The sequence below is a fragment of the Tauraco erythrolophus genome, chromosome 8, assembly GCF_009769465.1.
Source record: "Tauraco erythrolophus isolate bTauEry1 chromosome 8, bTauEry1.pri, whole genome shotgun sequence".
Classification (NCBI taxonomy): domain Eukaryota; kingdom Metazoa; phylum Chordata; class Aves; order Musophagiformes; family Musophagidae; genus Tauraco; species Tauraco erythrolophus.
In genome coordinates this window covers 20,267,930-20,412,108 of record NC_141472.1, presented here as the reverse complement: position 1 = coordinate 20,412,108, position 144,179 = coordinate 20,267,930, and the positions used below count along the sequence as shown (strand labels likewise).

Here is a 144,179-nt window from a genome sequence, read left to right as displayed (position 1 = left end):
GCTTGGGAGGCTTCATACCAATTTCATAATTTTTCAGGAAGAGAAAGAGGGAGGGAGGGAGTTTACACCCGGAGGCGTGCCTAGGGGCCTGGAGCGTGTGCTAGACTTTATCTAGCACTAGTAAACACATGAAAATGTGAGGTCTTGTGACTGGATCCAAGCACAGCAACTTTCTGAAAGCATCCGAAGTCAAAAGCATTTCTGATGTGCTAAACTATCGGTGGCTTTAAAGACGACATCTGGCATGCCACCGTGCCAGAAAACAAACTTTTCAGGGAGGTAATGTTCTTCTTTTCTCCAAGAGCAGCACAGTGTTTGTGCACTTTGCGGGTCCTGTGTTACACACTCTTTGGCCCTGCTGTCCCTACCCGCTGCGGTTTGCTTCAGCTGTGGAAACAGGAACTGCTGAGTCAGCACGCTGATGAAACTCACACTGCTTTCACACATCTCTGGGGATATGGCTGCAGCAAGGAGATTGGCAGCAACTTATATCCTGGAGAAAGAAATAAGTACTTAAATTGTCCTACAATTGCCTGAAACAATAGTCTGATTTATTAAAAACCGTCAAACTGAAGGAGGCTTCAGGACCCGAGCACTAGTTGCAGGTGAATGATCACACCTGGCATACGCAAGCTCGTGATCAAGCATTTAGAGTTCAGTGAATTTCATTTTTCTGCTCGCTCTGTTGATCAGCTCAACTACATTTTACAAAGCCGAGATCCAACTGCCTGAACAGACAGAATGAGGCCATCAAGTTTAGCTCATCTGCCTGGTGACGACGGAGAGCAGCAGCCTGTTCTGATTACAGACTCACGCAGGTGAAATTGCTCCCTTGCAGCTGGTACAAAGTAATGGACTTTAAAAATTCAAACTACTCCCTTCAGAAGGGTCAGGTCTCCTGAACAGCGCAAGTGGCAAAGGGGAAAGAGATTTGGGGGTGACTGCATCTCTGAGAGCAAAATATCCATGGCACAGTAGAAAATAGATGAAGGACAGCTAAAGGGATGGGAAAGGGAAAGTTAATTGCCAAGTCGTTTAAAGATTGGAAAGAGAATCAGACTGAAGAAGATGAAGACGTTCCAGAGCACTGTTCTATTAAGGACATAAATAGGATGTTATCAACAAGCCCAAAGTGAATGACGGCAGCTTTAATAGCAAGAAGATGGCAGTTGAAGGAGGGACAAGTTAACAGCTCAGGGTACTATCACTATAAAAGCGACACGTTCTTGCCCAGAGACCCCTGGTCTGCCTTTATTTCAATGAGGTCTGCTTACTTCAGCACCGTGGTGTTTGCATTTCATTATTTTTTACACTTATCAGAGAAAGTTAACAATGAGCATGTGAGGCCTCTTTCTTGTTTTGCTTATCAAGAGAATTGATAAGTCGAAGCGGGAATTTGCCTGTTGAAGGCAACCAGGCAGCAGAGATGCGCGTGCGAGTCACGCGAGTGTTATCCAGGGCCACCTCCCTGGGGCTGCTGGTGCCACCCACGTAGGAGAGAGGAGAGTTTAGTGTTAAGATTGCAGGGAGAGACTACAGTGCTGCAAATGAGAAATCATTAGACGATATGTACTTATACATTGACAGCACATTATCTTTGACAGTGACTGAGACAGCACATTTACAGCCTCCAAAGCTACTATTTTAGCAGGTGTACATATGTGCTGACGTGTTAAAAGGACAGTAGCAGGTGAGAAGAAATAGCCTGTGTGTAGGTAAGGGTATTTTCTCTCAGTAGATGGATACTGATAACAGGAGACGTTAGTGGTATGCAGGAAAAACGTGTCACAAAGGTGAGCTAGGAACAGAGAGTAAAGAAGACTGGGACAGTCTGAGTATTTAGAGCAAAGCAAAAAAAAGATGCAGGTAAACTGTCTCCTGAAGTGTGCTTATTGATGTTTGGAGGACCATCTTTTTGGAGAGTCAGAGTACAATGCCTGGATTCCTCAACCTAAGATGGGAAGTTGCTAGCATTTATTTTTGCCTGGTGTCACATCTTTTGAGATGCCAGTAGTTCATCAAGACTCAGAGGGATAGGAAGGCAGAAGATTTGCTGTGCCCATAAGACAGATCAAACTATCACAAATAAAAAAATGCAAATAAATAATTTCAAAACTTTTTCCGAGGAAGTGGAAGGAAAACACTGCAACGTGGTAGCTAGCTGTCTGTTAAGAGAGCTGGAGCTGTAGAAGTGAGCAGGCAGGCACACGTGTGCTCACACACACCCCGGCACGCAAAGAGCGGGAATTTGGAGGCCAAGACCCAGATCTGCCTTGAGGAAGCTGGGGAAGCTGAACAGAGACACTGTGGATGCTCACCATGAATCTTGTTACTTGATGTTTATTTTTAATGCTAAGATTCGACCACATGCTGCTCTAAGAGGATTGTTCTGTCAATTTTAGTGCCAATCACTGTCTCCCAAATTAAGTCCCAGGCACTGTTACGCTGCAGCTTAGCTCACCACGAGCCGGGGAGCTGCGTGACTCCCTCCAAGGGCTGAGAGCTGAGAACTCGCGCTGAAGATAAACAGAGCAGCAGCAAGCTCTCCATCTGTCAGCAGAGGTTTTGCCCAGCATACATCTTCAGCAATCGTTTACAGGGTTAATGACCATCCAGGGAGGCAAAGATTACCATCATCTAAACCGTAAGAGCTGAGCAGAGCGTTACAAGTGATCGATTGCCCCAGACAAACCGTTTGCCTTGCTTCGGGCTGCAGCTCACCAAAACATTGTCCAGCAAACGCTACGCCTGATTTTCCCTATAGAGCATTTCAAGTGCCCATCCTCTGCAGACATGACACGTTCCAGTAGAGTAGGAATATAATACAAATTATTTTATTAAACTCCCAGCAAATTATTTACAGCTGTTAGCAGAGTAGCGCTATTGGCTTGGACAACCAGCCGGGAAAGATGAGTAACTTGTATCTGTTGCCCCACCTCTCCTTATTTATTTTTTTGAGAAAAATAGGCAGTACTGCTAGTATTTCAACGCCGTATTATTGAAACACACGTTTCATAAGCTCGTTGCTTATGTTGAATATTTACTAAAACCCACAGGTTTTTCACCAAAAGCAGCACTACTTTGTTTTAGCCACTAGAGTGAGCTGCTGCTCAACATTTGAATAAAGTTTGGGTAATATTTGTGTTGCTCAGAACAGGAGAGGTCCTGTCATTTTGTGTTATGTAAGTTAAAACTGAGATCCACACTTTCCCTAGGAAGGATCTTTGTGATGCTGTGTTTGACTTTAGTGCTCATGATCTATTGCCACAGGACAGGGTACAGTTTTCAGGGAAGAGAGAGAATTTGTGTTTAAGACGTCATACTGAGCACTCCCAAATTTGAAGCTACCCCACGTTAGTCATCACTCAAGTCAGAAAGTGAAAACCAGCCGTCCCAGAGCAGAGTAGGCTGAGTACAGAGATTGTCCTATGGATAACACCCTTTCCCCTTTGGCGTAAACTTTTCCCTTAGGATGCAATTGTAGAACATCTCTTGACAACTGAAAATCCTGAGCATTAATACATAAGGAATATGGGGCTGCTTATAATGAGTATTAGCAGCTAAAAATAAGAGGGCAGTGACTGCAACATAGTCACTGGGATGCCTGATGATCACGGAGCAGCGCTCAGTGATAAAACAGGGGAAAAAGTCCTCCTCTACAAGTCCTTTACCATGGGACTTGATAACAAAAAGTACCTGTGGGACTCAACTGGCTGCGACTGGGTCCTTCCCACAGTAAGGAACAGTCTTTCCTCTTCACTGCATCAAAAGTTGCTACAGGTAGAGTCACATATGACAGTTAATAATTTCAGATTTGTGCATGAAAATCAAGTGCTTAAGCATGGCGTTTGAGATACTTCTGCTGGTTACATCTAGTGTTACAAGAGGAGTCATTTGTGACTCTGCCAACATGAAAACCACAGCGCAGATATTGAAACCAGCTTGAACGCTAAAGTTGGATACAGATTTACAGCTCAGCTAAAGCTTATTACACTGCTATTGATTTCACTGGAATTGTATCTGTGGGTTACAAAGTCAGACAGTCTTATTAATACATTAAAGTTTTTAATAAATGGTAAAACTGATCAAAACCTGGCTGACAGCCATTCAGTCTACCAGTAACGCAAGTGTTTCTTTCTGGCAATGAAACGTGGCTGAGCAGCAGCTCAGAATTGGTAAGTATGGAGCCTTATGTTTTATTATCCCTGCTCTTTCCCAGCAGGGACCGATTCCTGTCTGTGAAACTTTCGGAGGCTGGCCAGGTTTTGACGGTTAAGATGCTTTCAGATGCTGACCAGGGTAGTAAATAGTTTCCAGTTGATGTTCATCCTTGCTGATTTAACTCAATAAGGCGACCAGCAAACACAGCTAGTGTTCCTATGATACAAACTAGCATAAATATGCCAAGGAGAAGATGATCAACCACCATTGCAACAAACTTCCATTCTTCTGCAGCCTGGGAAAGAAAGAATGAAGACGGTAAAATCTCTGTAGAGCCATGTTTGTTATGGGCATTCTTGTAATTTACTGCCTTGAAAAATGGAAAGACTCTTCCTTAAGTTCCACTACTATTATGCAAAAAATACTCGTTTTTTTCTCAAAAGCAGCTCAGTGGTTCAGAAAGCCTAAGCAACCCAGAAATGCAAGTTTCGAGACTAAACTGTTTAGAAGCGCTGGCAATTTGGTGAACAATTTCATTAAAAAGAAATATCAAAAAGCTTAATTTTTAGGCAAATGATTGCTTTTGAAAGAGATTTCAAAACATTGAAAGCAAAACGCTTCGTTTGGCCTGACTGGCTTTTGGTTTTCTACTGTTTTTTCATTCTCATGGCATACCTAAACAATTTCCATTCATATAGCTCTAGTCCCTGCTTTCCGTGCCTAGTATACACTCTAAGGTCTGGGAAAATCTTCTCGGTAGCTCCCTTAGTCTTTTTTCCAGTTGTGGGACACCATGAATCTCTTTTCACTGGATGCTTTTGGTGGGAACCCAGCACCATAGGAGCGAGCGGAGCGTGAGGTGCTAAGTGCAGCAGGGCTCAGGATTTCCACCCCGTAACTCTGCCTCACGGAGTGACACGTACTGGCCTAAGGCACCCTCTACTTTTGCCTTAATTGCCCCACAAGTAGTCAAGGCTGTCATAATTTATCTAGAGGACACTGGTAATCAATACCGTTTTGAGGTAGTTCATAAGTGAATGCAATGAAGCGGCAGCCTTCAGAAGCCACAACCTTCAGTATATTTGGGGAACTTGACTTTTCAAACTCCCTGGAAGTGGTATCAGCAGTGCCCAGATGACACAAGCAGCTGGGCTCCACTTCCGAAGGGAACACTTGCCAGTAACATGAAGACCCTCCTTGTAAGCCTAGGAGGAAGCAAAGCCCAGAGGCGCTGAAGCCACGCCAGCCCGGCTGAAGGTAACACTTTATCTGCAGAGAGGCACAGGAGTCATGGGGAACACGGGACTACAGCCAAAGCCGTTCCACATGCTCCAGGAATTCGGTCGCAGGAACAAACACCACGGTGTAAATTCTGCCCGTGGGAAGGAGGCGCCTCCTTTTCGAGAGCATGGGCCAAATTATTGTCGCAGAGAATCCTCTCCCCATCTTTCGGCTAGCCTGTGGCTCGGCAGGAAAGGGCTATCGGCACTTAGACAGGCAAAGCACCAGTACTGAGTTATCCGTGCAAAAGCCGTGTGAGCTGTGATAACCGCAATAAAAGAGGGGGTTAATTGTGTTGAATGTGCTAGAAGGAGGCAGAGCTAGGTTTTCCTGGGGAACGCTGCCATATGGGACTCTGCACGCGTTTATCCTTCCTTTGGCTTGCAACGTGGAAAAAGTCAGTAATCAGAGTAGCTCGTGACGTACTTCACTTGCAAGGACTACTTGTGGCATTCAGGAATAAAACAAAACCTTATCAAAATTGGAATTATCATTTGTAAGTTACGTGTAACATTTCTCAGATCAAACTACCAGCCTTTTGGAGTTTGGCTTGCTTCCTGGCTTTTCAAAAGTGACAGGAGCTTGCTTACTGCAGGGAAAAGATGACTGAGTGGGAGACAGGAGGAATGTGGTTTGGAACTTGCTTACAGTTCTTGAAACTGCTTTGCTACTCACAGACACTCCATCTCTACTGCTTCACATAACGCATGTAGAAAACCTTAGCACTGCCACTTTTTCCCTTCCTGTTCTTTTTTTGCAGGGCCAAAATACAGTTGTCATCTGTGACAATTAGCTGTTGCTCCCTGTTGATTGCACCAAGGGGAGAAGACTGTCCCGTGCTAAAGCCAAACCAGGGCTTGCAGTGTTTTTGTGGGACGGGGATATTTTGCCAAAAAAATAAGATGTAACAATTTGAAAGCAAGAAATGAATCATGCACAAAAAAATGCCTTACATTACTGGCTTCTTGGTCTGATTTCATCGTTTCCGCAATGTATTTGATTCCCTCTATAGCATTTTTCACATCTGGATTTTTGGTAAGTGGGGAGTAGAAGTTGACAGGCACAGAACCTGGCTTCCCAGAAATTTCAGAAATATCGATGTCTTCTCCAAAAATATTCTTTTCTTGTTTATCCCTGGATGGTCGTTTCATCGTAGAGAAAAACATGACGTTTGGGATTGTGTCAATAAAGATCTGAAAAAAAAGAGAAGATGACAGTTGCTGGTCGGTGGGGCTGTGTTACAGATGCAGCTGTGGACTGAACAAAGGCAAGCCTCGCCGGTCCCAAATTACTTCCCGCCCTGGATCAGCTACAGATTCCCTCTCGGAGTGTGTCACAGCCCACGCCTCAGTCACACCGGGGTTTTTGTCAGCTGTAGGTCCTGTGGCGGCTAGAGTCACCCACAGGCCTGTCATGCGTTTTCTGGAAACCGCTTTCCCCACCATATAGCCAGCAGCGACACATGAGGGGGGTGCTACGTCCCGGAGCAGACCCTCAGCTGGTGCGAGCTGACAGAGCTCCATCAATCTCATCTAATTTGGAACATATTGCTTATGAATCTGGCTTGAAGAACGGACTACAAAGGATGTCTTTTGGCTACTTATGTTTGACTTTGCTATTACAAATGTTTGTTATACGTGCATATAGGGTTTACAATAATTTCCTTTGGAGTAATGGAGGCTTGCTGCCAGAGCAATTTTAAGCACATGGCGTGTTTGCCTGCTGAAATCTCCCTTCTGTGGGGACTGTTTGTGCTGCAGAGTGGATCTGATACATGCTGTGGCCTTAAAAGTATAATTAGAAATCCACAGAACAATCTCCTATTCACGTCATGGTCTAATATGACCCCAGGCAGGCTTAAAAAAGGCAAGAACAACTGAATGGATCCTCTTTGGTACCGTCTCCCTAGCAAAGAACTTGTAACGACAGACATCCAATTTTTTCTACATCTCGTGGTTAACATTTAGACTACGGTGCAAGGATCTTCTTGCTTCCCAAGGACTGCAGAGCAACTGTGTTTACTGGAGAAGTACAGAGAAGATCATGGCTTTTGTTAAACTCTCTTTTGCAAAACGGAAGGCTGAGGGCAGGTAACCCCCCCTGGCCTTTGTGCTCTGCGTTCACATGGGCTGGCGAGCTTGGCCACTGGCAGGCAGCAGTGATTCGCAGACAGATGGAGAATTAGACCAGGAGATGTAAATTGAGTCCAGCTGGCCCATTTTCTTCTCCCTGTACTTTCAGCTGCCCATGTTTTGCCTCATCTGTTCCCTGCAAGACTCCACTCCACCGGACAATTTTTTTCCTTAAAGGAGCACTTTAGCAGTCTTGCTGACTTTATGCACAGCTAAGTAGTAAACACTGGCTCTTGCGCCTTGAGAGATTTAACGTGATGCATTTACTTCCCCAATTCTTCTTGACTTTTATTAGAAAACCTGCCAATAAAATATGGAGTGCTCGACGGAAACCAGGAAACGTGCAAAGCCATAGAGCTCACCTTCCTGACCCAGTGTGGCATGGTGTGAGTGCTTGGGGAGCGGTGGTGGGTGTTGATGACGATGACCGTGATGATGATTGAAGCGATGACAAACACCATTGTAAACAACATGTATTTGCCTATCAGAGGCACTGCACTGGAGGTGGAGGGAATCAGCTCCACGATGACCAGAAGGAACACAGTCAAAGACAGCAAGACAGAGATGCTGAGGGTCATTTTCTCACCTGCCATGCAAAAAATACAATAAAAAAAAAGAAAGAAAGAAAATAATACCATTACTGTTCCTATAATTCAGCACAAAGTGCGTTTCTTTGAGAAGAGAGGATGTGAACGATGGCTATTCACACGAGGACATCTGCGTGCATCTGGAGCACTATCATGTCTCCCAGCATCCAAAGCAGTAACAAGGCTGGCCAGACCTGGGAGCCTAACACAGCTCCAGCATTAAGGTGGGAAGCACCAGGTATGACTGAGCTGGGGTACGGGTAATGGATATGGAAAGCTTACTTGCCAGGAGCACTTCACGGGCTGTGTGTTTTGAATGATGGAATACATGCACCTGATTTAACACTTGCTCCACAGCCTGCCGGGCGTTCCCTTGCCTCACTCTCTGGCAGGCTTGTGCTGGGCTGAGCAGGCAGATGAAACCCACATCTGACACCAGAGGTCAGTTGCTATTTGATATCTTCCGGTATACAGAGTGTCAAAACCGAGCCACAAAACATAATTCACACATCTTTTTTCCATCCACTTCAACTTTCTGTAAAGCTTTCCACTGAAAAATAATACATCAAGTATTTCATAGAAGGGCTTAATGAAATGAAGCGGTGAAAAGTGTAGACAGGGTAAAATGAGTGAAGCAGAGGACAGGGCTGCAGGAAGCAAGAGCGGCGCAAAGGAGGCCAGAAGAGGCCAGGGTTACTCTTTGCGTCACATGGGGTACCGTGTGCGCGCAGATAACGAGCTCTCTACTCTAACGCTGTGCCGAAAGGCCTCGCTCACTCCCGTGTGATGCGCTAACACACACCTACCTGTGGCAAAACACAAGAATCAGCTCACCAAATCTTTGGTTTGTGGAAGTTAACTGGATCATTAGGCAGTGATTTCTGTGGGAAATCAGCCCAATTTATTTATATGAATAGTTTCAGCTTTCAGTGCTTACCCTTTAGTTGCAGAACGTTTAGAGCCATTATTTTGAGCTGAAATGTCCAGTTTTAGTAAGTGCTGCCCTTCAAGTTGGCTGGCGATTTCAGACACTCGGGGTTTCTCAGACACTTGTTAGAAGAGCAATTGCTACGGCAGTAGAACAAATAAACTCACGTACCTGAATCTGTGGGCAGGTAAAAAACTAAGCCAGTTAAAAAGGAGAAGAGCAGGCAGGGAATGATGACATTGACGATGAAGTAGAGGGGCAGGCGCTGCATGAGGAAGTGGTAGGTGATGTCCAGGTAGGGGGTGTCAGGGCAGCAAGCGTAGTACACCCAGTGCTTCCAGCCGCGGTAGTCCTTCATCACCCACTCCCCACTCTCCATGAAGTTACTCAAATCTGGACGATCACTCTCCTGACAGCAAAAAAAAAAAAAAATATGCGAATTCTTGACATTAAATGTTCTGAACAAAATCAAAACTTGGCAGTTGCTCACAAACAATATTCCCAATAACTCAGGCACTTTGTGCGTTTTTGTGAGCAAATGACTCTTTTCTATGTTATTTTGTCTTTGAATATCATCCTTTACACAGCATTCAACAAAATATTTTACAGAAACAGTCAGGGAGAGTTGACTAAAGAGAAAGATCCACTAAATGTTTACAGATAGGAGGCATATCGAGGTAACAGAGAAAGAATCCTTGGAAATGGAAAAATCACCCCCCAAAAAATAAGAAAACAGACAAAAACAGAACAGGCAGCACCATAAGGCATGATGTGAAGCTATCAGAGGACAGACAAGTAGGAGGACTGTGAGGGCACAGGAATCATATATATGCATAATTTTAGAAGCCAAATCAGGAAATTTTGTGACAGATCTACAAATAGGGCTTTTATATTTTACGGGTAGTGCCTGCTTGTTTTTCAGTCAAAATAAAGTTATATTCCATTCTAAGTCTGAGATTTCTCTAAAGACGTATCCAGCTCTTTAGTGCTTTTCCCCATGACAAACTCCTTGCTTACCGGATTAATAACAACCACTGTGCCATCATACGTCCAAGTTCCCAGCTTCATACTGCAGTTCTGCTGGTCAAACGGGAAGTGCGTGACTATAATTTCACAGTAACTTTTAAAAATAGCTGGTGGTGTCCAGGTGATCAGGCCCGTGTGCTCCAGAAGGACTTTGGTGTACTTAACAATAGCAAAATCACCGTCCGCACTGCAAAAGGAACAAGGACCTTAACAGCAACACAGTTGCAAAAGGGTTTCTCTGGCTGCGGATCAACTGGTCCTCCCAGTGCCATCATGCCAGGTCTTGGAGAAGTTTGCTCCGAGACATGGTACCCACTGGCCCAGATATGGTGGGAAAGCAGCCCCACCATCGCGGTGCCATGGGGCAGAGCCACCCTTCCCTCCCCAGGCAGCTGCCCCCACTTACTTGTTGTAAAGAACGAGGTCTGGCCGCCAGATATCATCTGATGGGATGCGTATTTTTTTCACGCCGCCGTAGTCATCTGGGTTCCACTTGAGGTTGACATCTGTCCATTGCTAAAGAGGGAGGATGTCAGCCACTGAGAGCCTCTTCCAGCACTTCTGGGGGCAGTTTTGGTACTTCCTAGAAACATGCACCTCCCTTGCTTTGGGACATGCAGGTGAGCGTAAACAGACGCTAGCAGGACCCCCAGCTAATTTTTTACATTAACTTAAATTTTCGTTTAAGAAGGTTATGAAAATAAAAAATAAAATAATCTAAAAGATAAATACACCAGAAGTCTACTATTTGAAATACAGTGCAAAAATGCTTAAGTCTCTTAGTGTCTAGCACATTTTGTTCTTGAGAGCCCAGAGAGAAAAAATGCTCTGCTAGCTGACCCACCTGTCCAAGTTGCCCCTGAAAGTATAACAGAGTAGTTCAATACTGGCTGTGTCCTGTCCAGTGCATTTGTTTGAATTGGGTGAAATGATCAGCAACATTTAGAGTTACCTGCTTCAGGCGTACGTTGGTTGTTACAATCTGATTTACTTCATCCTTGGGGAAAAAAAAAAAAAAAGAAAAACAGGCAGTAGCAGCAAACATCAGGATTAAAGGAAAAAATTGTTTCCTCAGAAAAATGACACCATTTGGCACTGTCACATAAGCCAGCGGTTCAACATGTACCACCCGTTCATATCGTACCACGTTAATAAGCTGAATGAGCTGCAGCCCGACGGTGACGACGACGGCATCCCGATGGTCCTCCACTGGGCGCACCACCTTGTTGTAGTCCCTGAACAAGTCCTCGACGAGGCGAGTCTCGTCTTCATAGCACAGGGCCAGCCCAGCTGCAGAACGGCAGGGGTGGCATCAGTGAGATGGGATGGGGAACACGCTACGGGGCCGTCAGTCTGAGGCAGGTGTGAAGGGAATACTGTCAACAGCAAGGTGTTGGCGGTGGGAGAACACTGAGTCCTCTGTGGGACTCCTCATTTCGGGCATGCGTTATGTGCATCGCAAATGCTGTCAGCAGGCGTAGCTACCTGTTTGATCAGGTAGCTTAGCAAAGCAGGTCAGCTTAGCAAGGCAACAACAGCCTCCAACCAGGAGATGAACAAAAACAAATAGCCATGATTGTGGGCATCAGACTAAGCATTAGGAATCTTCTCCAGGCTCTCACAACCCACAACTGTGCTTATATGAAATACTTGTGGACAGCTAAGTAGAGAGAATACCCATCATCAGGGGTTTCTGATGTCATCTTCTCCACCTTCAGTTCCACGGACTTGCCTGTAACAGTAACGTTAAAAGACAGGGCCAAGCACGACAGCCATTGAGGTGAGAGAACCATCCAGAGTCCTTGCATCTGCAGCCTAAGCAGAGCAGGAACTTCTCTCCATGGTGGGAATTGCTCAGGTTGTGTTCATGCGAGAGCAAAAGAAACCATTCGCAATGCGTTCTCATACTTCCCTCTCCTGAGAGAAGGTCTCGACCTGTTCTTGAAGAGCTCTGCGCACGGCTGCTCAGCGTGACTCGGCAGCGCTACACGAAAGAGCCCTTGTAGGAAGGGCATCACGAGGGAAACCGGCAGGTCGCAGCTTTGCCAGAGTGCAGCCGGAGCAGAGCGTCTGTGTGGTGTTGTACTGCTGAGGGTTCGGATTCCCACCTTGCAGAAGAAGAGACCAGCCCCGTCTCCAGATGGCCCGTGGCAGAGCAGGCAGGCACATCTCCTACCCATGCCATAGCTGCTTCTCTCTTGCAGGGCAGTAAAGCGAATGGAAGGGGGGTTTGGGGATGTTTTTGTAGGCGCCACCTTTTAAAGGCCGTGAGAGGGAACAGGACAGCTGAGCCTCGCTGCAAGCATTTTTGGCAGATCCCATCCATTCCTTCCCCCCTCTCACTTTGAATCCTAGGCTGCTGAAGTCAATAAGAGTTTTTCTGCTGACTCCAACCTAAGCCAGGATTTCCTCTCGTTTCCTAACTGACTTTTCATCAGCTCCTTTTATACTGTTGAGTTGAGATGCCAGGGATTCTGTCTTGGCCTTGTGCTGCCATGAGATGGCATTGAAATACTCGGATGCCATTGAGAAAAGCTGTCTGCCGCAGGCAGCACTGCTTGCGTTCCCTGCCAGGAGGCTGGGCTGGGGTGGGCAGGAGTCATCTTTCAATTTTTAGGTTATGATCACAGCATCATATCTAAGTTAAAGTCTTTGCTATGCTATATTAATCTAATTAAAATCTTTCACATTGCCACCTTCTAGTGCGGAATTTAGTATACTGCTTGAATTTGGTGAAAAGTTTTTAGGATCACAAAATAGTTACTCTTTTAAGGGACAGCTTAAAAAGCATTATACTTCTACAACACATGCAGCTGCAAATCAGTTCTGATTCCTTGTCAGTAGTCCCACAACATAATGAAATTTCTTGTTATGAATTTTTACATTTCAAGCCTTGTTTACTAGATCCTTTCACACATTTGGAAATACATGTAGCCCTGCAGTAAATGGGATCACGGCAAAAAGATGACAGGAAGAAAAACAAACTCAAAAACTTCTCACTTCAAAATATCTGATGTCTGAAATTACAAATATCCGATCTGTTACCAATGCGCTCCAAAGCTCTCATTTAAGCAATTTGGTGTGTTCATAAAACCTTGTCAGCAGGACAGGCTGCTCCCAGAACACACACCCGCTCATCCCGATGTATACGCAAAGCCCTGGTCCTGACCGCTCGGGAAGGAGCTGACCTCCCTTCGAGGCAATGGCTGGGACACCTTTACCTGCAGAGACGAGGAGGAGTACGCAATGGACCTTCATCATCCCGGCTCCCTCCTGCTGCAGTCGTACAGACCGGGGCATGCACAAAGCGCCTTTAAGGTCTCCTCAGAGGAGGGCTGTGCTGCCTCCTGCCACGGTGCTGGCGAAATATAACCACCGAGGTATCTGAGGTATTGATTTACAGCACCTGTTTTTGGGAATGACAGCTGAGGGCCACCGCACCGCCGGTTTGGAAATGGGAGCACAATGTGTTTCACTGGTCAAGTATCTCCCGCAGTTTACAAAAGGTCGTTTTTCCTAAGTGGCAATGTGATCGGTGACTTAAACAAATAAATAAAGATAAGAAAGGATTATCTGTAGAGTGACTGGACATCTCAGTGAGATGTCAGAAACTTCCTGAGCTGGAGACAAAGCTGTGCGTCACCCTTTCTGACCAGAGCTACTTGCCAGATTTGGGATTTTGTTTCTCCCGGGGAAAATGGGTCGCATCTTTTATTCCTGGTGCACACTCACCGGCGCAGACTGTGTGCTGGGATCAGGCTGCTCCCTTTGCTGCACAGAGGGATGAGAAATCTCTGAAGAAGTGAACAAATACGTTCAAGAGAGATCCATGTCCTTGGATCTACTGGGATTTTCAGAAGGTATTCTGCAGAGTCCCTCCCTTGAAAGCTGTTAGCTTACCAAAGTAACCCAAAGTACGAGGGAAAAGCCTCCTATAGATAACTATAGGCTTTCTGAAGTGTGAAAGGCAAGCGGTGGGAATGTATGATTGGTTTCTATAGCAGGGCAAGTCCAGTGGATCCCCGCAGGGCATGGTAGTGCTTGCTCGTTATTGTCACAAATCGCCTGCAAAAGGGGTGAAAAGTGAGGTGTTTGGTAATAGTACTGAGTTATTCAGGCTAACAAAGAAAATGACCAACATATATGTGTGTGTGTGTGTATATAAATATATATATGTTGACTTCCTCTGAGCTGGTCAGTATCACTCAGGAACAAAATCTTGAGATGGATAGTTCAGTGAAGGGCTCAGCAACATGAGAAAAGCAAGTCCATTAGTTCATAGGAAAGGAGATGAAGCAAACGGGAAAAATGCCACTATAAATCCACAGTGTCTTGAGTGCTCTTTGCAGTTCTGGTCCTCTGATTCTAAAAGGAGGCTTGGAAAAGACCCCTTTGTGGGTGACAAAGACACCCACAGTACAGACTGGCTTCCATACCTGGAACAGGTAGACACTGTGAACCTTCAGCCTGGAAGAGAAGCAGAGAGAGAAAGGGCTTTGGTAGTGTCTGTAAAATCTCAAATGATCTGGAGAAGGCAGATTTGATTTCACTCACTGTCTCAAAAAAGCAAGAAGTGCAAAAAAACAAAGGACTCTGAGGGGAACTTAGAGTGAGCGGAACTCAGTGCCACAGGAGTTTCTGGTTGCCATAAGCTTGTGTGTATTCAGAAAAGTCAGTTTGGTGAATTCCATTTGTGCTATTAAGTAAAAAACCCTCAAGTAGTCTGTTGCAGAAGTCCTAGAGCCACAAGTCTCAGGAGGCTGGGGTAGCATCCTGGGGAAAGATTGCCTAACGCTTGCCCTGTCCTTGCACTCTTCCCCAGGCATCTGCTGCTTGGAGACAGGACACTGCACGAGGTGACCTGTCACAACCATGCTTATACACTGCTCTAGATCTCCTTTTCCAGAAAACATTCCCTACAAAAACCTTTCTTATCTTTGCCTCTGATTGACACCAGACGTACTTTCTATTTCTTATGGATATCCTTTATGGTATCTGCCAGCTGGTTTGGTGTTTCATGCTGGATGCCTTTATTTTTTTTTTTTTTTTTTTTTTAAATCTCTCCCCCTCACCCACTCCCCTCCACTAACTCAGCATTCACATTCATCCTCCAATAAAAACTCTCCACCTACATAACTCTGCCCTTGTCCCTGGCTTGTCCCTTGGCCAGCAGCTCCCATTGTTGCAGCTATCTTATTTCAAACAAGCGGCTGGCTGCGTCCAACCTTTATCCCAGGCCAGGCAGCTGCTGTGCCCAGCGTAGATACAATTGCACGGAGGCATTGCAGGAATGCTGACAATGGCCGTTTGGATCCTCTCAGGGTCTCTGAAAATGTTCCTGCCCACCCCAGGCAGGGTCGTTCCAAAACAGATGGAGGAGAGCATTACCACATTCTTTGGTAACATAAGTTTCTGTCCCCCACAAAAAAAGGTCTAGCTGCTTGGAATTGGCAGGATGCAGAATCAGTAGGAGCCCCAGAAAGCCTGCAGCCTTCATGTGGGTTATTCCCTTGTGGCTGGGCTGAGAAGAGCCCCCTGACGTAAGAGCCAGCTCCACCTCGCTGGCTGGAACTCAGAACTCATGCTGGAAAAGGCAGGAGCAGGTATTTGGAGAAGGCCTTTGGGGACCAATAACCTGGCTGCGAGGAATGTTCATTGGCAGAGACACGAGATTATTTCTCTCCCCCAAAAAAATCAAGGCAACCCAAGCTCCTGCAGATAAATATGGACAGAGAAGTGAATGTTGCATGTTGTTAATGGGGGAATGTGACCAGCCGTGACCGAGGTGAAGAGGTGAGGGGAGGGGACGAGCTATACTGAGTGCCTCAATTTGATCCATTGCTAAGAAGGTGCTGGTTTTTATTTATTTTTTTACTTTCAGAGTATTCAAAGATTTTTTTGACAAATGTCTTATTCACACACAGGAAAACTCTTTTCATGTCCATCTCAGCTCCAAGCTTTCTGGCTTGGTTTGCAGGTGACTCCCACACCTCAGACAAACCCACTTTCCACCATGCTAACGGCAGACCAGATATCTTTCGTATCAATTACAAAGAAGCAGAACTCTCTGCTAGCTGAATTTAGGGCACCGCTCCTTTCATTTGTGTACCAGGAACAAGTGCTGGAAGGGCTTCTGCCCACTCCAGCCTGAAGGAAGTCAGCTGTCAAAAAGTACTACCGCAGAGAAGACTTTTTGGCAGGGTGGTATCATACAGCCACATTACAAGTAAGCAGAACACAATGTTTTTGACAGAGTGAGGAACACAAGATTTTCACCGCAATCTTTGTCACAGAATTGCACACGCAAATGCAATGCCAGACCAGGAAGAGCAGACGCAGGAGGCTCCGACGGCCACGGGGGCCACGTGCCTGAGCAGGGGAAGCAGACATGAAATTAATAAAAAGAACAAAGAAAAGGTAGATATTACATCACGGAAATTAAGAGCACGGAAGCTGAAAAGTAACAGCGGTGTTCATTTGGGTCTTTTTAGCTTCCAAATGCCATATACGCACTTTTTAACACATTTTGGTGTCAGAAGAACGGCGTTGCGGGTGCCGGTAGGTTGCGGCGGCGCTGGGTAAGAGAAGGCAGATGGTTACACACGCCATTTGCGAGCGTGCCATGTGCGCGTTACCGGATTGCCCCTAGTTAGGGACAGCATGGCACGCGTTTCCCGCTGGAAGCCCCTTCGAGGAGGCTGCGGGCCCAGCGCCGTGGCCACCAGATGGCAACAGATGGCTACGAAAGAGGCGGCGGGAGCGAGCGGCCGTGAGCCGGCCCCGCGCGAGCCCGAGGGAGGGAGTGGATATTTTCAGGAAGAAATTCCTTCCAAGGAATTAACGACAGTCTTGAGATGCTGGTGGCCTGGGCTTCCCCTGCTTGTTCCAGTGCCCATGGGAACACGCTAAGCATTAATGTAAACATCAGTACATACTGACAGATAGGATTGAAATCCACAAATCAATCAAATTTGCAGTTTTCCATACTGAGACACACCTCCACCATCCTGCAAATATATTTTATCACCATGAATGTTTGTAGCAAATCTGGTTTCGACACATCTTTTCTTTGTTTTCTATTACACAAGCCAAAGGAATTAAGAACGGCAAAAACTCACTCAAAAGTGGTGATCTTAACCTCTGCAGTTAAAGAGCTCACATACTATAGCATAGATATGGTGCACATTTATCAAATCAGAAGGATGCTTCTGCAAAAAGAACTCTGGCCTGGAAAGAGAGGAGCAAGGAAAAGGTCCACGGTCAAATAGAGAAACCATGATCACGAAATACACAGTTAGATCAGTGGCACAAGCATTACCCTACTGCAGGTGAGGAGAAACACTGCTCCCCTTTGAATGGGCATCAATCCTCATGGTCACGCTGCTCAGACAAAGGTGACACTGGCAGCAGACACTCATTTACCCAGCTGGAGCAAGGCAGGTGCAGCAGTGAGAACGGAGACCTGCCATACCTGCAAATACAACCGAGTCGACAGGCACAAGCTGACCAGCCACAGAGCGTCAGAGGAATCGGTAAGAAGGCTGCAGCTTCACGTTGCCTTTCTCTCATGGAATCAGCAAGAAACCAGTCCTGGAGCTCAATAAAGTAGTGGTAGATTCATCTCCAGCTATCATCCCATCAAGGTTGCTTCTAGAGCTCCTGTCTGAGGACTAGGGCTTATCTCTGGAACCTAGCAAGTCACATGCTGGAGAGGCAAACAAGACAAGGAAACAGGGCAAGCCCAGTAGACATGAGGTTTGCTCTGCTCTGATCCTGCATGCCACTCTGTTAGCACAGCAGCTTGCTAGAGCAGTGAGGACAGCAAAGGGCCACCTTTGCTGGTCCATCCCTTCACAAAGACTTTCCTGCCCCAGAGGACTCCTCAGATACTCTGCACCTGTGATCAGGAAAATCTCACTCATACTTGGATGCAGCTAGGTGACACCTGTATTAACTTTGTTAAAAACTCTGCCCTTTCCCAGCAGCACAAGTCACCAGCTTGGAAAACACACTCTGCTGTTCTGAACTTCAGCAGCAACCACCAGGCATGAGCTTTCTCTCTGCAGATGCAGAAAAACTCCGCGAGGCACAAAAGTCTGGCAGCTGACAGTAAAAGCAGCCAGAGAGAGTGACTAGTCTCTGGCTGGTGTCAAAGCTGGGATCCAGGTGGGCACTGCCAGCTCTGCCACATACTGACAGCGCAGACATCAAAGGCAAGATTTAAGCAAGTGTTGGGTGTTTGAGTGCTCTCCTGGAAGTTACCTGTCTCAGGAAGTAGTACTATACCATCATATTACATTTTGGGTACAAATTCTGATGCCAATTTGCTTTTCTAAGTACATAGTTGAGCTACTTCAGGTGCAGAAAGTAGAGATTGGCATTGCCCGACTTCTGGAAATGCGTATATATCATATCATACCCCTATTCTATTTATCATAGAATCATTTAGGTTGGAAAAGACCCTTAAGACATCGAGTTTAACTGTAAATTACCTTAAGATCATTGAGTTCAACCAATTTTATACCATGGCTTTCATGAGTGGGACCACAGACAGCTCTTAGCCTGAACTATATCTCTGGATGATCATATTTAAATACTTAAATACGCAAATCTGCTGTAAAATGCAGACTGACTCTCCATTGGAGAAACTGCAGCCCAGGCTGTTCAATTTTAGCTTTACATAAAAGCAAGCTGCTTGTTCAGCTCCTATGAGGTCTGACACATGTTGGCCAGTATTCTGTAATTCAGAGTTTTCCTGAAGACATTTTGGGGGAGCTCCACTACACAGGTGGTGGAAAGAAAAACTGGCAATGTGGGAAGTAGGTTTCAATGCTTAAAAGCTGCTGCAATGGTTAGCCACTTCTCTAATTCTATTCTCAGGGGGAAAAAAAAAAAATAAAATTGCATTTTAGCTCTTAACTGATACAGGCTCTTCTCCAATTGCTGGCCCATAAGGATACAATTGACTACAACCCTTTTGCAATGTCATCACTCCCAAATACAAAAGCAATTAACTCTGGAACACAGAGCACCCCACAGCACATTCCCCACATAGCCCCAGCTGTGGGATGAGAGCACGAACATCCATCTGGAGGTCATCTGCTTCCCGCGGAGCACTCGCATCCCAGTGAGGGGCAGGCGTGCAAAACCATCCCACCCCACGCCTGTGGTCAGCACAACTGGGATAAACCTTTGCAACCCTGAGAACACCTCTGTAACCCTGCGAGAGCCCTGGGATATCTAGCCTCGTGGCGCAGATTCTCTCATTGCCAACATAAGTTGTATAATGTGTGGAAACAAGTTTATTTTATTTTTAATTCTGCAGCTAGGCCAAGTGGCAGAGCACCCTTGCCCTTTGCACACAGTGCTTCCCCTCCCTATGCCCTCCCTGATCCCAGAAAACACTTAACGGAGATCTCTGCAAAGCATCCCTCTCACTTAGAGCTGCAGCGGTCGCCTTTAAAAAGTCAACAGTTACCTCACTGTGCTGTCTGAGCCACCGCAGTGTTTTAGAGCAGGAAATTCCGTCCTCTCCCCGTGCTGTGCGTTAGCTCCCAGGGATGGATTTCTGCTCCTGCCCATGGATTTGTTGATGTGCGCTTTACCCGGCACTGACCTCATGCCAAAATACGCGCTTTTATTGCTTACGTTGGGATCTTTGCCAGCACATGCACAGCGGTTTGTTGGTAATTAATGGAAAATACTGACTTCTGTGGTTCCTGGTGCGTAGCTCTCACCTGTCACACAAGGTTTATTTTGCCTCCTTGGCAGGCTGCAAGATCTTTGCCACATTCCTCTTGTGTTGGACAACAGGGAACCTACAAACTTGTGTTTATTACTGATAGAACAGAAAATCAAAAACATACCTTCGACTCAAGAAACATCTTCAAGGTGATAACTAAAGTATTTAAAAAACCCCACTTTTGGAGTATATTTTGCAGTGTGTGGCCACTCCACGTTCATGCAGAGAGGTGAGGGCTTGTAGCAGTGAGGCACTTTTGGCTGGGCAGAAGTCAGAAGGTGGTTCCCACTCTTCTGACAGCGCCTGCTAACTTTATGCTCAGGAATGTACACGAAGCCAAATTCTAGATTTCCCTGCTCGCTAATATTTGGAATTTGATAGGAGCTCAGGCCACTGCATTCAAAACAGTTGGGGGAATATCACAGCATGGGGAGCAGTTTAAGTCTAAGACGAGCAGCGCAGGAGCACAAGGAACAAGAGAATCTGGCATTAAAACAGAGAATAGCGTTTCAGATTAATGGTTCGTAATGACACTTAGTTTTCGGATCAGCTGAATTGTGAAGTTCACCCTCCTCGCAGGTGAAGGCCACATCTATGCTGACTTGTCAGACAGCCCTCGAGTTTGCTTTTTCTTTTAAAGCAAATGGTCTGCATTCCTGTGCAACAGCTTACAGCACAGCATTGGCTTTGGGGTGCTCAGAGCCTTTTGGGGCCGGATGGCAGATGGCATTCTGTACAGCGTCCACTCAGTTCATACCGCCTTCACTAAAAAGGCAGAGAAAACTCCACATGACTGCTTTGGTTAGTTTTCCTGACTACTTTATGCAATTAATTCTGAAAACTTCATGACAGCTTTCCTTTCTTCTCTTTCTGTGCCCTCTGCACTCACAGATCAGTGGTGATGTGGTGGGACGGGTGCTGGGAGGGACGCTACCCTGGCAGCTGGCTCTCTGGGAAGGTTATGACAGCAGCGAGAGCCTCATTGCTCTGACTGCTTCCAGGGTACTCATGTGCCAGCATAATGAGGAAAAAAGATAGAAATCCATATGTGGCTGTTGGTACACAGACCATCAGTGCCATGAGGCAGGGATAGGCAGAGAGAAGACAACATTTGCACTCCTCGATTCTTCTTAGTATCTCTAGCTAAATATAAGCTGACTAAAAAGAACTAAAGAAATGAAGAGGGAGGTTTGGGTCATTTAAGTCTTTTTACGATGTGGAGGATACAATTTCCATGAGCATTGCAAACATTCGCCAGCAGATTAGCCACCTTCCTCCCTCTTACAAAATGAACACACCTACCAGAAGCAGGCAGATGTATGGTGGGACGCCCCACAGGCACCGTGCTGGCCTCTCTCAGACCACTGAGAGAGACAGCCAGGAATGTCACCAGTATCTCCATCCTGCTTCTGATCTCTACCTGGCAGCAGCCATAGTCTCTTGGGAGCTCTCAGCCTGCACTGTCAGGTGAGGCAAAGCGTTCGATTTGTTACCTTCACCTTCCAAAGTGTGTTTGTCTCTTCATTTGCAATGCTGAAAGGAGGCTTCGACTGGAGCCCCAGGAGGAAGGTTTAGCTGGGTCAAAGCTTGCTGTTGAAGTTACTGATAGGAGACTTGGTTGCAGGTGCGCTGGTAGATAAGTTTTCTGTTCTTAATTAACACTATCAGCAAACTGACATGATGGCTCCAGAGTGAGACTAAACTTGATACCAGAGCTGCAGACGGAAAAGGGAACATTAATGGGGGTTTTCCTCCCATCAGCACAAGAGGAGGAGAATGTCAGATCCCTCCTAATGCTGGGAGAGATTTCCAACCCAAGGTTGGGCATAGACCACGGAACAAGCCAGCCCTCCCTTTCCATGGCACTGTCTCCAACTCCTCCTTTAGCCTTCTCCACCACCAATATCTTCACCAGGCAACCCTGAGTCGCTTCTCTGCTGTAACATAACTTCCAACCAACCCTTCTTGATTCCATTATGGAGATGGAACTTCAAAGTAAACCGTGGGCAGACCACAGCTCTTCCTCCAACAAGGGGCACAAAGGAACTGTAGGGACTCAGCATTGCCCTGTATTTGAAAATAAATGATTAAGGGGGAAAAGCATCTGGATTGCTGCTTGTGGAGTATTTTTATCAGATTGAAAACCTATGTATCCACTGTATTGTAACACATTTGGAAATGATGTCTTTTCTCTGAAAGGCAAGATTACATGTGGGCTGGGGAACTACTTGCAGGAGAAGTTCACAGTTTTATATGAAGTTGGTAAGTGGCACCGCAGCTCACCTAGGGAACAGCCTGCAACAGATGCCACAACTCCTTCATGTGTGTTTGATTATCGGCCTGTGCCTACCTTTAATAAAGCTGTTCAGATGGGCTTTGAACCTCTTTTTTGTGAGGAATCTTGTACTGCACCATGTTGGTGTTGTCTAACCCACCTTGCAACGATCTCAGTGTGTTAAAATATAGCACCTGAATTCCAGTCATTTACTGTTAGATGTCATGTGAGAGTTATTGCACGGTACAAAAAACATGTGTCCAGCATCATGATGCTGGAGAACATGAAAGGAGATAAAAGGACAAAAAGCAATTAAAGGAATCTCTCCCCTCCCCTTTTTGAGACCGGAGCAGGTGCTGGAGACAAGCAGCAAGCAACAGCATTGTGCTGTGCTGAGTTCTTCTGGGTTTAGTGAGTAATCCTTTAAGTAAGCTTTAGGATACACCACCATACGAACATTAATCTACAAAATGAGTAATTTTGATAGTTTGGACAATCCTGTTTGCATTACTGACACAGTCAGTAATAAGGCATGGGAAAAAAAAGAGGCAAAGAGAAAAAAGCTTAGCATTCAAACTCTAGGCTTGATGGCAGGAAACAGAAATTACAGGCAACACAGTGCTTGAAAATGAATCCTGGTTGACTGCCAAATATATTTTTCAAAACAATGTCTAATTGCCTCAGGAAATACATTAATCAAAGGGTCCCAGAGGCCTACGAACTGTTTGCTCCAACCCACCGAGGCAGAGCAGCGATAAAGACCTGAGTAATACAAGGAGCTACGCATGTCCTTGAGACAAAACGCTTGAGAAATAGGAAAGGATACCTAACTGGAAGCTTTTGAACAAATTCCTTGAGCAGCTTATTGACATTACTCTTGGGAGAGACCAAATAAGAAAAAAATGGTACTCTGACCATGAAAACAGCTATAGAAATTAGAGAAGTTCATTAATTGTGCTGTCCGAATCAATATACAGATGGTGGCATCAAGGAGAGCATCTCTACTGTGTGGCCCAGAGCATGTAGAGAGCAAACCAGGGCAGCGCAAAGAAGTGATCCGTCTACATGAGGGCTCTAGAGAACAAGTACAACCTGTAACACCTGTGACCAGAGGCAGAGTGTGCTGAAGAACCAAGGAGGAGTTGGGTCACTTGATGTGTACGTAAAGCTTCCTCCTCTTGGCACATCAGCCTGGGGTCCTCGGCCCCCATTGGTGGCAGAGCTCGTAGCACTAACCTGCCCGGAGCTGCAGAGAGGGGACCTGGGGAGGTTTGCTAGAGGTGCAACTACAAGCCCCGCACCCAGCTTCTCAAGCCCTGCTCTCGAGCACATGTCCTCTGCCCTTAACTTACACTCCTGCTAGTACAGGAGTGAAGCAGAAGGCACTCTTGCCTTTCATGGTTTGCTCAGCAATCACTTTAATCCACAATGCAGCTCCCAGCCCTCCTTCTCTTCCATTACATAAGCTTTCTAGGGCCAATGCAGTAATTTTGGAGGACTAAAAAAAGAAATCCATGATTGCTAGGTTCACTGAATGTTTTCTGCCCTTATTGCAATATAATTATAGCTATAATAAAAACATTGCAGAACATTCATCAGCATGTAAAAGTTAGGTCAGGAACAGAGAGAGTATCTGACATGTGCCTTTTAGAAGCCTTTACTTGTTCCTTTGCCATTGGAGGGGGAAGGGCAAGAAAAGTTGGTATTGCAGAAAATCTTAAATAACAGGTTTTTCCATCCTATCAGCTAATCTGGCATAAACAGAATTTAGCATTCCTGTTTCAGAAGGCAGCTTGCTTCCCTCATCGCAGAGCTCTCCTAAAGCCTCGTCAGAGGCTCCCCGCATACAGCCTCAGCGCTTTCCCCTCTGCCCTGCCCTCCAAAATCAGGACAGCGATGCATCCCTTGGGCAGGGAGCTGGGGGCAGACATGGTCTCCCCACCCAGGAAAGGAGCCCTGCACCCCGGCCACAGGCATAGGGAGCACATGTGCTGCTCCCCCAAGAGGTGCACGCATCCCACATGTAGTGGGTCCAGTGCTGGTTGCACACCCCCACGGGTGCGCCGGGAGGGAGGCCTGGACCAAGGGCTCTGCACCCAGCCTGCCTCCAGCCGGGATGTCTTTCCCATCAAACCACAGGGGCCCAGTCTGGCTGATGAGAGGTCAAGTGACTCTGTGCTAAACCGCTGAGCTAATTCACTGCTGGGCTGTTCTCCTGAAATTGCTGCAAAACTTATTTTCCCTTTTCATCCTAAAGCTCCTAATTACGCCCCCAAGCACTGTCCTGAATATCTTTTTTCCTCAATAGTTCTGACATTTAACTCTTACTAGACATACTTTTTAACCATTATTCCCTATCTCCATAATTTTTAATGATTTTGCCTCCCTTTATCCACGTCGAAGACTTGCTTTCCCTCATACTCTGTGCAAGTTCCTTGACTGCTACCAACTCATACTTCTTGCCAGTGTCCCTCATTTCTTCCTTAGGAGTCCAAGGAAGAAGTTTTTCTCAGTTTAATCCCTTCTTTCCCGTCTTTTTAACAATGGCCAACTGCCTTTGGATAAGACATTACCAGTGACGTGGGTCCAGTGTCTGTCCAGCCCCATGTTGTGCTGTAGACACGTACCCTGTGGACCTGCAGACAATGTCAATTCCTGAACTACAGATAACATGAGTTCATGATGGAAATCAATTTGTTTAGACAATAAATCAACTTAGGTCTATAAAAAGTAAAGGTTATCACTGTTATTCATTGTAGTGTCATTTAACTAGTTTTCTGCATTTAATTATAAATTTGAATAAATGTAACTTAAATCATATAATTGCTTACATGCCCATGAAAAGTATCGTCCTGGTCAGCAAATAAGTATCATGTTCATTGCAAAGATAATATTTATTTCTGCACTACCTGCTTTAATGGTTACCATTAAAAAAGGTCAAAGTTTCATCAGGATAGTAACAAAAACAAGATTAAAGTATTTTTTGCTTTGCCTACACACCTAAAAAAAAAAACCACAATTAAACTGAAGAGGTTAAAAAAATAGCAGTCACTGGATGCAGATTCCAAGGATTCAAAGTCAAGCAAGTATTCCATTGACTGTTGGGGTCCTCCATCCCACATTCCTCTCTCCAACACAACACACAACCTGAGCACTTGAACCCAAGACACACTCCAAGTAGGGCAGTTCTGTCCCGTGTTGGGTGAGCAGCCTACTTAGTGCCTACCAGCTGCAGGAGCTCCTCGTTAGGGAGCTCTCAGTGGAAGAGGCATACAAACATTACGGAAAAGTTATGTTTCTTGAGCTGGGCTTTTGGGGGGTTTGTTTTGGGTTTTGTTGTGGTTTGCTTGTGGTTTGTTTTGTTTGTTTGTTCCCAATTGGTCACCAAATAGAGTGCTCTTTTCTTAGCCTGAATGGGGACCCCCAGGTTTCTCCTTTTTTGTAAGAACTCCCATGATCATAATCACTTGTTAAACTTTGCTGGAAAAAAAGGCATTTCCAGCAGGAGACCAGCACTTGGTAGAAGCTAATGAACCTTGCTTGCCCTGCAAGCATTGGAGATACTGACTATCCCCAGAGCAAATCTAGGCTTGCTATTTTGGGTGTTTTTTCCTCTGCCCCTGATGCAGCTTTGCACCTCTCAGTGGCCATGGCTGCTTCTAAAGGCAGCTGAAAGCATCTGCAAAGCGAGGGGAGCAGCCGCTGCTGTTAGCAGCACCGAAACAGAGGAGCTGCATATTCATTCCACACAAGAACAAAACATAATTATCCTAATTCCTCCTATTTACCGCACGCTTCCTGCTGTATGCTAAGTGGGACTTGAACTACCTGGTTCAGGTTTGCGTGCACAGCGACAGGGAGCAGCAGGTGCCCTTTGCTTGGGTAAGCCGGGCGCTCCCCCGCTCCCCAGCGGGGCTGCCAAAGGATGCCGAAAGATGCAGGCTGCCATCGGCACAGCTGGAGCCATTCCCCAGCCATGCCTCGCACGGGCTGCCCATCTCCTGATGATGTAGGAACACCATCACAGGAGGTGCCACGCGAAGGAGCTGACTGCAGAGATCGGGCCAGCAGAGCCACAGAGTCCCTGTGGGTTACCTGGGAAGGGACAGCAGGAGCGATAGATAGTCCAAGGACTGGGACACACAGGGGCATTGGGCAACACAGGAGCGAGGAAACACATCAGGTGCTGTGGAGGCAGCGGGGGGAAGTGCAGCATGTTTAGGAGCTGGCTTGGAACCAGGCAGCAGCAAACATACGTGGCTGCTGGAGAGTGCAAGGCAGATGTGAGCAGCGAGCATATGGGCCATTGCTCTTGGGCTGGGGGGAGGCAAGGCTGTGGTCAGAGACACACAGTTTTCCTTCTGTGTCAACTCATCACAATAAATAAAGTGATAATGTGCACTAATTAATATAGAAGTTATAGCAGTAAGTCACTTCTAGCACTAGAGAAGATTTGAAAAAGAAAAAAAAAAGTGATACTTTAGATTCTCTTAAAACCTCCCCCTGCTCTGACACCCCAGCCGTCCCCCCCAGCCCAGAGCAGCACTCCCCACATACTTACCAGTGTGCTCCCCCAGCTTTACCCTTTTCTTCCTGGGATCCTTCCTTCCCCACTTCCAGGAGAGCTGCTTCTCCCTTCCTGGCTGGGCAAGCTAAGACAGGAGTGGGATACTGAGAGGCACCTCCTTGCTTATGGGATGGGAGGACACCTGCTTGCAATTGCTAGAGGATCATTACTTCTCCTCCTCCAGATGGTGTTGGCTGCCTGAGAGGAGGGAACAGGCGAAGCCTCCGAGGTGCCCAAGCAGCCTCACCTGGCTGCTCTCCTTTGGGGCTGGCTTTAGGGAAGGTGCCCAACCAAAGAACCTCTCTAATCTCAGCATTTCACTCTGTCTTCCCTGCAGGGCTCACACTCACTCACTCCCTTCTCCTTTTTCCCTTCTTTTATTGCCAGCCCTTCAAGCAGGGACTTTTGCCAGTCCTTGCCTCGTCCAGGGCAGATACAACACTTTTCTGGGTCCTGCTGTTTCACTCTCACATCTCTCTTTCATCTCTGTTTACCCCAGTTCCTTCACTCTGACTTGTGTCACAAGGTTCTGCTTTCCTTGATAATGAGGCATTTCCACCGTTGATCAAGATAATTGGTCTCCGAAGCATTCATCGAAAGTTTTGAATTGAATCAATGTGCTGTTTGCAATCCATCTTCTCTGATGTTCGTATTTTCCCATGCACAAGGCAATAAAGGAGGGCCGGGTAGGTGACACGGGGACACCATTCCACCACAACTGAAACTCTGGCACTTTAGAGTTAGGACCATCGCAGCACAGAAAATCCTAAATCCTAAACAATGCTAAACCATGCTCACTGGCAACACCATTTTTTTTTTTGTCAGAAATTGTAGAAACTGAGAAGTTAACATTTGTAAGGACTGCAAACCATCCCAATGGGAAAGTCCATATGCACTCGCCTAGGGAGAGCTCCTTCATCGGGGTGGATGCTTCTGCCATGCTAGGAAGAGCTCCTAGGAGACAGACTGGCAACAGATGGAGCACCTCCGTCAGAGGGGCTGCAGCAAGGCTGATGACAAGTGATTTTTTACTCATTGCTTTATCAGAGCAAACAGAGAAATTATTTATAAATTTTGGTCATTTTCCCTTCGCGTGGTGTCACAGTTGAAGCCCAGTAGGCAGCTAAGAAACGTTCGCAGGGCAGGCCACAGTGCTTGCCCCAGGGCTGAACACTGTAAGCCCAAGGCAAGTGCTCTGTGATATATTTGCATTCGAAATTCAGTGGTGTATCCAGCTACTCTGGGCAGCTACCACTGGCTAAAGCTAAACTGCAATTCCAGTTCGTATACAGGCAATTATAACAATATATACATAAAAAATATGAAGTAGTAGATGGCTTGACAATACTTTTTTGGTTTGTTTAAGAGTTCTGAAGTGTTCTTGAGAGGCATCTTAGACAACAAAGTAGGACTTTTCAAATTAAAGAGGAATTTGTAGGAACTTTAGCAAAGTGTCAGGCTCCACAGTATTTAGATCAGAACGTCTTGCCAAAACTGGTAAAACTCATTAACTTCCTTCTTTTAAGTCAGAGGTTGTTCAGGGTTAAAGTGCCAATGTAAACAATGAAACAAACAGTATTTTTGAAACATGTTTGTTAAGTAAAACTAAATAGCTAAAAGTTAGAGTTCTAAAAGCAAAATTTAATAAATTAATATATGCATGCCAGATAAAATACAAAATTACAATTGAAATAGCAATAATAATAAAGGAACACTGCTTAGCATTGCAGATTTCACTGCAACCACCATAAACATCATGAAGAATTACTTAAAGTAACATTTAAAGTACACACTTTGTTTCTGTTAAAAACAAATTACTATATGATGAAAAAACGGAAAGAAATCCAAGAAGAAATCAGCCCCAGAAGTGGCAGGGGATGATATGAAATGTCAATAAACTGCCAGAGGCTCCATTTCGCGTAAGTCGTCCTTCTTTTTAGTATCAGAAACCAATTACATAGAACATAAAAGCAAATTCACAACAGGTTTACACGGAGAAACATGCTGAATTACAATCACAAACTATCCAGAACAAAGATGCTGCACCAGTTCAGTTGTTTTCTTCATGGAACAAGTCTCACCAGAACAGGGAGAACAGGGAGCAAATCATGCAATAGCTTGAAGCTTTTTGTTTTTCATTTCAACATGATAAACACCCAGGATTACTAGTACTGGAAAGTATGTGGTAACCTTTTCTGACACCAGCTGAATGGCACTACAGAAACGACAAAGAGTTCCTTCATTTTTATCCTGAACACATCGAAAGCTCTAGCAAATACGGAATTCAGTGACAAGAGCCATTAAATTACTTTAAAATATTCCTTCATCCATAGAACACTGTTGCTTCCTTTTTTATTACAAAACCCCCAAAATATTCAAAATAAAATGTCTTCATTTTTTATAAGCATCTCCACCACAAGTCTCTGATAACGGATGTCATTCAATGCAGCCATCGCATCCAGTTCCGGCGCTCTCATAAGAGTCGGTCCAAAAACTATGCCCAGATTCTCTGCACTCATCAGATTTTCCTTCTCATGGAGCGTTACTCTGTAAAAAAAGAAGACAGTGTTTTTCACGTTCCTTCCACGCCAAACTCCGCCTGTGCATGCCTGGAAACCAGAGAAACTGGACGGAAGTGTGTGCCTTTCCCCAGAGCCTAGGAGAGGCTGCCGTTTCCAGCAGGACAGATAGGGAGGCAGCGGGTGAAAGGCTCAGCAGCTGGCGAGTGCAAACGCTGTGCGGTTTTACGGCGAGTCAGATGTCTCTGCCCTCCGACCGCATGCAGGGACCGCGCGGACTCGCGAGAGGGGTCGGTGCTGGGTGGCGAGGGACGGGGCTGAGGGCCGAATTCAGACAGATCAGAACGACTTTGCTTTTGCTCCTTACAGCAGCACTCTTTGGAGGCCGCTCCCACGGGCAGCAGATCGCACTTGCTACCACGTGGGCAGTTTTGTGGTCACTGGAGACGTGCCGCCGTGCCCATGCAGGTGGGATTCCCGGTGACATGGCTCCACAGGCTCACACCGCTCCTCTCTCATGCCTATGACAGCAAGGGGGTGAAGCACCTCACACGTGAATTCCCTGCCTTTAGGCGTTACGGGCTAAGCTGGACACCTGGTTCCTCTTCAAGACAAATCATGTCCTGTGGCGGGTACTAAAAAAACTCAAGGAAACAAATCTAGATCACGTAAATGTTTTAATACATGCTATGGTTTAAAGAATCCATAAGGATTCTCAGAAGCAACTCGGAATCCAGGGACAGCAATGGGAAGAGTCTGGCTAAATTACTTCTCTTTTCACCACTGTGGCATCTTGCATTGCAGGAAGAAATACTTTGCTATATAAAAAGCAATTTCAAGATTTTTCTTCCTTTTTTCCCTTCTGCCTTATTTTTTATTTTGAAACAAGTCAGACTGATGTTTCCAAGCTGCTGCTGTCTTCAGTTTGTAATTATTCCAGATGAAGAAGCTGTGTCTGATTACCTGAATTCAGCAGCAAGACAACAGCCCATTGAACACTGCAGCTCCTTTTAGCAAATGTTATTAAAAGGAAGTTTAAAAACGAATTAATTTTGTCACCCTTCTACCTTATCATTCACCTATACCAGAAACACGACGTGCAACAGGAACTTGCTAACTAGAGCAGCAAGAGCAACTGACTCTTGAACAGGGTAAGGAAAAACAAACTTCACACTTCACAAGGTGTTTTTTTTTGTTCCCGAGTCGCTCATCCCTGTGTCTGTTCTAAAACATCCATTAGAAATGTCATTGAAATAAATGGACAAATCAGGCAGAAACCCAGTAGCTGAATTTTGCCTGAGGCACTCAGGAGAGTCAACATATTCCTACTTGTAGAAGAACTATAAAAGGAAAAAAGCAGAAGAGAGCTTAAAATAAAGTATTTTTCTAAGGAAAGGGAATAATTCTTATATATTGACATTAAGTTCATGTTACTTGAGAAACTAAAATGGATATTCTAACATGCCACATTGATTTTTTTCTCTGCTTTCCTGAAAGAAATAGAACCTGTGCTGTTGTACTGAATATTTATCCATCGGTCTCTCTCTAACAATTTTTCAGCCTACTGATCAACTTCAATCATATACCAGGGAGAAGGAGAAACTTCAGATGGAATTTATGCTCCTACAGTTTTGAGAAGGTGGCAGGTGGAACGAGGGGCTCCACGCTGCTGAGGAACCGCTGTCAGGCCTCACCAGACGTGTGGCCGGAGGGCCAATTAACACTCTGCCTAATTGGCGTCAGCTCAAGCCTGGTGTGTGCTATCTTTTTTAAGGTGTCAGGGATGACCAGGGTAGACAAGACTTAGCAGAAGATGACACCAGTCTATAGACATTAAGCTGTATTAGACCCTTGCCTAGGGAGTGACTTACTACTCTCAGAGGTACTAAAGGTTTTTTTACCATAAATATTCACTGTAACCTTAGATATAGTGCAAATTTGTTAGGTGGATGATTTTTGTGCTTCTAACCTGTGGTTTTTTCACTTACTTCCTTTAAGTACTTTGTGAGTGCTTTAAGTGGGATAAAAAAACCCAAGAGTTTGGGTATTCGCTGTTGTGCAGACTATCGTTCCCCATCACAGTTCTCCAGGATTTGGTGGGCCTTGCCCAGACTTTTCTGGAGGTCCTGACATGGGCTTTGCTAAAAATGAGTTTGGCTTAGAGTTCTTTCCAGCTAGTCCACCTACCTCTTCAGATGCGCCATGAGATACCGTAATGTTTCACAGTGTGCAGGTGGCAGCAGTTTCAGCGCCTCATGGAGAATTTCCAGCTGTTCATCCGGATCGGTGGTTTCTGAAACACAGATGTTCAGCTGTCACCACGTGTACAGCCAGAATTCACACACAGAAAGACAACAACGGTGGCCTGCAGAGGAGATAGGGACCTCACGGCTCTGCTGGTTTACTCATTTCCAGAACCTATCCAAACCTCTTAGTGAAAGATTTGCCTGTCCAGAGAAGTGCTCAGAGCACATCAGGATGTGACTGGTTTTGGACAAAGAAAACTCCTCAAAGCAAACTGGACTCCACCAAAAGATTCCATGCAGCCTGCTAAAACAAATTCCCTTGGCGATCCTTGCTGACTGGACTAGTTTTGCACAAATAATCTCCAGCTGCAACCCTGGGACAGCAGAAGGTACTGGGAACTTTGCCATCAGTGTCTTTGGCTGTGTCCATACTACTTGGAAAGGGCCTTCTCCAGAGGAGCGGAAAGCCCAGCATCTGGCCCTTGTTTTCTACCCACAGCTCCCTCACACCTTCCCAGGAGTGGCTGGTGTGACTGCTACATTGCAGAGATGCTTCAGGCAGCCAGGATGCTTGGGAGAGATGTTCCAGCTGGGTCTACTGCTGTGCTTGCAGACTCACCATCTGTGAGGCTAGCCTTGAAGGTAGCCTTAGGATGAGTGTGTATCAGCTTGTAAAAACACTCAAAATGGATACCTCTAGAAACAAATTACTTCTTATCTTATTTCTGAGCATTTTCATAAATCACCTTCTTTCTGGCAACACAAGACCAATAGACTTTAAATGTCACTGTCAGATACTACGGATTCATGAAAGACATTCAAAGCAATGTAATCTATAACGTGTGGTGAAAAGGAAGCATTCCTAGTGAAGAAATCTGTCACCATGATCATGTAGCACCACGTGGTCATGTCATAATGCGCAGTGCATATTTACTCCGGTAATCCCTACTAAACAGGGCGTGCAGGGTAAGAGCTGATGGGACAGCTATTAAATCAATAGGCAAATACAGCACAAAAAGAAGAACAAAAGGTTGAGAATGAAAACCAGGAGTAAAATGCATTACACTTACTTGCAGACTCTATAAACTTTGGGTAGGCATCATACGTGATGAGTGGAATTGGCAAATCCCTGAAGTACAGTTTAAGTGCACCAGTGATAATATTGATATCTTCATACATATTCACAGAAATATCAGCTTTTTCCCCATCTGTGTGGAGAAGGCACTGACATTAAAGCCTTGGAAATGTAAACAGATATAAAATAGTACTCAAAACAAAACTAATAACTTGCTTAAGCAAATGTTATTAAAAGGGACACTACTACAGATTTTGGCTTTTATAAGCAAAACAGAGTTACTGGGCTGTGAAGTGAATTGTTTCAGGGTGAAAACCTCAAGAATTTTAGAAAGAAACCTATCCTTTCTTTGCTTCAAATAATTACAAAAAATGCAGGGATTTTTTGGGGAAAAAGCCTGCCTGATCTAGCAGTGTCTATCTTGTAGAAATGTGTGGAAGTTTAGCTATTTCTGAATACACTGCGTTGCCAAACAACACATTTGTCAGCGCCGAATGAGAAATCAAGGGAGTCTGGGAAAAAAAGTAAAAGAAAGAAAACCAACTTAGTCCACAGCCTCCTCATTTTATAGGAAAAACATGTGTTCACCATTTAGCTATATGTTCACCATTTAGCTACAGTGAACCTACTTCAGTACTACCTACTCCTGACCACAGTGGACACAGATCCAGAACTTGGCTTCTCCAGTGCATCCCCGCCCTGCTAACACTGCAGAGGAGGCAGATGTTGCCTGAATACGTCCAGTCCTCCGGAGGAAGAGGAGAGAAGGATTCCAGCACGGATTTTGGCTTAGATTTCTATTGGAATAGGGGGACTGCAGCAGCTGGAAAGCCTTTAATTTTCCTCCTGCCTTTTTTTCAGAGAGAAGAGTTTGTTCTCACTGGCCTTCTTTTAGACTGTAATCATTCAAACTTTGTTTGCACTATTGTATTCATGTTATTATTTTGGAGCTTTCATCCAGAAAGATGGATTTAAGTTGCACAGGCTTCTTAAGGCACTTTACCACTTGCTCTCTATCCCTCCCCCACCCCCCTGAGCGTAGTTCTACTTGCAAACTAGGGCAGTAGTTCAGAAAGCTTTGTCCTTTCCTATGCACATCATTACTAAAGCACAGATACTGATGGAAGGAGAAGAGTAGATTTTGGTAAAAAGGGCCAAAGTGGAGCCGATACGCTTTTCTGATGGGGAGACTCCTCTTCTGCTAGCAGAGCTGCCGGACTCCTTCAGCCCACGGATGCAGCGGAGCATGAGACAGACCAAGGGTTTGCAGAAAAACTGTGTATATTTAATACATCAGCACAAACTTCCAGCATGCAGGAAAGACTGTACCTCTGTCAAATGCCATTTTGACATCTTCGATAAGATCACTGAATCCTGAGACTCTGTATAGTCCTTCGGAATTAAGACCTGCAACGAACATTTTAACAAGATTAAAATTAGTCTTAATTTTACAGTTTTCTTCCACCCAGTTCTTCCTTTGCCAGGTTCTTTGTTTAAGGGAGAAAAAGCAGACATGTTTTAAAAGCCTTCTCAGGCTTTTCTTTCAGAATGAAATCTTATCCTGGCCTTTTAACCCTGACCCTTGCATTAGCTGCCATGTTATATCAGCACTAAATTATGTTTACGTAAATTATTTCAGAGCTAAAGAAACACATTAAACCAATTACAACCAATTTAAAAATAACTGAGATTAGTATACTTGATGTTCAGTCATTATTTCAGAATGGAAACAAATACTCTAATTCTAGAGAAGGGTACTCAGCATGGGCTAGGGGAACTAGCAAGAAGACACTCATCAATACTAACTGCCTTTTTTTAGCACGTTCAGTTAATTTTTAAAACAAAAATACTACTACAAAGGTAGGTGCCAATATGTAACTATAAAGCAGTAATTGTCCATTAAGCAATTTCTGGCAGAATCTATAAAAATTATAAATGGGTACGAATCACGAAATAACGCAAAGTATAATATTAGCTGTGCAGGGTAATTGGCAGCCATAAAACGCCTTGTGCAAATCTGTTTTGAGCAATCATACGTTCAGCAGAAACCCAGATGACCCAGATCAATCTAAATGGATTATCAGTAAAGCAACGAAAGTCCATTAACTGTGTCTTACCTCTAGATTCAATTTCCCTAATGCACATATCTACGACCATTGGTCTCTTAGTGAAGTGTGCTTTTACTAGCGTCGTAAGGTCACAGCTGTACACTTTTTTGACATGCTTCAGGTCTGGCTTGCAGTCATTTGGGACCATCTTGGAACATTGCTTGTGCACGTTTAAACCGCAATCTGAGAGAAAAATGAAAAGACCATTAGGCTGGTGTCTGCTGAAAACGTATCCCGGGGTCAGTACGGTGGAGCACGTACGGCTCCTGCAGCATCTGACCAGGTCTCCCAACTACTACTTCTGTTGAGACCTCTTAACCATCAAATGCACAAGGTAGGGATAGACTTGAAGTGACACAGATCTCCTACCCAAGACACTTCTTCCACACCTAGAAGATCTAGCGCAAAAAGTAACAAACTTTCTGTATGTTTTTTCGAATCAGGATCTAAGGGTTACTAATGTTCCCCCCACTGTTACACGTGGCTATCATGATGTAAGCTTTCTTTCCGAGTTGCTGCGATTTCCTACCACTTGCAGCTTTAACGTAGCGCTGGACTGTGGCGCTCGGACACCTCCTTGAGCAGCCTGGGGGACATGAAGGTAGGCTGCTACAGAGCAGTTTCTGAAGGACTTTGCTAAGGCACAGCAGCTGCGATTCTGATGCCATTTCATAGGGTGTTTCTGAAACAAAGTGTCAGCAGGCACCAAAACAATTCTATCTACTTCAAAAATGACTCAGGAAAAAATTGTGCTTTTTCTAAACACAAACGAACAACTCCACAGCTTTATCATAAACATACTAAGAACGAGACTGAGTTTAAGTGAAACTTAATTGAAATCAGGTTATAGAAAAATGTTTGTTCTGTCTGAAAACCACTCAAAACATAACGCTCAGGGTTTGGGAAGGAAAAGTCTTGGAAAACACCACCAATTACACAGCGAAGATAAGAAAAGCGACACAGTCCCTTTAAGCTCAGCACATGCACATGACACTAGCAGGCAGCAGCCCTAGATAAGGAGCAGCCCCCTGCGCCGCCCCCACTGACCCCATTTTCACTGCCATTTCGCTGTTTCACAGACTCACGGGTGCTCGGGAGGAAACAGCACCCAGCGGGAAGGGCAGCCCCTCGCAGCCTGGGTGCTCACCGTGCTCTCACGTGCACTCGGTGCACACCGAGACTCCGCTGCTGCAAGTGTCTCTGCACCTCACTGCATTGCCAAATGGAGTCCCCTGGACTTCTGCAGAATTAAGGGATGTAGGAGCCTGAAGGATCAATGCCCTGATGAAAACCCGTGCTCTCCTCTTCTACTACAGTACTGAGTATCTGACTATTTAGATTCCCTTCATATTTCATTCCTGCTGATTTTGCCAATACTTGTATTTTCCTTAATGCTCCATAGATTATTTGACTTTGTTCTTTCCAAAACAGTAAACCCCAGAATTCATCGCTACGTTTAATTTCCACTAAGTCAGCTGCAGCCTGCTGCTAAACGCACTTTGTTTACTTAACAGGCCTTTAAAGCAACCAGCTTTGTCACTTAGGATCCTCTGTAAAACATCCAATCTCTGGTTGCAATTAAAGTTCGGCATGTCAGCTTCAATCAGTCAAAACCCGCACAGATCCTGATCCAGATGAAATGGCTGATTAACATCTCTTTAGCTATTGCTGTGCAGGAGCGACTCCCTTCCTCGCGAGGAGCGGGCAACGCGCAAGACGGGGGAGCTGCGGACGCTGAACTTCCCACCTGGTTGTGATCTGGTGTTATGAACCCACCTTGGGCAAAGCCAGGCAATGGGACAGCTCGGTGGCTGGCTTGGACCTGCAGCCCGCTCCTGGGCTTGCCCCAGCCGGCTGTCCCAGAGCACTGGGCAGTGGCAGGCTCAACCGCTGTCCCTCCCCCGGTGGAGAAGTTCAGTTCAGTCACTCGGATTCCTTCGGTGTTTGCTCAGTCACCTCATTCATGACGGAAAGGAAACACTAACAGCCAAAGCATTTGCCTTCCCCGACTGTTATTTAAATCCCACATTTAATAGAGTGCGCTGAGACCCCTTAGTTGCAAGGTGCATGACCACACAACCTCCTCATGCACAGCTCCTATCCTATCTGAGGTTCTGGGGTGAGGAACGAAGAAACTTGAAGCGCGTAAGCCAGTGCAGGCGAGGGGAGCTCCACCTACGCTTTAAATATCCATGTCCAGCACTATGTTTTGTCTGAACTTGGAGAAATCAGGTCCCTCTATGCTTTAAATAGGGAACCCAAATTCATTGGAAACATGTGACCTGAATCCCTTAGAGTCTCAGTGCTTCAGCTGTAACACAGGAAGGAGAAAGCGTTCTTGACTCCTCTGAGTCTTGTAGAAACAAATCCATTAAGTGTTTGTGGAAATACAGAGGACAAATTACTCAGTTTTGGTGTAAGGTTACTGTGCCATTAATAAGACCAATGGCTACATTTTTAACCACAACAAGAAGACAAAATACTGAATAAGTGCTATTAAGCAAGTACCACCCATTCTGCTTTCAGAACAAGGATGAAGTCGTGGAGGAAAAATAATAAGTAGTCAAATAATCAGAGGCAACACCTTAACGCACATACAGAAGGGAAGCAAATTAAGACCAAATAGGAAATCTTAATTCTTGATTTCCTTTATTTTGAAACCCTAACTTGGCAATAATAGTGTTTATGAGTGCAAATACTATTTAGAAGCACCTATTCTGACATGCATGAAATGCTCTAGTACATCTGTCAAAAATGATGTCTACAAGACTGGAACGGCAGCGTCTCGCTCATGAGGACTCACTAGTGATTTTGTGAGTGCAAATTAGCTGCTTCACCAGACAGCAATATAGCTCAGAGTTATGTTTCTGGAAATCCAAGGATAATTAAGACTAAAATATTTGGGGAAAAAAAAAAAAGGAAAAACATGCTTCCGAGTATCTTATACTTGACTTAAAACAATTATAGCATTCACTGAGATCATCCTAATTATATCTATTTACAAGAAAGTTTCATTTCATTAAAATATCTAACTTACAGAGATGTTTTCAATGTGAAAACCTTGCTTCTGAAAATAATTGTTATTGCTAATCTCATAGATTCAAATGGGCTTTGGATTTGACCTCATTAATACCAGAATAATAATTACAAATGCAAAAGTCAATTTTCTTCCTCTCTCGTTTGTCCTTCCTTTGCATTTGATTAGTCTTTATGCATCAGCCCACTGCTTAAGGGCTTCCAAACACTCCTGAGAAACATTTAAAACCTAGAAATATTTCAGATACTTACTGCTCAGAAAACACACGAGCACTAGGTTCAATGTTATTGGGCTGCTAGAAGATTTCAGTGAATTTGCAACAGAAAAATTTTATTTTTTTCCAATAAAGAAGCCGAAACTCACCAGCACCGTGCTTCCTACCAGATGAGCCCCTCCTCCCCGCTAACAATACTTCACAAAAGGCAGCACAGCCGTGTCTCAGTCACTAGTAGTCTCTGGTTCAGCTGATAACCAGAGCTACATGGGCATGAGGGACGACCATCCATCTTGCTAACTCCGACAGGGTGAAAGGCACACGGGCAGTAGGTCAGCCCTCCTCTCCGCTGGGCACTGGGAATGTGCCAACCTTCTACACTATACTCAGCTTACTTGTTAGTACTAAAAGACAGGAATTATGCTGCAAATTGCATATCATTAAATCAAAACGCCCTCTGTTCTCATTGCAGATGCTTCAAGAAAGCTTCAAAACCATTATTTTAGAACCAACTAGGAAGGAACAAGAAAGCCGAGTCCTGAATCTCTCCGCGTGCTGCCACGTGGCGAAGCTTTAGGACTGCTTGCCTTGTTCATGCGTGAGCTTCATGATGTGGCTGGGTTCGTTAAGACCAAAAGGATTCATTTGATTTCAGATTTAGGGTCTGTTTACTTTTGGTTATATCAAAATAAATCCAGAATAGCTAAGTTGGCATTAGCAGCTTCACTCCAGATCTAACGTAACCTGGAGCCTTATCCATCTCTTACAGAAGTTCATCAGAGCTTATCTGCTGGCTGGCTATACAAATTGGAGAGGAGCTAAAGAAAAATCCTCCTAAAGCACTGTATCTGCTGATAAATCCCATAATAATATAGGACAGATTTAGAAGATGCAGTCATGAACCCTTGCAGGTCAATAAGAAAGCTTGTGCTGACTCCAGTTAATCAGAATTTCACCTTATACAGAGATGATTCCTCAGGACTAGAATTGTAAGTCACACATACTATTCATTTTACAGTGCTATCAAACTGTGGCCACCTTTCAAATACACCAAATGTGACCCAAAAAAACGCAGTCATAAATTCAAGAGCATATAGGAAGTTTGAAAATGTAGGGGGGAAAAAAAGTAATTTTAGATGACAGGTTTAAAAGTCTGTGATAAGCTGCCCAGACTTTAATAGCATATTGATCTAGGAGTTCAGGCGGGCTGCGACATTACTTCTATGGGAGGTATTAAATTTAAAAACAGCTTGACAATACTTTCCTATGAAACCTAGAAGAAGGTTTGGTAATGTTTTAGAAACAGCTAATACTGATGTTAGTCCACTGGGCTGAAAGAACAAGTAGCATGTTCATATTAATGCATGAGCAGACCCAAAAGATATATGTACGTTAATACTGCCCCATGAGCACAGATTATAAATATTTGCAGAGACTAAAATATACTTAGCTGTCACTTTTTGTTATACCGCTGATTTGATTTTAGTCAGTTTTAGATTTCCTTTGGTTTATGATTTACTGGCTAACATGGCTGCTGATCACGCTCCACTGGAACGATACCATATGCTACATACATCACTCTAATTATATTTCTGAATTATCCTGAAGAAAATTTATGCATTTTGTCACTCTGAGGAGCAGCTTTAAGAGCTAAAAGGTAGATTTACATGATCTGCAAAAAGTTCTGACAGACTCTTCAGAGGTTTATGGTGACCGTGGGAGGGTGGGAAGCGCGGAGCTGGGGCGCTGGCCCCGTGTGCTGCCCTGGGCAGGTCCACCGCGGTACCTGCCAGACGGGGTAACACCCTCACCTTTGGTAAGCTGACATACAAAGACGACGAGTTCTACTCAAGCACAAAGTACCAGCATCGTTATTTTTGCAAGGGTGAAAAGGTTAGAAAGGAATTTGCTCTCATAAATCAAGCATGAGCTAGTAGGTTTCCTTTAATAATTTAACGCTCTGTTCCGTAGCAGAGGAAGCAACGTTTTCTGCTCCCTCGGATGCAGCGCGTGCCAACAAGCACGTGAAGGTAGCAACTCCTCCAGCCCCGCGTGCTGCGCTTTGGGCTTCCAAGCACAAGGCAGGGGGTGCCATGGAGGTCCGCCCTCTTTCTCCTCCTTGACAGAGCTGTTCCAGCCTGGGCGGCAATGCTGGAGCTGCTGCATGGCCTTACATATAGGCCATTCGTTAATATGCAATGGACATCTGGATGGAAGCAACCTCAGTCCCAGAGGAGTCTTCAGCCACTTTATTAAGCAGCACCATGGCAAAAATTGCTTCCAAATCTATGTGTATGCTCCCCCCAACCTGCTCTTATCCATACTACTGTATCATGTGCTACAGGGTACAGTATTCTGTAGGAAGGAATTTCTAGAGGGCAGCTAGTTACTTGGCAACAGAATTACCTAATACTAGAGAAAAATCAGGGCTTATGAAATAAAAAGAAGAAAAGCCCATCAAACAAGCCAATCCCCTCTTATCCCAACTCAAAAGAATACATATGTCCGTGCCTCCAAAAGCTGGTGGGAAACCGCGTTGATGGTTTGATTTTATGGAAGCTTTGAAGGATCAGTCAGTTTGTTCAAAAACTTCCCTGGCTTCCTGCCACAACACCTGCCCACCTCCTCGACAGCTCCCCTCGTGGGCCGCTGGCTTGCTCAAGCCTTCCAGGTCTGTGTGGGCTTGGAGATAAATCTGCTTTTAGGACTCTCAGTTTCAAGAATATATAGCTCCAGAATAGCTTCCCCATGGGAACAGCTCTGAAGCAAGGCTCTGCTGCCTGACTAGCATTTCAAAATTTTGGAGCTCGTTCTTTGCAGAAACATCAGCAGACCCTGAGCTGGTGAGGCACCGCTCCCCAAACAGTCCCCTTCCCACAGCCCTGACCCTCTGCGGCTTTGCTTCACTCATTCCCTTTTCAGGCTGCCTGCCTGTGCCCTACACAGTCAGGGAAATCAGCAGAATCTGGGTGCACGTCTCAGAAGAATCCTGGATGTGTTTTTAAGGCACAGATGTGAGCAGAAGGAGAGCTTATCATTACTAAGGCGTGCAAAATACCTTGAGAGTGGGCAACATGAGCCCACCCTGCCCTCCCCTTTGCTGAGTTACTGGTGCAAGAGCATCAGCTGTTCTTCCAGGCACTAAAAGCATGAGCATGTGCCTGCACAGCTAACGCCAGAGGGTAGGCAGGCTCCTTTGTGGTCTCCTTCATCCTTGCCCACCAGTGGAGCAACACAAGGCTGTCCAACACAAGGGATTTAATAGCAGGGCAAAACAAAACAGCAACAGAAATGGGGCAGTTGTATGTTTTTCAATTGCTGGAGAAGGAAACGGATGACATGGGGAAACTAAACACTTCAGCAATAATTCACAAAACAACGCTGCTTTGAGATTGTACTTTAACTTTTCTGAAAATGAACTCCTGGGGCTTACTGCAGTCAGGGCTGGCAGCAATACAGCTTGGGCTCAGACAGTGGCAGCTGGTTGTCCCCACACTGATAGTTCAGCTGCAAGTTTATTTCGGTCAGTTCTTCAGAGAGAAGTTACCTACTCCAGTGGAAACAAAAGATAGAGACTGCTGCATGGGTGTCAGGCTGAGACAGTTCAGAGCACATCTGTCAAGGCAGCAGAAATGGCACTTCACAAACAGCCTCCCAGGGTGGTACTGCCTGGTGCTAGAGGGAGCAGCCCAAAATGGTATCAAAAGCACCCAGTGAAACACAGTCAAAAAAAAAAATTATCTTTCCTTTAAGATAAGCTAATTAATGTGCTTAAACCAGACTGTTCAAAAAATTTTCTGACTAAATCACTTATTCATTAAGAACAACAAGCAAAAGGGTACAGAGGAAAGAGCAGATTATACAGTAACGTAAACAGTTCTGACGGGCTGGGGAAGGGGACGGGACACATGCCGCCGCTTGACAAGTCTACTAGTCTGCTGGGGTAGCACACTAACAGCATCGTCAATGCCATTCTCTAGTCTCTGATAACAGACACTATTCTCCATTAATGCTACCGGGTGTTATGTGTTTGTATCATTCACAAAATGAACTCCCTGGTGCTTATCTGCAAATCTTCTTTGGATATTGCTATAGTTTCTCTCCTGAACACATTCTGGGCAATAGGATGAGCCCTGTAAGCACAGGAGAGCCTTACACAGGAAGAATGTAATTAAGAAGACTTTAAGTTCATGCATTGGATTTTCAGCTGGGGTGAACTCTTACGTCTTCATTAGCTTCTGCCGAGCTTCACTGTTTACACAAGCGGGTGGCATTATAATTTCAAACGCTTCTTCAGTCATTTCTACTTATGGCAAAGGCCTGCGGGAAAGCGTGCTGGAGATGGAGCATGCCATCGGAAAAGGCAGATTCCTTGCATACAGATGAGTCTTCATTTCAGAAAAATTTTATGGGCCTGTAGCTGGGAGACAAAAATTGGAAGTATGACCCTCCGAGGCAGTAGGGCAGATGCCTAGTATAAGGATTCACTCTAAGGAAGCAAATCTGTCTTTAAAGAAGTTGATGAAATAAAGACCAAATTTGAAAGAATAACATTTAAGGAAAAAGAAATTATTTGTGTTCTACTGGAGACATACTTCCAGCAGAAGTCAGACTGAGGCCACTGATTCACTTCCTACAGGATCCAAATCCTGGACATCACCCCAAGTCTTAATTTTGGAAGACTGTTAATAAAGTCTTCCCATATTTGATGGCTCGCATTAATCCTAAAACCTTTGTAGTTAAGATGACAGTCAACATCTTACTTCAACCAATAACCACCCTTCAGTGGTGGTGCCTACATTTATCTCTTGTCTTTATGGAAGGGAAAAGATGTACTCCTCCTTCTTTATTTGACATAAAACCCAAACAAGGATAAGCTAGGGAGAACCCACTTTCCAGGGATTAATCATACAGGACTCGACTTTACAAGATACTGAACGCCCTCAGGGATATATTTTGGCAGAGAGGGACACATTCAGTCATGCTGGACTGCAGCAAAGCATGTCAAGGCAGCTCAAGTTGCTAAGGCATCCTTGCTGGTTGCTATGGCATGTGTACTGTTAGGAGTGTTTGGTTCTGGTTTATTATTTTTCAAAGAATTGGCTTAGTCTGTGTAACATCAACTCATTTATCAGCCATTAGAAATAAGCTGTACTTTTTCCTCCAGCTCCTCCTCCTCTTTTCTGAAACAGGTGACGTTTTATTTTTGCTGTCCAGTCTTGGTCTGTCCCACACTTCTCTTCTTGCATGTTCTTGTGCTTCTGCAGAGTAGAGGATTTAAAATGGTTGAGAGTAGCCCGTGCAGTAATCCGTTTGTATTTGTTAAACTTATCACTTCTGTACAGCAAACAGAGTCTTCCTGAAATAGGCAACTGTTTGCTATAAAAAGCAAATGCTTTAAAAAGTATAAAATTATGTATGATCGGTGCAGTTTTGCTCATAGGTATTTTCAATAAAATGATTGTACAGACCACCAAACAGATTTTGTGGATCTCCCTGGGGTGGCATTGAACCCTGTTTGAAGGCAACTGGGCTGACTCCTGATAAAAGCTGTAATTTTTTTTAAGTACAAACCCACGCTGAAAAGCAATGGCTTCATGTGGCTCCTTGTTTCCTGTGCCTCATTGTTTCCATATTTAAATGGCTCAGTTCAGAAGCAAAATGATTACATTTAAAAAAAGAACCCAACCCACTTTAAGACCCATGTAAACCCAGCTGCTGATTTCTATGAAATTCATGAGAATAAAATAACCCGGGAAGCCCCTGGTTCTGCATTACCTCCTGCTGAGGTTGGCCGGTGGCCAACAGCTAGCCTTGAAGTTAGAGAAGGTGCGTCAGCTGCAACCCAATGCCCTTGGGAAAGCCCAACATCTCCTGCTCCTCAACGACAAACAAGGCACGCAGAACCCACGCACAAACCAGACATGCCAGGCGGTGGAAGCGCTGCTTGGCAGCCTCACCAAGCACGGCTCCTCTCCTGCTCCTCCTTGCACCCCGACTGAGGATGCTGAGCATCAGCAGCTCACCTGGTTGTGGCCAAGGACCTCGAGCACGGCCCCAGAAAACTCAGGCTCCCCCAGCCCCAGCACCTTGCTGACCCTTCAGCAAGCGAGTGCGGGCATACAACGTGGGCTTTTAAAACATAAATAAGATCATCAAAATTACTGGAAGCTATCAATACCGATGTGAAACCTTACACATGATAGAAAGCCCTAATTATAGTCTCTGAACCTATGAAATCATCTAATACACATATGTTCCTCTATACTGCAAGAAGGAAAAAAGAAGACATGCAGTACTTATTACCATCCTCACAAGGAGGAAACAAAACCAGACTTCGGAAGCTTTTGGAAACTCATAATATAGAAAAATCTGCATAAAACAAAAAAAATCAGCTCTACTTCAGTTAAAAAAAAAAAAAAGCTGCAAAAAATCATAAGCACTTTGAGTTTAATTCTAAAAGTAGTATTACTTGTTCATTCCACAATGCCATGCAGCATTGTGAGCCTTCACACTGTTAATTTTTATTGATTTTCTGTATCAAAGTTACTTAACATAAATCTGAAAAATACTTGATATTTCTCCTAAATGCCAAAACTGAGAATCTACTTCAGGCGAGGAAGGATAGACGGCACACTTACTGGCTCACGTGTCATCAAAAAATGACTACTTTAATCAGAAAACAATTCAAGAACAAAATCAGGCTTCCTCTTTCTCTTCTAACACTGTACAGCCTGTGCAAAATCAACAGCAGTAAAAAGTACTAACAACCTTCCCTCATAAGTGAAGGATGTGATTGCAACCCTAACATTTAGTAGAGGAAAATTACTGAGAAAAGAAACACCATTTTTACATAAACATTTCTTAAAACAAAACTGCACTCTCCAATATATCTGGGACAGAGCAGAGTCTATTGATAATGACAGAATATCACATTCAAATGAGAGAAATTGTCTATGAGGGAAAGATTTTAAAATATTTCAATCCTATTTGGTTATAAATTATTTTCAGTTTCACATTATTTTGCAGTTCTGTGATAAGAAGCCCTCTAATTTGCTTGAGACAAGACTTCAGAAAGCTTTCGACAGAGCAGATTTTCTTAAATTAGCTTGAATATTCAGTTTCCAGGGCAACATACGCAGGTCTTCATACATCAACATTTCTTTGCACCGGTTTTATAAATCTGGTTGCTTGGTAGAATGTCATAAAACACTTTTTAAATACAGTAAACTATTTTGATCACTGATCCCTTTTTTTTTTTTCCTTTGAAAAAAGCAGACTGCCCTTTCTTTTCAGAATAATCATATCAATAAAACTGTCAAAATCGTTATACTTCAGAGAGGCTTTATCCCAGAAATGCCTGCAGTGACACCCATGTGTGTAATACATTTCTACCAGCACCTGAATGTTTACGTAATGTTTCACTATACATCCCTTATCCATCATCCCTTTTCTTACTTTATTTTCAGTTTGCAAGTAGGAAACGTGACTTTGGGTCTATGGCACGTGGGGAGTCTCTGCTGGCTTGTAAATAAAACTAACCCGAGTGCCTGTTTCACAGCAGCACCGACTGCCCACATCGCACATCAAGACCATCGGTGAGTTTCTCATAATACACAAGTGTTAAAAAAGAAACAAAGCTAACAACGCATCTACCTATTTTCTTCTCCATTCTGGATGGAGGAGGAAAAAAAAATAAATCCTTTAATGAGGATTATTATTTCCTCTCCGTGAGTGCTGGAGAGGTGCTCTGCAGTGACGTTACCGAAACAGGTACCTGAAACCATCGGCAGCAGAGCGGATGTGTTTCCTTCTTTGGTTTTAAGAGGGGTCAGACCAGACTCTTGCCACGCAGTGTTATGGCGGAGCAGGCAGCACGTTAAGCAGTTACAACACCAGGACTGTCTTAGGAAAAGAAGGCGGAGTGACTGTTACCTGCACATTTTACTCCCTGAGCAATGAGGCCCCACATGAAGTTGGCGCAGTATTCACACCAGTGCGGGCCCCTGAACGTGTGCACCTGGAAGACAGTAGCAGAAAGGAAAATTAGAGAAAATGACTCAGCTACATTGCAGACATCGACATTGACGCGTCAAAACAAGGCAGAACTCCTCTTCTTCGAAGGCATCGCATGCAGTTGCTGGAAGATTCCCTTTATCACTGCAGGAAAGGAAGAAAGAAACAATATGATTTAACTGCCGAGACTCTTGCAGACCCACGGGAAACACGAGCTCTCCATCTCGGCCATCCGGAGCAACGGATGCGGGTCTGGGGGGTTCTGGGTTCTCCCAGACCAGGTGGGGCAGAGGAGTGATGGCAAATCGCAGCCCTTCTCCCGCCTCTGGGCATCCCTCCGTCTGAGAAGGATTTTAGCCACAAGGCGAGGCTTTGACAGTGACCATGCAAGAGTTCACCTCTGGATTCAAAACGTCTTCCGTATCTTCCTCTGTAAGGTACTGTGTGAAACGTGTAGGGGGCTGCAAGATTTTGCCTGGAGTGCAAGGAGTCCTGCTAGGCAAAAATACCAGTGCTACACAGAAATACTGCAAACGTACTTAGAGGCTTTCCAGTTTAGAGTAACTCTAAAACTACTCTCTTCAGACTAATGCTACATATCGAAAATCCAAACGAATCTAGTAAATGGAAACAAGAATCCACTGAACCAGGAAAAAAATTCAAAGCTGAGGAATTCAAGAACCAATGCTGCTTTCCATTCCAGCTCCCATGCTTGTTACAAATCCTGCAGCCACCATTAGCTGTTTCTGATTTTATTCTGATAAAGTTCCTGCTGTAGGAAACCACAGGATTCTTTGCAGAGAAAATCATTACTTCCTTAGCCAGTGCAAAAGGCTTCGAGCCTCTACCCAAAATAGACAGGCTGACAAAAAAAATCAGTAACTGGTGATCATAAAGAAATGAAATTTGTAGTGAAACGTACTAAAAATGCTTCAGGCTTAACTCGGTTCTCCAGAGCTACTGAGCGGGTATCGGAGCAGGCAGTAACCTCACGCACGTGCCCTGCCCGGTCGGATCAGCGTGGAGCCGAAGCGAGAAGCTGGCTGAACCCACGTGCCTGGCACCCACACAGCACTCTGATGATAAACACCAAAAGGTGAAGTGGCCTGACCGAGGCAGCGAGCATCCCCGGCACTGCCGATGTAACCAGTGGCTGGATCCCGGTGCCACTTACCTCCAACAAGTGACAACATGGAGCAGCACCCAGCAATTCAGACCACATTTCAGTTTTGGCTCCAGGAAGGTCCGCAGCCTCCCAGGCACTTGCTGCCCACGGAGCAGCAGCAAGGCAGACCCCTCCGTGAGCTGGGAAAGTTACTCTTGAATTCACCAAGTAGTTCACGTGCACGCCTGTGCTAAGCCAGGCTTACGGTCGCCTCCTGCCCTACGCTGCCGAGCATCTCCGAGGAAGTGCAGTGCCGGGTTGTGCCAGGGCTGGCACAGGCTGCCTTCCCCCAGCCACGCCAGCTGCCGTTCGTGCCCGCTCCACGCGCCCTTTGGAGGTGCGACGCGCTCCACGAGCCCCCTTCTCCCTGCAGCTCCAGCTGACTTCTACAAAGCCAACGATGACAAGACTGTCGCAGCTGTAATCTCCATTTTCTTTTTTTCCCCTCTCACCACAGAGAGATTTTTCGCACCTTTCTCTCCGTTACCCACCTGCACTACCCACATCCTCTTGGCTCGCTTTCTCAGCCTTGTGTTTTTTTCCAGGTCTTTGGCAGCTTTCCCTTCCCAGAATAGGCACATTCTAATATCCTCAAGCAAAACACTGTGCTTTAATGCCTGCAGGACTAACAGAACTTTTTCAGGGGGATTAAAAAAAAAAAGCTTCCTTTCAGTCCCAATCTTTTTTTTTTTTTTTTTTGTCAAAGGAACATTCCTCCTAAAACACTTATTTAAAATATTTGTCAAAATTTCTGTTGAGGAAAACTGGAAAAAAAAAAAAAAGAGTTCAGAAGTTTGAGTAAAAAATATCTTTTTTTTCAGAATCCTTTTCAGCTTTATAACATAATTTTTTTTTCCCTCTAGTATTTCTGATTGTTAAGGAGAGGGAATTTTGTCTTCTTCCTTGAAATGCTGACATTTTAACTTCTTTCTTTAGACAGAACGATAACAAATTCCGACACATTAATATTTCTTGCTAAATAAAAAGAACAGTACTATCCTGTGCTTCTCCACTTGCCGATTTCAATTCTTCAAATTCACTGAACGTGCCATTTGCTGAAGCGTTTCTAATGCTTTCTCTGGGTGCTGGGGTCCTATCCTGGCGTCTCCAGGGCCCTCTCCAGCCCTGACACCCACCAAACCCCAGGTACCCCATCTCTAAGTGGCTCTTGTTTTAGTGGTGAACATCCCTCTATCTCCCTTCTTCCATCTTATTCCCCACCATGGTCTGTGTGTTTCCACCTCCTCCTGGCTCTCCCTAGGAACTCTTCTACAGGGTCTACCACATCACAGATCTGCCACTCCAACCTTTTGCCTCCCTTCACTTTTATTTTGATTTTATTATGATGATTTTTTTTTTATGAGCTCAGTTTCTCTTACGTTTCTAATAACAATTATCCACCTAAGTCCAAAAAAAAAAAAAAAATTACCTTTCTACTACAGTCAGTTCCCCTGACACCATCCTAGCTCTCAGTTCACCCCTCAGAGAAGTTTACGTGACTCATCAACTCAAAAGGACAAGGACAAAACAGACTTTCCCTTTCCCTATCAACACTGCACGCATTGGCCACCCTTCACAAGATCAAGATTGACTTTGCCCTGTAGGGTCATTGTCTCAGCATCATCAGCACTTGTTTCTCATCCCATGCATCCAAGCTTCATCCAAATACTGAAATGCCTTTCCGTATCATCAGTTAAAATATTAACTTCTCTGTTAGAACATTTATCCAGAGCCTGCTCAGCTTTATGTTGCCCCATCCAAATCACTCTTTCTTATCCCTTATTCTGATTGCAAACTCAAAGCAAATTAAAAGCTGAAGGTAGGTTTTCCTGTGTTCCATAAGCTCTACCTTGCTCCATCCTTTATCTGACACGCAATAGGGAGGAGTTCTCTGGCAACAAGAATTAGGAGGCCCAAAGGCCATAACATCCTCTGTCCCCAGTGTATACAACCCCACAGGATCTGCTCTGAAGCCTCTTCCGGGGTTTCTAAGCGGTGCCGTCTTTTCCTAGAGCTCAGCAGTGCCAGAGCGTTAATCTTCCCACTACCACGGGGTGGAACTGGACGTCTAACCCTGTGCTGGTCTGAACACACACCATCTCTGGAAATTAAATCAGACACAGTAAGCAATGCCAGAAAACAGCAAAAAATTGGTCTTCTGAGGTCAGAACAGCCTCTAACACTGTTTCATCCTGCCGAGTGGGACCTGGCAGCATGCTAAAAAGAAACACGTTTGCATCCCTTTGCTAGTTCAAGAGCCAGCACCTGCAAACAATACTGCATTTATTACATGACACTGTTTAATACAGCATTCTGATTTTTATATTTAACTCCCCATTCTAAAAATCTGCCAAGTGACCTGCTTGTTTTCAAAATGAAAACATGCTTTCCAGAAAAATTTCTGAAAACACACCCAGCAGAATCCCAGAGATCCTGACTTAAATTGCAAGAGGTTTCTTTCCTCTTATAAAAAGAGCATCTGCCATATGCAGATTTTACTGTCTTATAAAACGTGAGAGAGCAGTATTGCCAACTGAGGCTTTATATCTCCCAACCCTTCCATTTTCACTCCCACCTCAAGAATCTTTTTCTCTCTCTTTCCATAAGGCTTCAACTGCAAGTGATTTTTTTTTTTTTTTTTAAGAACGTGAAAATGGGTGAGCAGGAGAGCAAGATAACCGGTTTGAATCTTGATTCATAAAGTTCCAGAGGAAATATTAAATTTAAAAAAACCCTCATAGATTATTTCAAAGGAAAATACTTGCTTCAAAAACTAGATAAAATACTATTACTAAGCCGTCCTGCAAGTCGGAGGTAAGAGGAGGATCTCATGTTGGGCTTACACCTAAGCAGTTCTATTCTGAACTCTCCCGCAACATCAGCAGGATAATAAACATTTAACTACTGTGATCTCACGTAGGAGGACAGTTTTTTGCTTAGGCTTGAAAGACATTTTCTTATACACAGGGAAAGATAGCTTAACTCCTGTGAATAATAACTATAGGTGTTACAGAATTTAATTTATTTTTGTTTTGCATTTAATTAAAGTATTTTTAGAAAAAGAGACAAAGTTTTAGGAGAACCAAATACAAAATGATCCAGTGGCTCTGACAACAGATTATACCACGACTGTGAACTCCTCCAGCAGATCTCCCACCATTATTCCTCAGGCTCTATAAAGGTCACTGTTGAAGTTAGCTACCCATGTATCTCGTAACTCCACTTATTTTTCATGCTTTTGTTTTTTACTAGGCAGTTGTTCAGCTAGCCTTGATCACTATCTGAAAAACAAGAATGAGCCAGCAGATAATTAGTATTCGTAACTGGGAGACTTACATTATACCACTTGTCAAGGCAGGGAGGAAGAGAACGAGGAAATATCAGGAAAGCGCTGTGCGAACATGATATGGGAGAACACGATGGATCGGCAGAGATTTAGCAAAGCTGCTGCTGGGAAGAAAGCAGGGCTGGATCTGGCAAACGATGGTTATGCAAAATCAGCACCGAACACAGAAAACAAAAGCCTTTGTGACAGAATACAAAAAAGCCGCCCTTTGTTGAGGGGCTGCTGCCATGGTCTCCCTGAACATCTGCTCCATCAGGACCCCGGCCCCGTACAGAGCAGTGTAGCCTCTTCCACGGCCCTCCATGCTGAACTGCCGATGTGAATAACGAGTTTTGGAAAATCCAGGTGTTACCATCTGTGTTGGGACAAAATACAAGGATGGAAAAAACATTGCTGATCTACCCTCTCAGGCTACCAGAGTCCTACTCTCTGGGTAGAAGCTTTGTTGGTGCTTGGGGAGGAGACCAAGCCGACCGGGGACTGAATAAATGGCACACATCCAGCATTCGTACTGCCTGACACTCCAAAGGTACAGTTCTGCTGGCTATACTGTATTTCCAATGATTTCCCAAGGATGATGGGACACTGCTGATGAAGGCTGTCAGCTCAGTGGTCCTAGCTGGTCTGCAATTTCATCAACTCAATTCTGCCTGTTGGGACTATACCAAGCTTTTAATTGGATAAGGGAGACATTGTAAGTCTCAATCAAAACGATGAGCTCAGCCTGTATTATTAATGTCTGTCTTCCCTGTCACAGTTGATTTTATCAGGCACTGAGCGTACCCATGCCAGCACCCAACAGGCATACCCTTTTCATCCATCCCTGGTCCAGGCAGAGATTGCCTGGATGTGAAGGGTACAGAAGAGACATCAGTGAGAAAGTCAATTGACTCAACTATCAGTTTGGGCAATGTTTTAATTTAATCCTTGCATACATTACGATGATTAGGTACTGCCTCTAAAACAAGGGTCTCAAGCACTCCCAATATTCCAGTACATGATATTCCTCCTGTGAGGCAAACACTGCTGCTGCTGAGTAATCTGAGAAGCGAAAAGACTGCCATGACAACCCACACGGCAGAGCTGCATCTGCAAGATAATCGCTTTTGTGTGAAGGTGTAGCAGAAATGACAGTAACTGAGACCATTGGAACGTACATTCTCCAAACCGAGGGCTGACTTTGCCTAGGCCAGCTGGGGTGTTAACGTGGGGAGCCAGTCCGGGACCACCCCAACCACTTTGTCCAGCAGCGCTGGAGAGGAGAGATGCTGGCTGAACTCTGCGTGGTTCAGAGCGTGGAATATAAATAGCGGCGTTATCGCCAGTGGGAACACTGACATGAACGTTGAGCAGGCGAACCTTCCTCCAGGTCCTCACCCACTTGTAGCCAGAAGCACTGTCATGTCTTGTTTACTTTCTGGTTTGCACTGACCATGTCAGCAGAGATGGGAACAACTGGAAATTGCGGTTAGGTCGTGCTCTATGACAGCCAAAGTGAAAACCTGGAGAGTAGCAGGTTGTTGGCTTTTTTGGCTTGTAAATTCAATGACAACGGCCTCCCTTCCTTCAGGATGGAATAGCAGATTTTCTTTAAATTGGTATCTAGAAACTGGAACATTGACCATTTTATTCCAGGCTCAAGTTACTTGACATCTGTGTCCATGCAAAAAATTCTGAAACTAGAGGTGAAAACTGAACAAAATCCTTAGAATTAAAATTGTATATAGATATATACTACACACACTATATGTAATGATGTAAATATCATACATTTAATGATGTAAATAGACTATAAAACTCTAAGAGATGCCTGAAGAAATGTTTTTGCAATGATGGTAAAGCTAATTTGAAGGAAACGCTGTTGATGATGACAGAGCACGACATGCGCTACATGCTCCTTGAGGCAAACTCCCAGTCCTCCCCAGTAGAGCTTCCCAGCTTCACCATAGACATGAGCTGGTTCGTTCTTGGGGCTGTGCACACGGAAGACTCACAGTATCCACACCTGGGGACTAATAAGACTACTGGTGTGGTGGGAAGGAATTACAGCTTCAATAAATTAAGAATTCAGAAAAAAAAGACTTTTTTTTTTTTTTTTTTTTTTTTTTTTTTTACACAGAGACAAAGCTTGAATTCAGGGACTAGTGCTAAGAAACCAGAAAGAGTTAAAAAATATTGTGCTACTTGGCCCTTCCTTTTCCAAAAAAGCAAAAGTAACATTAAATAAATACCTTAGGAGACTAAAATCTATCAACACCTAAAAGCTCTTCCGGCTTGCTGTCTTATAATACACTATGAGTTTCAGAAGCAACACCATAGACTTGATGAGATCTCAGAAGTTTAGTGGAAGTTTTTCTCCAGTTTTGTTCTCCCTGCCTTTGAACATTTTTTTCCCCCTCAAGTACTAGGAGTCTAAAAGAAACATCAAATTTCCTGAGGTTTTCTTATCCGTGAGAACGTGCAGACGCTCTCCCTGGGGACTGTGCAGGAGGCACCCAGCTCTTTCTGAATATTCATTTGAGCACAGTGACTCACTAAAGGACGTTTTGAAAATACGTTCAGTGCCACGTCCATACCTAATTTAAAAAAATCAGCATCCTCTTTTCAGCAGAGCTAGACCAATTTACCCCAAATCGGCAACTGCCCCAGTTTTCAGAAGATCAGAAATAGAAACGAGTTCATGTTAGAAGTCACAGAAAAATGGCTCTGCTTAATATAGTAAGAGTCTGTTACAGTTTCTGGTCTTTTCAAAGCCTTTCTTCTGCACGTTCTATCTCCCCGTTCCCAGTGTTTAGGTTCGGCTTTGCTGAGCAGCTCGTTAGAATAATACGATTTGGCACAGAAACGATTTGCTATGACTTTCTACACTAGCAAAACACCTCCACAGATGCAATCACAACGGTAAAATCTGGGCCAGGGCCAAGCCAGCTTATTTGTTTAAAAGAAGCAGTACAAATATCACTGGCAGAGTAACTCTTGTTAAAACCAGCGCTCTCTCCATTAAAGTGATGCTTGAGTCTGTCTACACTGGCAAAGCCTTTCCAGCTGAGACCGGTCCTCCCTTGAGCCTTCACTTTTTGTGCCTGTTTAAGGCTATATTCTATAGCCAGTTATTTCTGGAAAAGTATGTTGTCTCTGCTCTGGAGCTCCCAGTTTGGCCTTTCAAACGGGTCACCCTCAAAGGGAAAGCCAGGGTGATGCTTCAGTTGAGGAGGGAGATGAGGAACCTCAACAAACAAGACTCATGAGCATCTCTGCTGACTTGGCCGAAGCAACTGTGGAAAAACATCTCTGCTCTCTGGAAGAAGTATTGGCTTGAAAGGGAATTATGTTCTGAACGTTCACTGATTCACCAAGCAGCCTTGCAATCGTTATTTATTACAATTAATTGACTGCGCCGTCTCAGGCATCAGTGAGACAGTGACTAAGAAACAGTATGACAGTACCAAATACTGCACAGAAGGACAGCAAAAAATAGTCTTGTGGAGACGTATCTATTTTGTGAAAAGCAAAAGAGAAATGAGACAATATCCTAGGGAAAATGATGCATGGAAACACAGATCTCAGTCCAGCTCTGACAGGCACAGACACCTTCTTGCTTCAGTGAAGCACCACAGCACTAATCTAGGCAGAAGAGCGGTTTTACGCCTCGGACTACTGGCAGTTCCGAAACACCTGCAGAGTGCTACGCCCGCTCGAGCCATCAGGAGCCAGAGGTGTCTGAAGGACACGTACCCTGTAACCAGCCAAGGGAGCTAAAAACTCCCCGGGGGCCCATGAGTCACAAAAGCTGGAGGGGACTGAAGATCTTTAAGGTTGTCCAGGCTTATTTTCAATTTGCCAAGTGATGGGGAGGTTATTGCACTGACTAACAAGTTTTCCTGCCCAGGAGATTTTCCCTTTCCTCTGCCTTTTAAGCTATCAAGCCATAACTCCCAGCTAACGCTCCTCTTCCGTGACTACCCTCTTTGTCATTAACATTTTCCAAGCATAGTTGTACTGTTTTCTCCAACCTCACACGAACAGCAGGCAAAGGAGCGAGCTCAGTGCCCAATTCTGCTCAGCGCAGAAGATGCTCCACATCAGGTAGGGACAGACTCAGAGCAGAAGGTATCTCGTCAGGTGTATCTTATTTTTAACAGCACAAAACTATGGGATGTAGGGGTGGGGATGGAGAGATCAGGAGACACAGAGAGGGAAAGTCCAGAGGACTAAGCAAGGGGAATCCTGTGTTCAGCACCCTACTAAAAAATGCCTCACTGGCGAGAGAAGATGGAGTAACCTTAAATCCAACTGGAATTCCCCTGCTGTGTAAGCCCTTTGGCCTGAAGCCCCACCTCACACATCCCAACCCAGAGGTCCCCCCTTGGTCCTCCTCTCAATAACCAACATGGAATATTTCAATCCACACGGCACCTTGCCACAGGCCCCTTTTCCCATCAAGGTTGAGGTTCCTGTTGTTGCCTGAAGCTCCTCATGCACCTGCCTGCCCAGGAGGTGCCCAGCTGCTTCCTCCCCTTAAAATTATCGAATGGATCAGAGATCAGCTAGGTAAGACACTATATTTTAATTTACAAGCTATCACAGTTGCTGCATTTTGGGGACAAGATAAGCAAATACGAGATTTATCAGGGACAGAAAAAAAGCATTCTTATTGGTAGGGTCCATCTGTAGAATAAATTTATGGGAATGGTTTGATATAAATCTACTCTGTCCACTTCTATGAAATGTTACAGAACCTTCCCCTGTGATAAAGCTTCTTTTTGTAAGAAAATAACACCACTGGCTTCAGCTATGCTCCTTGTCAGCACTTCACAGATCTCCACAGATCTCTCAGAGCTTCCAAATAGAAGATACTGTTGTTGATCTACATTGGGTAGAAGAACCAACTTGATACCCATGGCACACACATGTCCATATAGACACACAGGGAGATTTCTTCCCCATAATGGGTAAGCAAATGAAAGAGAGGAAAAGCCTTTCTGTGAAAGAAGGTAAGGCTGAAATTTTGAGGATGATGAAGTGACTGTCCTGGTTTGATCTGATGATTCATTTTACAAGAGACCTCATCCGGTGTGCTGGATTTCAGATGTGATGGAGGGAGAGCAAAAGAAATCAAATATGCAAATAGACAGACCCAATCAAGTCACACTCAGTCCTAGCTCACTTTCAAATCCCATTACACCATTAGAAGTAAACAAAATGCTGTGTCAAACAACGTAGATCTCTTTTAGCTGATATATTTGAATTAATAGAAAATTAATCTTTTATATTAGATTTAAAGAGAACACGGAAATATTAACTGAAAACTTTTTATAAATTAGAAAAAGCTCAAATACGCTTGAAAAAAAATCTTTAATACCTAGCTCTCATCCTGAGGAACAGCCATTAAAAACTCAGTCAGATCTGACATTTATAAATCATTGTCCCTTTCTTTACTTACAGAGATTAATTTAAGAGAATTCAGACACTCCATATTTGCATTTGAGATGTGCTCATGAGAGACCAGACCTCCCCAGCCAGGAGAGTATTAATGGAGCTGGAGATCATTACCGGCCAGCTCTGCCCACAGAGCTCCTTGTCAGCCCGCCTGCTCACTTCAGGCAGGAGACAACTCACATTCCAGCAGATTTAAATAACATTAAAACCTTTTAAAAACCCAGCCGTGTCAGCACTCCTAGCAGAAATGTCTTCACGTTCTTCTTTCAAACAACCCTTGGAGCAAAACATGGATTAACAGATTTATTCAGGAGACCTCTTGATGATTTAAGAGTTAAAAGCAGCTTTTGTGTTCACCTGCTCCCTAGGCATCTGCACTCCTGCGAGGACCATCACTGCACTGCTCCTCTGCCATCACGTTCCTCTACTCGAGCTTTGCTGGAGGCAACAGTCTGAGGGTCCAAACTCCACCTGTGTCCCCATCTACCCACCCCACAGGCACAGAAGGTGCAGGGGCAGAGGGAGAATCAAGGTCTCCTAACCCGTGGCCAAGCCTCTTGGGCATTTGCTAACCCCAACCCGCCTCTGGAGTGGCTGCTGCTGTCTTCTTCTCTCGTTCAAGACAACAGGGCTAGCTGCTGTACATTAAGGATTCACCACTTCTCCTCCCTCTGCTGGGATGTAACAGTAGTTCCAGTACAAAAGGATTCCAGAAACCCCTTAATTTCTGTGACGCGATGTGTCTGACCAAAGAAGCAGCTGGGAAAGGGTCAGGGGTCCCTGTCTGCTGTCTTGTGCTCTGTGTAAGGAAGAGGAGAGTAGCCACAGAGGTACGCAGCAGCGCGGGTCCTCCTTTTAGCTGGTGGAGCCTCTGGGGACAGCGGTCACCGTTGCCTAGCTGAACTATATAAATTTATTCCATTTCTGGGTTGGTTTTTCTTGTTTTGTTTCACAAGTCTACCTCCAAGACTGTGGGACTGACGTTTCCTTCCTTCCCACATGGGTGGCACATTTGCTGCTTGGCAGGCAACCTAGGAGGCTTCTGCAGACATTTTAAATGATGACGTCTGTACATGCAAGAAGAAAAATGTGACAGATGCAAGGAATGAGAAAGGAGAGAAGCACAGGAGCTAACGACGGCCATTCATTTCAGATCCATAACGCAATAATTATGAAGGGCTTATGGTTATTTTTTAAAAAAACGGGACAGTGGCCACATTTAGAGCTCATGAACGCCAGCAGCATTCCTTCAGTGGGTAGGTTGGTTGCTGCGCACCCCTTAAGGGGTACAACGTTTGTTTCCTTCTACTTTTTTATAGCAGAAATTACCTGTGTAAGGTGATTCTATTTCACTGACTTGAGAAAACAGTTACTTCTCAAGATATATTCTTCTGGCAACTGTGTGTATAAAGGATCTACAGCACAGCTATTACAAAGAAAACAATCTGCGTGGAAAGTTTGTGCTGTAGCTATACCTTGGATCAGACACAGTTTGTTTTTGAAAAAAGACTGGAAAACTCACAGCCTCCAAACTTTCCAGAAACAGTTTCTGGAAGAAAAACAAATAAACAAACCCAAATGAATGAAAATCAGGTTATTGGAACATTTTCAAAACAGATGTGTTTCAGACTGTTAAAAGGAAAGCAACTAAGGAGTACAGATGCGTGCAAAATTAAATACGCATTATCCTACATACACCGTAGCACATGGAAAACTGCTATCTGCTGGCATCTGCAAGAATTATCTTCAAACTCTAAGGAACAAATGTAAGTTGCAAGACATTTCAGATCTCTAGGACACCTCAGGAGCCTGTGAAATAACACCCTGCATTTAACTGACAGCCAGCACGATTATGTTATACCCAGCGTTCATGTTAAACACTTTTTTACATAACGCTTTGTACCTGGTTTTCAAATTCGTGCCTTTACTGAAGAATTCAAGTCAAACAAAACATCCCGGTTGTATAAAGTTTCCAATTTTAGTGATTAACCAAACTCAAAAGTCAGAAGGTGTTTTAAATAAAATCAGATGGATAATAGGTAAATACATGTATGTGCACAAGTGTACATTTGTACACGCACATGTGTGTGACTGAAATCAAAACTGAAAATAGGAGACAATTAACAGATGCCTATATCATCAGATGCCTCTATTATATTAATGATTTCCCCTATTCCTAAAATAAATACGAGCAAAAGCTACACAGGTGAAAAAAACACACATTAAAGATAAAATCTGGGCTTCAGGTACTACATATGAAGTTTGTACCGTCATCCACAGGAATTCAGTATAACATCATTTCACTCAGAGGCTTACAAATAAAGACTGCCTATTATCCAATGCATTTGACCACCAAAAGGTTAAATTACTTAATCCTTCCCGGACACTTACTACAGATACAGACACAAAACATGCATATGTTGTATTGACATTTGTCTCGCTTACCGAAGAGTGTCATTTATTTAAAATAATGAAAACGACAATTAGAAGCTACATAGAAGACCAAGTACGTTTTATTAAAACACAGGGTAGTTGCTAATGCCAGCAGCTCCAACAGCCCCATGGTATAAGCCATGCTGCCTTCAACACGCTCAATTCATTAATACAGGAGAAAAGCCAGAAACTAAGGGAAACGCAGACCATCTGCTTGATCCAGATGCAGTAGAACATGCTTCTTACCTCCAAAGCTATTTACCAGCAACAAACTGAGATAAGATCAGTTTAATCCTCTAATCACAGATCTAAAAGATTTTTTGGCATCATATCACCACAAGTAAAACTGAACCACATTCGTTTGAATGGAACGAAAACTTTTGTCGGTTTTTCTCACCTTTAGCATCTCTCTTGGTATAAAACAATTCTAAACGAAAGAGATAACCTAGATATGGCAAATATTATCGAAACAAACGCATGCACGCAAGCAGTCAACAACAAAATCCTCATTCTTCTGCTGATATGTTCTGAAGACGTCTGAACGATTTAACTGACAATGAGATTTAAGTTCCCAGAAAGTCACAGACTACATATATATTATTTCCTTGCAATACCGGACCCATTTTAAAATGAAAACCATAGCCCCTGTGCCTTCAAAAGCAAAAAGTAGCATAATTTCTTACCTTGAAGTTATGAATCTTCTCGTATTTTGGAACATGTTCGTTTTCTTTCAGAGTTGCTCTTCTGACAAGCGATGTCAACTGCGAATAAGCAAAGAGTTTAAGAGGTTGCCAGATTGTCACAGACGACTTCTGAGTACCCAGTTTCATTCCCAAGGCCGCTATCAACAAATCTTGCTGCCGGCTCTCCTGCTTCGAGTTGTGCACCGCAGACCTATTCGCTCTGTGCCCTGACCAGGACTCTTTGGACGGCATTTTGGAGCTGACGGCAGGGAGCTACGGCCCCCCCGCACCGACCTGCGCCCCGTCTGCCTCAGACCCGATGTGAAAAACCGAAAAGGACCATGTCGGGAACCTAAACGGCTCGGGAGGGCGGCGCGGCCATGGCAGGGCACTTGTTCACCGGGCGGCTAACTCAGCGAGCCGGGCTCCTCTCCGCTGCGGGCGCGGGGGCTCGGGCCTGCCGGTGGGCGGCCGGCACGGGCACGGGCACGGGCAGGGACAGGGGCAGGGACAGGGGCAGGGGCGGCAGCCAGCGGCGGGAGGGCGCAGCCCGCAGCCTCTCCCTCCATCAGCAGCGGGGGCGCGGGGACGCTCCCCTCAGCACCCGCCTCCCGCCCCGCTGCCCGCGTCGGGGAGCGACGCTGCGCCGCGCTGCACCGCGCCGAGCGACGCGGCGCGGAACGGCACCGCCCCCGGGGCGGGGGCCGGGCGGGGGCGGCCCCGCGGCCCCCCGGCGGCCGCAGCCAATGGAGCCCCGGCGAGGCGGGCACCGCCGCTCCTTTCGCCGCCGCCGCGGCTGGCTGCGGGAGAAGTACCGGCGAGGGGTGAGTCACGCACCGCTACAAAATGGCATCTCGCCCTTTGGGGGTGCGGGGGGTGTCAGGGCACCCCCGGATGCGCACGGGGAACGGCAGCCCCAGGGGACGGGGCAGAAAGCGGCTCTCCCCGACCCCCGCGTCTGAGCTGGGCTGGGCAGCAGGAGGTAAGGCTGGCAGCAGTTAACGTACCGCTGATGCTCATCGCTTTTCTTTTAAAGTTGTATTTTTCAATGCCTTTCGTATAAAAAGAGGCCCGTCAAACTCACATCGTGTTGTCAGCCTCTTCTAGTAGTGACGTGACCGCAAACACTACCTAAAAGTTCACCACACCACCCCCTCCACCAAGCATCTAAACCCTGAATGGCTGTGGTGCCCCTCATTAGGGATTTATGAACGTTAACAGCAGGTGAATGACACAGAGTCCTAAATCAGACTGAAATCTGCTGTTTGGACTGATGCAACTGACAATGCAACGTGCACAGGACGATCCAGTTCCAAGCCAAATGAAAGAGTATTTCACATTGGCATCATTAAAGTGTTGCCACAGGACGCAGCAGAGTCCAAGCATGATGGGCTCACACACGACTAGGGCAGACCATGCCATGTCAACCTGGAGCTGCTCCCTGGGGCAGCCCAGCTCAGGGAGGCTCTCTTCAGCTGCAGGCTGACGGTGGGGAGGGGACACCACGATGGCCGCTCAGCTCCTGCCCTTTCTCTCCTAGTGCTCTCCAAGCATTCGTGAACAGCCTTTGTCAGAGATGGCAAAACCAGACCTTTGGTCTGGCTTACTATGGCAGCGATTTGCAGCATGGGGCTGACCACCATCCCGACATCAGGGCGCCAGAGGACCTCTCCTTGTGCACAGCCTGCCAGTGCAGCTAGCCACAGCGGAGCCCGCCCTCCCCTTGCCACTGGCTGCAGCACCACAACCGCTCTCCCTTCTGCAGCAAAGGTATTTTTATCTCTCATGACTCAGTAACAACCAAAGACTAGCACAGTTTGTCGCAGTCTTCTGGGTGGAATTGGTGTTTTGCAGCTGGAGCACAGTGTTACCATTTAGCTCGATCCTGCCAATACAGCTGAGAGTAATGCTCACTGTGAGCCCCTCCTCCTCTGTTCCCTTGCATGGCCACCAGTACCTTCTCCACACGTTTTAAAAATCAGCTGGGTTTCAGCACAGGGTCAGGTTGCAGAGATGAAGGATCAGCATATGTGCTTCACCAACCACTAATCTGCAATGCAAGTTAATAGCTAATAATCTGAAGATCGGCTATAGATTATACAGGATGAAGCTGCTGGGCATTAGTGGCTCATCCAGGGGCCTTAGGAGTATCTGGCTCAGTTCCTGGTTTCAGTACAATCAGGAGGCTGGTAAGAGATGGCAAAACCTGACCCACTCATCTGCATGATGTATAAGAATAGTAGGGACCCAGGGGAGGAGAAAGCAGACAGGCTTTTGAGCTCATTCTCTCCCTGCTTTCTAGCTAAAGCCACTCCACAGTGCCATTCCCAAGGACTACATCAGCTAAAAGTCCTCATGGAACAAGGTGTACCTAAACCTGCCCCAGAGGAGTCATCCTCTCCAAACAGCTTTGAGCGACAACAGGCTCAGGAAGCAAATTGTGGAGTTCTGGAAACACAGGTTTGTTACGCACTTCCTTGGAACCCCAAAATCCTCTCATTTTTTAAAGGAGAAAAAAATAAATCACCAAAACTTCATATTAGGAAATAAACTCTTCAAAAATTGAATTCGTTGGAAATAAATAACCCAGTGATTTTCAAGAGTACATTTACTATCCAAATTAACCCTTATTATTTGTATAATTCCACTTAAGAAGCAAGATAGAGCATTCTGAATTTTCCTTTCAATCATTGGTAGAGCGTATGTTTGTTTTTTGGCATACTTAGTCCTTAATTGTCAGCTTCCTTTTTCCTAATTCTGAAGAACCAATTTATTTTCCATTGCACTTCAGAGTCACATTAGTAGAAACCAATCTCTGGATCCTGGAAAATTAAATCTTAAGGATGCCAATAAAAAGGTAAGCAAAACTACCCAACAGGGAAAGGTCCTATCTCATGGCTGTGATTATGAAAACGTGTTATAATCTAGAAACCAGTTATAAGATTATGAATTTTAATTCTAACATTACTTTGCTTTACAGTATTCTAACTCAGACTGCTTATTGGTTTCACATAAATCAGCTTCCCATTGTTCAGTGCAAAGCATTTTCTGCTGTTTACAAACATAGGAATACTGGGCTCACCTACACTTACAGCCCATCACACGTGCTACGTGCACTGTTGTGCATACCAGAAACCTCGACTGAAAGAAAGTTAAAGCCATAAAGCTACCAACTGAAAAATTATGAACAATATGTTATCTATTTCTTACATATATTTCCCCAACATAAGGTAGTGTTGTAATTAAAATTCATACAACTGCTTTCAGATGACGTAATTCAATAATGCACACACTCATTCTTCTGCTATTGCCTAACTTTGGGAGTTTGGCACTGCAAGCTAGTGCACTTCTTAACACAGCCCACTTCCTTTATTTTGAAAACCAAAACGGAGAATGAAACTTCTGTTGTACACACCTTCCTGACCACAGTTTGGGTCTTCGGGCAGGTCCAGATCTTTAGCTTACCAGTATGTAAGATAATAAAGTGAGAGAGAGCAAGCCACTGTCTGCACGTCGCCCTCATCACTGCAGAGATGAGTCACCATCCCTGAGAGCAAAGGTACGGAGTCAGGGACCTAGGGGTTCAGCTCCAGCCCTGCAGGAAGCTGTCCTCTCCCAATGCGCTCTCCTGCTCCCCACGCTCTGTGCCATCTCTGTTCCCAGCCCGCAGGTCCTGCTCTTCTCCTTACAACCTTGTCTGGCTCCCGATTCAATGCCTGCTCTCCACCAGTGGCTCCTGCACTCCCACCCGCCAGCAAAGTCTCCTTTCCACAGCCCTTTCATTGCCCAACAGTTATCTCTATAACTTTCCCAGTCTGAAGTCTACCTTAATGGAGACAGTTACTAGATACTCTCTGCTACATACTGGATGAAAAAGAGGTAGAAATCTGAGGAGAAAAGTTGTCTCCCTTCCACTTTTCTAAGTAAAGTCTAATTTTTTTTTTTTTTTATTAATTGTTTGTGACGGACATTTGCAATCATTGCATGCATAGGGAACAATATGCTGTGCAGACTCCAGGAGGAAGGAAACTGCAGGGCTGTCTTTTTAAAATTTAATTTAAGGACGTGATTTCACAGGATTGAGGTGAACTGAAAATGGCATGACTGGAAGTAATAGCCGAGCAGCCTCTGAGCAGAGCATGCAACCAGAGCAGCCCCTCAGTCCTGTATGTTTTAGTGACTTAAATGAGCACTAAAAACTAAACCCAGCAACACTACAACCTTTAAACCAAGACATCTGTTTAGAGGTTCTACATTGTACATATGGACCAAAGGAAAAAAAAAAACCATAAAAAAGACTGTTACCTGCTATTTCAAATGTTCTCATTTTTCTAAAGCCTCAACCATAACAGTGATTCAGTCTAGATCCTGCTGGGACCCCACTTTCCTTACTTCCCCCTGGAGTAGTCCTTCAGGGTGTGGGAGAAACAGCTGTGCTCTTGAGCACTATTTGCTCTCAGTGTTGGCTGGATAATATATGCATATTTTCTGGTACTAATCTCACAATCAGTAAGTCTTATGAAGACTCCACAGAATTGATTTTAAAGTCATCCATGGCTTGCAGTAAATTCCAATTAGTCACTCTCTGAAAGACACATTATGTAAGTCTAATGCAGTCCCACAATTCAGTCAACATTTGGACAAATTCTCTTTCTAAAAAGTCAAATTGATGCATTTCCCATTTGTCGAGTTATAAACTAAAACCACTTAGGAAGAAAAAAACAAACACAACAAAACAGAAAATTCAAGAGTTAGGTTAAGCTCACAAGTCCTAAAATGCCCAGATTAGACTTGATTAGACCTCCTGAAGCCCACGTGCATTTCCAGTACGATGTAGTGTTTAGTTTCACGACCACCTGGCTCCTCTCTCAAACACAGTATCGTGTTTTCTTCAGTCTCCGGAATGCACTGCAGGCTTTTCATTCTCATATGGTATTTTCATGTTGTTATGACTAAATACGCCTTTATTGTTTCAGACTTCATATATAATATGATCCCTTCCTTCTAAGGAATGTATTTTATTAATAATTATAACTAGCAGTTACATTGCATGCATTTTTTTCAAAATCAAAGATGATGCCTTATTGTATATATCTCAAGAAACAAGATATTTGGGTTGCTATGTGGTTAGCCACTGTATATTTTGTCATGTTCTGTTTCATTGTATAGCTCATTTACCCACATGTATATGCTCACAAAATCTTTCCTTGCCTGAACACTTTATGAGTGTATTTTATGGGCTCAGTACACGATTTCCAAAAGCTAATCAGTCAGATTGTGAAACTGAGCCCAATTTCCTCAATGCAGTTCTCAGTGGAGGCTTGTTCCATGCTAAATATAATTTTCCCAGTCACATCTTTCACAGAATTGTTCCAAGGGGGGAAGGGGAGCCCAAAATTTTACTTTTTCTTTAAAATGGGTGATAAGCTTTTTTCATTTCCTTCTCTTGCAGACATGCTGCTGCCAGGCATAGCCTCTGCCCACGGATGGACAGTATGAACCATTGGAATGCTACTTAAAGAAAGTTCAACCTGAAAGCTGACGTTTCAGGAGCTGGATGGCAAGGACCATCACGCGGTCTGAGCCACCAGGGTAAGACTTCTCCTGCTGCCATTCCAGCAGAGCCACATTGACCTGGCACGAGGACAGCATCAGGCTCACACAACACCCAAAGCATGCTGAGATCCTCAGGCAGCACACAACCCCGCTTTGAGTCCACAGTTACCGACAGGGGAGTTGGGGTTTAAGACATAGCTGAATGATGAAAACTTACTGCTGAGAAAAGTTCTATTTTTTTATTAAAAAATTTTCCAAATGGACTGGCTTCTAATTAAATCAGACCTTCCCATCCCTGCTCCCCCAGTGAAATATTTATTGCAAAATGTAAAGAAACAACTATATTTCTGAATTTTTATTGCTGATAAAACTGTATGTGATTTCCTCAGCAGGTAACGAACATTTTCATACACAGAATTTAAAAAGAAGTTTTTTAAAAAATGTTTTAATTAAAACCTTAATTGAACAAATTCACCTAAAGTGTTGGCTTGGTTTAAAGTATGATCGGTAAATTAAAAAAAAAAAAAAAAATAATTGAAACCAAAGTTTAAATTATGGAAAAAATATTGCACAATACTGCTGCCAGAAATTACTGCATAAAAAGTGAGTTCATTTGGTACTGTATTGTGGAATACAATTAGAGTGTATTAGCAGTATTCGGGAAGATTTTATGTTTGCGCTGACGTGCTTACCAGAAATACCCTGAAGTACCCCTGTTTTGATAACAAGGGAGAGTACTCATAAAAAAGCAGAGAAATCTTAGGGGAAGTCAACAGAAAAGCTGTTTTTCTGTAGCTTTAGTCCTATAACCTACTGGTCACCGCAGCTGATTGGGATCTAGGTCAGCTGGCTGATTTTGTTCCTAGTGCTGTGATAGGCTGTAGATTTGCTCCTGGCAGTTACCGATACGGACCTTTGGAAGTGGCAAGTCGAAACCACCCACTGGCAGAAAGCATCCACTGTGCCTGTTCCTCTCTTCCAATGACTGACAAGACAAAAACAATTAACGTTTGCTGTTCCGGATGGTGGCACAAAAGCATGGCACTTTTTAGTGGCAAGCAACACACTTCTCTTCTTAGGAAGAGGGCTATTTTGGTGTATAACCACGGACCTAGTCATGGCAAAATAAAATAAAAATCTCACAGCATCTGTATAAGAAGTTCTGCTTTTGTTCTGGTTCTGGAGGACCTTGCTAACATCAAGCGACTTGGCTTTTAGCAAGGTCAGCAGCTGGCCCGCTGTGTCCACCGAAGAAGGGGGGGCAATTCTGGGGATTTCCTTCACGCTCTGTAGGTACAAATAGCACCATGGACGTGTGTGGGGGTACGCGAGAACGCGTGCAGGCAGGGACGTGGATGTTGCAATCAATAACAGTGCTAAGCTGGGTTTTACAAGCAATAGCTATGACTTCATTTATGCTGTATAAAAATACGCTTCCTCACGGGGTGGTGTTCTGGGTGAGACAGTGCAGTCCTGCCCCCCTCCTGGGCTCCTGCCTCATCCTGGTTTGATCCTGAGCCAGCTGAAGCCACAGGGCTCTTCCCTACAGACACCGATGCAGGACATCCCCACGGCCCCTGGCTGCCTCTGTGAAAATGACCAACTGTTCCAGCCCTTCCCTCAAAGTCAGAGACTACCAGACTGCTCACAAGGGGCAAGATATGACTGCATGACAAAAGCAGAGCTGCTACCAAGCTGCGTGACGCTGAGGCAGGATATGTCAATCAAACACCATGATAAAAGCTACCCAGAAAGCCCAGAAACGAGCTCTTTTCACTCGTAACTCTGACAACGTTGAGGAAAGCAGTTCCCCATGACCATGAGTTCCAGTTGGGGTATCAGCCTCAGCAGTTCTCTCCTTGCTTTACAGCAGCTCATTACGACGAACCCTTTATTTCCTTGGGAAAATAAGCTGCCTTAAAAGGGGGCCAACCCCAGCCAAACTTCGGAAGTACAGAAGGGGACTAGGAGCTGGTAGAGCAAAAAAGATGCCACTTCCCTGCCTCAGGTGGCTGGCGGCATCGCTGTTCCCCAGGCAAGGTGTGCAAGACGGTTCATGAGCAAGGAGAGAAGCATGGTGAAACACCAGAATTTGTCTCCAGTAAATGCTCCAGATGAAGCCTGTCCTTTAGAGCTTTGCTTTCAGTCTCTTCCATCCACCCTTCCGCTCTTCATAGCTTTGGTTTTGGTCCATCCTGTCTTTCTCTCCTCCTGCTGGCAGCCTGGGCCATGGAGGTGAAGCCAAACCGTGAGTTAAAGCAGCCGCCTGTGCCAGGTACTCCTGTCCTGGGGAAAGGTGGGAGCACTACTCACATCGCACTGTTATGCATTGCTAAATCAGGGCTAAAGAGGTCTGTCTTGCAGCTATGAGACCTGTGGGAAGAAGAGTCGATGGAGCAAGGAGGTTGGCCCAAGAGAGCAACCCTCATGCTCCAGCAACATGCAGAGGCTGCTCCTCAGCAGCTTCTCCATCTCGCTCCCCTTTAGTCAGCGCTTTCTTTCAGCTAACAGCATCGCGTTTTCTTCCCTTCCCTGGTCTGCAGAGTGTCTCCTGCCTGGCATGCAGAGAGCTCTGCCCTCGCCACCCAGGCATGACTGATGTTTGTTGCAGCAAGGGGTCACTCTGGCAAAAGCCTCTTGATTTGCGACACGTCGAGGCAGACAGTATTCCAAAAAGACCTTAAAAGTCACTTATAAATGCCACGAGACAATGTGGGCTACAGGAGTGAGAACAGTCAAAATGTAATGCGAATTGGCAGCTGCATGAATGCTACTCTCTTGGCAAATGGTCTTCGTTATTAATATACTACATTTAAGCATCGTAAGAGAGAACAGGCTGTTAGACTAATCTTCTGAAACCACAAGGGACTGGTGATAGTTTATTTCTCGTCTGATCATCTAAGAATTTCCTCAAATAAAAGGAAAAATAAAAATTAAAAAAAAAGAAGGAAAAAAAGAGAAGGCACATCAAAAAGCTTTAACTATACCCTTGGATGAGGAACCTTACCTGTTTCCTACAAGGAAATGTTGACAGTGGCCAAACTTTATGAAATAAATAATTTACAACACTTCCTTTATGATATCCATCTAAGAATCATATTGATAAAAGCAGTTTTTACAATAAAACTCTCTATCTTTTTGTAACTAAAAATACGTACACTCAGAGATAATGACAATCATGTAATTCACAAAGTCTTTCTATTATTTATATTTATTAGGATTTTTTTTTTTCATTTATTCCTCATGGAATAGGAGCTTTGGCTACTGGTGTAACATAGGCAAGTGGTATGGAAATTTCTTTTTAAGTCTCATTAATATTTTCTTACCTGATGTATAACAGTCATCTCACATTAGTCTTGCCTGGCAGTCTTATGTGTCTAATATTAGCCTTTTTTTGTTCTACACAGTAATTCAATTTAGAGTAATTCAATGTATGTTATAATTGAAAACTGCAGCTCATTAATTTCTAAACACTCTTTGTATTTCAGACTACACCTGCTCCTTTGGCATGTCCTCTCTTCTGAATCCATCCACTTCTTCCTAATAAGCTATGTTGCTATGATACACGTGCTATCACAGTTTCTTTCTTCAACATGCTTTCAGTCCATAATCATACTTATTTAGCATAAATAAGACTAAGAGTGCAAAGTCTCCTAATCCTTCCTTAATTATCACTTGATTCAAGCCCATTAATCAAGGTGAAAACAATTTTTAACCTGAAGGAATACCAGACTTGTGACGTGCACACGTCAGCATTCTTGCAAAATTTATAATGGCGAAAACCTGCTTATGGACCACCTCACTGCAGAAAAATTACAAAATGGGACTCCTTGCACACTCCGATCACCCGTTCTCTAGGAGCACATGTGTCCATGGGCACAGCTGCACCGCTGCTGTGGGTCAAGGTCTACGTTCATTTTTGTCGTACAATGCAATTAGGCAGATTAAGAAAATGAGGTAGGCTGATCATCCTTCAAACGAGTCTCTCATGTAGGCTCCCACTACCCTTGCATAAATCTCTATTTAAATCAGGACTGGTTTGAAACCTGCAATGAATGAAACCAGAGTGGAATTGACAGTGGAATTATACTCTGCTCCCAAAGTAAAATTATCAGTTATTATCAAATTACCAGTTTATTGCCATCCATAAAATCTTCTAATCCCTGATTGCATTCTCAGAAAAGGCTCATTTTACATTCTGTTGACCAGCATTCCAATTTTCTCATCTCTCCTTTGTCACATATGGTTCATCTTTCCTATTTATTCCCTCTTAGCTTCCTAATTAACATTTTAAAATGCCTCTGTCATGAAAATTTTCATGTAAGGGCAGGAACCATCCCATTTCCCTAGAGGAAGCTATAACTGTTAAAAATTCTTACTTGAGACAGGCACTCAAGAAACCATCGTCTCACATGGTCAAACCCAGCATCTTTGAAACAAATTTAAACAATGTCTTGATCTGAAAACGGAATCATTCTGAATTATGCAAAATGGGGCTGGCAATGCATATACCCATCATAAATTTGGGCTACGCAGATTATTTACCTCTTGGGGGAGAAGCAGGCATTGGCATGTGGACAGGTTATACAACTTCTGTTATACAAGAGGGACTTTAGGGGTTTTTGTTTTGTGTGTTTGTTTTTTTTTTCCCCTCCCAGCAAGTCTATAGTTTCTTGCAACACAATGTTTAGTTGATGTCTACTTTCTGTTCAAATACACTAGTCCTAGGTCCCAATCAGTAACTCAAAGATCTACATTTGGGATTTCAGAGGCATATATGATCTTTGGACAGAAACTCTTATTTTGAGTATAGGGCACATCGAAGCTAAAATACTAAGTTTGAGGAATAGTTCCATTTCTTAAATTCATTTGGCAATGAACGAAATCATTGGCAATGAACAAAATGTTTATCTAGCACAACAGCTTTCTTCTTACTTAGTCAGGTTTTTCATCTCATCTTACAGGGCAATTTTTTATTCGTACTGCCACCGTCAACCAGCACTTTAAGTGACATTGCTCACAAGATTTCTAACACTGAGGTTGTTTAAATTTTCAACAATAAAAACAGCCCAAGAGAATTAACCCATAAGGCCCATAAAAAAGAAAAATTATCCAGTAAGCTCTCAGCATTATCAACTTGCTGAGCAACTCCAGTGTGTGACAAAAGTGATCGGCAGCTTCCAGGCACCAGGCTGCAGCACTGCGACAAATGCTAGCAAGGATCTGAAGGCTGGAATGAATGAGAAGCTGTCACTTAAAAGAATGAGCACTTCAAATTCTGTGAAACATAACACACGATACTTTTTGCAATTTTTGTGCATTTGTATTAAACACATTGTTACTCTAATCATCAGCCAATTCACAGAAAATGCCTGAATGCAAGTGTAATTCACTATCATATTAACTTTGGTAAATGCTTCAAGACTTTTCCAGCAATGTAAAATCAGCAGAAATCTTCAACCAATAAACTATTTGATACATCATATAAAGCACAGAGTTTTAAAAATATTTCACCATTACATGCAAAATGGAAATTGAAAATATAGCCTTTCATATTTTCACAGTAAAAAGGGGAAAAGCTGCTTGCCTCTAAGTGCTACTAAGCTAATTCACAAATTGGAAATCTTAAAAAAAACTACTAAATCACATGCATGTATGACTAAAGTTTAATAGAAGACATTATACTTCAGGATACTAGCTCTGATGTTCCTTAGGCAAACTGTTTCAAACTGCTTTAGCTCTGACCAAATGCAAGAATAATCCCCACTAAGAAGCCAGATAGTCTAGGTGCATTGTAATCTGAATGTCACTACTAGAAACACATCACTCTGTAGTTGCCTTGGAAGTTGTATGGATGTGAGGAATATCAATACTAGTACGATGAAGATTAGAGCAACAACTGTTCATCAACTGAGAATCAGATTTTTCAGAGTGATGATTCTTACCTTGCTTAAACATTAGGACTGTAGGAACAGGTAATGCCAGAAGCAACACTGTTTCTAACTGCTGATGCCACGCAGAAAAAAGGTTAAATATGGAAAAGTTTAGTGTTCTGAAAGTTAATGATCAAAGGAAGACTTTGCAAAACTGTCAAGAGTTGCTGTCTTCGCTGCTGACGAGTGTGACAGGCTTGAAGTAATAAGAGCAAGCAGTTTATTGAGCTTAGTAACAAAACTGCTCTCCTTACTTTGTTCAAATTCAGAAAGGAAAAACATTCAGGTAGAGACTAAAACTAAGCATAAGAAGTTTTATCTGAAAATATCTTTTTTCTTGTGAAAGATTAAAAGGAAAGAAACAAGGGCTAGAACAGATCAGCTTCTGTGGCATTAACCGCAGGATAAATGGTTGTTCTTTTTTCTTTCACAGTCTAATACTTCATTTAGGCACCTCTAACTACTTCTCTTTCTGCTACCACTTCTGAACCAAGCATTTCACTTTTCGTGGGTCTTAAGGGTTTGGCAACCACCTATGAACGGGCAATTATTAGCGAAGCAGACGTGCCTATCAGGGCATTCCCTAACCGAATGGGGGGCAACACACCAGACCGCCACAGCTCCATGTCCTTTCCATCTTTGTACAGAAGTCAAATGGCACGAATCTGTACTTGTGAGCATGTAAACAGTGACCTATGTAAAATGCTCTCCCCACTCCCATCTAAATAAAACCCACACCCCTCCTCTGCAAACAGCAAGGAGAAAAAGGAGCTTATCTGAATAATGACAGAGGGAAGTGGAGAAAATCCCTGGTAGTCAGACTCAGCACAGATTTATGCAGGCTACAGAGTTGCAGAGGGTGTAAAACAAGACATATCAGATATTAGCTCACAGCCAAAGGAGCTACAAACCTCACGTCCCACAGCTTGGGACTGTCACGTTGGACTAGTGACCAGACCTGGCCCTGCCTAGTTTATGAGATTAGGCACAATCATAGCCCAAGGTGATTATCACCAGCTATACAGTGTCACGTTATAAAGTCTAAGTGAGGTAAGAAACTTGTAAATAACAAAATTATCCTTTTATAGGGCTCTTAATTCAACAGTCCAGCCTGTTTCCTGTAGAAGTGATTAGTAATAGAAAATAATTAGGAGATGCCAGATGGGAGGAGGAGTTTATAAAAAAAAAAAAAAGACCCAAAACTCACACAGCTAAGGAATGAGAACAACAAATGAGGGAGCTGCCAGCTAACAACCCACCACAGTCCCCCACCATCCTGGAAGCTCTTTGCCTAAGCAATAACTGACTACCACATGCCTGCTTTAGAGACTGCTCTGAAAGAGACCCACCTTCTCCATTCTATGGACTCTGCATGGACTGTTCAGTCGTGACAAGGCGTAAAAGGTCAAAGGAAACCACAGGTTTTTAAAAACAAGATTATAATTTCCTTATAAATGGCTATAAGGCTTCCCCACTATACATCTAGGCAGCCTTTTTGGAAATCTCAAGTGTAAGTTGTGTAGAGAAGGTAAGCAGCAGACTCCTATAGCGTGTTAGGACTGAAGCCACAACAGCTCTCCACTGCTCATTAGGAGTTGAGCTGGACCTATTTCTATGTCCCATCTACTAAGGTCCACCAGAACGGGAAAAATCTGTCCCCCCAAAGAGCGCCCAAAGCAAGCTCTCCTCTTTGGCTCTTCAAGAGCTAAGGGGAATTCCTTCCTCCCTCCCTGTGATCCTCCTTGCGCTAGCCTATCCCAGTTAAAAAGGAAGAAAACTTCTGCCAGTACACATGAGAGCAGCTAAGGTTATATGGTACTTTTTGAAGGGCATTAAAAATGTAACCAGATCCAAACCACCAAGCATTAGAAGCCCTGGAAAGAACTGCTGGTGAGGGCTTCACGCTGACCTACCTCAAAACACTGAGAAACACAGGGAAAGAATAATAGCTTATTCATTGCTAATGGTTTCATTTTATCAGCAACAACACAACCAGTATTCTTCAGATTTAATTGCACAGCAACTGTACTGCTTTACAGCCTTTTTAACAGTTACGTACACTATTCACTTAACAAAGCCTCCATCAGGCACAGGGCATATGCTGAGGGTAATTACTCCCCACGCTTTTGCTGAGGGTCCAGTCTGTGAGACCAGACCCCCCGATTTCACATGGCAGCTGCCTGTCTCAGTATAATGAGACACTGGACGCTCTGAAGACTGTATCTTTGTGTACACATCTCACATGCTGGATCATAAAAGAGCCACGCTTACATGAAAAAACAGAAAGCAATGTGAAAAGTCATCTCAGCAAGCAGTCAAGCAACTTGTACCCATGACAAAAGGCTGAAGCAGGATGCTGATCCTCATCTGTGCTTACCTACCAAACAGAGAAAACCTCTCTACGGGAGAAGAATCTCGATGACAGCACGCTGTGTGTTGGATTGACCTAAGCCACTCCTCACTGTCTGAAGTTTGTGGAGCCTTATTTGTTTCAAACCTTGTAATGCTAGACCAGTAATCAGGCTACCAGCGCAAACACACAACTTTGACTTGACGTTAATCCCAGACACGATTGTGTAAGCGTTACATTAACTTGCTTTGGAGGCACAGAGGCAGGCAGGTGAGGTCCTGTGAGGCTAACTGGACTCAGCTGGGATGCTGTTAGTAACCCACAGGAACTAATAGAGCACAGCTGAGCACCAACCAGAGCTGGCAAGGAGAGAAGAAAGAATTTGGCCTGGGAAAAACAGGAGAGCTATGGGACTGGGTTTAGCACTGAAGCTGAGCTACAGGTCCAGCTAGAGACCCTTAAAAAACAAGTCTGGCTTGCTAATTTATCCTTTATAAGCACAAGATACTGACAAGAGAAAAACTATATATTCTGTGACCCGAGGATTAAATTAGGAAAGTTTATGTATGCTTCATTTGGAAGCTCTGAATCTTAAAACAAGATCAGTTTATATAATCTTTTTAGTGTATCAATTTTACTGCCACACTGAATGTAAATAAGGGCCTAGGTTACTCTTGGTGATGATGAGTAGAAAAAGCACTCAGCAGTTTGGAGAAAATAATTTTCTTTGTGCCCATGTTTGCACACTGGACAGCACGTGCGATTAGCTCTCCTTCCTTGGGTCTTAATAAACATACAGTTAAGTTAAAAACATACATGCTTATAAAAAGGCCCCACAACCATTTGCAGTCTTAGTTTGAACTGTACGTGCCATACATAATGGCCCTAGAACCCTACCACCAAAACCACTAATGCACAGAGAGGGAAGATGAGGAAGACTGAGGCTGGGGCAATCTCTGCAGAGTACGACGTGGCCGATAACACTGGAGCAGCTACCTAAAAAGTAGGCTTGTCTTTCATCCTGCTAAGGAACTTTCTTGGTATTGACAAAATTGTCTGTGCTTTGAAGTCTCTGCTGAAAGATGGGCTAAACCCAGAAGAAATAAATAGAAGTTTTTGCCTTCCACAGAGTTATGTTTTATTTATAAATTACATTAAACTTACAGAGTGATTGTCATGGACACCCGCGCAGGGACTGGAAAGGAACATTTGTGAGAAAAGAGTTGACAATCTCCTCAAGTTAACCCATGGGATTCTTCAGCGCTCAGTCTCCTGCGTCTTTAAATATACTTTAAGGTAAACATTTATCAGTTGGACTTTTAAAAACATTATTGCTTCATCGCTACCCTTGTTATAGCTACGGCTTGTCTAGAGTTTTACATGCTACACAACCATCTTTTCTTATAAACCTAAGTTAATTCAAGCAAAATTTCAAACAGCTTCCAGCATCAAGATTGCTTCACTCTCAAAGCACACTTTCCTCCCTGATTATTAAGACCAAGTCTTCTTTTTAGTTCCTATCAGTTTCAGCACTGGCACTACTGGGCACCACACACTGTTGTTCCTCCATCACAGACCTTGCTAAGGTGGCTTACACTTCTACGACAGCCTACTGTAACCTCCTCAGCTACATTTTCTGATGTCCTTTCACTGAAGATAAAACAAGCCCTGGTGAAGGAAGGTTTCAAGCAGATTTTACTAACAGATTTGACTGAGACCAAAGGTAGAAAAGTAATAGTGTCATTTAATGAAAATATCACTGTCAGTTCAAGGTTGGAAAGCGAGACTTGTCCCTCTGCAAACACTCATAAGTATGACCTTCGATTTTGCATGTGGAGGCTGTTATGAATCCGTTAGAAATGTACACAGAGATCGCAATTAACTTTGTGATCTGGATTATCTTTGGAGGCAGGCTGAAAAGCATGCTTCCTACTAAAATGACACAGGTTTTCATTTCTAGATCTCCTTGCACAGGGTTGCAGACTATCAGCCTTCATCACTATGGAGGAAAAAATGGTATCACCACTAAGGTCATTAAAAATAGAAAAAAAGAGTGCTTTTGTTGAGTGACTGCTGCCACAAACCTTCTCTCAATTCCTTCCATCTGTAGGAATTGAACTGAATGTAGTGCAGTGTAGAAGGGGTCTTTAATTGATTTGCAGCCACTTAAGTTTCTTGAAGAAATAGCACTTATCACCAAAGTGAATGTGAATAAATGGGATTCAGTTGCTATCTTAACATGAACCTCAGCATTTCATTCTGAAAGACAGGGTAACTCATAACTAATTATTTCATTTTCTCATAATAAATATTAAATCTTGAAAAAATCACTTGTACAACTTCTTACATTAATATCTCAAAAGCATGTCAAAATGAAAAAAAAATCATGTTTTGCAGGGCTTTCAAGAAGGATTTTGATATATGTATCTAGGTATTTATTAATTTCTGAGAGCTACCATTTTTATAAGGTATTTAACCGAATCAAGTCATCTGTGCCGAGGCCATAATTACCTTTGAGAGTGGAGAATGTTCAGAGCTCTATCAGTATTCATGGCACGGGAGGAATAGTAAATCTTGTGATACTGGGTATTATTTCCACTTCCACGAGGCCATACAGACTGAATCCACATGGGAAGCCCCCTTTCAAATGAATCTTAGCCCTCTCTTAACACACAGACCACGATGGCTGCACAATTGAGTTCTGAACAATCTGCAGACTGTTTTGGGAACCAGTGTTACCTTTTTAGCACAGCAGCTAAAACATCTATTTAGGGCATTCGAGCATGACAAGCAGTCTCCTGTTTTCAATCTCCACTCCTCCAGTTATCTCTGACTATTAGTTCTTTCACAGGTTATGAAAATCATAAATCATTAACCCAGATTTTTAATTTTAATTTTTAATATACACTTGCATAGGGTAAACAGTCATATTCCTTCTCATAATCAGTGAAACACATGCTGCGCAGTGGATTATATTCTCATGCTTTTCCTATTAAAAACTGCATCTTAAATCACACCACAATATGGTCCCTTGCAGGACTCGGTACTTAGGAGTATTGTGATTTGTGTCCTTCAATCCTCATCTAGTGATTGCATAATTGTTGTCTTTTCATCTTTTACGGTCTTTAAATCCTTCCCCTTTACTAAAGCTCCTTTTTAGTGTATTGCATATGACAAGTCACTCAACACATGCTGAATTCTTCTACTATAAATTAATTGCTGAAAAGAGTGGGGAACAAATAAAGTATTATTAGTGCATGCTGGGAGGCATCTAGCACAAATCTGTGGTGTTTCCTGCTACATTCGTTTGCCACAACAAATTCAAGGCTAGGTGAAGTGCTCTTTAATATTTCATTCTCAAGTCTGAGGTGCATTCTCTGGCTGTCCAATTTCCTCCACTTGACTTTATGGCAGAAAGTGAAACTACGTTCCCACCAGCTGTTCCCATGTCAGAGCCTGTGCATCTCTCCTTTCCCTTCTTCTGAAGGATTTATCTTTCATACACCACCCACACAGGACGGGGCAACAGTCGCAGGCACAAAGTTTAGATTTGGATCAGAACAGCCTCAGGGGCTGCAAATCTGGGAATGTATTTTGGCTCAGGACGATCAATGTTCAAGACCCGGACTTTGTCCTCTCTTTATGGAGAAGGAAACACACAGCTCAGGTAGAAGCTGTGTGGCTACAGGATAAAACCGATAAAGAGGCATTAATTGCCAAATACCGTACCCTGCAGAAATCTTCATCCTCACCATGGGGCTAAAGGGCTAATGTCGTAGCACACAGATTTTGCTGTTTGGATCATAAGACAATGTTTTTTTCTTATGGATTTTTGACAATTTTCTTTCCATTCTTTGGTAGAACTGTCAATATGGATTCAGTGATATCCTCTTTGTATTGCACAACAGGCATCGCTCTGCCATCCCTTCCATGAAAGAGAACAAAAAACTAATTGGCCTATTTATAAACGTCCTGTAAGAAAACTTCCTTTTGTCATGGCTTAATGATTCATAATAAGGTAAATACTAGGTTATTATTAATTGAAGTTTTCAAGTAAATTTCAACAAAAAGGGTAAAATGACCTTCTGAGCAATTTAGTAGAAGATAAGTATATTTTTCTTATTGCATTATTATTATTTTACCAAAGAAAGCTTATAAACTAACAGAGAGATTGAGTCTTCTGTTTAAGTGGAGAAGTAAGCTCTCTGGTGTTCCTCATGCTAGCATGTTAAGTTTTTATAGCAGGTAGGTTTTTAAAAAAGCCAGAGAAATATTTCCTATCATCCAGTACTCATGCTTAAATGCAAATTATTTGTCAAACAAGTACATACCTAATTTCATTTTTTTTTTGTAAAATTGACCATCAGACATCATTCAGTCACCTGCCTCTACGCTCCTCCAGCCAGTCAGTTACGTTCACTCCACTGAACCCAAAACAGCTCTCCCAGGCTGTCAAGGTGACAGCTTTGGTCGATGTGGAAGTAGCCAAGTCCTCCAGACAGTGATGGGAGATACTTTGGAAGTCCTCTGCGGTCCCCTCTCCCCACCACTCCTACACTGCACATAGCTACCCCCCATGATGAGACGTTTGACGAGGCCACCACCATCTCTCTCCCCCTTCCCGTGCTCCCCTCCACATCCTGTGACTTGCAGAGGAGGGAGAAAGGATTTGGCAAGCCCTAGCTGGATGCTGGGGCTTGTTCCAAATGCCAGGGTCACTACTGGGATTGGGTGTTGGTCATGGGGTTGAATGCTTCATTCCCCTTGGAGACTTGCTGGATGAAGTGACACTCAGGAGTCTCTGAGTCATCTTCCAGCAAAGGCCCTGAGAGGTGTAAAAGCTGCAAAGATGTTACCTCTGCGCTGCTCCACAGTAAAAAGGATCACGCTGTGCCTTCCTCGCACAGCCACAGGTAGTAATCCCAACTGGATAATGACTTGAAAATTAAACTGAAATCTCCTCATTTAACTGTACTGCAATGTCTGTGTGCCTCATTGTGTCCAAATCAATATGGTTCCAAGACAAATAAAGAGAAAAGGCTCAAAAGCTGGGCTTCAGGCCAGCAAACACCACTGCTGTTGAACTGTGTTGCAGATGAAGCCACTTTAGTTGCGTATAAGTTCCAGACAAGCGGGGCGGGACGTTGGAATTACATGACTAACCTCTCTAAAGGTTTAAAACCAGTATGTATACCTTGTTAATGAGTCTGACACGACACCATGTAATCTATGGAAAAACCATCATTCTTCAATAACAATCACTGAAATCTCTTTACTATGAAAACTTTTTCATCAGTCTAAAAAATGTTTTGACTAAACAAAGTTCTGTTGTCACTGGAAAGTTGCTAAATGCAGGAAGAGTTAATTTTACCAAAGAAACCCAAAGCGGTGACTTCCAGAACTCTTATAGCCAGGCTCTGCATTATAATGAACTCTCTATGATAACATGCAAAAATATCCTTTTGAAACAGCACTCTGCAAGTCAGTGGCTATCAGGAACTGTAACTGATCACTCACCCCTCTACAACTGGTACCTAACAGGCAAGAAATCAGGTATTTAATGTGGCCAGCTAGCAGCAATATCCCCACCAGGATTTCTTTTGTCAAAATGACTGGATACCAGTGAAGATTCATACTTTGAGTTAAGTTGGGTGTTTCACCTCTCAGAAAAATCAGTGCAGGACAACAGAATCTGCAGGAGAAGGATTTGAAGGACCAAAGCTATGAGCCTCCTCTCTCCGTGGACTCTGCATGGAGCTTAGTTTCATTGTCGAGAGTCAAGTATGTTGGAAATTGTCAGTGAGACCTTTCCTCCAACTCAAGAAAAACTGAAATCACAGACATAAATCTGATTGGAAAGACAAACAGATGATCCCAACTAAGGTTAGCATTTCTTCTAATGCATAGAAGCATATTCGACACCCCTGACATCATTCTGAAGTTTCTGAAATAGGGGAGCACATCAGACTATGCATTAACACCTACACATATGTAAAAATAAACTTTAAAAAGACTTTCGTATGTCATATGTGTTTTCAATAAACAAAGTTTTAGTTTAACTTGATGGAATTTACATTATGTTTTCTTTTTAAGTTTAGTCTCTGTCACACAAATGAAGTTTCAGGCAGTTGCTTTGTCTGCCTGATACATTCCCAACCTCCTTTAATATTTCTGTTTTCACCGGTTCTAGGATTTCTTTGTTGCTTGTTTTTCTTTTATAATCCAGGACACAGTTAGCTCTCAGCTGATACGGCAATTCTCTGAAGAGAGCAATCCTTCTTCATAAGTCTGGCTAAGGCCAAAAATAGCTCTGTCAGCTTCTGACAGGCTGAACTTAGCCAAGTGAAATGTTTTAACATTTTATCATCTTAATGAACAGGCTTATTTATAATGTGGACAACTTTGCTGTCATTGTATGCAGATTGCTGAATAGATTATGGAATGCATTTGTTTGAGGAATGCTCAATATATTAAGAAATATAATTTTTGACCAAAGGGCAGTTGTCGTCGATGCTGTAAACAATTTTAAGATGAAATGTTCTTAGCCCGTTTGAAATAAAGAAGTAGCTTAATGGTAACATCTGTAACTGTGAAAATATTTGAAGAAAAGAACCTTGCAATGATAAATAACTAACCTCCAAATCACAGAAATCTGCAATATGCAAAAATTACCATTAAAAAAACCTATAACCACTTTATAATATTACTATTAAAGCAATACTGGAAGTAAATATGTAGACTAAATATCTACAGATACCTTTAGCACTTTATAGTAGAGGGGAAGGGTTAAAAGTACAAAATAAAAAGTCTAACAGAAAAAAGAGTGTGGGTTAACAATTGCTTACCCTCTTTTCTGCTACCTCATCCTCTCCTGTAGACTCTTTGCCATCATGTTCATCTCTCAGGGTTGGCATATGTTTTTTGTGTGCTGGCTCTCTGTTTAAAGTTGTATATCCTATGTGTTCATAAATTGGATTTATTGTCATCTTGGCAATGTATTCAGCTGCCTTCGTTTCAATATAGAGAGTAATCAATCCATCTGTCACCAGGTCATGGATGGACTCAAAACGTTTCTCCCCAACAAAGTGCTTTCCATCGTAGTAGAGTCTGAAGTTTCTGGTTTGACTTCCAAATCTGCCTCAATGAAATGGGAAAGTTTTTTTTTAAAGAACGGTAAGCAGAATAAAGAAGAGTAAGCAAGCCTTTGCAAACAATAAAAAACACTTTATCACTTAAAGCTGTGACTATGCTCTGTGCCTGGTCCAGACAAGAATGAAAACCTCAACTACTACTTAGCACAGATAGGAAGGAGAGATCAACAACAACTGCAGACAGATAGCCAAAACAGCGACCGTCCCAGAAGGAGCTGTTTGTTCTCTTATTCTTTCAGCCCCTCCATTATCCCGTGGAAAAAGTGAAAATTACTTCACACTCTTTATGCCTTTTTTAGTACTTTACTGCATGGCCATAGTCAATTTGCTTGGCTCTGATACGAAGAGTTCTCATAATAGAGTCCTCTATTACAGTTGATCAATACGGAGTTTTGACGCCGTCTCGGACCCCTGCGCCCCTGCTTGCTTGCAGGAAGAGGCCATTCAGGGTTCAGCTGAGCTTTGGTGCCAACAATTACACTGAAGCGGAACCGCTGCCAGAACTGGAGCAGCACAGGACAAAATGGCACAAGGGCAAGCATTCTTTATTCCTGGCCAAAGGCCAAGGACTAACTCTTCAAGCTTTGTACAAAAGTCCTTCTGTGTTATGCTTGTTAAGTTCTGAGCTTCAAGCAAATCTTTGTAACATACAGGATATATAATGCGTAAGCTATCTGACACCAGCAATTCCGCAGGCGGGGTGGAACAGGTTTCTTGTGGCCTCTTAGCAACCACAAGAATGCCAGTTTTACCTGAATACTAGCCTATTTTCAAAAACCATACTTTCAATCTGCTACAATTTTCTGCCTGAAAGCAATCTAAACGTGTGAAAACACGCCAGCGCTGGCACTTGGCAACGACCGACGCATTTCCTGCGGAGAAGATGGAGGCAAGAAGCTGCTTTTGCAGCTCACCGCAGTGTCACTCCTTGGTTGGGCAGCAGTGAGGGCTGATGCACAGGGTATCGGCCCCCTTGTGAGGTCAGATCTGCCAAATAAACAGTAAAAACTGAATCTGAAAGGATGGATTGCTTTCATTTTTCAATCAAACGCTTCACAAGAGACGTTAAGGAGCAAAGCAAACACCGGTGCTTTGCTGAAGCGGCTCCTTTTCAGTGGGGCTTGCCGAACGGGGGAAAGCATCATTTTAGACCTTGCCTCAGGTGAGATATTGCACTCTTCTTGCAAATATGGGCAAACCCACTTGTTCTGTGACGTATATTGTTTTTCTTGTGTTCTGAATCAAAACGCTAAACCTTCCCATCCCCCTACCAATACTGACAGTGACTGTAACGTCAGGAGCTGCTATTTTTACACAATGCCCAAACATGAGGGGGCCCTCAAGAATCCGTGTCCTGCTCAGTAAGAAAAGAGGAGACGATGTGTAGGAACTACCTGGGTGTTTTACTGGAAATGAACTGGTACTTCTATGCACGTTTTTATGCCACACAAACTAAAAGTTCAATGAATCAAACCCAAAAGCAATAAATTACCAAATGACAGAAAGAAGTAAGTTTTTACCCAACGCTAATTTCATCAGAAGATGCAATTGTTAGCGAATGCAAGTTCTTCAGAAAGTAGAAAGATAATGTTGTAAGTTACAGCAGAAGGGGCAGAAATATGTTCAGGCTCATTCTTCAAAGCATCTTTCTGCTCAGAGTGATGTGCGGCAAACGAGCTTTGACCATGAGACGCACTCCGTGCACACCCTTCACTGTCAGAGGAGTCAACGTGCAAGGGTGCTCAGCGCTCTGCAGTGCCACAGCGAGCAACCTTCACTGTCTTCTGCTCAAGTTAGAGGGAATAATGTACATAGAGCACATACAAGCACTGTGATGTTAAAATTTGACAGGAGAGCCAAGTAAGTCTGAAGGTGAAGAATAATGGGCCTTAAATGACAACATGCAATAGAATTATTTTTATTAAGAGATGTAGCAGGTGAACTGCTGCTCTAATCAGTAACATATGCTCTGACAGTACTTACAGCAGAGTTTTAAACAAGCTGAAGGTCACTTATTGCTCTTAGCTTTCCCGAAGAGAAAGTATTACACTAATCTTATCGAGGGAAGATAAGGCACAGAAAAGCTTCTCAGGGTCTATGACTAAGTACACGCAGTGTCTTTTAGTAACATCCTTCAGAGTCTAAAGCAAAGTTCTGAAGAACAAGACGGCCAAGTGCAGAGAACGAACAAAAGTTTTTAAAGGATTAGTCCTCCTCCCATCAGGGTCAGTAGGTGCATGGTTCTACCCCAGCTGTGTTTCACTGAGCAGCCTCTACGCTGTAACATCTGTTCAGACTGCTGCGCATAAAGTGTGTCTTTAAGAGACACCACAAGGAATAGGATTCCCAGAAGTACGTAATCTTTATCCCACTGCTCCTGACCCACATTTCTGCACACGAATATCTCATAGACAACATTCCACAGTTTTAATTCTTTAACAGCATCCCACACCTAAACTCATCTCTCTCGGAAACCTCACAAACAGACTGAAACTTCCTCCTGTATGGATCTGGGGAACTGCACATCGATTTCTTTTGGCATGTGTGGCCTTCCAAAAGTACATTCAACTTCCTTGGTTTAAAATACATTGTGATAATTTAACAATTACCACTTAAAGAAAGGTATCCAGGCAAACAAATTACTCTGCATCAGTGTCATAACCACTTGGAAAAGGTGCTTGCATATCAGCTGCAAGAGGTGAACATTGAATGGTTCGCCTTTATCCAATTTCCCATTTGTTCCAAATCAAACTTTTTTCTGTCTATTTGTTTCTTATTGGATACGTTGGGGGGAAATGTATTGTTTTTCAAAGAGAATCCTATTAGAAACAAGGAGGAAAAAACCCCCAAGTCCCCGCAAATCAATGAAACACCAATCTCTTACAAAGACTGTACGATCAATAAAGTATCTCAAAATCCTGTTTTATTTCTTTCAAACTCATTTAAATTTCTTTCTGACCACACAATGATACTGTTTTGATCAAATTGCAATATAAATGCAAACATGCACGTCCAATTGCAAATGACCAATTAAAATTTTATCTTCGGTCCCTTCAGTCTTACTCAAAACTGTGGTTTAAACGTTTCCATTAGCAAGAATATTTCCTTATGTTTACTTTCTATAACACTACTGCAGCCTGGTTAATTATACATCACCGTGGCAACTAAGTAGAGCCAAGATTTCACATTTCAACTTCCTGATGGTCTCTTCCTAAAGGCAAGCACTAGTACCAGCTGGTTTTTGTTTAAGAAATAGAAAGCAGGACAAAGATAATGTATGTTCTCTTTTGGTTTAAACAGAGGAACATTAGATGTTTTTCCAAGAAAAAGAAATAGACCTCTGACACGTCAAACAGTCTCATTGTGTCTACTGTGCGTTTGTTTGCAAGCAGCAGGACTACAGATAAAAGACTTTTTTTATTCCGAGTTGTCTGAAAAGCAATCACTCTGTCTAGTCCCTTTGGTTGCCAGTGGGGCAGAGTGGATAACAACGTGGGAAAACGGATTAAATGGTAGAGCAAATGTGGCTAGTAATAAAGGACGGAGGAGTTGAATGAGGTATCATAGCATGAGAGAGACAGGCTTCTGACTCAGCCACCTACTCTGTATGCAGCATTCACTGACGAAACAAAAGGAAGAAGTGAGGGACCAAGAGCCCATCCGCACTTTCTTACCATCTAAGAAGATGGATTTAAGAGTCCACATACAGAACTGTACAGTAGCTATTCACCTCTTTCACAGGCTGTTTTATGATGAGAAGAGTATCTAGACAAAAGCATTATTTAAAATGTGTAGCTGCAACTAGACCACAAAGTTAACTCCCCTTGGGGCTGCCTGTGTCCTCATTAGCTTCAAGCAACTTCATACACTGAGCTGGGAAATCTTAAGTTCTGTACATGTGCCTGAAGGTCACTTGGACTTAATCTTCCCTTGGAGAAAAGCTGTCTTAACATGCTTTGCAACCAGAAGGTAGAAGTCTCACTTAAAATTAGGTGCCAGATTTTCAGCTTTACCTTCCGAAAACTCTCAACGAACACTTAAGACTAGAGTCTCAACAAGCCATAAAAAGCCACAGAAATACAAACAATCTTGCAATCAGGAATATCTCCTAATCTTGCTGTGTTCATGTGAAAGAAACCAAATTATTCCACAGATCCTCTTTTGGCCCATTTTCTTGTCAAAGAAACGCAGGTCTTGCATGCAGCCAAAATCTCTTCTACACAGTTATCCCTGAACGTCTCCAACTCCGGAGAGCAGACCATTTTTTAAAATTATTATCATTCTCATTATTATTATTTATTGGCAACAACATTTCTGAGGATGGCTAGGGAATCATGGAACTTGTTATCCTCCCAGAGTACCTACCTGACAAACAGCACCATCTCCAAAACTTTTGCAGTAGTTTCTAAGAACATAATATGCATAAATGATATCAAATGCATTAGGGACTGAGAGTAAAGGTGCATTTTATACAAGTGGAGATAGAAAAAACCTTCATTGTCTGATATGGCTGGGACAAGTGGCAGACTACAGTCACTACAGATAGTTTTCCTGTGTCATTTGGAAGGGCAGCATTAGCTGGCTGGTTGGCTGGCTGTTGCTTGATGAACATTAATTAGGTATAAAGTTATCCCTAAAACCTGATCAGACCCATGCACTGACTCAACGCATGATAGTTTAGTTTAGCAGGGAAAAAGTGTGGCATCCTTCAGAACAGAAAACAAATCCCAGAGCTGGAACTGCAACGTGTCTACCCCACGCCACTGCAGACAGAATCTTCAGCTTGCTCTGTCTAATCTAGATCAAGTAAAAAAAAAAATTCAGAGCTGGTGCTGTATTATTGACAACAGCCTCCCAGCAGTCTCTCTCAATTGAGACGGAAGACTGTTTACCTGCATCACTGCCCAGACTTCCTTGTCCGAGAGGGAAACAATACTGTGCGAACAGCACGCTGCGAACAGCGCGCAGTGAGGACCAGAGCAATGGCGTTTCCCTGTGGATCATGAGCACTGTCAGGGACAACACAAGTGAAAGAGACACAACCGCTCTAGGGCATCGGCAGGAGGTAACAGCTGCTGAAAACAATGAAGACTGAAAGTATCATCAGCCAGTGGTACCCGTAATGGCGTGTTTCACAAATAAATCTAATGAAATAATAAGAAAAGTTTTCTTTTGTCTTAATGTCTTGTTTTACTTCTTGCAGTTTTTAACAGCTGATTTTCACCATCTCAAACTCTGAACAAACGTCAGCTGATCAAGGACCATGTTGCTATTAATATGCAGTAAGATCACTTAACACTTAAGATCACTCTTAATGTCTTGATCTGTGATGGATCATCTGAAAATAATCTAGTTCTGAAAAGAACATCTTGTATAGATGTATTACCGCTTCTTAGTATTGTGCTTGCATGCCCTATTCCATTTAAACTTGATATAACTCCCTGGAATTGATTTGATGATTGAATCAGAATCAATACCAATATTTTGGGCAATGTTTTACTGCTTTTTCTACCTGATGAAATCTCTGTCTTTTCTGGGAAAAGACTCACTGTAGTTAGTGATTAAGATACATCTGAAGTCTATAAACACATGGGAAAGTAGTAAAAGCCTGATATCTTCTCTTTAAATGAAAGCAGTATTTGGAAACCTATGTCAACATGTCTGGAATAAACGCCTTCTGGAAATGTTACTAGCGGGAATGTTAGTAACTTTCACAGTTTCATATTAAGCAAATAGTTGTTTATTTACCAAAAACTTTGAAGAAATATTCTCCAAGAGCTTATTTTACAGTGTGACTTCATGCTACTGAGAGCTTCTGTATTACTTTAAAGCAGAACTGTATTTTAATTCTTCTAAGCTAAGGTATTGACCCTCACCAGTGTCTGCTCAGCAAACCTTGAAGTGTGCGTACAGATTTTACTCTGCCTAAGTATAACATTTTCATTTTAGGTCACATATGACATTGCTTTTCTGGTAAATTTAGAAGTAGAAGAACATCAGATCTGTAACGGAAATTCCACTGCAGTCATGTGTACTATGGAGAGAGAACTGCCATAGCATAATGCTCAAACATGTTCATTTTTGTTTCACTTACAGCAGCTTTTCCTACAAGGATTTAAGTTACTTCTGACTGTCATATTTCTTTTTCGCTTCTACAGGTTTTCTCACACTAAAAGCAACTTGCTCTTAATTTATCTTACTAAAACAATATGCACATTTTAAGTCAGTATATCAAGGAAATGTGAGTGGAAGACATCAATTGAAAATCCAAAGAACTGTCCTTTTCATAAAATAGCTGCAAAAAGAGTTTTTGGAGAGCAGAGTGGAGAAACATGTTTCTGTTGTTGTTCTTCCTGTTTTAGTTTTGGGTTTTTTTTCATGTACACTGTACAGGTTGTTGTTTAAGGTCTCAAAGTTTATATTAAAAAATATATATCTATATATAATTTAAATTTCCCTTAAATTAAAAATAACTACAGTAAGATTTCTGTTCCAGAGAGATTTTGTCAAATCTGATTTGCCTTAAGCCACTGTTAATCCCAACCTTACAATGCAGGCCTACTTAACTTACTTAAAGCTATTACACAATTTGCTACTTACTTAAGTTGTTTTCTCGACGTATTCTACAACTGATCTTCCAGTAATCACTCACCACTTTTTAATGAACAGTGAGATTCACCAATATACTCACCCTGCTCTCTAAAATGTTTTTTCCTCAAAGCTGCATTCCTTATCAATAAACAAGAACAATAACACAAAATGAAATGGTTCCTGCACATGCAATATGCATTATTAGAATTTTGGGCACTACTAACAGCTCATCAACAAAGATTGATAGCTTTTCAATATATTTTCTATATATTCTGTTTTTTTAGAACACCATTTCTTCCTTGGTGCAAATGCAGCAATAGGTGGGGCAGATTCCAATTTATTACTGAAACTGTTGGAGTTCATTCACTCATCTCAAGTCATAAAAGGAAAAAAGTAAATATAAAATTAGCCTGATTCTCTTCCTAGCACCTATCAAATCAGGAGGAACTAAGTGTACTTAACTCAGCTGAGCTACATCAAGTATAAAAGAGGGAGAAGGAAGAGGAAAACTGGGCCAGATAACGTTTATTGCTGTCAGTTGCTTTAGTGAATAATTCATAAATGTTTTGATGAAAACAATTATGAGATTAAACAATACAAGGCTATTGTGTTGTTTTGAAAACATATTTATAAAGCATCCATAGTATCTACAGCTGAAGGACTTCTTTGGTTATTGATGAAGCACAGGAAAGAAGTTTTTTTCTCTAAACACAAAAATTTATAAATACATATTTCAAAAGCATACAAAAGAAGAGGCCAATCAAATGGACTAACTTGAAGTTACATTTCTAACTAGCATTTTCTAAAAGCAATAGAGCAAAAAGGCATTCCAGAAGAACCTACAGAAAAGATATGTATCCTTTTGACAGGGGAGAGAACAGGGGAGAAGAGGAGAGCGTGTGTATGCTATGTACACGTATACACAATTTAATTACCAACTGATCGCATCAGAATTTGACTTTTTACTATTTCAACTCCAACAGTGTCTAGAAGCTTCAAAACAAGTAGACATTATATACCATAAAAATAGCACAGTACAACACAGATTCCTGCTCAGGAGCAGCGACATGGGCAGTCTGAGAGATGGGGTACAAGTTCCAGTTTGCCTGAGCCATTTGTAAGAGATCCTAGACTTCTGTACCTGAGCCATTTGTAAGAGATCCTAGATCCTCCCTAGGCACGGGAGACACTATGGGAAAGAAAATATCCTCTCTAATGGAGAAACAAGGCACGGAAAACTTAAAAGTCTGGAGCCAAGTCATACATGAAGACAAGAAGTGAGCCCAGATCTCCTGAGCTCCTCCATAGTGTCTCTCCACAAATCCAATGACTCTACTGTGCACCAGATTACCAGAGGTCTTCGTGGTGCAGCAGAAGCTATAGTCAGAGGTGAAGGACATGGCATAAAACGAACATGAGCTATACGCATTGAGCACAGGCAGCTTTTGGACAAGTTACCAAAAAGTTCACACCACCACCAAAGCAGAAAATATTCCTCTGAGAAGTGCTGAACTTGCACGAGCAGAAAAACCAACTGCAGCAAACTGAATTGCCAAAGATAAATTAGACACTCGAGCCAAAAGAAAACAGAGCTGACAACAACAGATGGGAAGAGGAGGGAAGGAGAACAGGAACGCAGCAAGAAGACATAAACCATAAGGAAAAAAGCATTCTAGTCTGTGGGAGGGCCAAGGTAGCCAGTTAATTACTCATTAAGGTTAGTAGCTATTTATTATTATTCTAAATACTTAAGCGCAGGCACCTCAGTAGTGCTCAGGCACACTTACGTAAGGCAGATGGACACCTATGCTCTTCCACCTTATTGACAAAGCAACAAAGTATATTATTTAGTATGAAAGTTTACAAAGGAAAACAAACTTCTTTTACATGGGAGATCATTCAAAGAGAGGCCCAATTGTTTCACTTTAGGGCAGAAAAGCAAACTCCAGAATTTATCATCACACTTTCCCCTGGGGCTAGCACCAGCTCGTGTCATGTTCCCAAACAAGAGAAAGACAGCTTTAGGTTCAGCAGAATTTAAGCCTTCGTAAAAGAAATATTCGGCTCTTCACGAGAAGAAAAAAAACAAGCCCAGCATATGAGCTGGCATACCTGTTGTGTTAGCCTATTAAAATAGCTTTAAGCATGAACTGTTTCTTTCATCTAAAAGAAGCTGCAGGTATCTGAGTGGCCAATTTTTGAAACTCGCCTGAATGCTGTACCTGTGGAAGTGTGATGGGCTAAGCCTGGGGGAGAACGGAGAGTACCCCCCGCACCTGAGAGCTTCAGCTGGCCACAGAGGAAGGAGCACTCTTTTGCCATCTCATGCAGAATAAAGAAAACTGATCAAAGTGGGTCAGGCTGAAACATATTTATCCCACGGATAGGTTTGATCACATTTTGGAAGGATTCTATTTAACCCAGCTAAGCTTTAAAGTTGGGGGGGGGTGGGGGTTGGGGGGGAGGTGTATACACATACATATATATAGCTTCTCAGGTTTTTCAGCTAGCGACCAAGAAATACTCAGTGAATATTTTAGAAAGGTTTCTAGAACCTGAATTCAGCCCTTACCATCGCCAATCACTGCATCTTCAAGTCAAGTAAAAAAATACACAGATAGAAAGATATGCAAAGTTTAGTCTTCAAAATGGTCTTTATCATTTTTTCAGATGTCAGAGTACCGTTACTATGGCAAAGTGAAGGGCTGCAGTCAGCTACTGTTTTGCTGGGCTCCTTCTGACTACTTCTAGATCAGCTGTGGATTCAGGATAAACTACGACCAAATTTTGATACATTCATCATTAAAGAAATGCAATTCAGCCATTATCACATAGAAAGTTGTTTCAAACAATTCTTCTTTCCCCAATTTCTTTTCCATGTCCCAGTCTGTACAACGAGGCTTTCCAGCAGAATGCAGATGCACAGTTTCAACCTCTGAATTCCAGGCTTTTGCAGATGTTGAATTTTACATGTGTAAGTAATTCCACGGCACTCAAGGCATGTTCTGGGAGAGCACTGCATGTGTGTCCCAAAAGAGCTCACTGAAAATGAACAGCATTCAGCTACCAAAGCAATTGTCCTCTGAAATTAAAAAGGTTCATGTGCAGTGTTATGCTCCAACAGCCTACCAAGTACAGCTCCTTTTACAATATCAGTGGCTAGTTTCTTAATGCAATTTCATAGTTTAGGGAGAGAGAACATGTGTACCAATTTCTTGCACAATACATGTAGCTGGGTCAACTAAACTAAGGATTACTAATTTTTGATATTTATTTTGCCTCAAGAATTCTCTCTTGATGCCACATAATCTTGAATGTGCCCTAACCCCCAAACATAAAGAAAACATGACTCATAATCATGGCTAACATTATTACCTTTTTTTTTTAATCATGCTGCAGAACCTTATTTCGATTCCTTCTCAGTATCACAACAATAGAATTTGCAGGAAGGGAAACCATGGTAACCAACTAAACGTGCTACAGCAGATATCTGCTCAAAAGAACATGCAGTACCATCACACTTCAACGCCCACCACTAGTACAATCTCTACCCATTTCCTCTTTATCCTCATCCTAATTATTAAACAAGCTCTCAACCACAAAAGGCTACATTGTGAACTATGTCTTACTGTTATTGTCATTTGCGATAGGTCCTAGCATTAAGCACTGCACTACTGTTTTGCCCAATTTAAAAGCAAATCTAATACCTTCAGGAGTTAATTAGAAATTTTCCGTTCTTTTCATCCATTTGGAACATCTAATTAACATTACAATGTATTTTATATATTTTTATTGTCACAGAGACTTGCTGATGTGTATGGACACACACATACACCTACAACAATTTTATCTTGTTAGTATTTTTTTTTAAACCTCAGGGTTGCAAAAAATTTCAGTGGTATTCTCTAATTAATTAGTAAACAATTGTGAATTTTGCTGTGCTTTTTTTTTTTTTTTAAGTAAGCTATGAGAAACCACATCCATGATTAAGTACAGGCATTAAATATAGTAGGGTGCTGATTTGCTGCTCCCATTTGTGTTTATGCTTCATTCTCCTTTATCCAGTGTCTGAACTGATACAATTTCACAGGCTTTCTTAGACTCTGAACATCAATTTTATTTGAAGGACAGCTCTGAATATTTAGCCAAATAATTCACACACTTAAACCAACATTCAAATTATAATTTTCTTTTTCCCTAAGAACATATGAGAAATTTGTTTTCTGAAAACAAAATCTCTTTTATTTCAAATTTAGATTTAAAAGGCAGTCAATCTTAAAAAAAAGCCATGATGCAAATTAATTGCACAATAATGGACAAAACTAGACAAAAATAGCTCATCAGAAGATGATCCAAATGCAGCTTCTTATATAAGCAGAAAGCAGATTTTACAGCAACTCACCGGCAACCTTAATAACTGAAAAGGTTTTTTTAGGTAAGAATCACTTTTCCTAACTTATTAAAGAAGAAGAAATATTCAAAATCTTAACTTTGAGCTCAGTTAACTGTTCCACAGTATTACACCAAGAATATTTGACTGCCTTGGTTAAGGCTACAAAAGCTATTATTTGTCCTGCCCTATATTTGGCCATCTAATCAGTGCTAGGCTAGGTCTGTAGTTATTGCAGCTCAGGAACAAGATCTTCAGATTCACTAAAGCTAGTTCTAGAAAAGCATCAGAGCTTAATTTCCACAGTGCTCAAAAATTCATTTGGAAAGGTTTAGAGAGCAAAGAAAATTCCATGACCCACTTCATCCTGAATAGGATGTGCAGTCCTGGTCCCCTCATCTCCAAAACCTCACCACAGATTAAAAGAAAGGCACAGAGAAACATGGCAGAGACGATGAGGGTACAGAACAGCTTCACTACAAAACCTGAATGTATAGCTTAGGACTCATCAGCCTGTAAAGAGAACAATAAGGGAGATGTGAGCGGCATGGAAAAGATAAATGGAGATAAATTGTTCACTGCTTCTCATAATACAAAAACTAGGCAGTATCCAATAAAATTGCAAGATGGACTCTTCAAAAAAGAGATGCTGCTTCCCATAAAACTTAGTTAAGGCATTGAACTCATGCTACAGTTGCAGACATCAAAGTCTACAAGGGTTCAAAAATGTGCTCTGAAAGCCACTAGAAAAAAAATCAAAAATCTCACCATCAAAAGCCTGAAAAAACAGCAGAGGTAATAACTCTGCTCAAAAGTCCATGAATAGCAAATTTTCAGAGGTTGGGAGAGCACACCAGAGAACTACTACGTGTTCATCTTGTTCTTACACTTTTCTTTGAATGTCTGCTATTAATAGTTACCGAAGAGTGAATACGGGACTGGCCTACAAACAGGTCCTTTGATCTGACCCAGTACGTTCAGTCAGAGAACTTGCTCATACAATAACAGAGATATATAACTGGGGAGAAACTCTTTGCAAACAACTACCCAGATCTCTTCCCAGACCTGCCTGTTTGATGATGACTTAAGGCATCCCTTAGAATAAACTAAAAAGAATCAAGATGCAGAAGAGCCACGTTAGAACGGTCCACAAAAGAACCTTCATGCACCAACTGCATTTGCATTCTGTGCATTTTGGCTGTAGCTGAAGGCTGTAGCTTAGTGTGATTGTCCAATCTGTTCCAGATTTCACGAAAACATGCTTTTATAACTGTGAATTCTGTCTGCCTATAAAGGAGTTATGATTTGTGGTTAACGGTTTATTCTTTACCTTCTAGAAAGATTAAGTTGTTTAACAAGTGGAAATCTTCAGTGCAGAGTAAAGACAATCTGAGTATCTCTGGAAGATACCCACTATAAATACAGTCTAGAAGGGAATAAGCAATGAGGATAGAGACAGGACAACAGAGAATGTGGTTGGTTTTCCCCTATAATATATCCCTCTGTGAGGTGATCTTTAATAATTCCATAAGATGATAAATACTCATTTTACAAAGTGGAGCGAGGGTTCATTAATCTCTATCAGACTTGTAGCATACAGGATGATGCATTCCCAAATACAATGTTCGGACAGCCATAATAAGGATTCTGAGTTCTACCTTTCTCTCTCACCTCGCCTGTAGCCAAACTTTTTTTTTTAGTGTTTTTCCTAACTTCTTATTTAACTATGTTAGAAACTTTGCCAACAAAGCAGATGTTGAAGTTCATTAAATAAACTGTAATATAAAATAAATAAATCAAACAACACTAGGATATCTTCCTTTTTGAATTCCAAGGACGCGATGCCTTCACTTAATTTAGTTACATCAAACCAAAACACTAGACCAAACAAGAACTACAATTGGAACTAAATTCAAAACTTCATGAATGGCTGGTATGAACACACCATCGACATTTTAGACATCAGCTGCAATAGCTGGTGAATCAAACGCAGTATTCAAATTGTTCCATGATGATTTGAGGAGTTGGCTGGTTTGGGTCCTCAGGACAAAACACAAAAAGCTTTTTCTTTTTTCCATGACAAAAACAAAGACTGGAAATATTTCATTACAGAGACATCATACCTTGCCACAGAAAGGGTCACGATCCTGTTTCACTAAATTGTTCTCCACGACTGGATGCACTGGGTTTTTCAGGATTCCCAGGCACGCTGACACAAATGCAGGAAGAAGGCATCTGCCAGAGCTGGGAGTGATGAGCTGTCTGTATGACTGAATTGCCTGTCTCCCAGCAGAAGAACTGGTAACTACGAGCCAGAAAACAACCCTGTCTCAGGCTCAACAGCAGCTGATCCTACCCAATGCTTCCACAAGACATCTAGGTCTTGATGAACTGGGATTTTTATGCTTCAATCACACTTCACTGGAAGTTTCCAATTTGTCCTAATCACAATTGACAGACTGTTAAAGACAGACAAGTCAGGCAACAAACATACACAGTGAGAGAGATTAATTAGATACACAGACATATAGAGGGAACCAAGTATTTATGTCAAGAGTCAATGGGTACCCTCATGCAGCTACACTTTACTCAACATTTGCCATTCGTTTAACAAAGCATGTCTGAAAAACAATCAGGAAACACGGATATTCCACTTCATGTTTTGTCATGATATTATTTATTGCGGGATTAGAGCACCTCTTCAGCATTGCTGGGTTAACTTTGTAAAACGATGTGAAATCTGCTCTGTGTCTCTTTCTTCATATAAAACTAACAGCTGACCAAGTTTTCTTTCCTCCCATACCTTCTAAAGGTAAAACAAAGGTAAAGAAGGAAAGGCAAAAATCATACAGAAGTGATCTTAAAATTAACATCACTGCTTGAATGACAGAGTGGCATTTAAGCCTAGTATGAACAGATCAAATGGATTCACTCAGCTAGAAAAGAAAGGGTGAAATTGGAGACCCTGAAGTCAAAGTCTTCCATTGAACTTGGAAAGGTTTTGCCCATACGTACCACCCTACTGACAAGCTCTGTTTCTGGCCATGGAGATGACAGTCTGAAATTTCTACTGGTATTATCTAAGCTGCAGATACAGCTACCTTTACTGTCTGGCAGCGTAGTGACACAAACACAAATAATGGTCTCAAAAACGCTAATAATTTACAGGTAAAATCACATAAACTCAGCATAGCAATCACAGCAAACTTGTCACAGTCAGGATGAACAGACAGACCACAGAAATTACATAGTCTTTAAGAGATGTTACAATGTCAGCAACATACTCAGTGGGAATATTGCGTAATGGGTATATTCTGCATATATAATTCCAGGGAGAAGAAAAATGGAAAATAAGCAAAACTCTGCCTCCAGTCAATGGAAATGCACACTGCTGCTACACTTCTAGTAGAGAGAAAAAGAAATCCTAGTGGTAAAACTCCCACGTGTGGGAGTGCTGCAGTTCGCAGAGAACTTTCACCTAAGGTATGAGAGCAAAGACCCTCACTCATATACTTTAAAAGCCAACAGCAAGACAAGAGATACCCAAGGCATCCAGCTAGTGCTTCAACATAATGAAATGGCTGCAACATGCTGCAGTTTTAGATTCTGAGGTGTTTTGCCAAACGCTGAATTTCCTCAAAATAAAATAATGATAACAGCTTTGCTATCATTTGAAACTGTTTCCCAAATTGACCACCAACAGCTATCTGTTCTCTTTTCTATCTGGTATAAAAATAAGTTTTATTGCTTTCAAAGAGGTTTTCCAGTTTGAAAGAGATATCACCAAACCTAGAAGACTCATCTTTTGACTTGCTGGACTGGAGGAGCATTTGTAAAACAAGCTGTATCAATACACCCTGCAAGATGCACAGCAGCTTCATCATCCATAGCCTATAGGCCCTGTGCCTCTGCACCATCAGAACCAAAGGGCAAGAGTTCTTTGTCTTCAAGCCAGGTGTTAAGATGATTGTTTTCTTTTTAGCTTTAAGTGAATATTGCAAGAGCAGAAGTAGATGAAATGCAGTACTACACTCTAATAAGCAACACCAATTTATTTACACTGTTAAAGCACACCAGTGTAAACGTCAATAATGTTTCTATTTAGAATCTTATTACTACTGAAACAAATCTCTCAGTAAAACATAGCTTTTGCTTTCCCCACGAAAAAGAGAACTAATTCATCACAACCTATTATTTCATGATATTCTTATTTTAACCATAACCTTATTTTACTCATATAAAAACTTCAGTAACTGCATCTTCTCCTTCACTGTTTTTCTGTCCAGCTTAGATTTAAAACTTTGGTAATAATCACCATCTTCCATCTGAGTACTCAGGTGTACGGCCCAGGCCAAAATAACCTCCATTACCTTAGAAGTCATTAAACTATTTAAAACTTACAACTATTTAAGTTATTTTGTTATTTAAGTTTTTATTTCGTTTTTTTATTTACACCTGATCCACTTATCAGAATTTTGCAGAGCAAGGAAACAGATCTGCAAACATCGTTAGCTAACAGGTGTTCAGACAAAAAAAACCTCCTGATTTATTGGCCATCCCACAGAAGGACTAGAGAGAATTAATTGCTCTTCAGCAGCCCCTTGCTAGCTAGAAAGTAACCCACACAGTAGACTAGTCACATGAACTCGTAAGATGCCTTTTATTTCTTGACTGCCAGCTCTCCCAAGATCTACATGGGGTCACATCTGTAACATAGCGAGAGAAGAGCAAAAGGAAGAAGCATCACCAGCAAAAACACAATTGCTATTATCCTGGTGGTGCAAACAATAAGGAACGTTAGCACTTCAGAAAGGATTAGGGAAGGTTAAAGATACCAAATCTGTAACTAGGGTAACAAAGTACCAGCTCATTAAATGCTGACCATGATTAAAACAACCACAAGGAAGTTTAACTGCTAAGGTCAACAACACAGTACCATCTTTTGAATATTTTATAAATTTAAAAATGAAATATTAATTACCAACCTTAATGCCAAAGTGTAGGTTCCAGGCTGCCGTTGGCTTTCACGAATGAGATAGCTTCCCTCTGCAACACTTAATAATTGGTCAGCTTCCTCCCTTGAGATCATCCCATGGAATCTAAAGAACAAAGACTTTTTGAAACACGCCTTTTTACTTTTAAACCACCTTTTCTTCTTCTTTTAAAAACCACCAACCAAGATAATTTAAAAAACCCCACAAACATAAAGATGACTGATTTGCAGGAATCTACAGCCTAAATTAATCTCCCTTTCTGCCTGCATTTAAAGTCACTTTAAATGGTTTAGAAAGGCTTCTGTGAAACAACATCTATGAAACAAGTATATTGCTTTTTAAATCTGCATCTATCAATTTAATATGTAGAAATAAATCCATTTTCTCCTGCTGGCTTCACATGTTTTGTGCCAGTGGCATGCAATCCAACATTTTGTAGCATTTAGGGATATTATGGCAATTTGCTAAAATCTTGGGGATTGCATGTAATCTCAGTGATTACTGGTGCAATAACCTAGCAATACTACATATCTTTTACCAACATAAACACAAATAAGATCTGCTTTGTTTCCCCACACTAAACCTAACCACCTTTGCCTCAGCGGTCTGAAATAGAACTCATATATATACTGTACACTTATATTGCATTTGTGATGCAAAACTTTTTTTTCCTGCACAGAAACATCTTTTGCAAAAGCCAACTGGAGGTGGGGGTAGAAAGAGATACCCCTTCGAAAGTACATAAACATACATTTTTCTCACTTAAGGTAGCACTCGATGATATCCATATCCATCAGAAAATGCAGCTGTAATTTTAGGCAGACAAAAGTGATGGCACTGCAATAATAATCTGATGGTAAGACGAACTGTTGTAAAACACACAGAAGAAACAAAGGGCTCAGAGCAAACGCTTGCAGCCTTTTCTGTAAATGTTATCAACCAACACATCCGGATAAACCACTTTCAGAGATGCACGTTACTTACTCTCTTCCATAATATTTGGGTCTGTTCTCTACCTAGAAGAAACAACAGAAATTGTAATGTTCCCGAACAAGTGAACCCACACAGTAAGCATACTGTCCGTAACATAGCATTAAAAATAGAAAGGGATATAATGTGAAAGTACAGACAAAAGTCATCTACTATCCCAGAATTTTCCTTGTGGGTGAAATACAGGGAAACCAAAGATAGACCTTCGGGAAACATTGAACTTCTGAAGGGCTTAAAATGGAGTGAGAAAAAATGAGCTGCTTGGATCATATCACCATCAGGGCTTTGCTCATACAAACTGATGGCACTAAGTATTGCTTGTATGAACTGCCAAAAAGGGGAAACAAAAGACTCATTTCATGGGTGTAAGTGTACTATATTGTTAAGTGCACTAATACAGTGAAACATCTATAAACTCTTAAACTTACAAGTTATCTTCCATCATTGGGCCGTTGGTGCCACTGTTGTAAGAAATCAAGCCACAACCATATCCCCTCAGAGGGAAGGCAAGTGGTAGATTAAAAGATCATTAGCAACTGCCCAAGTCTTGCGCTTCTTGACTTCACTAAACCGTGCGGTCTGTAGCATCACCTGTAAGACCTCACCAACAAGTATGCCGCGTTATGCTGTGTAACACCAGCCCGCCCGCGCTCTAGAGACCGCACGCTGTAAATGCACACACCACGCAAGCGTGTCAGAACACAATTTGCCTGCTAAGTGTTTCAGACGAAGTAACTCATCTGCAATTGTCCAGGAAGTTTACAGACAAGTGAGGAACTGCAGACCTCCCAGGAATCAGCTCAATAATCTAAACCTCCAGATTATCCCTCCTTGGTAAATTTAAAACAGGAAACTCTTTGAGGACTAAAATTCAACACTGATACAAACTAACTACAAAAGTATAAAGTGATCCAGCTATAATAAAACACAAAATACTCGGAGTAAACTGCCACTTCAGTTTCTTTTTTCCATCTTTTCGGAAAAAAAGCCTATTAAAATTAGCACTTCTTTCCCATTATCTCAGTGGAATATAAATAAAGATTTCAGCTGTGCAAAACAACAAAAAATACATCCTGGTGTACAGTCTAATAACAACTTTTCCACATTCCCAGCAAATAAAAAGCTATTGTGATGGTTCATCACTTTTGAAAAATCATTTTATCACTGGAAAGATTTATAACGTTCTAAGAGATTTCCTTTTCCAACATAACAGCAAACAAGAGTTGACCGGTGCGGTAACTGTTTTCAAAGGGCCTGAAGAGACTCAATCCTTTCAAAAAAGAAAAAAAGTCTTACACATTTTTTGTTAAACGTAGGCTATTTCTTCAACAGGAAGATAGCAACATGAATGGAGAAAAACTGAAAAGGTTTTATTGGTTTTATTACAGAAACTTGCAACAATTCCTGACTACAATCCTCAAGACAAGACACTAGTCTCGGGCAGTGGTTCAAAACAGAATCCTGTCATGAAAAAGATTTTGTTGTCTATCTTCTGAGATTTTATTTTTATTTCAGTGAATACAGTGAATTTATATGACAGAAATGGAAAATTTGTATACGCAAAAGCATTCCATTTAAGAAATGGATTAGTAATGTGACAGGGCATTTTCAGAGTACTTGTGAATCCTAAGACAAATTATAATATTACACTCTGTGCGCAGACATCTGAAAACACGAACTGGCAGATGACTGGAACGAAGCATCAGAGAAAAGCTCCACTGGACTTCCAGGCAATCGTAGCTGGGTTTGCAGTTCATCTTGGTGGATGATGAGGTAGAGGAAAACAACCACTTCTGTTAATGTTGAGTCTCTACTGATGAGTTTTGCCAACTTGCAAAAAACTTCAGTATAAACATTGATGTGTAACACTGTGTAAGACTCAGTGCAACTGGAACCCCAATTCAGTGAGTTTTATTGCCTGGTTTTTGGTTGTGTTTTTTTTCCCCCCATACTTTTTAAATTTATGATATTATCAGGGTTGTTTTGACATCTTGATTGAATACATACATTTAGACTCTAAGGTAACTCCATCAGAACTCAGCAGGGGCCTTCTAATTCACTCAGAATTAGCCGGGCTACATACACACTTAGTGCAGTCTGTGTGAACTTACTAAAATACACAGATTTCCCATAAGCCAAATTTACCACATCAGACAGTAAACACTGTTGTCCAGCTTTCTATAATAAAAGGCAGCATAGCATTTGTTCTTGCTTTAGGTATCCTTAGCTGCACCAGAACTAGAAGCGACATGCAGCTTTCTTGGTCTTTGGTGTCTGCCTGGACTTCACAAAGTTCCTGCCAGACTGCATTTCTACAAATTACAATTGCGGGCACCCACATGTCCTCCAGTTTGCACGTGAGCACTGAAAGCCAAACCAGTTCAGTTCCAAAGCTTCATTAACCTAACTTTCACTCAGTCAGCCTTAAGTTAAGGAGAAAAAAACACAACATCCATATGGACTGGAACAAAAACCCAGCTAAGAAAGGAAATAGATTTTTAAATAAAATCAAAGCAGCAGTAAGAAAAGGGTCATTTTAACTAAAGCTGTTAGCTGAAAATACAATGTAATTATCCTCTGCAGAGTTTCTTTCTGATTTGGCAATATCTTTGGACCAAAGTATCACTGAGCATGAGTAAATTCAGCCTTAGTTACTTCATTTTCCCTGTATGCAGCAAAGGTTAGCTGAATGCTAAGTTTTTTGACTTTTCAGGACTTTTTACTTATGGGAAAAATTCCTATTGCTGTTTGCTTAACCTATGCTTGGCACAGTTTTAAAAATGGCTTCTAACTTAGGGGAAAAAAAAAAGAAAAAATTGTGAGATAGTTGTTTTCAGTGCTTATTTGCATAGCACCGATGCAGAGGCCACAGGAAAGATTCAGGTCTCACTATGATACCTGCGAGAAACAAAGGTCAGTGAGATATCCACCACTGATTTGTTTCTGATTTTTTCAAACTGAGGTGTGAAGCCAACGAAACCGAGTTTATGAACAGAAAAATGAAGCAGCCTTGGCAAGTGCCTTGCAGTAGCCACTCCTTTGGAAAAGAGCTTAGTTACCATGAAAGAAGGGAAGTCATTCTGGTTGAATATCACACAGATAAAGCCATCTTTGAGAATAGCTCTTACATGGATATGCATTATATATGCCTAGTCCACGCAATGTCTCCCGACTACTTGCAGAGACTATTTTCACAAGACTACATAGAAATGCTGTTTAACAGGCTTGTTAACTACTAGCACTGCATTAGGATGAAGCCTTGCAATAGGATGGAAAAGGCCAGTGATTTTAATTATCTCCATAATTTGCCTGTTTGATTTTTTTCATATGTAGTTATTTAAAATTTACTGCGGAGTGCCTTCATACAGCAGTTGAGGATGCCCTAAATATGCCCAAATGTGCACGTGCACACGTGTGTATATAAAAGATTATAAGCACAACAAATACAAATTCCAGGGAGGTAATACAATATTAATGGACAAATTTGGATGTAAGCCTCATGTAGAAGTCAAACATCCTTAGAATGTTATGGAATCATCAACTTTACAAATGAACATTGTACAGAGTTAAAAGCCTTGGCTCTGCTGCATCTTCACAATAAAAACATCTCAAAAGACCGCAATCCTTTTTTAACTTCAGTGTAACTCCACTATCTGTGTGTTGCTCTGATATGAAACTGGTGTAACAGAGCAGAATCTCGAATTCTCTGCATTTGAGAAGCATTTCATGTTAAGTAGGTCATTCTGTCAAACACACTTCTCGGCATCAGCACTTGTACAACACGTGTCTTTGCACCTTAAATGAAAGGTTGTTTTTTTTAATGGTGTGATTTCCAATTATTCTTTAACAAGTGCTTTTTCCCCAATGTGACTCTTGCTTATGTCAACAAGTGGAACACAATAAGGCAAGAGGAGCAATTCATCTGCTACTATCTTACCAAATTACATGTTGTTCCCTCCCACTGACCTCTTTGATGTTCTCTGGAACAAAACTCTCTTCCTAATATTTATTAATTTGTTTATACAGCTGAATAATTTAATCACTTAGGAAAAGAATCTGCTCCCCACGGACTCATGCACAGCTGCTAACAGAAATCCAGCTGAGAAAGAGCAGATCACAAAGCTCAATGCTAGCAGGAGAGGCTGAGACCAGAGAGAAAGGTTCAACACGTTACCGCTCGCTGAATATATTTCCACTTCAAATCTGGCTCAGCTGCATAAATTGTTCAATACTTATAACGAAAAACACTTACCTGCATTATAATGAATTAATGCAGAAGTAGGAAAATGCACATTGATAATGTGTTCTTTCATTTTTACCTTTATTAGGTAAAAATAAGCTTCAAAGAGCTTTTTTTTTTGTAAATGTATTCTGCGTATTTAACATGTTCTGCTCTGCTGCTAAATACCTACAACTAACCAATTCTTTCATAGCTCTATTTTATTTAGTTTAATTCTCACTAGTTTCTAAAAACTGTAGATTTTATTTCTCAGTTTCTATAACAATGTTCATGGTGCAGACACAGGTTTACTCTGCAGTTCAAGGGCTGAGATGAAGCTATTTTAAAACACAGAATGTCTCTCTCCTTTTTTTTGTTCCGTCTGGCACAAGGAAAGTTTTACATTTACTTAAAGTTCGTCATATGCTGTAATCTAGTTTTGGAATAAATTCATAAAAATATGATATAATAGACACTAATGTGTTGCATTTCTTTCTTCAGTGATGACAGGACTTAGTAAGAGTGTTTTGATTGCTTGTTCTACTTTTGCCAATCCCCCATTGACTCTAACAGACTACTTGTTACAGAATTAGACCAGGAAGACCCCTCTATGTAGGGATGCAGTATGCTCAGATACCCTCCGAAGTGCTTGGATGATTAGTTCATGCAGGACATCACTCACCCACAGCAAATTTTCCTCCCTAAAACAGTTCAACTTTTCAATTTGCCACCTCTCTAATAGCTAATAAAATTTTCTAATTAACAATATTAAAATTTAGTAATAACAAGGATGAAAAACTATAGCGGTCAGTGTGATTTGTATTGGAAGAAGCTTTCACAGATGCTTTTATATTTGGCTGGCAAGAGTAGGTCTCTTGCTTGATTCTAAAAAGAAGGCAATCTGGATCTGATCAATAGCTGAAGGACTTCCAGCACTCCAGAGGCAGGAGACATTTTTAATTTTCAGATACTATATAGACATTTATATCTCTACTGATTGGACTGGATAGGCTAACAGTATCCTAAGAAATACTATGAAGGAGAACCGAGTACAAAATTTGCTTGTGAATTCTTACCACCTAGGGCAAAAAGACTCCAAAACACTTCTCTGCAGTCAAACTAGCATGGGATATAACGTCAACAGATCTTACTGAATATGCTGGAGTTTCTCTCTGACTACAGGGTACGTATGCATTGTGCAGTCGACATGCAAAACAATTACAATCACTACGTTATCTGCTGTAAGATTTCCTTAACTATGCTGGTGCTTTCCCACTCCTTACATTTCTATTATGGGGAGGGGGGGGGTGGTTTTTTTTGTTTTTTAAAGAAAACAAAAAGTATACAGAAAAACGAAGGTTCTAGTTCTGTAAGAATTAAGACATTCAAAACTGCAGCTCTCAAAGAACTTAACTGAAGAAACTGAAGAATTGTCGCTCATCACCACAAGAGGTAGACAACTTTATAAACATATACAATAAGAAAGTCTGTAATTACCTAAGTAAACAATAGGAGGGCTCTGAGATAAGACTCAGCAAATAAAAGACTACAGTGATTGTATAGGCATAACATCAGCACCTCAACAAACAGGGTCAGAAGGTTCCCAAAAATCCCTCATACATTTTCCAGTATGTGTATATACATATACCTAAATACATACTAGCACTTCTTCCACCAGTGAAATACTTTTTCCTTCCTCTCCTAGAAAGTAACTATTCAATAGCACTTAACGACAATAAACACAGTCCATTGGAGGCAGGGAGTAAACCACTTCACCTTATCCAGGTGAGCACTCTGTACAATCTCTGTACAATCACAAACCTGTATTACAAGAATAAGTTCCTACAAGACTTCAGATACCTTGTGTATTAATGTAATGAAAAATTCTATCATAAAGAACACAAAAAATAAAAGAGAACCTTCCTAATAATGTTGCAATGGGAATAAAAACCCAGAAAATCTCCCATTATTTCACAGCTCAGATCCTATCTTCTATAGATGTCTCCTTCAAATCTCCATCCCATCTTACCTAATATACATAAGATATCTCCACAACTGTCCTGGTTTTGGCTGGGACAGAGTCAGTGTTTCTTTTTAGTAGCTAGTGTTCTGGATTTAGTATGGGATTTGTTATGAGAAGAATGTTGATAGCACACCGACATTTATAGTTGGTGCTGAGACATCAAGGACATTTCAGCTTCCCGTGTTTTTGCCAGTGTGCAGGAGCACAACAGGCTGGGGGGAGCATGGCTGGGACAACGGGCCCACAATTTCCCTTATGATTTGAACTTAGATTTAGGACTGAGGGCCAAATTGGCCAATGGAGCATTCCATATCATGTAATGTCATGGCCAGTACATACATGAGGGTTGACCAGGAAGTTGGAATCTCTCTTTGAGGGAATTCTCTTGGACTCTCAGAGTTCTTTCTCTCTCTCTTTTCAGGACTTGCATTCGTCTGGGATTGCGGTGTCGCAATTCATCTGTTTTGGAATCGCCTGCCAGGATGGGACAGGCTTTGGTCACCAGGTGGTGAGCAATTATACTGTGCATCACTTGTTTGTATATATGATTACCATAAAATTTTTCCATATATTATTTTATCATAATTACTTTTAATTTTGTGTTATTATTAAATTGTTCTTATCCTAACCCATCAGTCTCCTCCCCTTTTCCCCTTTAATGCTCTTCCTCGTTCCCCAGGAGTGGGGGAGGGTGAGCGAGCAGCTGTGTGGCATTTAGTGTCCGGTCAAGTTGAACTGTGGCAACAACAACAATCTTAACAAGAATACCCCTGCTTGGACCCTCATTAGCAGTGGAAACACTGGTTAAAACAAAACTTTTTGCTACGATGCTTCTTGTAAAATTCATGTATTGTTCTTTCCTATAGCTCTGTCCTGCTGAAACGCAATCAGCTATAGCTATACCTTTTACAAAAATACAAATGTATTGAATTAACAAAAGAAAAGACGAGCACTTCCACAAAACGCAATGTTTAACTTCTGTTAAACCCCTACATTTTATCTTAAAAATTGACTGCCTACTTCGCAGAATCACAACTGGGCATTTGAACAGACGACAGCAAAACGCCTGTTTAGTTCTGTAAAGTAATCCTTTGTGACCTACACTGTAAGCTATTAATGTTCCTGACAGTCCTACATCCCTCTGTATTTAATACCGCATCGAAGTGACTTAACATATTTCAAAGATTCATTTCCTTTCTCTTGGCACAGGATAAAAATGCCTAACTTCCATTGCAGCAATGTAATAACTTTCAGTGGTTATTCACTAAGAGCTGTTTTGTAATACTGCTCAACAAGTCAAGCCTAACATTTCAGCATTTTTGAAATGGAAATTAATGTTTCCCAGGTTCCTAACTGAAGCTGCAAGAGAGATGCAGTTATGAATAAAGCCTTGCTGGCACGGGTGTTTGGTATCGGTGAAACCCTCCAGCACCACAGCTCGGCACAGGTGCTGCTCTGCTGGAGGGCAGCTCAGGGCACACTAGCAATGTGGGGTCTGCCTCAACGACTGACCCCACGAGCAGGTGCTTCTGTATCACCGTATATTAATGGAATTCCTGTTGTTAGTTTGGATCCTTAAAACCCGTGTCTCTGCACAGTACTACGACTCAAGTAACAGCACCAGGGGAGGTTTCAGTCTTCCCTCTGTTGATTTACTGCACACATCTCGCAGCGATGTGTGTACAGACAGGTGCATAGTTCCCCTGTACAGCTCTGCAATTGCTTCTGTGAATTTCTGACCCAAAAAGGAGGAGAAAAGGCCTGTTTCCATGTATCTAAAAATCAAAAAAATGGTAAATGATTCTCACGTATACACATCATACTCAAAACGCCTTTTAATTTGATTTTTAGATCAAATGGATTTCCAGCTACCAATGCCTCCAAGGCTACTTACTCTAATCACAGCACCAAGTGTCCCAAGGAACCACTCGGATACCATGAAGTATAGACTGGGAATTACTGGACTGTATAAAACTGCACCTTTATTAATACTCACCTCACGAGTGCAGGTTATCCTTCTAGGATGGGGAGCTTCCTGTTGCAACTGATACACTGGGAGAAGGCAGAAGTTAAATTCTGATTAATACAGGATCATTGTATAATTTAGGCATTTTAAGATTAAATATTGCTGTTTAAATAAAGAAAACATTCTGCAAGATTTAATGCAAGGATACATATATCAAGGTCTCAAAGATTACTTACAAGTGGTCAGAAAAAAGAATGTTGTTAGCCAAAACAGAATTATTGATTATCTTTACAATTAATTGATCAAGTACTAGGGAGTAACTAGGTGAGACTAGTGAAGTTTCCATCAAGTAGATCAGAAAAGGAATCATGATAAATGCAAATTAAATTTTATTATATGTCAAACCAGGCTGCTTTCAGACTTTCTTCAGTAAGCAGATGGAGTCTTATCCTACTACACTGGGCACACACTCAGTCACCCGAAATGTGTTGAGGCTTTACAAGAACTGTTCAGAACTGTGCAGAATCAAACCCTCTACTTTTGCCACTGCTTGGTGATGACCTTTCTGAACAAAGAGAAAAACAGCTTTGGCGTTTGCAGATCTCAAGACATCAGGAGTTGAGCAGCAGAGTAAAACAGTCAAGGCCCAAATTATGACATACACTTACTAGCATCCTTCCTTCCCCTCAAGTCAGAATAAATCTTAGGAGCCAGTTGTAAATGTAATGGTTCTAATGTGCAGATTTTCTAATATAATACCAAAGCAGTGACTTTCAACTTCCATCCCAAAGAGAGTTTGGTTTGGCAAGTCACCTTCAAAATGAGGCTGTCAACACTAAGTTAGTAGTTGAATAGTACTCTAGAACTGATAAAATGGACATTGGAATTGTAATCTTTTAAAATTGGATTATGTTTCAATCATAAGTACTAACACCAAGGTCTAATAACATGCTGTCACCTTCTTCAGGTAATAAGATCATACATTGATTTAACCAATAAGATTCAACTTCATTACATTTCTCATTTGATCACAAGCCTTTTCCACCGACAAATGCTGTACTTATGTGCTAAGTTACATGGGAATGGAGAAAATGGCAAGATGCCCGATGATACGGCAATCATAACATAAGCTGGAAAAATTCACTCCCTTTGTTCCAAACAAAAAACCTAATGTTTTTTCCTGATGTTACTAAAAATCAATCCTCACCATTCTGTACTGGTATTACAAAAATGATTTTTGCAAGTGATGAAGACCAGCACACTAGTATATAAAACACCAGTTTTAATTTCAAGCATAGCATGATCATTTATTTTGCCAGCACACAGATTCTCTCGTTTCCATTGTAAAAGTTGTATTCAATGGCACTGGGCCATGTCCATATCTAATTCTGAGAACTGCAGAGCCAAGTTCAAAAAAAAAAAAAAAAAAAAATCAGAAAGCAAATACGGATTTATCTGAATTTCACAGAAAAGCAGTGAAGACTCACAATCAGCATGCTCTGCAGAAAGTGGCTAAAATCTGAGAACTTTTTCCCACCTTACTTCAAGTCAGGCTGAAAAGATTTTCTGGAAGGAAATTCCTCTTCTCCAAAGGCAGTACCTTTCTCCTCTTCCAGTCAGGAGCACAGCAGGTAGACTAGTTAAGTTACAAAACAGGACGTCTATTCCTCCTCTTCTAATTGATGTATGCAATTCAAACTGCTCAACACCAGTTTCCTTGCTGTAATTATTGCCAAGGAAGTCAAACAAGACATTCCTCTTGATCCATCATAAGACAGAAATATAATCAGACCCCATGACTCCGTGCTTAATTCTGAACCATGGGAAGGGTTCGCCACGGCGAACTGCGATGGTGTAGTGGGTGCACACACAGTGGCACGCGCCCAAGCCTTCAGCTCCTGGCAAGCTGCCAACGAAGATTTGGCATTAGAGACGTTGGACCCCCCCGTTATAGATTATGGCATGGAATAAAGCGAACAAAGAGGCAGCGTTCCCCAAGGTCACAGAAGGTACAGAGCTGTGATTCACTGTTAATGCTTACAACTGGGAGGAAAATACACAGGTGTCAGTAACAAGCCTTGCGATCATGACTAACAATGTTTAATACCAAGGAGTACAGCGTCTCAGTTTTATCTTTTAGCCCCCCCACTGCAAGAAAAAAGCTGGTTCAAATCATTCTGTGTGCAAATTCTTCAATATTACGTGGCTGGCTTGGCATACGACAAGCTACTGGCATAATAAGTGATGATTGCAAAGGCACAGACAGGCTTTGCCACCAGATTCACAAACAGACCAAGGTCCCACCCATCTCAGCAATTGCATATGTTGGCAATTATTAAAAACCGTGCAAAGTCATCCATCTAAAGAAAACACTTAACATGGACAAACTAAAAGTCTTCAGCCTCTTTTTAGACTTGCTGCCTTTCTATTTTCTTCAATGAACATACTGAATTTTAAGAGACCCTGACATTCCTAAACTGTTAAGGCACGTGCAGTTTTGCCATGTCCTGTAAAGAATCTCCCACTGTAGGATGGAAATGTTTTTGAAACAACTACATTACACCAGATGCTAAATCTCCCCAAACTTTAGAGTGCCACATTTTCATCATGTGATATGTTGCTTAAGCAAATCTCTTTAGCCAGCCTGAAGACATCAAGCCTTGAGAACATATACAAAAGAAAATGCAAATATAGGTTTGACATCCCTAAACTGTTAAGTGTGTTAAACACACAAACATTCTGCTTTCAAAATCTGCTTTTAACAGAAGAGGGTTCTTTGTTGCTGTGGTTCCTCAAGTCTCAAGATGTCTCACACCTTAACTCTTCTATCTACAAGGAACTAGAATTTAGAAGTGAGATACTGTGGAAGATACAGCACTTCGCTACAGCGCCATTTGTCTCACACATTCTCTTCAATCTCCCTGAATCTTCATCAGTGCTTCCAAACAACAGGTTATCCCTTTAAATTTCGAAACACAAAAAATTCCCATGTACGTTTGGTGGTGGTTCTTGTTTGGTTTGGTTTTTGTTTGTTTGTTTTTTAATTAGGAATGAAAACCAGCAAGTTATGAAACTCCCAAGGGTGCAGTGCTCTGATCTCAGGGCAACACACCTGGACTACTGCCCCCCACATCTGACCGCAGCAGCCTGCAAGGCCACCTTCCCCTGGGATAGGGCATGTACATCGAAGAGCTGTGGAGCCCAGGTAGGCTGGTAGGACACCAGGTCCTTCTAGTCAGGGCTTTAAAAAAACCTGCTTGTGATTTGTCACACCAGGCCAAACAGATGCTCTTGTTTCACTATATCAGTCAATTGCAGGGAAAACTATTTATTTTGAGTTTTTTCTAACCAGCTCAAGTCTCAGCTCTAGCGATGCAAGGTATTTAAAGCACCGGAGCCCTAAAAGGGTGCAAGTGACATTAACTTCAAGGGATGAATCGAGCTCATGCAAGCCCCAGTCTAGGCAGCCTAACCAATATAAGCCAGTACCACATAGGAGTGGGACTGCTTATGTTAGTAAGGTGCAGAGAATCTACCCCTCCAAATAATCTGCATTCACTTGTCCATGAGGATAAACAACAGCACCTACCTCTAAATAGTAATGAACGCTTTCACTTTTAATGCTTCTTAAAATCACATTCTAATGAAAAGAAAAATGAGTCTTTTAAAGCACTCAATTGAAACTTTTTCAGGTCTGACTTGAAAAAAAAAAACCAAAACAAAACCAAAAAACTGTTGAGATACTTACAGTAAGATTTCCAAACAGGTGGTCTGTATTCATCAGTATCTGAAAGAAAAATGACAAATCTTAATGTTGTGTTAGAAACATTTTAACACAGAAATAACCCTGCAGAAGCACTTGCAGATTTATTAAGATAAATATTGTACCTAGGTTCTAAAATTATTTTTTCTATGACAGCATAGAACAACTTGTTAAAAGTTCCTCCTCTTTACTTAAACTGAAAATATGGAAAAGTATTTTCTTTAGCCAGATAGAATAAAACCTATAGAAATATTTGCAAAATGGCAAACATGCAGATCAGAAGACAAAACATGGGGGAGGGCGATGCATGTTATTTTAGTATATAATCTGTAAGTTCCCTTTTTAATTACAGTAGAAAGATTTTTTTTAATCTCAATTTATATGCCAACAAATCAGCTTTTGTTCGTCTTATTTCTGCCATTAGCTTTTTTCTCTTCTGGACAGCAATTAACAACTACAATAAAATCAGAGTATGTAAATATTATGAAATATTCTGAAAAACAAAGGGTTTTTTTTCATACTGAATACAAGCTCTACTTGGAAGAAGTCAGTATGTATTAAAAGTACCAGTATATTTCTAATCCTAAATTTTAATTCTCAAATTAAAAAAAAAAAAAAAAATCCCAGTATATTCTAAGTTTTGCCTCCATTACGACTTGCTGACAACTGATCTGACATTTTTGGCTCAGGGCTCTGTTGCAAACTTTGTCTCTGATCCACTGTTTCACCACTCTGACCAGCGCCAGTTCTGATGCTATAGGGTACCAAGACTTTCTGCGAGATGCTGTGCTTATCTGCCTCGGAGCTGGTGGGAGCTACTCAGTACTGCTTACACCACAAGGCCACATGATGAGACAACCATACCGGCAGGCTGGCAGGCAGCCTTGCTCTCTGAAGCCTGTTCTCACTGCAGCATCCATTTCTGTTTGCAACTGCCTGCTCACTGGAACCACTTGCTGCATCCAGTAAAACCCTAATTTCTAGGTTTTATGATGAGGTTGTGTAAAGATCAAGCGATCTGGGAACCTGTTGCTTGAATTTTGGTCTGAGTGGCATCTCCACTTGAGAGTCCTTAAGGCCTCCAAAACCCAGCTTGAAGCTGGGAAAGGATTTTGTTTTGCCTCTCCTTAGGATAAGCAATCTGCCTTCTTCAGATACTTGCTTTAGTCCATCTCTGCCACCTACAGTCATGTCGAAATAGCTCTAAATTAGAGCTTAGTGGAAAGAGAGATATTTTGCAGTTTAATTGGCACAGACGTGCCCAGCCCCTCCCCAGCCCCCAGCACGCTCCCTGCCCTGTCTGGGATATCATTTTGCTTGTTTTTTCACCCTGAATTTTTGCACTACGCATGAAGAGGGCGCAGTCCTTATGGACTACCTCAGTGGTAGCGGGTTTTATAAATACAATTCATTATGACTTTATTATTAAGACAGGACTTGGTCAAACTGCCTTCCCCCAGAACACGATGGGTTTTGACCTTCGGAAGGTCCTGCAGCTGTGCTACCATGTCCTGGGGATCAGCCAGAGCACCTCCGGTCTGCACACAAACCTGCAGCAGCCCATGCTGCGCTACGGCAGTGGAAGAAATTCAGCAGCAACAGATGCGGCCGTGCTTATTCATACCCACTTTCATACTTGAAATTAAGGCAGTGCAAGCCGATTCATTCCAGAAGCATTGTAATGCGATCCCTTAGCACTGTAACATCACATGGAAAGGGCAAAACTTGTCAGTAAAAATAATGGGTTTAGTCCCAGAAGACAACTCTTACCCCCCTAGCTGAATTTTCTTTTGCTATAGTCTTTTTTTTTGGCAATATATGCACCCGTTGGGTTTACAAATAAATAATTTAGGTAAAGGACAACACACACTGTATTTGTAAAATATGAGCTGACTGTTACGAAAACACAAGTATCTTGGCAGCCCAACCTACGCTCGCTCGCGCTCAAGCTGTGTAACTGTTACGACTAAGAGCAGCACCATTACAGAACTGAAAAGCAACAATGTTTGTGCCAAACAAAAAACCCCAAACCTTGTTAAAGTCAGGCAAGAACAGCGGTAACTTTCATACCACAAACATTTAACGTTCCGAAATTGGAAGGAATGATTTATGTTATGCAGCTGTGCACAAGGATTTTGTTAGAAAATCCATCGGTGAGCTTTACTGCCTTTACAGTGTGAGAATACCCTCCGGCCATTCCACATGAAATAACGAAAAAACAAAAGGTCATTTCTATTGTGATTTAAAAAAAAAAAAGTTATCTGATATAAAATACCATAGCAGCAAGTAGAGCGAAGCAGAGGGTCTGTAGTATTTGTTTCTATGCAAGAATGTTTCTATTACTAAAACCACCTCACTACACAAAGACAAAACAGAATAAGCATAAACATCAGACCTGTCTGTTAGCTACTCATTTTTAAAGATTAATCCATGTGATCCCATTTAACACACCATCAGTATTTTGAAACGCGTTTCTGGGAGAAGGGCTTGATTTTCATATAGTGCAGGTTTCTACCTACGGCATCTCCAATTAGGCATCCAAAGTACCCAAGAAGCACTTTAAGGCATGATAAAAAATGCACAGAAAATGCTGAACCCAAAATACATTTTCTCACTAACGCTGCAGCACTTTCTAATTAACGCAATAAACTCTACGCTGTCAGCTCTCAGATTTTTCTACAGCTCCCATCAGCACAGTATCTCAGCTCTGCTAAATGTTTCCATGATAAAATAAAATTGTCTTCTACAAGCTGTGCATCATGTTTTATCTTAACTGTATTTTCTGCCTTAAGTGAGATGCAATTCAGCTTAAAGCTGCTCTTCTCCAAAGGTCTAGACCACTACAGAAAACACAAACGCATAAACTTCTGCTACCAGCTCTGTCCAGATGTGATCCTACCAGCATCGGTGAGCTTTTTGCCAGCACAAGGGCACTCTCACCAACAAGGATGTTTTACATCAGGCACACTGACCATGTACATAAATTGCAATTTCAAACTGAGAACAGTTTCAAGCTGAAAGATGTTGGTGCTGAATAGTCTTCCCAACCTCTAAAAGTGAAATAATTTCCCATTATCTCAAGCAATTACAGTTTTTCTAATTCTTCAGAATTTTGCTCTGATTAGAAGAGTATATGTATAAGATTTTATTTTTACATAACATAATGGGACTTCTTCAAATTCTCTACCCTGAATCCATACTGATATCAAATAAATTTCCAGCTTGGAATAGGTCAGAAAAGAAACAGCTGTCTGCCCAAAATCTGTACTTTCAAAGTCCTAAATAAACTTGTCATAGTGTAAATATGTACAAATGTGTAAAGAAAAAAGTAAGAATATCTTAACCTGATGCATCACTTGAAATCCCACTGAGACTCAAAGCTATAAGCAAGGTTAAGGGGCGGAAGGGAAACAACGCTGCAGGACACGTGAAAATACGTTTACAGTCCTTTACCCTGTAGAATCAGTTTTTGCTCTTGAACGCACAGCAAAATCAAACTTGTCTTTGAAGCAAGCACCTTATCACAGACCTGTACCAGCTGGCGCCTCTAGTTCAGGCATGAATTTACATCTCCTAGGTACCCTATAGGACAGGTTATGTGTATGTCTCTGCTTTTCCAAGGACAAGGGTTCACCAGTCCATCTCTCTCTCTCTCCAATGGACAAGGACAGGAAGGATTTCTTACTATTTCTTCAACAATTCTCAGCACTTTCTTGCCATCATCTTCTTTCCTCCCACACACAATTTCCTCCTCTCTTTTCCAGGACTTTGCCTTCTCCCAGCCTTGGCAATTTTCATCTGCACACGATCTCCCCTTATCCTTCAGCAACTCCTTGGTTTGCTCCCCACTGCCATCCTGCTAGGACTCACCTACCCAGCCCACTCCATCTGCTCAGCATCTGTCTCAAGCTATCTCACCGCTACTTAAGGCTGCCTTGAAACTTGCCTGAACGCAGAGAAAACAGAGGCAGAAAAGCCCAGAACAGCACAACAGACAGCTTCTGGCAACAGCCCTTTCCAGGCAGAGATGCCACAGCGGGGCAGGAGTGCTGCTGTCTGCACCCAGCGTGCCTTCCTTTCAGCACTCCAATTAATGAAAGAAGAAGGAAACTATGCATCTTGGGCACAAATCATCTGCAATCAGGAAGTGAAAAGCACAGAGTGATCGTCAGAAAAAGCACACTCGCACAGAACAGGGCTTCTGCCAATAGCCAATCACGCAGCCATTCAGGAGAAGTTCCTACACAGACACAAACGCTATCGGAGAGCATCTCAGATTTTTCCATAAACACAAACATAACTAATTGTGACATTTCAATGTAGCATTTTCCTTTCTTATTTTCCTTCTTTCTTACTCACTTCCATTTTATCTTTTCTATAAATCTGGACAACTGTAGTACTTTCAGAGTGTACATTTTAACTGCAGATATGAAAACTGTTACTATTGCCTCAAACTGTTTAGACTGCTTGTCTCTGTGTATTCCTTTTATAGAAAGAATAAAAATGTTTACCTCTGTTTGAAACAGTTCTTTCTCTCTCCTCACTGAAGATCAGCCAGCTCTAGGATAGAGCAGCAGCAGCTTAACTATGCATGGTAACCCCATAAGGCAAGTTAGGACTTACTGTGAGGTTTCCTGCAGAGAATTCGGCTTTATTTTTCTTTCACTGTGTGTCACTCCCTGCAGTATGGTGATCTGTAACATCATGCTGGAGATTAGTTTGATACTGTCTGGAAGGAAATAATCAGCTATCTGCTGACACAGCAGCTCTAGCCCCAAACTTTGATTTTATTTGGCAGTACTCCTATTGAACACAGGTGAGGTCCCAGGTGGTGAAATCTGTGGAAAAGGCCAGCCAGTTCTTAACCATGCGGACCAATCATCAATGCAATTAGAAGAAGAAAATCTAATTTCACATTTTCTGAACTGATCTAGGACCAAAAGAACGATCTAAGTCATAAATATGAAAAGATGCAAGAAAGCATAAAATGTTCTTCTGTAAGCTAGGGCCTGGGCACTAACCAGTAAGCATTAGCATGTGTTTTAAAATGCTAATGTCTTGCTTTGTTTGGCAGCAGCATGTGTCAGAATTTAACTCCTGCAGACAAGCATGACAAGTGGACCTGGCCATTTGCTGACCCATACAACAGACTCCTTTTTGTGCTCGAAAAACAACTTCTAGAAAATTCCTCCTCGGCCTCAAAGTCTTCCTTATTAGCACCTTCTCTATGCCCAAAGGATGCACATAAAAATAACTCGACTTCCAGAAATAAAGCCATAATTTATTTGCTGGTGAGATTCTAAAGCCATAAAAACAGCACAGTTGAACAGAAAAACGTCATTTCATCTCTGTTTTTCAGAGTGCAAGTGCCAACAGCATTTCAGAGACTACGAAACATTTTAAGCAGCAGCCAGGCAGGCCCTAGCAGTTGGGGCTTTTACGGGCTCCAACCAGAGTAAAACTCAAACGGCATTAAGGTAATTAAACAACGAACACAGCCACCGCCCCAGGCAGCGGTAGTAAAGCAGATGGGCTGCACCACTGTGGTTTCAGGGGAGATGCGAGGAGCTGGCGGCTGGCCATGGCAGCACCCAGCAGCACCGGATGCGTTCTGCTGGAGTCCCCAGGCAGCCAGCGGCAGGAGGGGAAGGGGATGGCAAGCAGCTCCCGGAGAGGGGGCAGCGGGGCCGAGGGTGCAGAGAATGGACAAAGCACCCCTGTCTATCCTGTGTGTCCTGAGGAAGGAAGGGCACCCACGGAGGGTCCTTTGCCACTCCTAGACAAGACCTTGGGATGCAGGTTTTCTCCACAAAGCCTCTCTCCACCCCTCTGCTACGCCTCTGCTATCAGCAGCCGGTTAAGTTAAACGACGGTCTGTAACGGGGTGGTGGGCAGAGTCTTGATAAGCTTACCCTACGCTTTTTAAGGGACCTCAGGCAACTTTTTAGTATATTCCCTTTCTCTTAAATAAAATCTATTATACTGTTATTTTACAAAAAAATGCTGGGGTTTAAAAACGACTAAATAAATAATGTTACGTCTGAAAGTAATGTTGCTCTATTAGTCCCTCAAAGCAAAGACATTAATGACAAGAACCTGATGGCACACAAGGTCTGGGCCCATGTGGAAAACACACAGGGTCTCACAACTTAGGCATCACCGAACTTCTTTTTTTTATGGGAAAACCCCCACAGTGCTGAGAACACCCCAGGCAGTGAGTACATTTTCTCTCAATTCCCAAATATACAATATACTGTATAACACTCAGCAACAGTGACTGATACTTCTAGACTGTTACTGAGCCTTTGATGCTACTTTAACGTTATCCTTGGCACACGACTTCCTTTGAATTAAGGAAAAAAAAATAATAAAAAAACAGCAAACAACTTTGAAAACTTTTAGACATGTCAAGGCTCTTCCTTAGGCAGGCAGACACCGCTACATGCTGAAAGGAACCTCAGTGCAAAAGCTCTCAAATAATCAACCATCTTTTTTCCTCCACCTTCCCACACCCCTACGACGCCAGGCAGGCGTCCACTTTAAGATGGAGGTGGATGTAAGAGCTTGGCACGAGTCCCGGCTGCCCACAGACAGCTCATCCTTCAGCGCAGGGTCCCCCGCTCCGAGCCCGCTGCGCTGCCGACGTAATCCACGTTGGTGGGGAGCTGGAGTGGGGTGGCTGTTGAGCGTTAAACTAAAGCCCAGTCTGATCACAGAGACAAATGGCCTCCAGGTCCAAAACGCAGCTATCGCCAGCTTCCGTGCTGCACCCCCTGCCAGGGGATGGCAACTTGGAGGCCGAGGTTACAGGTAGCCTGCTCAACAGGCCAGCCCTGGAGTCGCTGGCACACAAGAAAGTCACTCCACAGCTAAAGCCATCCATCGATAGGGACATGCCCAAGCCTGCAGGCAGATGGCATGGTCACCAGCGACAGTTCTCCTTACGCAGTTTTACTCCATTGCCTTCACCTTTGGTGCAGGCAGCTACACTCCTTAAGGAGTTCATAACATCGCATGCACCTAGGCAGCTTTAGACTTCTAAAATTAAACTGTATTTGACTTGTTTAAATAAGAAAACAAGAACAGCTGAGTGAATTTTCTTCACATTTTCCAAAGGCGTTCCCACTGGGAGAACAAGAGCACAATAAAATCTAGGGGAAAAGGTACAAACCAGTGAAAACAGCAACTTGCACCAAGAGCATCCCTTTGGCTGCCGTATGGCACTGCATCACACACACCCAGCTCAGGGATTTTGTAATGGGACAAAACTTACTCCTCTCCGTTCTTTTGTCCTCATGTGTTTTTGCTTATACCACTCCAAACAAGGACAATTAAGTTTCTAACTGGAGTAAAAACGATTAAGAGAAAGCCAGCGTGAACCATGACCCAGGACACTACAAGGGCTACTGCCATTCCTCCGATGTGACCAAGTGGGAGACAAGAAAGCACTCTCAGCAAAAGTGAAGGGGCTTAAAGAAGGGCATGCTCTAAATAACAGCATCAGTCTTGAGGGGGGGAGAGAGAAAAAAGATCACGCTACCATCCTGGTTTCTACAGATGTCTGATCTGGCAACAATAAATACTGTGGGAATACTTCTAATGGGGCTGTATGAGAGACCCACCAAAACCAGCCAGAGTTCAACACCTTTTATTAGCAGGTCTGCTACTACTGCCTCTTTATGAATGATGGAAAAATTTTAATGAGTAATATTTTGCCTATCACCGGCACTGCTGCTGTTAAATGAACTCATCTTCTAAGTGATTAGACTAGGTCACAAATGATCTGTTTCTAGATTTTCATTTAACCAAAGCAAGGGAAGCAAGTACTCGTTTTTCCTCCTCTTTGCCAGATGGTGACATCTGACTACACGAATGTTGACAAATAAGATTTTCTTAAATCCTTTATAACAAAAAAAAAAAAAGAATTTTTAATTTTAAGCTGGAATTTTCACATGTGCAATGATAACAATCAAAACACAGCTGTTGTCCTCTTTCTCTTGACTGTAGTTTAATGGAGGGGTGGGAAATACTCCTCCCATGAAAGCACAGCTAGCTTCCTGTTTAAGAAGTTTCAAAACCTCCAAAATTATTTCTTTGTGCTGCTGCAAGTATAAAAATTTAGACCTCAGAGAGGTAAAAAGATGGCAAGTGCCACCTTGTGGGCATTTAATAAAGACAATTTAATATTGCTTTCTGTTTCCAGCAGGGTATCTCAGCCTCCAGACAATAGGCTGCAGCCAACTTTCAGCATTTTTGGGAACATCATATTTGCTTCCCAAGAAAAAGACAGACGCAATGGGAACCACAACCTGACACAGTGTGGGTTAGCTGTGGGCACAACAGAGTCGGGCCAGCAGCTGTCTATAACCCTCTGGTTTATCTTGCTATAGGAGTTACGATAGCTCTACAGACTCATAGGTATCCTGAAATGTCTGGTTTCTACAGTAAACAACTTCCAACCAAAAATGTTGTCAAAATCAAACATGCCTCTTTAATTTATCTATTTCAAAGAAAAACAGCCTGTCAGGGATTTTTATTTTGTATTTTTAACTCACTGTGGCAAAAGTGACTGTGGCTGGCTGCAGCCCCAAGTGCTGGATCAATGACTTAGGCAGTTTCCCATCCTCCCTAAGGGTTATTTGAAAGATCTTTTGCAAACTAATCTTGCAAGTTCAAAATTGACAGAAATATGCCTTTATTGGATGAATCACATCTTTTAGAATTGACAGATAATTTGTCCAAGTATCTTCAATATCAGTACAGCAAAGTCTTGTAGCAACACAGAATAACCTCAGGTTACCTGATATTTGAACACTAATCAAACTTCCCTGGTTTAAATCCAGACAGGTTTTCACTGGAGGCACTGTTTTGATCACCATCAGTGAAGTTTGCTTGGAAGCTGGGGGAAATATCAGTCAAGGCTATTGCTCTTACACTGCTCTCACTCCCACCGTGGCAAGGGATAATGTATGAGAAAACAATTACCCTTTGACATTCCCCTTCCTATTTTCCGTTTCTACAAATCCTTCTTTGTCTCCTATTTTAAAAGTCTGCCTGCACACAGACCAAGCTCATTTCCAATCACTTGTTTTACTTCTTCCAAACATTAATAATACCAACAAGGGCACATCAGTTGTATCGTAACATCCAGCCAGTGACAACTGTTATGGCCACAGCCTTAAGGCATTCACAAAAATACGTCTTTGTCTTGATTTCTCGAACATATCCAACAGGGAATATTGATTGGAGCTTGATCACACAAATACTCTGAGCAGTCACCCTAATAAGGAAAAAGAACAATATGATATGCTATAAAAGCGTCTTCTAGCTGTAAATTAATCCTCTCCCCTGAATAAGAAGCCTGTCCGGTCAAGGTTGAGCAGAAGAGACCCTAAATAAAGGACAAGCTTTCAGGTACTTTTGAAATATGACCCTTCCAATCACTGCAGAATGCCCTAATTTGCTGAATGGGCAGGCATGTTTTATCACCATTCACTTGGTTGCTTTGAATTTTTTTTCCCCCCACACACAGCACTGAGATAACGAGCATACATTCACTTTCCTGCTCTAAAATCCACTTTTAAATAGAGCCTTGTGGTTTTACCAAAAGCTGAACCACAACAAAAGAGCACAATACTGACCCTGCCTCCCTGTCCACTGGTAAAAATCTGCTGAGAACTTGTCGTCCCTCAGATTTTAGACCAAGATAGCTGCTGTGCATTCATTAGCCTCCTGGGGTAAAAACAAAACAAAACCACCCATTTAGCAGCCCAGGCAAAAATCAGAGTCACCCAGAGAAAATTAAGAGCAGATTTGATTTCTGACTGCTGTTATAACTGGCCTCAAGACAGACTCATGTTCCAAAGCACATCTCTCTCTTTAACTGTGTCAGATGGTCTAATACATACCGTTGCCTCTCTTTCCCAAAACTTGACCCATTTAAATTCTTAGACCATCAGAGTTATAACAAACCTATTACGATTCTTATTACAAACACATTTTTCATTTTCTAAAACAGTCGTCAATAACACACGCCATTGCTCATGCAAAAATATGGCTTCTATTTTATGTCCTTATTTCCAGAACAGATGCAACGCATCAACACTCATGGCTGGAAGGAGGAGGACAGACTACCAAGTAAAGTACCCTTTCCTAGAACCATGATTGTTTTTTATAGTATCATGAAGGAAACTCTTCAAAAACATTATTGGCAGGGTCAGAGAAAGGGAAATGGACACAATGTGGCTGGATGCCTTTTCTTGAACTGGAATTATGTTTTACTCCAAAAGTCATTCTCTAGTTACTGTGTGCTTTTCCCCAATCTGAACACTGCAGGTGTCATTCCTTACCTCTTCCTGTTCTCATACAGAACATCCAAGAGGCCTCCAACAGCACAAAGTAGGATGCTGCAGGTAGAAAAGCTGAAAACTTCACATTCCTTTTTGGCAATTCCATGGCTCACTATTCTAACTGCAGTCAAAGAACTACGGCAAAAGATATCTACCCACCAGCCTCTCCCTAATTACAGCACTAAATCCATCTTTTCCATAACTCTTTCCTCCTCTGCAGGTTCATCTGCTACACTAGGCAGGAACCAGAGAAAGGAGCAGATGTGAGGTCCAGTCCGTGAAGCAGCTGTGCTCTGGATTCAGTCATGCACCATTCAACACTTTGTGGGGCTGGAAGAACAAACAAATGGTCATCTTGAAGGTGTTTTAGCAGCTCTGGAAGCACCGAGAGGTTTTCTGCATGGGCCCCCCATTTGTCCTCAGTCCTCTCTTCATTTGGGAGGACGAAAGCAGAGCTCTGTGGGCAGGGAAACTGGGAATAGGTTGCTGGAAAGAGAGCTGAACACAGCAGGAACAGGAGAGCTGGCCAGAAAGCTCAATCTGATCGCTGCTGGGAGATAATCTCCAAGTCCTTTTCTGGGTAACTCCATGTGTCTATTTTCTCCCTCCAGGAATCTAATTCAGATGGTGTTCTTGTCTCTGTTTTGAAGTTCTTTCTCCTTTTTTCCACTAATTAGAAGAAAGACAAGTTAGTCAGCAAGTAATGGAAACTTGGGTTTATTACCTCTCACTTTATCATGGCACTGTGTTAAACAGGAGGTTTTCAACAATTATTAGCTGTATTTCTGGGATATTGATGCATCATTACTGGAACTGACATCCCATGGGAATGTCCACAAGTGAAAAGCAGACTTTGTCCTACAGAACAAGACGTCTAAACAGAAAATAGCAACAGTCGCTGGTGAGAGAAGCAGAGGCCCATGAAGATGAGATCATGCTACAGGTCAAAGATCAATATCTCTATTCCCAAGTCTTGCCAGCCCAGTAATCTCACAGCCACCATTGCCTCTTTGGATAACAGCTCTTTTGGTGTCTTTAACTCCACTTTGACTTTATTAAAAAAAACCTACTGTGGCAACTGGCAGCACAGGAAAACACACACAGACAGACAGGAAGGTTGTACAGGAGAGCTGTAGGATGTGACAGATCAAAAATCCAGTTTATAGCCTAAAAATGGTCCCGGTGTACCTCTGTGACTAGACGGGAACTGCCAGGAGGCAGAATGCTGCAAGCAGTTGTCAGAGATTGTGATACATGGGATTTCTGTGCAGCAATAGGGGCAGACGCTAATACAGCTCTGAGACACGGCGAGCCCTGTCTGTGTCTTCCACAGCTGGTCTTGTGCAGCAACAGGAGAAGGACGATGCCTTCCAAAAATGCAGAGTTTTTACATTTAAGTGTCACGACTAGCAGCAGGGCCATCCCATCAACAAAACATTTAAGAAGCAGAAAAAACCTCTTCCTGCTTCTCACAGTTCTACTAAGCAGAAAAAAAAGGTGCCAATAAGCTTAGCAGCTGAGTCCGCCTCTGTGAGCTCTCCTTCGGACAAGGCAGTCTGCAACTCACTCATCTCAAGAGGTTGCTTGGAGGCATCCCCTTGAGCTACCATCCTAGGAGCACAGCACGCTCCATCCCACCTCGATGCTCACCATGCTTTGGGGTGGCAGCAACATAGGGGCTACATTTCACCTCCTGCCAACTCTGAACCTGCGGAAGAGCAAGTTCGAGCATCTTGCTTTGGTCTGATGCAGTTGTAGGTGGATCAGAGTGGAGGGGATCTTCTTAGTGCAGTTTCTATAGAAGCCAAGGAGTAAGAGATGCTCCAATGAGTTACTGATGAGCTTGCTGCTCTGACACCGAGGAGGGCCAAGCAAGGGTGCTGGGAGGTGGCTGTGACTGCAGTTTGCTTAGACACCAGGTGGAAGTGGACAGACAGGCAGTGCAGCCAGGAGCTCCCCGAGAATCACAATAAAACTGCACAGTTACATGCACATGAGCTCACTGTTGGAAACGTCGTGATAAGTTTTCTCTCCTTCTCTTGTTTTTTTTTGGGGTTGGCAATTTTCCTTTACATACTTGCAAATATTTACCTTGTTAGACTACAAATGTTATTTCTCAATAAAAAGAATCTGACGCAATTCCTTTACCATATAAATTTTGGCATTGAAATAATACACAACACAAAGTTTCTGCGGGTTTCCTCACCAGGAAGAAGAATCACTATTTTATTTTGAAATACTTCTCTGCTTCTGAAAAACCAGTGAAGACTTTTTGAACATTTTCAAGTCCCATTTATAAATATACTCTTTGAAAAAACAAAACAAAACAAAACAAAAAACAACCCAAAAAGGAAATCAGTAAAATTAACTGCAGTGTCAAAACCATGCTTCCTTTATTGGAAGGATATACTCATGTGTGCTCATTCAGCCAGTAAGGCAGAGGTGAGGAAGAGCTACATCCTGTTTGGTTTTTTTGGTGGCGGGGTTTTTTTTTGTGGTTTTGTTGGGTTTTTTTAAATGAAAAATGATCCAAGATTGCACTGAAGCATTGTGTCCAGATTCATATGGAAAGCATAAAGCACAAATGAAAAAGTATGGAAGATTGGCCCTACCAAAGAATTATCAGCAACTTTTATAGTCTGCTCTGGACTGTATGCACATCAGATACTAATTCAGCATCGAGGAGACGCTTGTACCTTGAAAGGACTGCTTAGGTCCTGCGCTAAAGCACTAGGGTAGTTTTTCAGAACTATACTATTACTCCATTTTTCACAGGCCTCCATTTACACTGCATGAAAAATATTTCCATATCTCCTTCTCCATTGCTGCAGCAGTACTCAAAGACTTTGCTACATTATATTTGCTGTAAAATTTAAATGGTTGCAGTTGTGGCTCTGCTAGCCATGGCAGCACATTACCATGCAGTAGGCAACAAAATAATTCCAGTATTTAGGAAACAGTGTTTAAACTTCACTTCTGGAGTGGGAATTTCCCACAAGCAAGCTGCTCCAGGAAATACAGTTTCTGATCACAGTCAGAAACTACATTTTTATTTGAGCTTCCTCAATGGCAAGGCTACCTATAAGCAGCTGCTCCTGCAGAAAAGGAAGTAGGAAGGAGACGGGGAGAAGTGCAGCGGAGAGGGGGCCACCATCTCCCATCAGCACCGGGATCATTCAGCCCCAACCACGCAATGTATGCAACAGAGACAGATCCTACCACCTGCACCAAAGATGGATGCGACTGTGGGCTTCCTCACAGAGATGACTGAGACCAAAAGCAGAGTCACCTGCTCACTGTGAGCAGCAAGGTCTAGCTTGCAACTTCAACAGTGGTCCACAACCAGAGGATGCAATTTTTCTCATGCATTCTCCCAGGGACTAAGATTTGGCCATGTGAAAAGCCAGACCACATAATCACATCCTATCAGGATTAAACACAATTTTAACCAGAAGCTCTAACCAGCCCTGATGGTCACAGCAGCCCCAGGTCTCTCCACCATACTTATCACAAGAGACAAAAATACATTTAGGGGCCAATGTATCAAAACATATCACAGAAATCAGACTCCCACAGGAATACATAGGATTTTATGAGTACATGTCATGTTTAACCCAGCCAGCCACTAAACATCACACAGCCACTGCTCACCCTCTCCACTCCCGGGAGATGAGGAAGAGAATTAAAGCAGAAAAAGAGATTCATAGATTTCTAGGTTGGAAAAGACCTTAGAGATCATCGAGTCCAACCATCCCTAATCCCCATTAAACCATATCCTCAAGTAGATCATCCACCCTATTCTTAAACACATCCAGGGATGGGGACTCAACCACCTCCCTGGGCAGCCTATTCCAGTGGCTGACAACCCTTTCAGAGAAGAAATACTTCCTAACATCCAACCTGAATCTCCCCTGACTAAGCTTATGCCCATTTCCTCTTGTTCTATCACCCGTCACTAATGTAAAGAGTCCTTCCCCTACCTCCCCACCATCTTTTCTCAAGTATTTGTAGGCTGTAATCAGGTCTCCCCTCAGCCTCCTCTTCTCCAGGCTAAACAGCCCCAACTCCCTCAGCCGCTCCTCGTTAAGTTTTAGCTTCCAGCCCCTTGACCAGTTTAGTCGCCCTTCTTTGGACTCGCTCCAGGAGCTCAATATCTCTCTTAAAGCGAGGGGCCCAAAACTGGACACAATATTCCAGGTGCAGCCTCACCAGTGCCGAGTACAGGGGCAGGATCACTTCCCTGCTCCTGCTGGTCACACTATTCTTGATACACGCCAGTATCCCATTGGCCTTTTTGGCCACCTGGGCACACTGCTGGCTCATATCAAGCCGGTAGTCAACCAACACCCCCAGGTCCTTCTCCGCCAGGCAGCTCTCCAGCCACTCTTCCCCAAGCCTATAGCGATGCTTGGGGTTTTTATACCCCAAGTGAAGGACTCTGCACTTGGCCTTATTAAAGCTCATGCCATTGGCCTCAGCCCAACGATCCAGTCTGTTCAAATCCCTCTGAAGGGCCTCCCTACCCTCGAGCAGATCGACACAGCCTCCCAGCTTGGTGTCGTCCGCAAATTTACTGAGGGTACATTCAATCCCCTCATCCAGGTCGTTGATAAAGATGTTCAGCAGAACTGGACCCAGCACTGAGCCCTGGGGAACCCCACTGGTGACCGGCCTCCAGCCGGATTTAGCCCCATTTACCACCACTCTTTGGGCCCGGCCGTCCAGCCAGTTTTTAACCCAAAGGAGGGTGTGCCTATCCAGGCCAGCAGTTACCAGTTTCTCAACCAGAACACTATGAGAAACTGTATCAAAGGCTTTACTGAGGTCAAGGAAAACTACATCCACAGCCCTTCCCTCGTCAACTAGGCGGGTCACCCTGTCATAGAAGGTGATCAGGTTTGATTGGCAAGACCTGCCTTTCATAAACCCATGTTGACTGGGCCTGATCACCCAGTTAACCTGTATGTGCTCATTAATAGCACTCAAGATAACCTGTTCCATGACTTTGCCCGTCACCGAGGTCAAACTGACAGGCCTGTAGTTCCCCGGATCCTCCTTCCGCCCTTTTTTGTAAATGGGGGTAACATCCGCCAGTCTCCAGTCCAGCGGAACTCCCCAGTGAGCCAAGACTGTCCAAAGATAATGGACAGGGGTTTGGCAATGACATCCGCCAGCTCTCTCAGGACTCTTGGGTGGATACCATCAGGCCCCATAGACTTGTGGGCATCCAGCGGAGGAGCAGTTCCTTGACCCGTTCCTCTGGGATCACAGGAGCTTCGATTTGCTCTCCCTCCCTGCTCTCAGACACCGAAGGCCAGCTCACCTGGGAACTGCTGACCTTATTATTAAAGACTGAGGCAAAGAAGGCATTAAGGACCTCAGCCTTGTCCTCATTGCTAGTGACTAACGTACCCCCTGAGTCCAGTAGGGGCTGGAGGTGATCTTTAGCCCTCCTTTTGTTATTAATATATTTATAGAAAGACTTTTTGTTGTCCCTTACGGAGCTGGCTAGTCTAAGTTCCAATTGGGCTTTTGCCCCCCTGATTATCTCCCTACATGTCCTAACTTCCTCCCTGTATTGATTCCTGGATGCCTGCCCATTCTTCCAAGACTTATAGACATCCCTTTTTCTTTTGAGATGTTCCCAAATCTCCTTTGTCATCCAAGCTGGTTTTCTACCCTGGCGGCTCGACTTCCGGCACACAGGGACAGCTCGCTCCTGTGCCTCCAGAATTTCCTTTTTGAATAGTAACCAACCCTCCTGCGCCCCCTTACCCTTGAGAGCTATCTCCCATTGGACTTTGTTAATCAGACTTCTAAACAGCCCAAAGTCAGCTCTCCCAAAGTCCAGCTTGGCCGTTTTAGTGTTCCCCCTCCTAACTTCCCCTAGAATTGAGAATTCTATTATCTCGTGGTCACTATGCCCCAGGCGTCCTCCAACCTTCACATCTCCCACAAGACCTTCTCTGTTCACAAACAGCAGGTCTAGGGGAGCACCTTCTCTAGTCGGTTCACTGACCAGTTGTGATAGGAAGTTGTCACACACAAGATGCATGGATTGAGATAAGAACAATTTAATAACTGAAATTAAAAAATAATAATTACAAAAATTATGATTATACATAAAAAATGATAATAATATATACAAACAAGTGATGCACAGTGCAATTGCTCACCACCCACTGACCAACACCTGTCCCAGCTAGTGATCCCAAAATGGGGAAGTCCCAAAACCAAAATCCTGGAAGAATGAGAGCCCCAAAAAGAGATCCAGAGAGAGAACGTGCCAGTTTCGAAAACCTCCCAGCAAACCCTCATCTATATACTGGGCATGACGTTGCATCATATGGAATATTCCATTGGCCAGTTTAGTCCTCAATCCTAAATCTAAACTCAAATCCTAAAATAAGAGTTGTGGGCCCTTTGTCCCGACCATGCTCCCCCCAGGCCTGTTGTGCACCTGCACACTGGCAAAACATGGGAAGCTGCAAAGTCCTTGATGTCCCAGCAACAACTATAAACATCAGTGTGTTATCCACATTCTTCTCATAACAAATCCCATACTAAATCTAAAACACAATGCTCTTCTAGCTACTAAAAAGAAAACTAACTGTCTCAGCCGAAACCAGGACTGCACATTTTCCAGTAACTATGAAATCACTTCAGAAATGTCACCTTTTTCATTCAGACAGGGGATGAACAAATATTTTGAGTGCTGGAAATGTCGGATGTCAGTCGGCTCCTTCACATTCACAAAGGCTGCTGCACGCAGAGGAACACTCCAGGCACCCCAGCCAGGTGTGACCGACCTCCTCCTCCTAGCCAGAACCGGGACATGGACCCACCACTCCACCGTACAGCTAAACCCTCGGCAACAGCCTGGAGAACTGCAGGAACTCTTCCCAGCATCTCCTTGGGTCTGGCCAGCGAGGGTGCTTGAGGCCCAGGTGCCCTGCCATTGCAAAGTCCTAGCAGTATTGTTAAATGCTTTAGAAGATCAAATATTTCAAAGACTCCGAATGAAACTTTTCCTTGTTTCAAGACGGACTCAAAAAAGCAAAATCTAGAGGGTTTTTAATTTTCTGCCATCTTTTATGAAGATGTACAAGACAGATACAATACATCCCACTGAAATGAGAACCAAGCCAGTTTATGATTTTACGAGGGAGCAGGAAGCATCTCGTATTCCGTTAATAACTATAAAACTGCCCTTGGGCCAGGTCTTGGGTCTGTTTTGTTCCATTTCATCGGAAGACACGTTTCTGCAGAACCGTACGAGCTCTGCCCACAAGGTGGAGCAGCAAAATAGCCGGAGAGGCAGATGCTGAGCTCCGAGTGCAGAAAAGGGAAAAAGAATCGTCTAAGGACGCACAGTTAGACTGCACAGAGCAGTTACCTATGCCCGCACCTTAGAGGGTCCCGATGAACGTGATTTATTTGTCAAAAATAACACAGTCTTCGGAAAGGCTTGTATTAGGTTTGTGCTTTGAATTTACTGATTAAAGTAGTATTTAAGTCATAACTACAGTACTGCCATTATATGCAAACACATTCTTTTCTTGACACTGAGACATGCTTTTTATCACATGGAAACCTTCTAGTACGTCTAAAAAAAAACAGATAAGAAATCTTGCAGAGAGTTAGTAAGAGAATAAAGTCCCCAAATCCAACAAGGCAGAAATGATTAGCTGAGTCCAAAACAAAAAGAAGAAAACCTAAATTTACACCTGAAACATCAGTCCTTGGCTGACATGAAGCAAGCAGCAAAGCCTGGGAACTCTTCCTGCTCTTCCTGGCTCCTTGGATCCACAGCATATTGCACTTCAACACTGTCGGATGGGATTTTGTGCTACACAGACTGTCTCCACTTCCTCATGGGTCGCTTGATGCCAGGGGGGAAAGGGATGTGTTTGTTCAATGGGATGCCTGAGCTGATGATGGTATCGCAAGAGAATCTCTTTGGCGAAAATTCCAAAACTTCATCTTAATTCATTACTTGTGCACACAATTGGACCTGCCTTTTCCAGCTTCGGCAACAATCCTCAAACCGTGATTTCTTAAGATACTCATACAATATTCGCAATTAACAGAAAACACAATTTTATACCAGTCGCTGCATGAAGCACGCTTCTAAGTGCTAAGCTGAGAAGCCAGACTGAAAATTTTTCATCCTTACTTATAAGTGTTAGTGTCACTTCTCTGATCAATTGATACCAATTTACCAGCTAATAGATCCATCTTCTTTTCCAAGTTCCTATGCAGGTTTTCCTTTCGATTTTTTCCTGAGATTGCGTTGCCAGCAAAACCTTTTCAAGGTTGCTCTCCTTATTTGCTTCATTAGTTTCTATAGATTAGGTAAGGTTAGTGCAGCATCTAGGAGAAAATAATCTTATGATCCTCAGCACTTCGACACTTTCCCTCCCAGACACATGAATGGAGGTCAGAAGACTGAGTTTCTCTCTAACATGGTTTCTATTTTTAACAAATCACCTTTGGTTTTAAATCCTGTTAAAACACCCCAAGCATTGTACTAATGTCCCTTAATTGTTTTGTCTAATTAGACTATTTGAAGCTCCTACTGTGACTAGATGCTGAATTGCTTAAATCTCCTTTAAAACTACCCTCTGTCAGTCGGTACTGAATGAAGTTCAAGTATTTTAAGCAAGGGCTAAACAGTTCAAGAGCATCACTGTAACCGGGTTAAAAAGATCACTTTGAATTCACTTCTTTGTTTGCTGCTGAAAAAGATCTAGCATAGGCAGTGCAACGTGGGGTATTGCATTCACTTTGAAAACCACTTCGAGAGCATAAGATGAGCAATAAAGTTCTTTATGCATTTTTTTTTTGGCCTAGAAGCATCAGTGATGGGCATAATTCCTACAGCACTCCACATTTATGTTCCCTGTAGTCACGAAAGCCCCACTATATATGCCCCAATTCCATGAACGAACTTCCATTATCTACTTCAGTTAAGGAATAGATTCAAAGAACACTTTTCTGGCACAAACCGACTCTCCAGTTAAGGGGCTTTGCCAGTAAAGTTTTACTACCACAGCTAGCCACAAGTTTTAGGTGTAGTTCGTGGCCATGTGTAAAAATACAGAGAACAACTTGAATTGTAGGTGATCCCTTTACCTCCTGTTCTTAGAAGAATCTGCACATAAAGACAGAAATAAGTAGATTAATTTTTGAGTATTTCCTATCCTGCAGAGAATCCACAGGCATTACCTATTATGAGGCATTTTTTAGAGGAATATTTACTTTCTGTGTACCAGTGACTAAGCTAACCAAGCACTCGAAAATTTAAAAGCCTTCTCTAAGCAAGAAAAACATTTATTTAGAGAACAATGAATTGATTTCATTTCTCTCTAAGATTCTCACATTAGAAAATATGTGCTTGTTTCAACATAAGCATACTCTACCTTTCGAAGCAGCCACGAGACAGTAAGTACAGTTTGCAGGGAGAACAGTAATCACAGATGCATAGAACTTAAAATAGTCATTTGTTAATTAGCATTTTAAGTATGGAAGAACTTATTTCAAAATGTTTCCTTCATACCCATAGTAATAAACAGATTCATAGAAAATTACTTCTGTGCAGCATGACACCAGAGCTCACAGCTGTGGAAAGGAATTCTGTTAAGTGGGCAAATTAATATTTGCATGCTCTTTCAACAATGTACAGACACCTGAAATGGAGGCACGATTGGTTTCTTTGTCCCTACCCTTCCTGCCTGTAGCAGTGTGTTGCTTGTTTCTTTTCATCTGATATTTTCCCTACAAATTTCTCCAAAAACTGCCCTTGTTCATCATCTCCTTAACCATATCTGTCATGCTGACTACAGCTCTGTCTCTAATCCCATTCATCTGTAGCCACTCATCAGAGTGCAAGCACTCCAAAGATTAAAAAAAGAATTGCTTCACTTCTCATTTCTTAACCACCAATATTCACAGGGGTGACTTTTCATCCATTGGCAGGCTCTCAGCAAGAAGGCAAGAGCATGAATAACTAATGACAAATAGGTCCATGAAGATCTCTCCTGCCCATTTTGAAACGTCTTCCTTTGTTCACACAAGAGAGTTGATGCGCAAACAAACAGAAAGGGAATTCATAAAACATAAGGACAACTCATAAGCACTAAAACATGGCATAAAACTACGTTTCTTTCAAAGTACAACACTGGCTTTCTTTAAACACTCCTCTGGACATTCAAAGACCCAAGCAAACAGCGGTAGCAATGGAATAACTTAACACTTCCCCTCCTTTTCCTCTACATTTTTGGTTATCTTTCACATACTTGAGTCATCAAGTGGAATGACAGCACGCACCTCAGCAGTGTCACTGAGAGATCTCACAGTTTAGGCTATTAACAGATGGGCTCTAGGAAGTCTGGCCATAGAAACATAGCTGATTGCTCTTCCTGCCTCCATGTAACTGCTGCTCCTCGCAGGGACTCAGCAGAGCAAGAACCAGCAGGCATCCTTTAGCTGCTTCCCTGCTGAACCAGGCAAGCAGCTTCAGCCCACCTCCGCGAAGGCTGGGCACGAAGCCACTGACTTTGTGCTGAAACGGCAGAGAAGGACACCGGCTTACACGCCATTCCAGCTGCTGCAGCAGGCAGAAAGAAATGGTTAGAGAGGAAAAAAAGAGCCTACCCCTGCAATCATCACAACCTTTTGTAAGGGAACGTGATTCCGCTGCAGGATGAAAACCAGCACTAGAATCTACTCAAGTTCCAGACATTTACACATGCCAGGTGTGAAAGCCTGTCCTGTTTTGTGGACAAAGACGTTTTTAAAATCCCTGTCAACTCTTGGTAGGCAACTCATGAATATGGATATCAAACTTATTGCATCCGTTATTTGCAACAAACAACAGGATAAGGCAGTATTTTTTTTTTCCACTTCTCATATATATCGACTGTCTTCCAGCCGTCTGCTGATGTGGTCCTAGTACAGGATCTGCTTTCCTCTGTTAGATCAAACCTGCACTCCAAGTGCTTGGCCACTAGAATACAAACTCAATGTACTGGTGAAATCCTACTTCTACTAGTATTTCAAAAAGCCATGTCACATATGAGTGACCTCCTATGGTCACAACGGGTCATTTCTGCCACAGTAACTTTGTGTAATGATGAACCGTGCTGGGATGACACTTTTGCCTGAAGCAGCCAATGTGGTTGATAGGTAACAGAGGTATGTTTTCAACCCACTTCCATGCTGTCCCATCTCCAATTGCTTCCAACAGAGGCTGCTCTTCCTCTCCATCTCTGTGGAGTCGTTGACCTCCTCTCCCTCACAACCCACACCACACGCTGACTCATCACCTGTACCAGTGTGCTGTGGGTACATGGGCAGCTCCCTATCACCTTCCATACAGCCAACACAACAGCCAGCGCAGGATACCTTGGAAGGTCATGACTGGGAGAATAAGACAAGATGAAGAAAAGAACTGTAAAATAACTAAGACTGAGAAAGTGAAGAGTCTTGGTGACTTCCTCCTCCATGCTTTAACATAGCATCATAATCTGGACAATAAACTGTAAGTGAAGAGGAATAAGAAGTCAAGCAACACATATAGCCCAAGAGTAACAGTCTTTTCTGTAGCAGAAAAATGCTGCTGATACATCAGAAGCTCTTTTCTCCAACCAACTTTCCAAAGAGTCTCAAGGTGCCACCTCAAAGGTGCAAACTGCAGTTTGCGCTCCAGCAGCTACTTGGTGCTGCTCTGAGGAGGGCAGCAAAGGGCAACCTCCAACAGGAGGTTTCCACTCTGTTGAGTAGAAAAAACAAGGCATACATCACCTGTCAACTGCCTGATAACCGCATGCCTGTTTTAATCCAGAATCCACAACATCATCCTGATCTCTAGTCCTGTCCCCTTTTAGTACAGTCTTCGAACTATGCGCCAAAATTGCCCTAAAACAGTATCAACGACATGGAGAAAGCATGTTATGACATTCCCCATCGCTTTCCTCTCCCTTGCTGTGCTCACACACATACATACATTAATTGAAAGGGACCTGGCATACTTGGTGGATATTTCCCCCCAGGCCGACATGGCAATTTATCTCAAGTTTTACACGCTTTGTAACACATCCTATTAGAAGCAGCCCAAGAACGTGCGAAATTTGGTTTGGTGTGATACAACATTATGGGTTAGGAAAAAAAAAAGTAATATTGAGCCTAGAATTTATGTGAATGAGTAGAACCAAAGCAAACCCCTCCCTCAGGACAGTTTTACTGGTATAAGATAGGTGTTAATTTAAAACAGTACAATTATAGTTGCTTAATCCCTCAAAACAGATACGTTAATTCAGGCACATTTATTCTGCCTTTTCACAGATTTCCTCATGTTGCTTTGGTAGGGGCTTACACTGAAACAAATTAAAAAACACTTTTTCATGAGTTATATTTTTAATGAGTTACTATGGGTCAGCTGTGGTGCAGTATCCAGAAATGTGATTGTCCACCAGCAGTCAAAATTCAAGATAAAGGTTGAACGCTGTTCTTGAAGTTCAAAACAAGCATGCTGTGGTCTTTGTTATACGCTAAGAGACAAAGTGAGGAACTACCTCAGCTCAGAGGACACACAGCAACAGACTAAGCTGTGCTAACTCAACCGTAAGTTAATCACAACCTCATCTGCAAACATATTGCGCATTTTCTGCATTTACACAACTCCCACTCACACTTTTGCATTCATAGTTTAAGACATACTCTAAAGCTTTTACATTTATGAAAGGCATCACTTCCGTTTGTTGATACACATCAGCCTTATTTGTTGCATTGTTTTATCGTTACTTCGTGTTTTCTTAAAAGGGTGAAATTCGGAGGTTTTGCCCTTGGCAAGATATTATTTAAAACCCACACACAGCAGGGTACTCCACTCTATCTTCTCTTCTCTCATTATCTTTTACATGTATCAATGTCATTTACTCGAACAACGGACGCGATAGCAGACAAAAACATCTAATTCAATTGACTTTGTAAAGCAAATTTATATTAATACAAAAATGTCATTAGGTAGGTAAAATACATGTGAATTAAAAAAGAATCACATAAGCTTAAAAAAAACAGGTATCTGACTCAGGAATGCCACGTTATTTAAAAGCTGAAATTAAAATATTTTTGCAGCCAAAGATTGTAATGACATATTAACTACTCACCGTGGAAAAATTGTGTATTTTCCATAGCATAAAAATTTGATTTTCGGTTAGGGACAACTACAACATTTACCTTGAGTGCCTGTGCAACAACCTACACCTTTTCTTAACAAGCTGAAGTTAGGCTGATGCGGTGCAGCATGCACAATAGGTTAGTTCACAAAAGCCAATCTGCCATTTGAGCACTCTTTACGTTCACTTGTGCTCCCAAGTTGAAGAGCCGAATGCCCACCCCGCAACTGACAACGTGCAGGGCTCCTGTACCCGCACTGGCTCCTCCAGAAGTCCAGGGGCTCCCAGGAACTCAGTAACAAGATCAGGCCTATAACAACGGAGACAGTTTGCTCCGCTGTGAACTACGATTTACCACCTTTTGCATCCTGAAAAACTCAGGCAGGAAATATAAATTTAAGTGACAGCACTGTAGCCAAATCCAATACCGCATAGATTTTATCTACAGAGAACTATTTTACAACATGTGCTAAACTTGTTTTCAGACGGGGCTGAATATGCCACAATAATATAACAGGTGTCAAATTTTACGAAAACCCATGAGACAGTTTTCTTTTAGGAAACTGTACCAGCCCAAAAGATGAATGAAAGCAAGTAATTTGTACACACGGGAAGTAAAATCCACAGTCCGAACACTACAAACAGACTTTGTGTCATCACTTCAGCCGATTCACTAGAAATGACTTCTGGTGCACGAGCTTCTTACGAGAAAGAGCATCCCGATTATCCTTTTAATTCTGTACTGACGTTAGTCATGTTAATTTCTGCTTTCCTTTGCATTGTTGCATTTACCTAATGTTGCCAGAAGCACTTTATAGCTTTTTTTTTTCCCCCACTGTAAAATTAAGCATATTAAGCATAAGCAAGCTCAACAGCCTTCCTTCAGAGAACCCACATGTTCAACAGTTACAACTGGAGTTTTCACGCGAAGCCAACGCTGAAACCGTCCTTTTACCAACCTGTGCTATTCACCGAAACAATCACCGAAACACCTCTGATCGCTACGGGCAATCAAAGCCCCGCACCCCGACGCTGCCAGGGGACCGGGGGCGCCCCGTTAGCCAGCCCGCAGCTCCGCCGCGCTGCCCCTCGGCCGACCGGGGGGGCCTGCTGAAGCACCGTAACTTTTATTTGTCTATCGCGCCGCGCGGCCGGCTCGCAGCCCGAGCCCACGCCGCGGCCAGCACCGGGGCGCGCTGCTCCCCCCGGCACCCCCGGGCGCGGGGCGGCGAGGCGGGCCCGGGCCTGCGGCAGCCCTCCGGGCCGGCGCCCACGCCCAGGCGCTGCCGTGCGGCAGACAATGGGGGCCGGCAGCCCCGCGCCCGCTGGGCTGAGGCGGCGGCTACTCACCGAACAAGGTCAGAGCCATCGCGGCGGCGGCGGGGCGGGCCCGGGGGGCGGCGGGGGCTGGCCGGGCGGCGCGGGGCTGGCATTGGCGCGGCGGCTCTCGCATCAGCGGCGGGGCGCGCCTGCAACACAAGTTGGGCGCGGGGCTGTCAGGGCGCCCCGCGGCACCGGCGGCCGCTGCCACTTGCTGCCGCGGGGCGGGGCAGAGCGGAGCGGGGCGGCCGCAGCCCGCGGCGGAGGGGAGGGGAAGGGAGCGGAGGGCAGGGCCCCGGCGGGAGGTGGCGGGGGGCACGGCCAGGGACGCGCGGCAGCCGCGGGGAGCTCCCCGCTCCCGCCCCTCCCGCCGCCCCCCCCCAGCCCGCGCTCACGCTGTGGCCCGCCGCCTCGGGGAGCCATCTTGCGCCGCCACACGACCCGCCTTCCTCCCGCCGCAGCCGGCGGGACGGTTCCCATGGCAACGCGGCCGGCCCGCCGCCCGCCGGGGCACAAAGGGAAGCGCCGTCCCCGCGCCCCCCCGGCCGCGGGAGGGGGCGGCGGCGGCCGCCCTGGCCCCCGCCCCCATCCCCGCGCTCGTACGCGCTACCGGCGGCGCCCGTCCTGCCCCTTGGGCACCCGCCGTCCCGGTCGGCTCGTCTTCGCTGAGGAGGTTCCCTGTGGTAACCAGCCTCAGGGTACCGGGCTGCCCCGGCCGGGAGCGGGCGGATCCCCGGGGAGCGGCCCGTCATGGGCCGCCTGTGCCCCTTCAGCCTTGGCAGGGCTGCGCTTACCGGGTACGGGAGCAGAACCGACGGTCTTGTGAGAAACATGAGTTTTAAAGAGAGGTGAAATGTTCCACTTAAACGCCAGCAAGCGCGAAGAAAGCAAAACTGTGGAATTCCCCTCGAAACGCTTCGGCGTGAGAAATTTCAGCCGGCCCAGCTGATGTCATTTTTTTTGCTGCCCAGGACTGTGACATTCAGAGCTAAAAGCATTTAATTGAAAAAACAGCATCGTGCCTGGTGTAACTCGCTTATACGGTTTGCGTTTTTAACGTGAAAACAGGTTAGTTACTGCTCAGCAGATCTTCCCAGGACAATCGGACTCGCCTCGCTTAGCCATACAGTGGTTTCTCACTTGCAAGTATTAACTTCACCTCTCAGCTGCCAGCTGTGTGTGCTGCGAATTCAAATCCAGCGTCAGCACCATCGACACAAATTGTCTACTCAAATTTAACCCATTGCAGCTGTGCAAATCCACAACCTTCAGCGGAGACATCGGCCAGGGCACGCAGATCGCGCAGGTGTTTTCATGAGCGTCGCGCAGCCTGTCCCACCTTCCCCTGGGACACTGTGGTGGCTACCGCAGCCGGTGTGCGATGGGAGACGTGCATCCAAGACGAGGGTTTTGCCATAGGACAGGCTGAAGGAGGAAGAGCGTGTACACAGGCTGCAGCCGCTGCAATTAGTGTCTCCAGTTGCGGGAATACAGATGAGGGTCAGCGAGAACATAAAATACATGTTCTTTCAACAAGGCAGCTAAAACATTAAGGTCTGTGTGAAAAATGGGTGTTTGATGTATTTAGCTGCACATGGGGTTTCATACTCTGAATTCTACCGAGTCTTTTTATAGAGAACAAAGGGAAAAGACTGTGTGGGAAAGTTTTCATTATCTTTAAATCTTGTTTAATACAACAAAAAAAACCCCATGGGGTTTTGTTATGTCTGTCAAATATTTCAAAATACAGGTTTTTATGTTGATATGTTTTGCTTATTGTGCAAAGGTAAAAAAATAAACATTTTATCTCAGAGTGATCGTTTCCTCCATTTTATTCCTTCCCGAAGGAATTCTAGCACGATGGACCTGATTTCACAAAACATTTTCATTTTGCATGTGTAAAGTGCAAAAGTTTATTGAGCAGCTGGACTACTGAGAAATAATATTTGAATTGCAGGGCTAAAAGGAGGGTCAAAATAGATGAAAAACAGTTTGGAAAAAAGCAAGACAAAAAAATCTTTGCCATTCTGCCTCCACAATTTGACCTTTGCCTGCACAGAGTGTTTTGCTTTGCTTTTTGGAAATAAATTGGATCTTCATACAGTTGGTTCTTTTTTTCTCCTCTTGCATTTCCTGGAATTAAATCCCAAGCTTTCACTCCAACTTCCTTCAATTAAATAGTCAGCTTTTACTCTTCCACTGCTCCAAAATCTTTATTGCTATCTGCTGAACTGCATGTTTACGTTAGAAATGTTTTCCTGTCCTGCGAGAGTAACGCTATTTTTCATAACAGGCATTATCACTACTAGAGTTGTTAAGATTAGTCTAAGTAATTTGATTAGTCATTTCAATTGCCTAATAATGCCTTTGCTATTAAGGCTATTATTTGGCTAAAACCTGAGGAAGTGTGTTAGTCATTTCACAGTTAGTTACCAGAGTCATATTTTACTATGCTAGGAAGAGTTCTGCAGCTTGATCTGAGTTTTCAAAACAAATTGAGCTCAGTCATTACTTCTGATTAGATTATTTGCTTGGTTTGGGAGAACGTTTTGGCCCGGGCTCCAGCAGGCTGCAGAGATCAGCAGCAGCTTTGAGAAGGGCTTCACCGGCAGGCTTGTACCCAGAGCTCCTGACCTGCCCTCGCAGGTGTTGGCACAAGGAACCTGCCGGGGGTAGCACGGAGAGCGGCCGTACACGGTACGTACCATCGTACCCAATGGCTTCTCTGGCCTGTGCAAAGGCTGATGGGCTTGACAGCAGCAAGAAATCAGAGGTGCAAATCAGAAGAAAAATTAGCCCGAAGTTCACTAGGCAAAAATCCCTTCCCCCACGCCCTGCTTTTTGAATGGACCTGAAAGCCTCACGGCGACCTCTGTTTAACAACGTTATCTGAAAATGGCATAATGCCTTATCAAGCCGGCACATCTTAGCGCACCAGCAATAACAATGATTTAACTACGACTCTGCGAGTTTCCTTAGAGCTGGAGCTCACCGAGCACTAACCCTCCGGCGAGGGGAGGAAACGCGGATGCTCCGGAGCAACTAGCACCAAGCCCCAGCCTGGCCCTGTTCCTTCGGAGAGACCCCAGCTCGTACGTTTGCTCCTTTGCCGGGGAAAAGCACAAAAGAGGACCCTGTTTTGCACGGCTGAGGTAGTTTGCCATTGATTTAAACAGCAGCAAGGATGAGCTTGGTGTCCTGTACCCCTGGATCTTTAGTCCTTGAAGAGCTTTCCTTTTCAAAATTGGCTTGTTAGCATTACATTCTGTAGAAAAAGTGTTATTATACTTGCCATCTGGCAGGTGTACTTCAAGAAAAAAGTCTCCAAAAGATAGGTAGATACATATATATGTGTAACATGCTGTTTTCTGGCCTGCTCATTGTCCCTCAGTTAGTTTCTTGCCTCATCTCCCAAGCCTCGAGGCTCCTTAAATACTGCAGCCAGTTATTACTGATTCATTCTTCATGTAAAATTTCATTACTGGGATTTGGAGCTCGTTTCCACTGTTTAGTTTGTGGGTTTTTTTATTTTTATTTTGGCCCTTCTTCTTCTGCCCCCTCACTCTGGGTGCTGAGCACCGCGGGAGCAGTGGCCCATTTTCCACAGCAGCCTTTCTTTGATCCATTGCCTTGTTTGAGGATCTGGTACAAAATTGCTTCTAATTACCTGACATTTATTTTTCAAACCTTAACTAATTCACTAATCATATAGTGATAAATGAGATTTTAAAATTAATCACTGGCATTTTTAAAGATTTATACACAACTGTAAAGAAGGGTTCTCAGCTAGTAAATAGAATGTTGTGTGAAGAGAAAAACCCATAAATTAAAGCTGTCCTGTATTAATGGGAAGCAGTAAAAGCAAAGACACGGTGAGATGTTACCTGATGAATAGGGGTAGCAGCTTATCACAGTTAGTGTCTTCCTGCCACAGATCCCATTGACAGCAGGAAAACAGCACCCTAGAAGCCTTGTCATATGCAGAATTTAATTTTGCTTCTAATGTGTAATTTCTGGGAATTTGTGGGGCAGACAGGGGGTGGCCAAGGCCTGCCTTACTTTGCACATTCAGAGTTCACGCTACTGGCAACAGAACATTTACTCCCTGGAAAACGGCAAGGCAGATTTCTACCACTTGTTCAGTAAGATAGATTCAATTGTTCTATCTAATTTAAAAGTCATCAATAAAAAGTTTGAAGACCGACTGCCGAGCTTGCTAGTTAAAATTAATGTTTATGTAGATGACAGCTATTTGAACATAACATCAAGCTTATCACCAAACCCAGGATTGTCAATGTGCATTACCAGGATTTTGGATGATCTTTCTCCCTTTGGTGAGAGAACTAGCATTTGAGCTTATCTTTTGGATGCTGCTGTTGTTCGTTATTAATGGCAAAGTCATTTAAACACAATATAACCCAACACTGTGCAGGCATAGAGGGAGACGAATCCCTGCATCAAGTACAGCAGCGATGAGCAACCTTAGCAAACCAGACATAATCAGTGTTTTACTGGGATCTATGCGACTGTGTAGATTTTGGTGGTAATTAAATTATTTTTTTCTTTTATCTACAGGGTACAGACTAGCAAAGTAACAGTTACTGGGAGGAACTTGCATGTTGAATTCAATGATCATTGCCAAAGGACTGCAAGGTATGTGTAACATATTCACCGTAACTTCTGGTTTAAACCACAACTGCTCCATTATAAACTCACATTTGGCACCCTATCCTGATCAATAGGAGTTGCGCTACATTCCATAACAACTTAGAGCAGTTAGGTACACAGTAGGTGATGTACATCAGTGAAACGAAAAATGGGCTTAACATACCTGCTTTTGGCTCTCTGGGTCACAAAGAAATGTTTAACAGACATAGGTGACATCAACAGCCTTTAGAACTAGGTTTTTTTCTGGTTACACTAGAAGTGAATGCTGCAAGATCTAAGGGGAAGCAGCACAGGAGCGCAATCTTAATTTTAAAACTAAGCTAAAGCTGTTTGCTTAATCTCTAAACAATTTACTGTGTTTAGACTGATGTTATGGGACATTATACCAGTTTCAAATGAAACTGCAAAGGAAAAAAGCTCATTCTTGCCCGTTTCCTGAGCAAAGTCCTTTCCAAAATAATTCTTAAGGACTTTTACATTATGGCTCCCATTTAATTGGATTGCCAAGACTTGTGCGTGAATGCGATGAAAATTACATCATAAACAGGTACTTTGGATAGGATATAGTAGATGCTATCTATGTGCCTTGGCAAAATCATATGATCTTAATCTTGGATGTAGTTTCTGTTATAAAGAAAACCTGCACCTAAATTACTCTCCATAGCCAGCTTTTTCCATGCAACAGATAAAACCAGCAGCACTTTCTAAGAACATCCACCTTTGCTCCCCTCAGTAACATCTCTGCTCTAACACTGCTGATCTACGTAGGCTGGAGAACAGAAAATGCTGAGCTAGGTACAGCTGAAGTACACCTTCTTTTCCTTTGGATTAGGTGGCTACTTTCAGGTTCTCCGACAAGAATCCTGCCCTGTCTTTCATGTCAGGAACTACCTCATTCCTGTTTTCTTCCCAGCTGTCACCTTTACCTTATTATTTGTTTAACAAGCGTTGACGAACTCCTCTAATAGTTTCAAACACAAACTTACAGCTACTTCCAGCACTACAATTGTGCTGAGGAAGGACCGATATTCTTGTCTCCCACATGTCTAAGGACAGAGGCTGGAAAAGGATTCGAAGATGAAGTGTGCTGTATGGAAAGGAAAAATCCGGAGCTACTCAAATTTATTTGATAATCACTATCACATAAATTGCTAGATTTGACCAAAACTAAGTGAGACTTACCTCCTGTTGGGGTGTGAGCTTCCTGAGGGTGCAGACACACAGACAAGGTACTGGTCACCCTCACGCTTGCTGTGGATAGTGGTCACTTGGTGTGTTGGGGTTTATGCTGACACTTGGAGCTTTCCCCTCACAACAGGTTCCAGGTGACGTTTAGAGTGAGAAATATCAAAATAAGCGAGTGACTAAACTACTTATAACTGCAAAAGGACATTTTTATTTGCAGCTGGTCTAAATATACTGTAACACCAGACTTTTTACGAGCTTTCTTATTGCTTGTGTCCGTACTTACTAGTGAATCCCATCAGCACAGACTTCTAATGCAAGATCAGTTATTAATAAAATTATTAAAATGTTAGGAAATTTCAAAATTGCTTGCACTTTCGCTCGGATATAAGAGTTACATACTCTTAAGTTACATTTTTAAGAGTCCTGCTTATGAAACACAATATGTTTTTGATTGCTGGTTTTATTAAGTGAAATGAACAGGCTAATTAAAGAAATTCCAGGAAGTTTCTGCTTTCTGTCTCCTAGGGACAAGCCTCAAGTGTCAAAGGAGATAATACTGATGGCTATAAAACACCCAAGTGTGTTTATACTGGCTGTAAAATGCAGCTTATAGCTTCTATTTAACTTTCATAATATTTCCTTTTTACACCATGCTTAGAAATACATATTAAAGCATTAGTTGAAGCAGTGCTTGTATATATTTGAAAAAAAATTGGTAATTGCAAGTTAAAAAACAGAAGGCAAGCCATTGGCAAAATAGTCTTAGGAATAAACCGTTATGAGTATAATTTCATCTATGAACACGAAAAACAAGCTAGCCATCAAAAAAAATAATCTGCAAGATACTTCCAGTCCTGACTTTCAAAATGTCTTTAACCCTGAGCTGATCATCTCTTACTTGAAGCTGTAAGCTGTGCCACAGAATTGTTGGTGGTTCTTCATGCAATCATTTGAGACTTCTAGATCCATTGGATCTACCTCTGGCTGGAGGATCCACCATATCTGGATGGCTTTGAAGCGTTGCTAAAGAAATTAAACCTTCTCATAAGGAACCCAAACCTGCCATTCTGAAGTGCTATATAGAACCTCCACAAATGAGATTTTTTTTTTTTTGTACTAGCTCTTCTTTAATTTGCAGGTTTTATTCTCAATAAAAGCTAGAAAGTTCTGTTTATAACTGCTTTAAGACAACATTCTTAAGTTGCACGATCATAGTGCAATTATTTGATTTTTCTAATACCAGAGCCCTCAAAGTGATTTCTACATTCTTAGAGAAGCCAAAGCACTTGTTAATGAAGCCACTCAAAAATAAAGAGTGTTTCTAATGAGGGTATTAGTTATCTCATGCAACTCGCTTCTAGATGGAGTTGCATCTTCCAGGATACTTAGGGTTCTTTGAAAGAATGCCCAAGTTTTAGAGCACATGAAACATTTAAGGGTATTTTAAAGCTCAGTAATGTGCTTTATTATGAACAAGAGTATATGGGCCCTGATAAGGCAAACATCAGATTTGAAGTTGAATTTTATGTAACAGTTTAGAAAATGGACCATATGAATAAGAAGTAAACTTTGTAAGTGTTCTGAGAATTTCCTGCTGTGTAGACATACGCAGTCTAGTTATCAAGTGCCTTTGCAGAATTATCTTCAATAACCTGAAGCTGCTTCTATGTCCAAGTCTCAAAGTGTTGAGATAGCAGAAGCACCAGATAACTAATTTGCAGTTCAACACATCTCTGAGAGAGGTGAATTTTCTTCCACCAGGAAGACTTCAGAAAGAAAATATAAAAGCTTCCAAACGGAGCAAGAAAGCACATGCACTAGTGGTGCCTTTCTGCTTTACTGCACTTACCACAGTTAACTCTGCAAGTGGGAAGGTAACGGCAAATGGGCACAAAAAACAACATAGAATAATGTTGGAAATATTTTTCAAGACCAGCATTAGTCTTCAGGATCGCAGAGAGACGACATTAACCAAAGGAACTTCAAAGAGCTGGAGGAGATTAAAGTTTTTCCTCTTAATGATTCTGAAGTGTTATTGAAGGGATCAATAGCTTTTCCTGTTAAATAAGCTGTTTAAATCAAGTATTCCTGGAGAGGAGATAAACCAATCCTGGAAGTAATAGTGGGATTTAATTAGGATTTGAGATTTTTCACTATTCAAAAATTGATCTGCCAGTCTCACAATAGTTTTAGTGAACTGTAAATTTACAACAATAAGATTCTGTATGAAAGGACAAAATTATCTGATCCCTTCTGAGCCCTTTTATTTGTGCCAAACAGCATGATTTAATTATGTGGTCTCCACAGAGAGAAATTTCTCATTCCTGTATCTGATGACACTGTTTGTTCTGGAGAGGAAAGGGAGAAAAGAAGTGTTATTTCCTCTTTCTTTAATAATAAAATTAGTACATCCCGTGGTTGTGCACATTTTGCTTATTGTTAACCTAGACACGTGGAAAGCCCCTCAACGAAGCAAAACTAAATTAGCAGATATCCAAGTCCTAAATTGGCAGTGCCGGAGACAATTACTAAGACTTGGCAACTTTTCAGCTGTGCATGCAGCAGCTTTATTTTAAACAAAATCAGGGATCACACGACTGATCTTGCAATCTGACTTGTACATCACCGCGCTGACCTCAGATCTGGAATTCAACCTCATGTATTCAATTGCAAAATCACGCGATCCCCAATCAAAGAGATATACAGGAAACTTATCCCTGGTTTAGTCCTTCCAAAATTCAGTTCCTCATCGTTTTCTACACGCAGTAGTGATGTGATACCAACGCTTTCAGCTTGTGCAAATACGACTTCAGAATTCAGATTTTATCTGCAGCGACAAGTCACTGATAAGGGGAGCAGTTTCCAAAGAGCTTTTTTCTTTGTTTCTTAAACCCCAGTAAGTCAAGGAAATGTGTTGTAAAGAAGCAACCAAGCAAAGCCCTTGGGCAAACACTGCACGGTACTGCATGAGCAGGGGGACCCAGGCCCTCACCATTCACTGTGAGTTGCAGCAAAGTTTCAACTGCCAATTTGTTGCTTGTGCTTGGAAAACAGCTTCTTTGGTCCACCGAGGAAAAACTGCTCTCCTTTCTGCTCCCGGATGGAGAGAGTTTTAAGAATAATGTGTCTTAAGCTGTTTTAAGGGAACATGGGAAAAGAAATCCAATTAGTTTATTCTCTGAGAGTGTCAAAATCAAAAGCATTAATCCAGATTATCATGTTTTACAGCATTAAAATTAATTTCCTTTTTCATAGCATATAATCATTGCCTATATAAAGGCAAAAAAGAATTAAAAGCAACATTGTCTGTGCTCTGTTCAGTTCTCTGAAGGAATGAAAAACAGCGTGTAGGCACTATATACTGATTCATTTTAGCTTGATAGCTTCAGAAAAACATACATACAAAGTTCAGATGGATCATTACTAATCAGATTGCTTTCACTATTCTTTCCCCTTTATTTCAAGGTTTGATCTCTTGGCTGTTAGCTCTTAAGGTTTCTTTTCTCTCCTGTGCGCACAACAGAGCACCTCCCTTCTGCCTGCGATGAATCGTATCCTCTTCTGCTCCCTCCTCTTTCTTCGCAGCTGCACTGGCCGTTGCCCGATGGATGCCACGGCCTGGGGCGGTAGTCAGCAGCATCCCAGAGGGCCAGATGAGCACACGAGTGCCAGTGCTGGTGTCACAGCAAGAGCAGCGAGCCCATGACAGCGTGAACTCTCAGGTGACCCTCTTGGTGAGCTGTGCTGTGAGCACCCTCGTTACTCAGACTCTTCAGTCTGCTGCAGTTTACTTCAAATATCAAACAAAGTAAGAATCAGAATTAAGTGTTTCTTTATCCACCCGCAAACTCCTTCAGAGCCCACCAAACTGACATCAGGCCATATTCATTGGCTCCTACAGTAACATCAGCAGGGCAGATTAGATTTCTGCACCAGCCTGCAGAACACCTATCAGAGACCCTTGGTCTCACCACAGCCCTGGCGACCGCTGCTGCGAGCATCCTGCAACAGAACAGGGAAACATGGACCAGTAGATGGAGAAATTCAAACAGTGCGTGGAAAAAGCAGAAGCATAAGCAACAACAAAACCCCTGTCACAATGAAGTGCAAAAGCATAGAAAGATGAAACACTGTGGAGGTCTCTTCAGTCAGCTCTGTTTCTGAAGGGGGCTGAAGTCAAATGCAGACTGTGATTGCTGTCTCCTATCCCCAGTTTACATTGATGAATTCATTGAAGTATAATTACAGGGGGTGTTACTGCTTGTTCTTGCTGTACGAGCAAGGTCTGTTATGCTACTCTAGAAGCCAGTTCATGGCAGTTATTTTTTTGGAGTCTATTCTAGAGGCCAAATTTTAGTTTTGATTCTTTTTTTCTTTTTTAGAGTTTATATTCCTCTCTAAGGAGTCGAGCAGGCAAATCGTGCTATGAAGAGGCCTGTACCACTCCCTGGTAGTTCATCAGAAGCGCCGAGGGAATGGTTTCCCCTTATCTCCTCGGAGAATGACGAACCGGAGGGAAAAGCCTCCTACCAGAAGAGAGACAGAGGAACAGTCAGTGAAGTAGAGGTGG

At 42.8% G+C, this 144,179-nt stretch overlaps 2 protein-coding genes across 2 annotated transcripts; both read right to left on the bottom strand.

The window, feature by feature from the left end:
* Positions 1 to 4,324: 4,324 nt before the first annotated feature.
* On the bottom strand, positions 4,325 to 13,397 carry CHRNA1 (cholinergic receptor nicotinic alpha 1 subunit). The gene is made up of 9 exons (XM_086616136.1): positions 13,337 to 13,397; positions 11,260 to 11,405; positions 11,068 to 11,112; positions 10,522 to 10,631; positions 10,107 to 10,302; positions 9,261 to 9,498; positions 7,937 to 8,160; positions 6,396 to 6,635; positions 4,325 to 4,456 (listed from the first exon to the last, which is right to left on the bottom strand). The coding sequence occupies exons 1-9, from the start codon at positions 13,374 to 13,376 to the stop codon at positions 4,325 to 4,327; spliced, it is 1,371 nt and encodes a 456-aa protein (XP_086472262.1). The 5' UTR covers positions 13,377 to 13,397.
* Positions 13,398 to 29,074: 15,677 nt separating this feature from the next.
* CHN1 (chimerin 1) lies at positions 29,075 to 133,817 on the bottom strand. Its single transcript, XM_086615459.1, has 13 exons — positions 133,784 to 133,817; positions 108,892 to 108,930; positions 105,174 to 105,229; positions 96,930 to 96,961; positions 95,937 to 96,050; positions 79,665 to 79,953; positions 58,981 to 59,058; positions 45,834 to 45,918; positions 34,657 to 34,830; positions 33,869 to 33,946; positions 32,535 to 32,672; positions 31,406 to 31,511; positions 29,075 to 29,246 (listed from the first exon to the last, which is right to left on the bottom strand). Exons 1-13 carry the CDS (start codon positions 133,800 to 133,802, stop codon positions 29,075 to 29,077), a joined length of 1,380 nt encoding a protein of 459 aa, XP_086471585.1. The 5' UTR covers positions 133,803 to 133,817.
* Positions 133,818 to 144,179: the final 10,362 nt, after the last annotated feature.

Bases quoted from the DNA above. Each gene is read 5' to 3' on its own strand.
- CHN1 (XM_086615459.1), bottom strand. The intron at 79,954-95,936 runs GTTGGTAATTAA...TCATTGAGGCAG, and splicing joins ACCTACACTTTGGCATTAAG to ATTTGGAAGTCAAACCAGAA. The intron at 29,247-31,405 runs GTAGGTGGACTA...CTTTTTTTACAG, and splicing joins CTCATGGCGCATCTGAAGAG to AGTAACGCTCCATGAGAAGG.
- CHRNA1 (XM_086616136.1), bottom strand. From the start codon at position 13,376: ATGATGAAGGTCCATTGCGTACTCCTCCTCGTCTCTGCAG. The intron at 10,303-10,521 runs GTAAGTGGGGGC...TTCCTTTTGCAG, and splicing joins GACCTCGTTCTTTACAACAA to TGCGGACGGTGATTTTGCTA. The intron at 8,161-9,260 runs GTACGTGAGTTT...TTTGCATGGCAG, and splicing joins TTACCTGCCCACAGATTCAG to GTGAGAAAATGACCCTCAGC.